The sequence below is a fragment of the Pituophis catenifer genome, unplaced genomic scaffold (assembly GCF_029215685.1).
Source record: "Pituophis catenifer annectens isolate HBS135680 unplaced genomic scaffold, rPitCat1.0.hap2 SCAF_2, whole genome shotgun sequence".
Classification (NCBI taxonomy): Eukaryota; Metazoa; Chordata; class Lepidosauria; order Squamata; family Colubridae; genus Pituophis; species Pituophis catenifer.
In genome coordinates, this window is record NW_027256882.1 from 135532206 (window position 1) to 135676384 (window position 144179).

At 38.5% G+C, this 144179-nt stretch overlaps 4 protein-coding genes across 14 annotated transcripts; 2 read left to right on the forward strand and 2 right to left on the reverse strand.

Annotated features, from left to right (window-relative positions):
* The first annotated feature begins 27291 nt into the window (after nt 1-27291).
* Nucleotides 27292-87875, forward strand: ABCC3 (ATP binding cassette subfamily C member 3). The gene is made up of 31 exons (XM_070934418.1): nt 27292-27405; nt 27984-28160; nt 32502-32627; nt 34242-34379; nt 36606-36731; nt 38517-38578; nt 40306-40437; nt 45557-45775; nt 46681-46858; nt 52008-52169; nt 53133-53225; nt 55178-55381; nt 56995-57141; nt 58866-58953; nt 61126-61192; nt 64346-64472; nt 64570-64746; nt 67197-67364; nt 68917-69100; nt 70500-70605; nt 70715-70859; nt 72301-72508; nt 73725-74035; nt 75123-75322; nt 75431-75557; nt 77688-77789; nt 80998-81144; nt 83125-83283; nt 84244-84410; nt 86832-87026; nt 87610-87875. Exons 1-31 carry the CDS (start codon nt 27292-27294, stop codon nt 87716-87718), a joined length of 4665 nt encoding a protein of 1554 aa, XP_070790519.1. The 3' UTR covers nt 87719-87875.
* A 6510-nt stretch (nt 87876-94385) lies between these two features.
* Nucleotides 94386-106291, reverse strand: ANKRD40 (ankyrin repeat domain 40). 2 transcript variants are annotated; one of them, XM_070937593.1, is made up of 6 exons: nt 105921-106291; nt 101511-101659; nt 100321-100791; nt 98191-98372; nt 95234-95300; nt 94740-94863 (listed from the first exon to the last, which is right to left on the reverse strand). In XM_070937593.1, the coding sequence occupies exons 1-6, from the start codon at nt 106052-106054 to the stop codon at nt 94802-94804; spliced, it is 1065 nt and encodes a 354-aa protein (XP_070793694.1). In that variant the 5' UTR covers nt 106055-106291; the 3' UTR covers nt 94740-94801. The 2 variants fall into 2 exon arrangements, with proteins under 2 accessions (XP_070793693.1, XP_070793694.1); XM_070937592.1 differs by lacking the exon at nt 95234-95300 and having other exon boundaries at nt 94386-94863.
* Nucleotides 106292-108554: 2263 nt separating this feature from the next.
* On the forward strand, nt 108555-128638 carry LUC7L3 (LUC7 like 3 pre-mRNA splicing factor). 10 transcript variants are annotated; one of them, XM_070937595.1, is made up of 12 exons: nt 108555-108760; nt 114493-114559; nt 115619-115658; nt 115832-115997; nt 116399-116476; nt 116564-116668; nt 118363-118524; nt 120793-121070; nt 121265-121425; nt 126354-126494; nt 126600-126705; nt 127110-128638. In XM_070937595.1, the coding sequence occupies exons 1-12, from the start codon at nt 108662-108664 to the stop codon at nt 127132-127134; spliced, it is 1428 nt and encodes a 475-aa protein (XP_070793696.1). In that variant the 5' UTR covers nt 108555-108661; the 3' UTR covers nt 127135-128638. The 10 variants fall into 10 exon arrangements, with proteins under 10 accessions (XP_070793696.1, XP_070793698.1, XP_070793697.1 ...); XM_070937597.1 differs by having other exon boundaries at nt 128146-128638; XM_070937596.1 differs by having other exon boundaries at nt 116402-116476.
* Nucleotides 128639-133823: 5185 nt separating this feature from the next.
* LOC139310495 (ankyrin repeat domain-containing protein 40-like) lies at nt 133824-141958 on the reverse strand. Its single transcript, XM_070934659.1, has 5 exons — nt 141840-141958; nt 139849-139997; nt 137873-138376; nt 136709-136890; nt 133824-133970 (listed from the first exon to the last, which is right to left on the reverse strand). Exons 1-5 carry the CDS (start codon nt 141956-141958, stop codon nt 133824-133826), a joined length of 1101 nt encoding a protein of 366 aa, XP_070790760.1.
* Nucleotides 141959-144179: the final 2221 nt, after the last annotated feature.

The window sequence follows — 144179 nt, forward strand, 5'->3', positions numbered from 1 at the left end:
CACTGTGGTCATATTGCCTATGCAAGTGGTCATAGGTGGAGGTATTGAATCTTACAGCAGGATGCCAGTGTCCCAGCAACAAGGGGGATAATTAGGAAGCTGCTGCCCCTTGTTGTGTCTGCCGTTGAAAGGAGAAGCTACTCTTAACTTAGCAAAAGCACTATTTTGAAACTTAGCAAAGCAACCGGTGCCAGGAATAGATCTCTGGTCAGCTCTGAAAAAGGTAATTAACATTGCCCCTCCTCTGTTAATATTTGTAAACTGCAAACATTGTTTAAGGGATAAAGGCAAACAAATAGTCACCAAATAAGATCTGTGCTATACAGGTTTAAATTTCCCTATTTAAAAAAAAAGGGATGGATGAATTATATTGTATATACATGTGTACACAGACACATCCTTTGTTTCACACTTCCCTTTTTTCAGCATTGAATGCCAAAGAGAAGGAGTCATCTTGAGATACTTATCATTCCAGTATTAAAGGCTTATCAGGTTCTCATGAAATAAAGCCTTTCATCTTAGAATAATAATTTACAGGACTTGCCTTTCACTGGCGGGCACTAACTGTGCTAAAGAATCTTTGTGTTTCCCCTTTTCTCAGCCTAGGAAAAAGAAAAAAATATATACTGTTCCCTTTCTTCTTTCTGTATAACAACTTACAAATGATTCCCAAACAGTAAAAACTTGGTTTTGGTTTTCTTATTTGCTAAATTTCCCAAGGAAGATATAAAAATGGCCCTCAACCAGGAGTGCTATTCAGCAGGTTTCTGACAGGTTCTGGAGAACCAGTAGCGGAAATTTTGAGTTGTTCGGAGAACCGGCAAAAAGCACCTCTGGCTGGCCCCAGAGTGGGGTGGGAATGGAGATTTTGCAATATCCTTCCCCTGCCACGCCCACAAAGCCACGCCCACAAAGCCACGCCCACAGAACCAGTAGTAAAAAAAAATTGAATTCCACCACTGCCCTCAACATAGAAATCTCCCTTTTTCATACAGAGAAGACTGTGGCAACCAACACCGCCCCTCGTTCTCCGTCTCATTTCTTCTTATTCAGAGAAAAACTAGGATCTTTGCTTCCTTTAGGCTTTCTCTCTCTTATTTTTATCCAGAAGAGAAGTTATTCTTGTTCAAATGAGCGCCTCTTCTCTCTCCCTCACTTCTACAATCCCACAGAAGCTACTTCAGATTCCGGAGGAGAGGAGAGGAGAAAGAAGAAAGGGAAAAGGAGAGGAAGAAAAGGGAGAGGAAAGTGAAGCAGAGGAGAAGGTTAGAAGGGAGGAAGAAGAGAGGAGTGGGGAAAGAGAAGGGGAAGTAGGAAAGAGAAGGAGAGGAAGAATGAAGGAAGTAGGAGGAGAAACAGGAAGGAAGAGAAGGGGAGGAGAAGAAGAAAGGTTGGAGTAAAGGTAAAGGGTAAAAGAGCAGCCCAGAAAAAGTAAAAATGAAAAATGAAAGTTAAAAGAAAAGATGAATGAAAAATGATGGAAATGACTGTACATGTAAATGTGTTTATGAGATATAAAAATAAAAACCTTTAAAAAAAAAAGAAGCTACTTCAGATTCCGTTCAAACCAAACCAATAGCCAAGGACAGGTAAGCTCCTTTCCCCCACTTTCCAAAATGATCTAGAAAGTAAGTAATCGCCTCTCTGTATACATTCTTTTCTTGAATTGTCTTTATGAACTGAACAACATCAATTTCCTTCTTTGAAAGCTTATTTTGTGCACTTGCCTTGCTACTTTCAGTCAGTTTAATGCAACTAATCATTGTTGTTTAATCTCTCTATTAATCTCTATTATCAAGATTTCTACCTTAGCCTTGAAACCACTAGTTCAGGTCTCTGGGTTAGACTGCAAAATATTAACTCAAACCATTCAATAAGTGATAATTTGATTGCCTTGTACAGCCTTAAACTGTATTGATTGGTTATTAATTATACCTTTATTTTTGGATTTATTAATCTGTACCTTTGTTTAATTACCATTGTCAGCAGTGGTGAAATCCAAATTTTTTTACTACTGGTTCTGTGGGCGTGGCTTGGTGGGCATGGCAGGGGAAGGATACTATAAAATCTCCATTCCCACCCCACTCCTTGGGGAAGGATATTGCAAAATCTCCATTCCCACCCCACTCTGGGGCCAGCCAGAGGTGGTATTTGCTGGTTCTCCGAACTGCTCAAAATTTCCGCTACCGGTTCTCCAGAACCTGTCAGAACCTGCTGGATTTCACCCGATTGTCAGCCCTTTAAGGTAGGCTACATCAGGAAATACACCAGAACTACTTGAACTTCATTTTATGTGTAGAGTACAAGGTTACCTTGAAAGCCGTCCTGAGTTTCCCTGTTACACTTTACAGAATCCAGGAGGTGTTACCTTATCTTTCAACTGCAAACACCTCCTGCATATCATTGCCAACCTTATCTCTGTTTTTCTGTATATTTATAGTGTTTAGGTCCCAAAAGTACTGATTCTGTGGGGAACATCAGTTCATTGCACTACCATCATGTCTACCCAAAATAAAACAGGTGACATAAGTACATATTATTCAACCTACATTTTAGTCCTTCCTTGTTTCCTAGAATTTATAACTCTTAAGGTTGTTTTTTTTTTTTTTTTTTGCTTATGTTCCACAACTCTAGTCCAAAAGATCAGGCCAGCCTCATTCAAATGTTTTGCATCTCTCTTCTTTTTAGTTTCTCAGCCATACAATATTTTTATCTCATTTCATCCATTTTTGTCTCTGGCATTCCAAACTACACACTTTTTCCACCAGATGGACCTTTAAATATTGACTTCTGTCTGTCCCCATCTATTACTTTTATTCTCTATTATGGCTAATTTAGTTACTTATTTTACTTTGTGTAAAATTTCAATTTTGTTTGTTTCAATTTCTCATGAAGAATGACAAACAAATATTAAGTATCTAAACAAAATTCTATGTTAATGCTACCCTTTTTATTAAACTCACACCCATATATGCAAATCAGCATAGAAACATTTCATGCAACTTTCTCTTTAGAGCCCTTGGTGCTTTCTAAACTTGGCAGTTTTCTTGCAGACATTTCAGTATGTGATGATTTACCTACTTGGGTAATGAAACATCTGCAAGTCAACCACGAAGCACAGAGAGCACCAAGATCTCCAACCATGTTCAACCTTGAGCTACAGATATTTTCTTCTATTGGAATCTTCTCTGTCTTGGAAAGATATATAGAGCACCTGCCTTGTTCTTTAAATGGCTGTGGAGAATTCTGGAACATTTGTAGCCAAGAGTCTGATCGTGCTTCTTCTCAAGAAAATGTTAAATGGAAGCCTGATTTGACAGGGGTTTCAGCAAGATGCTCTAATCAAAAATACAGAAGAGCAGGCAGAATGTTCAAGAAAACAATATGCATTAAGCCTTGATGTACATTTACACATGAAATGGCACCAGACATCTTATGCAACATGGGATCCCATCAGGAAGCCTGAAGCTTGCTTTCTTCTTATTAATCACTTTTTAGGATTTGGCAGGAGTGTTGAACCAACCCAACAGGATTGTCACATTGTCCCAAATGTGGTTTTTCAGGAGGCAACTGGACTTTCTTGTTTTTTTCTTTGAAGATATTTTGCTTCTCATCCAAGAAGCTTCTTCCGCTCTGGCAGGATAGTGGGGAATGGAAAGATTTATATTCCTTGCAGACAGCTGGTCATTTGTATCCTTTTAGAGGATCGTTGAAACACTTGGAGGTATCTGTGTCCTCAGGGTCACCTGAGTAGTGCTCCTGGTTCCTGTAGTCTGCAATTTTTCTCTGGAAATCCATTCCTACTCCCACACCACTCAAAGGGTGTTCACCCCAAATTGTATAGCTAAAAGTCTTCAAAGAAAAAAAAGAGAGAAAGTCCAGTTGCCTCCTGAAAAAGCACCTTTGGGACAACCATGACCTGGATGACTGAGAATCTCTGCAGACTTTGCTTTCTCTGCAGACATTGCTTTCCTGCTGTGTCTTGATCTTTTTGCAACTTTCCTGGAGGGTAGAACAGGACCCTGATTCTTTGAGGGATTCCTGCCCAAGAGACAAGACATATGGCCAACACAAGGCACTCTTGGACATCCCATAAAGGTTCACTGAGCGCTGACTCCTTTACTGCATAATTTTAGCAGCCACCTGCAAAGGCAGAAGTTTAAGAGAAGAGATGCCATCCCAGCTGTAGCTGCACTGAAGTCAGCTCCTGAAGTTTCCTCTCACTGAAGTCACCTGGGGAAATATGCTTCAGTATGAACCACGTGGAAGGCTGCTGCCAGCCTGGAACACCTGGCCTCATTAACCTAGCAGGAGAAAAAAAAATAAAAGATCAACCTGAGCAACTAGAAACTGCTCACCAGCACAGTTGACATTCGCAACAGAACAGACACTCCATTCAACTGCCTTTTCTTTTATTTAATTATTAATCAAATTTACACACCCTTCTCAATGAAGCAACTTTGGGTGGTGCACAACAATAGACCTTTTCCTGACAGCTGGCATCTGGAACAGGATATGCAATCTACTTGCAATGGTGAAGCCATTAATACAAACAAACTCTTTACTAAATATTGAGAAACAGAATAGTGACTAGATATGATACCTCATAGTACAAACTCTGATAACACCACGCAGAGGGAGATATTTGCTCTCCACACATTTGGGACTTCTGCCAATTTCACCTGTTCATTGGCAAGGGATAGTGGGTACCAGTGGTGTATTAATCATTAAGCAGACTAAGCATATGCTTAGGGCACCAGGCCCAAAGGGGGCGCCACAAAGTTGAGAAAGGAAAAAAAAAACAATGAAGATTTGTTTAAAAAAACAGTATGTACAAAGGAGGGGGCACCAAGATTTGTCAGTGTTTATGGCACCAGTGAGCCTTAATCTGCCACCGGTGGGTAGCATAACTTCTAGAGAGGCTTACAAAAGACATAATACTGTATGAACACTTGTGAATGTTGTTCAGAGTTTAACGTTCACCAGCTACAAAATCACCACACTTCTCTAAAACAATGGGTAGAAATTGCTTGGACTGCCAAAAACATTAACTTTGACCTACTACCTTCATTTCAGCTTCCTATTTCTGCAGCAAGATTGTTCACATTTACTACATTTACAAGTAGTGCAAAGTCTGACAGCCAGACTGATTTGGGATTTGAACTAGAACTTAGAACTTTTAGAAGGCACAAAAGAGAGAAAGCTGTTTTTGTGAGATATTATATGAAAAGAAATATACATCAGCTTCTGGTATTCTTTGGGGTGGGGGACTGAGGAGACTATGAAACCAAAGAGAGTTTGATTATTCTTTAAACAAACTTTTTTTTTTAGTCTTCTTGAAGCAAAGTATCCAAGGTAAAAATTACACTCAGACTGATTGGCTACATAAGCTACATCTCTTTTTTTCAGGTTAATAATAAAACAGCCACACAGAGCTGTCCAAACAGTAGTTTCCGCAAACATTTACATCAAGATAACTCTTGTTTCACCTTTACTTCAAAAAACTTAAGTATGCAATGTGTATCACCAGGTGTTTTCTGGGCATGGACATTCTAAGCAAGTGCTGAAAGATGGAACTTTTGAACTACAGCTCTCTCAGAGAATACATAGTTGGTTGTAAGGTACCCCAAGGCTCTGTTTTAGGCCCACTACTCTTCAACATCTTTATCAATGATTTGGATGAGGAGATAGGTGGGAAACTCATCAAATTTGCAGATGACACTAAACTGACAGGAATAGCCAATGCTCCAGTAGATAGGCTTAAGTTACAGAAGGATCTTGACAGACTTGAACATTGGACACCATCTAACAAAATGAGTCCTGTTGGAGAAGGGCGGTATACAAATTAAATAAATAAATGAATGAATGAATGAATGAATGAATGAATGAATGAATGAATAAATAAATAAATAAATAAATAAATAAATAAATAAATAAATAAATAAATAAATAAATAAAATGAAATTCAATGGTGAAAAAAGTAAGGTTTTACATTTAGGCAAGAAAAACCAAATGCACAGGTACAGTATATGTGGTAGCTGACTCAATAGTAGTAACTGTGAGAGGGATTTTGCAGTCACTTAAATATCAGCCAGCAGTGGGCTGCAGCTGCCAAAAAAGCCAACACAGTTCTAGGCTGCATTAATTAATATGCCTTGGTAAAACCACTCTTGGGTTGTTGCTGTGGAAAAATAGGAGGCAGAGGAAGAAGCATTAGGTATCTTCATCTTCTTGATATTTTATTTTATATTATAACATATTATTTTATATTATATTATTTTTCTTTTATTATTTTATTTTTGTTTTATTATTTTATTTTATTTTTATTAAATTTATTTGCCATCTATCTCACCACAAGGTGATCAGAAATAATAAAGACAGATACAAAATATTTTTAAAAAGGCTTCTGGAGATCTGTATGTCATAGATGCAGCATTCAGAACCAACTTGTTATGAAAATGATAGATGTGGTGGAATATAGTCCAGTCGCAAGTGGGAGGGGCTATTTCTCAGACGGCAAAGACACAGTGGAGCTTGGAAAATGTGGTAGGCAGGAAGAGGAAAAGGCGCAACCACCCTAGCAATTCACAGAGTGTATCTAATTGTTATGCAGATAGTTGCTTTCATCTGGGAAGATTCTGTTTGTAAGATAACAATTTTTTTAAAAAAACTACTGAGAAGTAACTCCACATGTTGTTCTTTGGGCCTGACATTAGTTTTTAATGGCTTTTTCTCAAGTAACATGTTTAGTTTTTCAGAACAGTGACAGTTTTTCAGAAGAGTGAAATTAATTTCTGTAAAATGCTACATTGGTTGCTAGCTTGCTAGATTCAAGTTTTATGCAATTGTTTCAAAACTATAATGTACCGGTACTCTCAGATGGTATTTCTCATTCTAGTTAGTCCTGATTTACAGCAGGTGGCACCACCTAGCTGATCTTGGCCCATCCTGAAGTAAATTCAGGGTCACTGAATTAAGCATTTGAATGGGAGGCCACTAGAAAATCCAAGGGCTCTAACTCAGGGGTCTCCAACCGTGGCAACTTTAAGCCTGGAGGACTTCAACTCCCAGAATTCTGGGAATTCTGGGAGTTGAAGTCTTCCAGGCTTAAAGTTGCCACGGTTGGAGACCTCTGCAAGTTAAACTGAGACATCTCCCCTTTCTCCCAAGGGACCTTGAAGAAGACATTAGCAACCACTTTCCATGTCCTTGACAGAATTGTGTCCATAAAGTTACTGCAGTAGTAAATTCAAGGAATTTTTAGTTTTAATCTAGCTCTGAAAATTAGGGCAAGGGTAAAGATGGCTGGAAATTTTTAATAAAAATATGATTCTTCAGGTAATTCCAGCCTGACATTTTACACAGACTTTGTTTTGGAATTTATCCCAGCAGGAACTTGCCTTATGGTTTTTCACAGTGAATTTAGTGTATTTTCCATTTAAGTACAAACAACTTCATGGACAAAAATGTGTATTAAATCCCTCCAATGTTAGGTCCCTAATCTACTCATCAAATCATACAAGAGGATCTATATACCTATAACAATCTACCCCCAGAGATACGAGTGATTCCCAGACCTCCGGACTTTTCGTCGGGCCCTTAAAACCTACTTCTTTCAGTTAGCCGGGCTGTCCTGATTTTATGATGGGTTTTTAAAATTTGAAATTGGTTTTAAATTTAAATGTTTTAAATTATGGGCCAAATTATTTAATTATTTTAAATCTATTTTAACTTTTGTGTATAAAGTGTTTTACTTTGGCTGTTCACCGCCCTGAGTCCGAAAGGAGAAGGGCGGTATAGAAATCTGAAAAATAAATAAATAAATAAATAAATAAATAAATAAATAAATAAATAAATAAATAAATAAATAAATAATACACAAATTTTAGTGGCAAAAATAGAAGATAAATACTAGGGTAATTTGAGACGGCAAAGTGACTGCATATATACAATCCTATTTGCAATTTTCCTTTGATATTTTTTATGTTCTTGAACTCTTGAACTGATTTCATTGGAATTTTCCTGCTGTTTCTATAAATGAGTAATTTTTCTATAGAAATGTCTTTAAATATCTTTAGAGAGAAAAAATATCTCTAAAGCTATAATCTTATGTAGTATCTCTGAAGATAACAGTCTAGACATGTTCCAGAAACCTGCCCTGGAGCTAATGCCTCTTATTAGTTGGGTTCGTATGTTTTCCTTATAGAGAAAATATTCTGGTCTGCAATCAGTCTACTTAGCTAACAGTGGTTTTTAAACCACTCTCAAACCAGAAATATACAAAACATGATTTGATAACTTTAAAATGCATGTACTATTAATTAGAAGTCTGTTATACTTTGGGGAAAAACATTGATTTTATCTATTATGTCACAGAGTTTAACATGAGCTGAGTCTAGAATTGCCTTTCTCTAAATATAAAAATATTATACCTTCTTGATCTTAATCAAAAGGCTAAGAAACCAAAATTATTACAATTTGGTGAATCTTGTATTGGAAATCATTTTCATACTTTTTCCCTTCCCCTGTAGCCCTCATAGCGAAGTCATGTTGCACTAAACGGGAAAAACAGGAAGAAAGGTTGATACATGTTTAAAAGTGGCTTTCATTTAGAAAATGCAAAATTAAAACAGGTATTCCTATTATGACTCAGGAGATTATGAATATGGAATATGGACTCTGGTTAGAGGTGAACCACTTTTTAAATTAAATTAAATTTAAATTTAAATTAAATTTAGCTTCACAATTATATTAAATTTAATTTGCTTTATTTTATTTTTAATGGTGAAATTTCTAAACCCCACATCACAAACAAAAGAAAGAATAGCAATTATGCAGTGGAGGAAAAAACTCTAGATACATTATAATGAATAAAATAAAAGTGACAAAAGAAAAAAGTTAAGAGAAAAAGGATGCCTATAATAACTAAAGATAATTTAACAATATAAAGTTAATTCAGTTCTTATGTTTATCATTAAATCTAGAACATGTAGGAACATATTGCATCAACTTATCGTTTTGACAGTAAAACATAGACTTTTTCAAAAATAGATATCCACATCCTGCAGTCAATCCTTAAAATCAAAAAAATAAATTTATTTCCATTTACATAAAATTATCCTGTGAACCCATCAATAGAATCCTGTCTGCAAATGTCCCTAAATTTAATGCCTCCAGTTATTCACAAAACTATGTGAGTGAGATACAACAACAGCCAAAGGCACTCAACTAAATTTTACACTGGGATATTATGCAACCTTCACTATTTGGCTACTTGGTTCATTGTATTGCGAAAACTGAAAACATAGTTAGTTCTGGAACGAGATTAGGCATACTGTGTGAACCCAGCAACAAACAACTGTGCTCTTTTATCAAGGATTAATTCAACCATGGTTTATTCAATTAACCCAATATTCTGGGTTCACAAGAAACAATGAACTACATACTAACCACACAATGCTGTACCCAATCTTTTTTTTTTTTCCAAACTTGATGGGAAACTTTATTTGAACACAATTGTTTCTCTATCATTAGAGTCTCTGGATCGAGGGACCTTGGATTTTTTTTAAGTAACAGGTTCCAGGGCTTGAAAATATTGGGAAATCCTGTAGTTTTCAATTTGGGGGCATAGGATATTTCAAGGAGGCAAGGTGAAAATATATTGATGAAATGGCTGACAATTTTGAAAAACAGTCTCCCAGTTAAATAATTTGCTCTGCAAATGGATGAAACATAATTACCAGATATTGCAACCATGTTGATGGCTTTTGTTAGTAATGGTTTTGTTAATAATAAACTCTATTAACTCTTTTAAGTTTAGAGAAGAAATGCTTTTCACTCAAAAGTTTAAACAGATCCTAAAGGCGAAACTATTTTTGAAGTAGTAAAGAGTTATTTCAGCGAGAATCTCTCAAAAACATTATGGCTTGTACTACCCGGTGGTGCTATTTCCATGACAGGTGGATACAGAGGATTTATTTTTGAAAGGTCCTGTGTGCCATTAGTGTTTTGTGTTCACTGCATGGTTCACTAGCAACATTTGATTAAAAAAAAAAATTGGCAGGACGCTTGCATGAGTCTCTAAGTGTTGTAATAAAAGTAGTCAACTGTATAAAATTGAATCCACTTCAAGATCACGATTTGACAGCTTTGCAAATGAGGAAGATTTTTAAACTCTTATTCCATGAAAAAGTCTGTTGGTTATCAAAGGGGAACTGCCTTTGTGGTCTTGTTGCTTTGTGGGAGATGGTTGTGGGTCCCCTCCCATAGTAAACAAAAAGTAGATCACCTCCACTAAGAATGTCATTTTTACCTCTGGACTAGTGTCAAGAGGTTTGTTAGATAAGCAATTGAAGGGAAGAAAGTATAACCTTTTATCATGTAAAGAGATCATTATGGGATTTCTTAGAAGGCAGAAGCCGTATGCAAAGTGTGTTGGGAATTTGCCCACTTTTCTTTTTTGGCAGCAACTAAGTCTTGAATTGAAAGATGACAACCTTGTGTATGTGGATCATTTGAAGTAGTTGCATGATACAGAAGTTGCATGATACAGAAGACCTGCTAGATATAGTTAATCTGGATCCATTCCAGGTGAATGCTGCTGATATTGCCACTACATTTGGGGGGGGGGGGGCACTAGTTGAATTACAGAGTGATTCAGAAACCCGAACAAGTTTTAAGAGACCAGCATTTTGGGGGCAAACGAGTAATTTCCGAAAAGTTTCCATACCGTTGGAAGAAGAGAAGCCTGTTTTTCATGGCATTTCCCACATTATACTTGGTGGGTGAGTTGTTAACACAAGTGTGCAGCTGCTTGGACATAGTGAACAGAGGTAGTTTTCACTTACCATTTAATACAGTGAAACCTGACATATTTTGTGTATGTGTGACTTGTGGTTTTGATGATTAGAAAGTCATGGAAAGATTAGGATTAGAGAAAGCGGCTCGATTAGAACTGTATATATAACTGCCTAGAGCAGTGGTTCTCAACCTTCCTAATGCTGCGACCCTTTAATACAGTTCCTCATGTTGTGGTGACCCCCAACAATAAAATTATTCCTAACACCATTGAAAATATGTGTTTTCCAATGGTCTTAGGCGACCCCTGTGAAACGGTCATTCGACCCCCAAAGGGGTCCCGACCCACAGGTTGAGAACCACTGGCCTAGAGGGATATCGGAAGTCATTTCTTTACATACTCGTGCGTTGTCTTTTTTTTAAAATCTTTTTCTTATATTCTTTTCTACTCTTTTCTTTTTTTTTTTGTATTTATATATACATTAACAAAAATGTATATAAAATTACATTCAAAGCAAAATTGTGTCTATCATCGCAAATTGCATTAGTACCAATATTATAAGCAGAGAAAAAAAACATATATTCCATTTACAAGCCAAACGTGGATAAATGTGGATTTATTTATTTTTTTCCCCAACGGTAATGGGACCCGAAGGAGCCTTAAGTAAAGCAGCGGAGGCAGCAGAGGCCTCTCTCGCATAGACGCTCCTCCCGCTTCCTCTTGTGGCGCTCAGCCAGGCAAAACAAAACCAGCAAGGGGGTGCCGCTGGCTGCCGCCCTTTCAAGTCAAGAGGGAAAGGCCGGGAAGATGTGCGCGTCTTCGTAGAAGGTGGCCGAGAAGAGCCAATATCGGGAAAAGGCCCGCAGCATCTAGGAGGGGCCAACTCTCAACGACCGGGCACCGCTCCCACAGACCCTCCACACAGGAAACCGTGGCCTATGTAAAGCAGGACCTCAGGTTTCCCCGGTGGCGATAAACGCGGGCGCCGCCTGGGCAAAGCCATTCCCGCCCACCTTCCCGCGTGAAGCGAACATCCGCCCACCCGTGACGAAAGGAAAGCGGTGGCATCAGGGATTCCGGGCGAATCCGGAGACGAGCGGTTCGGGAAAAGGACAGAGAGGAGTCGCTGAGCGGCTCAACCCGGCGCGATTATGGAGACTTTCTGCGGCTCCAGCTTTTGGGTAAGGCGGAGGGGGGGGGGGGGCTCTCTTCAAGCAAAAGCGCTTCTTCCTCCTCCCGGATATTTAGACGTTTCATGCGCGCCTTGGAGACGAGCGCCTGCTGAAGTGCGGGTTCCCCCGGTGTGGGAAGGGAGTTTCCGGAATGCCCCAACGAGGAAAGCGCGGCTCCTTCGTGGGAGGAAGAATTGCTAAACAGCCGGATCGCGTTTCCCAGCCCGAGCAGCCGCCGCTGAAATTGAGTTTAAAAGGGGAGGAATGGGATGGAATGGAAAGGAGTCCGGGTTTCAAACGTCTGCTAAACTCTCCTTTAGCCAAGCTTTGGATGAGCTGCACTTCGATTGTTGGGGATGGAGAAAAAGAAGCGTGTAGCTCGGAGGTTGGCAACCCGGTCTGCTCCAGGAGTTGCGTGGTATTTTTGCTGGGTGTTAGATTAGAGTTCTGTGGCACCTTTCTTTCTAGAGTTCAAGGGATTTCGCCTGGGATCTCTCCCCGTTTTATCGCCAGAACAGCAACCGGGAGAGTTCCCTGGGGCTGAGAGGGAATAACTGACCCGAAGTCCGTCCTTGAGCTTTCTTTCCTGGTTGAAGGGGGCCTCACACCTTTTATTTCGCTGGTGGTAGTTTAACCTCTTAATTGTTACCCCATCCTGGCGCTCATCTCACACAATTCCTAGCTGTTGGCCATGCTGTCTAGGGTAGATGGGGAACTGAAGTCTGAAACTCTTCTATATTGCTACCTCTGGATACATGCCAGGCATACAGACCTCTCCGCTGGAAGAAGGAGGGCAGGGCTGAGGGGCCTCCAATGTCGTGTTGTAGAGCTGCTTAAAAGTAAAGTTGAAGGTACATCTGGAGAATTCTTGTGATGCATTGATTTAAATCTTCTTACTTTAACCCAGTGGTGGGATTCAGCCAGTTCGCACCACTTCGGGAGAACTGGTTGTTAACTTTCTGAGCAGTTTGGCAAACTGGTTGTTGGAAGAAATCATTAGGGCAGAGAACCGGTTGTTAAATTACTTGAATCCCACCACTGCTTTAACCCCACAATAAGTAGGTGTGCGTGCTCAACCCAAAATCACCAGCTAAGCTTCTGTGAGAGGTTGGGTGTCCCTGGTCCTTCTCATGTATCGTGCATTTCACTAGTTGGAGGCTAAACGGTGCAGTAAAATAATCTTTCAGTTACCAGTAGAATAAATAGAATAGAATTTTTTATTGGCCAAGTGTGATTGGACACACAAGGAATTTGTCTTTGGTGCATATGCTCTCAGTGTACATAAAAAGACAAGATACACTCATCAAGAATCACAAGGCACAACACCCAGTGACAGTCATACAGTACAATATGGTACATGAAAAATGAGACAGTATACTGTTAGTGTGTCTTGTATTACAGAAGTGAAATGTGATGGGAAAATAATACATTCTTGTTCTTTGTTCTTTGAAAAATACGTTTCACCGCAGGTGTTGTAGTGCATATGCCATGTACTGGGAAGGATGTTAGAAGATTAAGAAAATGTATCTATCCAAAACTTGTAACACTTCTCACAGATATGTATATGCTTCTCTTCTAAATGATGTAACAAAGCACATGCACACCTGTTCAGATTGCAGAAACATCAAACTGCATTTTAAGATGAATAGAAACATGACTCTTTTACCTGTTGATTGTCTTTATAAAGGCAAATGAGGTTACTCCCTAGCGCTGCAGATTAACTATAAGATACCTGACTAAACAGGTATTTTTACTCTCGTTACTACAATTCTATTTTATTGCAGTGCTGTGTAGAACCAATACAAGTTTGAACAAGAGACTTGGCATCTATTCACCGATGATTACAAATGACTCATCGTTATTATTGGAATTTCACTCAGTCCTACATTGGATGGATAGGCACAGGTGGTCCTTGATTTATGACTGTAATGGAGCCTACCTAAGATATAAGTCATAACAGTTGTAAAGAAGGTCACCCACATGACTGACCTGATTTTATGATCTTTTTCCAGTCATAAAGCAAACACTGCAATCTTAAAGTGAACTTATTGTTCACTATGGCCCAGTTTTTTCCAAAAACTAGAAGTAAACGTTGGTTTTCAGCAAAACCATCATAAAACGCAGTCATGTAAGAATAGGAGTCTGCAAATAGCCCTAAATGTCAGCTGGCTGCCAGGTGTCTGACATGCAGTCACACGAACGTGATGTGTATGTGTGTGTGTGAAAACTCCAGAACCGGATCATTGGTACTCCCCAGGGATAACTTTGAATGGTCACTAAGCAACTGGTTGTAAATCAGGGACTGCCTGTACGTTTTGCCCACCAAAGTTGTACTGGTTTGTTTGTGTGTGCACGGTAACAATATATCCTTGAGAGAACTGATTCTTGACAACAGTCCATACAGTTTTCTAGCCAGTAGTTTTGAAAGTGTTTGCCATCGTTGCTTTTTCAGAGCTGAAGAGGGGAGTAACTGGCCCAAAGTCACCCAGCTGGCTTTTGTAAATAAGCCAAGATGAAACTCAAGTTTAGTGGCAATAATGGGGTTGACTCTTTAACAAACAGACAGCTGCATTCTATTACCAGTTGAACTCAACAAAACCATTAATAACCAGAGGGTTCCAAGAAAAACTGAAATGGGTACATATACTGAGACTGGCCAAAAGTCTTCCTGGCCGCAGCCTCTACCTGTTCTACTAGTGGGAGCCATGAGAGCAGTTCTATTCCCAGATTATGAGCATACATCAGACCTGGGAAGTCTGGCTCACAGCATCAGCTGCATTGGTGGTGGAGGGCAGGAGGTTGGCAGTGGGGGTTATGGAGCATCATTGGAGGGGGTGGGATAGTGGGGTAGGGTGGCAGTGACTGAGGGCAGGTGGTGGGATGGTAACAGGAAAGGTGGGGTGACAAAATGGCAGGATGGAGGCAGAGTGAGTGACAGCGGCAGCCTTCTGCAAGAGTCCCAATTTTTCATATGGTCCCTTGGGAGAAATTAAATGCCCACTCCTGGCCTACCCTTTTATTCTAGGAGCACAACCCCATATGACCTAAAATTGGAAACATCTCATAACTATTGAGCTTCTGAAGCCATAGCTACTCCATTCTACTTGGACTAAACTTGATCTTGATTTTCCTATCTAGATCCCAACACTTGCTTTGCTTCTAATAGGCTTCCAGGTGCAATTGAAGGTCTTGGGTATCCCCTTTCATGAAACAAGGCTAGGATCACCTGTCTCCAATTGTTTGTTTCTGCTTACCCCACAAAATTTGGCAAAGCATACATGCATTGAGTCCCAAATAAGAGGCAGCAGCATCTAAGGAACCCAGAAGTTGTGCCATCTCCGTCTTGCTACCTGCCCTATGGAACAATGTTCCCTCTGAGAGGCAAGTAATCTTAATCCTGCCACATCATCCATGAGCATAGACAGTTTGGTTTCCATCCCATATATACGCCTGACTCTTGCCTGAAATGGATCTTAGTAATCTGTTTTCTCCCTTTTAACTGCCACCACAACACCTCTACTACCACAGTCATGTCAGGAGTGCCAAAGCTCTTATGGGTTGAAAGGATTGAATAGTGACATCACTGTTGCCCAGGGGACGCCCATTTGGGGGCTCTTTTCATGTCCCCATTAAATTGCCCACCAAAGTGGTACCCATTTATCTACTTGCAGTTGCCTGCATTTGAACTGCTGGGTCAGCTGGAGCACATGGTGGGAGCTCACCCTGTCCCATGGCAACACCAGGTCTCAAATGTGAGCCTGCTGATCATCAGCCCAGCAACCTAACCTTGTGAGCCACCACGCTCAACAAAACACTTCTACTAAAAAGGGAACAGTGCAGGGGTGAAATCTACTTACCTTCCTTACCGGTTCGGAAGCGTATGCGCCACTTGCATGCAGATGCACAGAAGGTTAAAAACACATTACTTACTGGTTACAACCAGGAAGTAATGACACCCAGCCACATGGGCGGGGTTATGCTCCACCGCTGCTACTGGATCGCCAAACCACCAGCCAAGATTGCTACCTAATCGGGCGATCCGGTCTGATCCGGGAGCATTTCACCCCTGGAACAGTGAAGACTGAGCACTTGTCATCTAATACAATGAGATTCAAGGATGCCTTCTTGAACAAGGGGCATACCGGTGGAATAAAGCTCATATGTGGCAGAGGTGGACTCACAAGGAATACTATCCACTTCCTTAAGCTCCATAGGCTCAGACGCTTTTAGCAGATTAACAGAATTGGAAGGCACCTTGTAGGTCATCTAGTCCAACCCCTTGCCCAAACAGGAGACTCTGGCCTACACCATTTCTGACAGATAGCAGTCCAGTCTCTTCTTGAAAGCTTCCAGTGATGAAGCTCCCACACTTCTGAAGGCAGCTTCTGTTCCATTGGTTGATTGCTCTCACTGTCAGAAAATTTCTCCTTATTTCCAGGTTGAATCTCTCCTTGATCAGTTTCCATCCATTATTCCTTGTCTGGTCTTCGGGTGTTTTGGAAAATAGCTTGACCCCTTCCTCTCTGTAGCAGCCCCTCAAGTATTGGAACACTGATATCATGTCCCCGCTGGTCCTTCTCTTCATTAGATTATAGTATCACTCAATGTCACCCCTGTTACCTATTCAGAGTAAGTTTCCACCTCTCAGCAAATATGATTTTATCTGCAAAATGTCCTGCTGACTTATCACAGTGCTCTGCTATAGAGTCTTCCAGAGCATCATTCACAATAGGGGGAAAAGTACCACCAGATGGCAATATGTGGTAAATGCAACAAAGTCTTCAAACTTAAGTTTTGACAGTGTCTGTATCCAGTAATATACTTTTTTTCTTCTTCTGCCAATGCATTATAAATCACTCCATTTCATGCAGCTCTTTAGGATATTAACTTAACTTCCAAGATTTGGTAAGCAGGAAAAGCCCACTCAAGAGCAAACCTAACAACTTTCATGAGTTAAAATAGGTGCTCAATAGAGTTTTCCACCAGATCATTAGGAAAATTATACAAATGTCTTTGAAAGCCCATAAGTACATATTTAGCTGCCTATGATAGGCCATCTTTATAAATCCATTCTTCCAGCTGAGATTGAGGTGCCAGTTAACTCCACAGAAAGAGAAAGTGATGAGGGGCTGATACAAATCTCTCTTGCCCCAACAGTTTACGGCTGGCAGATTATTAGTCATGAGCTCAGCACCATACAGGTTAAAAGTTGCTATTGGGCTGTACATGAGGATGAGGTTCACTTTTTCTCCTATCACACTAAGCCAGAAATTCCCAAACATTCTTGGTTCATGACACCCTTAGAGTCTTTTATGGTAATCTTTTCTGGTGCCCTAGGCCAAAAGACCATTCCAAACTCAGTTTAACAACAAAAATTTAAAATATTCTGCAGCATCCTTATGAATTTATTACAGGTCATGGCACAGTCTGAAAACCACGGGGCTAAACTTCAACTTGATTTGGTTGTCACTTTGCATGATATGTGAACTGTCCCAAGGAAGAATTATGGTGTCTAAATCAAAGAGAATAGATTCAAATATGCTGAGCTAAAAATAAACAAGCCATGATACTAGCATAAGGGTGTATAATCCGAGGCCTCCTGAAGATCTTGCAGCTTTGGATGCTGCTGCCCAGAGCTCTTCTAAATGTAGCTACTACATACCTACCCATTATGCTGTTTCCTTTCAGGACTACACCTGGAAGGAGTAAGCCAAAGAAATTAAAGGCTTGAAACGAGAAAAGGAAACAGCCAAAACTAGGTTACCATTCACTAAACCATATATTTCAGTGCATACAAACCACCCTTGTTTTTACTTCATTCACCTGGTACCTTTACTTGTTTTAACTTCTCATGTCTTCTTGATGATTTCATCAAATCCATCCAGTCACATCCTACCCCAAATATGTTCACGCTATTCCATCAAGCTAGGATTCCTTGCTAGGTTATCTTGGAAACTTATCATTTATCAGTTAGTGGGTATATGCGGTGCACTAAGGGGCTTTTAAAGTGATGCTTACTAAAATCTAATGGAAGCAGTGCTAAATTAATAAAATCTAAAATATTTGTAGGAGTGAAATATTCTGTTAGATGAACGAATTTGTTCCAATGTAAAATGACCGACACTCGAAATTTTAGTCACCTATTCAATAACTTATGAAACAGCCCAATTCCTTTTGATCAGATTTTTGGGCTCCCAATCCCCCCATTATCTCCATCTTGATGTTGATTTATCAGTGAAAATTAATAAGCAGATATATGGCTGTGACAAATAGAAAAATGGATTGGAGATAACACCTTAACGGCTATTAAGCCTTCCTAAGTCTGATAAATAGATATCGCACAGGGGTATCAAACTCATCATGACATGTTGTCATCACGTGGTGTATTGCAACTTTTTTCCCCTTTGCTAAAAGGGGGGTGGGGGTAGCCAGCACTTGACACATCTGGCCGGCTGGGTTGCAAATCTGACACCCCTGATGTAGGGCTTTAGTTTTTGTCCTTTGCTTTGTTTTGACTAAGCATTTATTTATTTGAAAGGAAACAAGTTTTAGATTTCTGGCAGAATTTGATGAAATATGTAATTTAGTTGGTACTGCTGTGAAGGTTACAGCCATCATGTTTCAGATGCATGTCTTTAATGCAATGTGTTTGAATTACGTTCAAACAAATGTACCACAACATGTGTTTGAACATAATTATAGAAGATCAACATGGCTCTATAAACCCTGCAAGTTTTCCCGAAGGATAGCAGCATTGGTATGACATGAGTCTTTACATTTGGGAGTGGGGGAATGATTCTGCACTCGTCTGTATGTATATTTTGCAATTTGTATTAAAATAATATGCATCAGAGCAGTGTGTCTCAACCTCAGCAATTTTAAAATGTGTGGGTTTCGATTCCCAGCGTACTGGCTGAGGAATTCTGGGAATTGAAGTCTATGCTTCTTGAACTTGCTGTTGTTGAGAAACACACTGCATTAGAAGCATGTGTAGGTAGCAGGGACCTTTGACCAAATAAAGGCAGATGCAGAAGAACTTGATTATCCAGATTTTTCATGCGAATACTCCAAAGTTAGTGTTTTAGATCCCACAGGCTTCAACTAACCTTTATAGCAGTTTGTGGTCCTGGGACTGGTTCTATTAATTATTTCTGGATCATTTAAAACACTGACTTAGAGTGTGGATCTGTGCGGAATACTTCCTTATGCATCTCCACTGACTCAAAGTTTGTCTTCTTTCATAGAGCTGTGGTGTTATATCAGGACAAGTGATAGCTGCAACCATTGCTTCATGATTAAGCATTTCTCTCACACTATATTCCCCATCCATCCAGTTTGTCTTCCTTACTCAACTATTGTAAAACTGAAAGGAGGATATTACTAGTGCAATCAACAGTTGGTTGCAGGCAATTTTATTATACTGGTATGTTTAGATTCTGATGACTCAAAGAAGATATGCATCGATCTTGTGGTGCCTATTTGGTTTAAGCCAAGGGCTACATCACCCTTTTGGCCAATAGTGATTATTTATTGTTTTGTATCAGCTCTGTGAAAATACAGTACTGTGTTTGTTTGTTTATTTATGTAAGCTACTTACATAGCTGAGTGCTTGGCATGAAAGTGAACATAGCTAAAACAACAAATAAGACTACAAAAAGAACAACTATATTAAATATAATGGGACATAATCTTGCCAAGAGGCAGGATTAACACCAAAGACAGTTAATATGGATAGGCTCAGAAGATCACCTAACCCTCTACCTTGGGGCAAAAATCAGAGGTTCAAAGCCCTCAAGAAAGGTAGGCAGGATCAGGGCCAACCAGATCTTGGAAAGAATGCAAATTCACTAGGCAAATACAACAGCAGAGAAAACACTCTTTTGAGTGCTTAAGTTATAGAAAACTATTTTGCTCTGTTGATAAAAGATGATAATGCATAAGTGCTGGGAACAGAGCATGGTGACTCTATCAGAATTTATCAGACATCAGAGATAATGAGAAACAGGTGGTAATTTGCAGGCAGTTCTGCAAATAACCAGGATATGAAGGACTTTAAAGGTGATACTCAGCACTTTAAGGTACAGCAGGGAGCCCTCTGGGAAGCTTATGAAATATTAGTCTTAGACGGATGTAATTAGTGGGTGTACCCCTGAATGTATCTTCTATCAGCACATTCTAGACAGTTGTAACGCCTGAATTGTCTTCAAGGGCAGCTCCATGTGGAGTGCATTACTATAATCCAGATAAGAGATATCCAAGGTGTGAGTGATTGCAAGCAAGGCCTCCCAATTCAGGAATGGACTAAACACAAAAAATGGATTCATGCTTTGAGCTGCAGCAGCTATTTGCTGTTCAAGCAGCAGCTGTGAAAATCTAGGAAGATCCCCACTTATGCACAGGCAGTCCTTATTCAGCAATCACTTGTTCAACAACCATTTCAAGTTACAGTGCCACTGAGCGAGGGGACTTCCAACTGCTCCTTGTAGTTGTGACTGTTGTATGTTCCCATAGTCACATGGTTAAACCCATGCTTGGCAATGGGTTTGCAGTTACAATAATCACAGCATCCTGTGGTCGTTTATTTGCAATTTGCAACCTTCACTGCCAACTTCAGAGAAACAATGTGTAATAGGAAAGCTAGCAGGAGGCCACAAATCCAAGAAGCTTCTTCAGCTCTGACTCCATTCCCCACCATCTAGGCAGAGCTGAAGAAGCTTCTTGAATGAGAAGCGAAACATCTTCAAAGAAAAATGAGAAAGTCCAATTGCCTCTTGAAAAAGCACCTTTGGGACCGGCAGCTTAAAGTTCACTTCATTACTCTCCCTACAGCACAACAATGTGAAGGAAACAAAATGACCACTGTGCTGGGTGATGCATTCCATAGAAGCCACCGGATTCTGACAAGCGTCTAACTTGGCCAGTATCTAACTAATCCTGCTCACCACCAGCACCGAGGCATCTAGGTTACCACCACCATTAAGCACTCAGAGAAGGGATTGTTGCCACTTACAAACACAAAAAAACCACTGCCACTTCTGTAGCAAAATGTCAATCAGTTAATTAGTGGCATGCCCGCTACAAGCATGTAGCAGATTGCCAGGGTTACTGTTTCTGTCGTTGAGTAGCTGATCTCCATCTCCAGTATTTTTTTCAGCCCTGAAACAATTTTGGTGCTATCAGACACAGCCAGAGGCCACAGGGCCTCTGCGAGCCATCCTCTGCAGAATAACTGATTGTTATTTTGTGGTTTTGAGAACTTTCTACTAAAATTCTCAAAAACCACTGAGAGATCCAACAATACCAGAAGAGTTTCTGCACCATCCCTTGGCCTTGTACTGTTGCCTGCTATGTAATTTCAGGGATACTTAGAGCTCTGTAAGAGAAATGAATGCTGAAGCCTGTTGTTAGCCCAACTACAATAGATTCTGATCAGTGTACTATCCCCTTCCCAAAAATCCTAAAATAGATAAACCTAAAACAATGTAGACAGCCCCAACTAAAGCAGTCTAAAAGCAACATACATACAACAAAACAAAACACTGTATTTATTAAAAAGAGTTTATGGCTGTGTGAGAACTACCATACTGGACTGAAAATCTGGATGACTATCATATGTCAGCAAAGAAGTACATAAAATTCTAATCCTTTGTTGTCACTTAACAAATATCTAGAATTTTGCAGCCCAGATTGTTACCTGTGAAATCCCTGATGCTAAGCTTGGTTGTTTGCTTGTAGATGTTTTCATTACCTGACTATGTTATATCTTCAGTGTTAGTAGGACGTGGAGTTTGCTCTCTATTTATATGCAGTAGCTTGCCTTGTCAGTATTGATGGTGGCATTGCTTTCTCCTTTATAGTTCCTTGATTAGGCTGTTGTTTACTGCTTGATTGTTGTCTGAGTTGGTAGTTCTGTGATTAGAGTATTGTTTATTTCTTGATTATCTAATACTATTTTAGACATAAAATGATCATAAAATAATTTATGACATAATGCAAAATGTTATAAAACATTTCCTGTGCTGATGCCTGGCTGTGCCATATAGTTCAGTATGGGCTACCTTCAAGGCAAATACATTTCTGATTGTACCCCAGCTTTTCCAGTGAAGGCAGTACATTAGAAGCTCTTTCATTTTGTTGAAGGCATTGAGGAATCTGATAAGGATGACCCAAGAGGTCACAGTTTGTCTACTAAATCATAAAGCTATCATTAGATATTTTACTCTGCAATTTTTTCCTAATTTTTATGGAAGCTTAAAGAAGAAACTCTTGGCACTGGAAAAGTTGAAAGAAATTTTGATTTCATGCGCAGAGCATGCTGTAAATTTACTAGGATCCTTTAGTGAGTAAGCCTAGGTGAACAAAGTCAGTTGTGCTTTTTACTACAGAATGTCACTACACATTGTGTGCTTTGTGGTTCTACACAGAATATCACACCATATATTTTTATTTGCCGACATTCAATATGCTGAGAAACTTGACCCTTTTTTTATTTGTTTGTTTTAAAAAAGAAATTGGAGAGAGAAACCCTGTAGGATAGAAAACAGCATAGACATAAAGCCAAAAAGCTTGTCATTATTTTCATGCCTGTGAGAAATAAAGTTTATGAAAGAAAGAAATGGAACCAATGAAAAATAACCTGAACTACAAAATTTACTAAGAAATGCAATACTCAGGTTTTCATGATATAAAATCGGAGTTATATTGATGTTGGTTTTCTGTTTTGCAACATCCTGGTAGCAATTTGCTAATAAATTGAACTGCTCCTTCAAGACGCTAATGTTGGAGCTGATTTTGTTCCCTTCCAATATCTTTTTGAGATTTAGGACACAGTTTGTTTAACAACAGCATTTGGTGCTGAACTTAAAAAGCCAAAATGGCCATTTGATCACTAACAATTCCATGCATTTTTTGGATACGATGTCGACAGATATTCAATATCTAGTGGTTGAACTGTTGGCAAGATAAAAGCAGTTCATCTGGTTTGATCAATTATCTGCCAGATAGATTGAAGATCAAAGTTGTGTTTTGGTTGCTGGCAAATTAACTTGGTGCAACAATTGAATGAAATTTTAGGAACATTATTTGGGGACCCAGATTGTTGGGGGCAATATGCTGACTCTATAAACCTCTTAGAGAGGGCTGTAAAAGCACTATGAAGCGGTATATAAGTGCTATTGCTATTAAGAATATCTGGATCACTGGAGAGAGTGAAGTGAACAGGCTAACCTTGCCATGTATCATTCTGTTATCTTCTATCAAAGGGCCAGTTCTTTTAGAAAAAAAAATACAACTTTTATAATATTTCTTTTAAACAATACAGCTTAAACTCAACAAGGAAGTTCTGTGAACAACAGCAGCCTTTCATATTTGTCATCAGCACAATTAGAAATGAATTCTGAAAATACTTCTATACACACTACTCATCCAAAATCTATTGAATTGCCTGGATGTGTCTTTTTATTTTAATGGAGATGTGCACTGCCTCTGGAGTTCTCATTCATTATACATTCTCATATTCCATTCTTGCTCAAATTCACAGTATCATATCAACTTAAAAATAAGATAAAATCAATTTTGGTGAGAAGAATTTCTCATTTGGCAGCATAGAAACCAAGCTGTTTAGATGTGATAGAACCCTTCTTAAAAACCCAGGCTTGGTAATATTGAGGAAGGGGACTTAGATATCCGGCTGACTATGTTAGAATCCTTTGTTCAGTTTAAATTGTTAATTGTATCCATTTCTGTCATTGGCATAACTACCCATAGTGGGATGTATGAGAAGTTAATATTAATGGAGAACTTTCAGCTTCTGCCAGCCTGTAAACATAATATGTTATTCCTCTTCTGTACCAATTTCCAGAGTATATCTGGACCCAATTGGGTTTCCCAGGGCACATCTTCCTCTCTATCATTTTAAAAATAATTTTAAATTATAATAAAGCTCTCTTAATCAAGACTAAATTGCAATATGTGTGAACTTTGGGAGGAAATTGCTCTGTACGATTTATGTTCATTGGTTTTTGAGACTGCCACCTTAACAAAACGGAGCAGCCTTTGTGAAATAAATTGGTCCGCTGTATATGGAGAGGTGTTTTTCTTTGTCCATTTATGATTTAGAGACAAAATGTTTTTCCAAGGCTGTTGGGAACAGAATCTCTTCAGCTGGGCCTCTGGAGAAGATAGTTTCCTTCCACAAATATGGTCACTGTGAACAATAAATTGGATATTTGATGTTATTACTTAACACTGACCTTTCTACTGGTATATGAAAGTACTTTGAAATATTTGAATCTGTTGCTATATTCCAAACAGTTACAGGCCATATCGAGGACACTTTATTTTTTAAAAAAAAGTTAAGTACTGACAAATATTTTTAAGTTCCTCTATTTTATACTTTGACCCCTAGTAGACCTGTATTCACAGCTGGCCCTATGGCAGATTTATAGCCGCACTTTTCCTTTTCATTCTTGTTCGTTTCCCTAGCTTTATTTTATCTCGCAATAACTTTTATGGACAGAGCCAATAAAGGCTTACCACAGGTGCTATATGGTTTCTTTTTGGTGCAGAAACTGGAAAGTGAGATATTCCAAACATGAAAAGCAAAGAATAAAGACTGTAATATTAGACCCAGTTGAAATGAATTTCCTATATGCTGCTAAAATTTTTAAAAAGTGAATACTTTTTCCCAGCCCATCCAAAATACCGTGAGGTATTCTGTGACATTTGCAAATGAAGGCAATGAAAATGGCTTTGAGATTTCCTGTGAGCTTTATTTTGCCCTCAAATAACTCTTACGTGGAACTTGCAGGCAGCAGAAAGAGACTATGAGTGAAACTGATAGATCTACTCATGCCTTTATTAAGGTTCTTATTAAGCTGCAGAGCCTTCTCAGCTGTATGTTAGTGCGTTTATTTGTATTTTGGTACTACAGTAGTGTATTCTGAAGATATGGAAAGTCAGAAAATAGATTAGATTACAAGGTAGTCCTTGATTTGTTATCAGTTGCTTAGCAACCATTCAAAGTTACAACAGACACCTCCCCCCAATGTACTTATAACCTCATTCTGATGGTTGCACAATCACACACACCTGCGGTCATGTGATCCCATTGTGGGAGTTTGGCTACTGGCTCACCTTTACTGAAGTCTGCAGTGTTCTGCAGTCACATGACAACAATTTTCAATGTCTTTTTCCAGTTTCCAGCATTTACTTCTGGTTTCTGGCAAAAGGCACCTATTGGATAAAACAGATTTGCTTAACAACCATCATGTTTGTTAATAGCTGCCACTTTTGCTTAACAACTGCCACAAAAAGGTCTTAAACAGGCACTGTCATATGGTGATTCACTTAATGACCAGTTCAGGCTCATAATGCCCTAAGTTGAGAACTACCTATATTATACTTTATTGAACAAATGTGCATCCTCTGATGAGATCTTGCATTATGTATAATTTTCATTAAAAGTTTGAAGAACAATAATAAAAAATACAACAAACTAAATCAGAAAAAGTGGAAGAGAGAGAAATAACATAAAAGGCTAAAAATGCAATAAGAAACAGAAATAAGAAAAAAACAGAAAAGAGCAAGAGCAATATATAAAGACATAAAGAAGTGGCTTCCAATATTCTTCACAACAGTTATAAGTAAAATTATATTTTAACCTCTCTAATGTTACATCATGACTTTCTTCTTTCTATAATCTGTAATGTCTCTTGTCTAACCATCAGAACCAAAAATCACAAATTCATTGTTTCTTTGTTTTTACTCAAAATGTCCACAAGGAGATTCCAATAAATACACTGAGGTCTTGCATAAGGATCAAAGGGGTAGCAAACACAAATTGGTGGGTTTTGTGTCCTTTTAAAAATATATTACAGCGCATCCAAGTCTTTGATGATTTGTGTGAAAATTTTGGAGCAGTCCATCGCTCCAAAAGACGGAAAAGACACCTGGAGGGTGGTTGGAGGTCCTCCCGATCTGAATCTGACCGGACACAGCTAAGAAAGCGAAACGGCAGTACTTCGCCGCTCTCATTGCATCTGTAGAAAACCGCCCAGCCGCCCTGTTTAGGGTGACCCGCTCCCTCCCCAATCTTGGAGCGAGGGAGGACCCCTTGCAGGGCTGAGCTGAAGATTTTGCACAGTTTCTGCAAGATAAGATCGCTGAGATCCGGACCAGGCTGGAATCTGACTGGGCAGAATCCACTGAGGAGACTGGGGCTTGTCTTGGCGGGAACATCTGGGTTGAGTTTGAGCCTGTTTCGTTGGATGAAGTGGACAGGATTATGGGTCGGCTGGGGACCGCCACGTGTTTATTGGACCCGTGTCCCTCCTGGCTTGTTTCGGCAGCCAGAGAGGTGACCGGAGACTGGATCCAGGCTGTTGTCAACACTTCACTGAGGGGGGGGTCTTCCCCACTGCACTCAAAGAGGCGGTGGTTCGCCCTCTCCTCAAGAAGCCCAACCTGGACCCTGACTCCCTTAATAACTACCGTCCAGTCTCCAACCTCCGCTTTTTAGCGAAGGTTGTCGAGTCCGTGGTGGCACAGCAATTCCCTCAATTCCTGGAGGAAACTGACTACCTGGATCCTTACCAATCTGGTTTCAGGTGCGGTCATAGCACGGAAACAGCATTGGTCGCCCTAGTTAATGATCTCTGGCGGGCCTGATGGGGGTTGTTCCTCCATCCTGGTCCTTCTTGACCTCTCAGCGGCTTTCGATACCATCGACCATGGTATCCTACTGCAGCGACTCAGGAGGTTGGAGATAGGAGGCACTGTTCTGCAGTGGTTCTCCTCCTATCTCTTGGGCCGCTTGCAGTTTGTATCAGCGGGGGGTCAGAGATCCTCCCAGAGGCCCCTCACTTGTGGGGTGCCTCAGGGATCGGTTCTCTCCCCCCTGCTCTTTAATATCTATATGAAGCCGCTGGGTGAGATCATTCGTGGTTTTGGGGTGAGGTAACACCAATATGCAGATGATACCCAGCTTTATATCTCCACCCTGGATCACCCTAGGGATGCCCTTTTTGTCATGTCCCGTTGCCTGGAGGCGGTGTGGGCTTGGATGGGTAGGAACAGACTCAGACTCAACCCATCCAAGACTGAGTGGCTGTGGATGCTGGCATCTCGGGATCTAGAGGTACCATCTTTAGTGATAGGAGGGGAGACTCTTACCCCCCCCCCGCTAGGGTTCGCAATCTGGGTGTCCTCCTGGATTCTCGGCTGTCCATGGATGACCATCTGATGGCCGTAACCAGGAGGGCCTTCGCACAAGTACGTCTTGTGCACCAGTTGCTCCCTTTCCTAGACCGAGATGCCGTTGCCATGGTCACCCATGCCCTTGTTACTTCTCGGTTGGATTACTGCACCGTCCTCTACATGGGGCTGCCCTTGGGATGCATCCGGAGGCTCCAGCTGGTCCAGAATGTGGCCGTGTGGGTAGTTACCAGAGTTCCTCGTGCAACACCTCTCCTGCGCGAGCTGCACTGGCTACCGGTTGCTCTCCGGGTCCGTTTCAAGGTGCTGGTGCTTACCTATAAAGCCCTACATGGCTTAGGCCCGGGGTACTTGCAGGACCATCTTTTGCCTTCCTCCCACCGTCCCATGCGCTCCCACAGAGCAGGCCTCCTCAGGGTGCCATCGGCCAAACAGTGTCGACTGGCGGTCCCCAGGGGGAGAGCATTCTCTGTTGGAGCGCCGACCCTCTGGAATGATTTGCCCACCGAGCTCAGAATAGCCCCGGACCTCCTCTCCTTTCGCCGCGAACTGAAGACGTGGCTCTTACGTCAAATAACTTGATCTGCTAGGGGTTGCACAAACTGTAATAATTTTAAATATGGTTTTTAAGGGGTTTTTAACTTATTTTGTGATTTTGTGATTTGTATTATTGATTGTTGTTGTAGCCGCCCTGAGTCCTTCGGGAGAATGGCGGCATATAAATCGCAAAAATAAATAAATAAATAAATATTTCCCAAGTTATTTATTAACACTTTTCTACTTGTGTTTTTCCCCCACAGGATTCGAATCTTACACTGTACGCTGAAAATCCAGATTTAACATTGTGTTTCCAGAACACTATCTTGGCTTGGATCCCATGCATCTATCTTGGGTGCATCTTGCCATTTTACCTCCTTTATCTAAAATACAATAATCGAGGCTACATTGTATTGTCTATGCTGAACAGGTTCAAAACGGTAAGATCTTTACTTCCCCAAGGCACTATATAGACAGTAACAGATGTGCCAATCTTTTAAACAATTAACTTACAAGAATAGATAAAGATAAAGTACTGTGCCAAATGAGTTAAGATGAACAGAATCCAATTGTATCTTCTATTTTGAAGCTTATGATTCAGCGATTGAGCAAGTAGATGAACTGGGAAACACTGAAATAGAGCTTGATTTTATTAAACAGTATTTCAAAGTGACTGCCATGTTTTTAATTCTCTTGCCACTAATGAGTCAGACAGTTTCTGAAGAATGAAAGACTTTAGAATTCTTTTGCATCCTGCATAATGAATTGGACATGCATGACATCACATGCTTGTGACTTGCAATTTTATTTCCACGTTCTTCATTAACTCTGCTTGTTGGAAGCTGGTTGGAAACGGTGATTGCATGACCGTGAGGAGTTGCAATAATCATAAATGGGTGCCAATTATGGGCAAATGGTGATCACATGACTAAGAGACACTGTAACAGATATAAATATGAGGATCGGTTGCAAATCTGATTTTTTTTAATTCATTTAAAATGAATTACAACTTCATTGTAATTTTCAATAATTCTTAAATGAGGTAGTCCGTAAGGTACAGGTTGTCCTCCATTAATGATGGTAATTGGGATGAGAATTTCTGTTGCTAAACAATGCAAAGCACAGTGTCACATGGCCACATCACTTAACAATGACAGTCCTGGCAGTCCTGGTTGCTACTACGGTATTAACCAAATCCCACACAATCATTATCTAAGACCTACCCTGATCTACACATCCCCCAACTTGGTCTCTCCCAGCCTCAAACCTTGGTAAGGTAAGGGGCTGCCTCCTCCAACTCCCTCTTCTCACCTGTCTCCCCCTACCATCTGTGCTCTTTTAACCATCTTGCACTCCGCTGACCCTACTTGCATTCTAATGTGTGACACAAGTGTGGAGGTTGTTTTTTTTTCACCATGATGTCATAGGACACATCTTGTCATTTGGTTCCCCTTGCCCACTCCTCACAGGTGTTCATGTTCTCCTTCACCTCCGTGGCTATTCATAAAAAGCCACCTTACAAGTACTTCAGGAGAATTATGAGTGTTTAATGTAAATGCTCCCTTTAGCTATCAAATTAGTTGTTATTGTTAGTTGCGAAGTCATATCCGACCCATCGCGACCCTATGGACAACGTTCCTTCAGGCTTTCCTGTCCTCTACCATCCTCTGGAGTCCATTTAAGCTCACGCCTACTACTTCAGTGACTCCATCCAGCCACCTCGTTCTCTGTCATCCCTTTCTTCTTTTGCCCTCAATCGTTCCCAGCATTAGGCTCTTCTCCGTTGAGTCCTTCCTTCTCATTAGGTGGCCAAAGTATTTGAGTTTCATCTTCAGGACCTGGCCTTCTAAAGAGCAGTCAGGGTTGATCTCCTCTAGGACTGACTGGTTTGATCACCTTACAGTCCAAGGGACTCGCAGGAGTCTTCTCCAGCACCATAGTTCAAAGGCCTCAGTTCTTTGGTGCTCAGCCTTTCTTATGGTCCAACTTTCACAGCCATACATTGCAACTGGGAAAACCATCAAATATATCAAATATCAAATATAAGTGGCTAAACATTCCTTATCTCTTTATTCACGGATTAAGGAACTGAATTTTGAATTAGACTTTGGTCTTGCCTGCCCTCTTTCATTACTCTCTTTCTGTGACATTCTTAGGAATTAAGAATCTCTCAGGTAGTTGTTTATATTTCTAAAAGCTTATTAGAATTTATCCAGGACAATAGTCAAAAGAGAAGGGGAAGCTTAACTCCCGCTCATAGGGTTTTTTGTGATAATTTTGTGATATTTTTTGTAATATTTCTGTACTGCAATATCCAAACAGTTTTTTTAATTAAAAAAATCACTTCAGTAATTATCAAAGAAGTGAGCACCACTCCAATGTTTTACAGCAGTAATCTAAATGTATTCACCATCTAATACAGAAGCTTATGGTGATATTTTCAACCCATTGAAGTAAGAAACTACATTTGCATTTTTTTTTAAAAAAGCTTATTGGGACTATTTCCTTTGAGTTCATTTACTTTTCTTGAAAGCAATTGGTTTGCAATGTGTAGCCTTTTCCAGCCCAATGTGTTTTCTCAGTTTTCTAGTCCAACCTATAGTTGTGGTTTTGTAGTTTATTCTTAGTACTGTAGTCTCCCACTAGCTCCACTATTGCTAGGTACTCCAAAGTCTGCTAGATACTGGGCTGCTCCATATGAACCATGGGCAAAAATTCTGATCTTGGGCCTTTGGGATCTAAATGATAATGATAACATTCAAACCCACCCATTGCTAAGCAGATCAAGACCAGAGTGTTCTGCTCATTTGCAAATTAGAACTAACTTTTCCTCACAGCCCTTTTCTCTCTCGTTCTTTTATCCTCTTTATTTAAAACACTGTTATGGAATGATGTAAAGCTCTAATCTTTGTACTGAGCAGGTTTAAAGTGGAGTCCAATATAACTAAGCCTCCTCCATGCCATTTGTACAGCTTGATTGGTAGTTCACGGATCCTGAGAATGCTTTTTCAGGCTTGTTTGCTTATGTATGTAGGTATGCATGTATGTGTCTAACAAATTTATAAGGCTGCACAACTCGTGCATGTTGATTCCAGGCAGCTTACAGCGTTAAAATATCACAGTGTAAAAAACACATGGATAAGTAGAAACCTCTGAACCTGTTAGCCCTGATTTATCAGTTTATTTGATTTGGGTGAGTTCACCAACGAGGTAAGGCATCAAAACAGTATCCCATTGTAGAAAGGTTTTGGTTTGCCATAGGTAGCTATTAAACAGTGAAACAGTTTGTGTTTGTCATGAGTATATCTGATTGCCTCAAGGGTTGATTTGCTGAATGATAAAGATTCGGGACTCCCTTAGGTTAACTGCAAGCGTCTTCCTTCCTAATGATGATCACAGGAAGGTTGCTAGAAAGAAAAAGAGGAGTCTTCACCCTCAAGTAAATGCTATTATATGGGTTCTCACTAGAAAATAGTGTAACCTCAACCCCTCCATCTCAATAAACCTTGCTAACGATAAGTCTGTGATAATCATGCTTGGAAAGAATCACTTCCTGTTTTTAGACAGCTGCCAAAGACCTGATGATCCACTTGTGGCTTGTTCAGGATTTGTTTCGTGGTTCCTGTGCCATTGGACAGCAGTATAACTTTGTCTCCAATTTCGTATGTGTGTGTGTGTGTGTGTGTGTGTAGAGACGGAGGGAGGGAGAGGGGAGGGGGAAGAGAGAGGGGGGAAGGAGGGAGAGGGGAGGGGAGAGAGAGACGGAGGGAGGGAGAGAGGGAGGGAGGGAGAGAGGGAGAGAGAATATCATTCTTTTACAAGAGAATTGCATAACAAAACAAGAAATCCAGAATTTGAAAAAAAATTGTGTCCAAATAAACATGGTGGTTCAGGGACTGTAAATTAATTCTATTAATTTAAATCTGCAGACCAAGTGAAATTGCCTAACAGCTCCCGCGTGCACACAAATCGTGATGTTTGCTTGTTATTGCTTACGATGTAATTGATAATAAAGGACCAAGCTCCCCTTGCAGATTTTTGCCACTACATCTGCATTTTAAAATTTAGGAGATGTGTCTATCCTTCTCAGTCTATTTTAGCATCAGAGGACTTGCATATTGATTGTTGATAGTAACATCAATAACATTAATTCTTCCAGCAACATGTTATTTTGCCCTCTTCTTTTACTTAAGCAATGATTTACTTTCTATGACCATCTGCTGAGATTCTTTTTCTCACATTAGAAGGCACACATCAGCAGCAATACAGTTTCCTTAGTAAGGTATACCGACTAGATGCCGTAGCACTACCCTCAAATGTGCAAGAATATTGCAGGAAAATTTCAATAAAATTACCAAATTATTCTCACTGCTCCTTTGACACCACAACAAATATTCTTATTTTAAAACAGGGGTGTCAAACTCGTATCGTCATGTGACATATCGTGACTTTTTCCACCTTCGCTAAACCGGGGGTGGGCGTGGCCAGCACATGACCCATCCGGCCCATGGGCCACAAGTTTGACACCCCTGTTTTCAGATAAGCTAAGTAGGAGATCAACTTTATTGGAACCCTTAGCTGGCAAAAGATAAGATAGGAATGGCAAGTGAGTATAAACTCTGGATTGCCAGCAAAGAAAGGCTTTTAAACTAAAATAAAGTGTGTGTTACAGGCTACTAGTGCTGTAAATGTTTGCAAATATGCTGAAATATAACTACTTTTGATACGTTTTGTGCATTTGGAGCCTTAACTGTGATTGTCTTTCTCTCTCCTTATTATAGGCCTTTGCTTTTGTGCTTTGGGGGGTTTGCTGGTCCAATCTTTTCTATGCCTTCCATGAAATCACGCAGAACAGAACTCCATCACCTGTGTATTTTGTAACGCCTTTAATTGCTGGCATCACAATGGTAGGTGTGGCTTTCTCTTTTTACTGTTATTATTTGCATTTTGAAAAGAAGTGTGATGATTGGAAATATTTTGCTTAGCTCAAGTACTGCAGAGCCACGGAAAACCAGGGGATAGTTCCATTTTCACAGCCCATTCATTTCCTTAGTAGCAGAAGTTGTTTGTGCTGCTGTTCAGTGATATCAGCAAAAAGGGAAGCATTCTGGAGCATAGAACAAAGAAGGTTTTGGATCTGGTAACCCCCTTCCATCTTCCAAACAGGAAGCTGGATGGGGGGTAGGAAGAGCAGTGAAAGCAGTTGAAAGAGATAGATTGCAAAGTTTGATGGCACGAGCAAAGGATCTTTCTGTGGCTCATTAAAGCACCTGCAACTTTTGGAACACTGGGGAAGGTGTTTTGAAGGCTTTCCCCAGCTGTCTGCACCTATATGTGCACATATAGCCATTGTGTTTCATTGGCAGTTTCAGTGGAAATGTACTATGTGTATGCACACATATGGAAAACACATGTGGGAAAGCCAACAAGCTTTTGCAAACTGTATTGTTAGTACAGCTCTAATGCACAGAGAATAAATTCTCAATCCTTGGAACTTGTCTTCCTTTCCCCAGTTGGATTTGGGATTTGATTGTTCTATACCATAAAGTGGGATAATGAATTACATCTTCTACTGTCCAATAAAAAGAAGGCAAGAAATTGAAGATCTGCCTTGTGTGCGCATGCTTTAATTTAAAGGAGAAAAGACAAATAGATCTTGGCAAGAGTGGAAGATGTAAGATGCAAACTGCTGATTTTGAGCTGCTGATTGGTCCTCATTTGCTTTTTGTCTGCAGCTCTGAGATTGTCTTAAGGTGTACCACTTAAAAAAGAAAAAAAACAGTTTCTTGGATCTGTAGATCAACATCTACAGTACTTAAATATTATTTTAGTTCTGTAGAGAAGGAAGAAATTTGGCTATATATTTAAGTGGAATTAAATTAAAATTATTATGATTTCTGCTTTGGGTAAGCCAAAATGTTGAATAACATAACTGTTCCTTCATCCTTTAGTATTGTCTATTCTTCTGCCTAAAAACCATGTCAATGTGGGGAAAAATCTTTTCTTTCCTTAGGCTCTAGAGAATGTTTTCACTGCTTTATTCTCTGAAAATTCAAATAATTTTTTGAGAAAAAATATTAAAAATCCAACACTAATATAATAAAGATTGAGTTAAGCATAGGAATGTGATATATGAATATCAGGACAGAGAAAGAAAAGCAATGTTCTTATTTGCACAAATGAAGATAACATCAGTCCACTAGGAGGACTGAGTCCACTAGGAGAAGGGTGGTATACAAATTGAATAAATAATAATAACATTCACCATCACTGAGCAAAATTGTTTTTCATAAAGGAGACAAAAACACTGGCTACCTAGTCCTAGCACAAAAATAATAACACCTCACACCATATAAAAACAGACTATTTCAGCTAACTGCTCTTCTATTTTTTGTCGAGAACATGATTTGGAGGTATCCATCAGGTCACCAGGAATTAATCTTGGGAAAAAAAACTTTAGGGAATTTAATCCGATTCTTATCATTCCATTTCACTGGATCTCCACTGACTTTCTTTTGCAGCTGGCAGCCATGTTGCTCATCCAGTATGAAAGACTTCATGGTGTCCAGTCCTCAGGGATCCTAATCATCTTCTGGTTCTTGTGTGTGCTGTGTGCTGTTGGTCCTTTGAGATCCAAAATCCTTGGTTCTCAAGCTCAGGTAAATTAGGTGTGCTTGTGTTGAATCGTGCCATATTTCCACAGAGTTAATGCTGGAAGGAAGATGCTTGATGGTCCATTTGCGGGAGTTATGAGTGAAGGGCTACTTATAGGCTGAGTTTGTGGCAGATGAATAATTTATCCAACTATCTAGATTAGAATAGCAGATGGTGTTTCAGACTGAGATAAGGACACACTAATAGGTTTTGATTCTGCAGTGATACAGGAATAACAAGAGATTCTTCTTCCTAGGATCATGAAGGGAAAGTCATTTTGAAGCTTAAATACCTAGAAATCTTTGAGAACTATTAAACCACGGAGGGAGAGGTAGCTCATGGTAGGCTTTTCAAAGCCTACTAATTGCACTAAAGCAACAGTGTTGTGAGGGAAAGCTTCTGGCCAAATGCTTGAAAAAAATAAAACTTCGGTTCCTGGGAGTTTTCCTTGGAAAGGGCATTTCCATGCAGAGTGGGTACTGTGATGCAGCTGATATAACAGTAACAGTGGGCATAATGTTCGAGGGTAGGACATGGGAAGTCACCTTTGTGATGGGATTGCCTCTAGCAATATTTAATTATTCATCCTAAGTTTTCTTATTTACTACAGGATCTTCTATCACCCGTAGTGTATTAACTAGACAAAACTTGAAAGTAAATAAAGGTAGTCCTTGAATTACAATGGTAACTGGACCGGAATTTCCATTGCTAACCATGACCAATGTAGTCATGAAGCGTGACATCATGTGACCATGTCACTCAGCCACAGCAATCCTGGCATTCTCTGTTGCCATTATTAACCAAATCCTGTCAGTTGCTAGGTAAGGACCCACCCTGATCCAAGCCACTCTCAGCTTGCTCTCTCACAGGCCCAAGCCTTGGTAAGGCAAGGAACTGCTTCCTGTTCAACTTCCCTCCCCTCCATCCCTCTCAGCTCTATCCTTTTGGCTGGCTTGCACTCCTCTGTCTCTTCCAGCCTGCCCTCTGCTGGCCCTGCCATTCTGCCAGCCTTGCCACCTTGTGCTTGCTGGCCCTGTAGGCCCTGCTGACCCCAGCTGTCTTTAATCTCTACCTCCCTCTGCTGAGGAGTTGCCCCTGGCCTGGCCCTATGCAAGGCAATTGTTGGCTGTGTTGGCTCAGCCTTCTTCCCCGGGCTGAGCCTGCCATTCTCCTAATTGCAAAGGCTGTTCTCATGATGCTTTGAAAGGACTCTGAAGGTTTCTGAAAACTTTCCAAAGCATTGCAAGAAGGGCCCGTGCACTTTGGGAGAATGTCGAGTATGGCCTTCTCACAAGGCTTTAGAAGCCTCAGAAGTCTTCCAAAGCATCATGAGAATGGCCCGTGCAGTTTAAAAAACAGTGCAAGCAGCTTCGAGAAGGCCTAGCATGGCCAGCAGCTGACTGACATAAAGCCAAGCCAGGCATGTCTCTTAAATAGCAGGAAAAATACAGCGAAGGTCAGCTAGAGCTTGCAGGGCCAGCAACAGAGGGCGCTAGGGTAGCAAGGTTTCCAGAGTCACACAGCTAGCGGAACATAGGGTGATGGTGGCAGCTAGGCAACTGTAGTCCTGGGGTGGCACTTCTCGGTGGCACCAGCAGCACCAGGGATGAAGTAGAGCATCAGGGGTGGTGGTAACCAGCTGAGATTGCTAAAACCCTGGGCCACTACTTCAGTCTCATCACCCCGCCCATGGTGCCAAGGAATACAGCTACATAGGACAGCCAAAAGGACAGAATTGTGGAGAGTGGGACGGGGAGATAAGCAGGTGTAGAGAACTGAAGCACCTGAAGTTATAAGTGAGGGTGACTGCCAAGACTTTGAATTTTGATCATGTGACCATGTGGGTGTAATGGCCATAACTTTTGGACCAGGCATAAGTACCATTCATTCAGCAGCACTATAACCTCAAATAGTGACTGAACAAATGTTGTAACTCAAGGGACTGCCTGTAATCCAAAAGACAGAATCCTCCTTTCTGTCTTGCAAATCTCTTTATTGATTATATAAGACGTTAATATGTCAAATCAGAATAGTCATGTTTTACCTTTCATGGTGTTATTTACCATCTTAATGAAATTCATCTATTAATTTTTTTTAGGGTAACATTATATTGTTCTAGTTCATTCTCATTGTTGCCTCAAATGTACAATTTCGATATGTATTGAGAAAGCAACATTATATTTGTTTGTTATTTTACTTTTCCCTTGCTGATTGCCACTGTCTCTTTTTAGGACCAAATTGAAGGCAGATTTAGGATGATCATGTTTTATATCTACTTTGCACTGATCCTTATTGAATTTATTCTTTCGTGTTTCAAAGAAAAGCCTCCATTCTTTTATCCTGTGAATCTAGATCCGGTAAGTAAATTTTTAGATTTTTTACCCCTAGAGTTTCATGAGTGCCGAATAGTTGGTTTGTTCATGCCAGTTTTGTTTTCCTGAGATGCTTGTCAAAACCTATCTTCCCTCCCAACTTTGTGTAGGCTGCAATTTATACTAATTGGGAGATGGTAGCCTATGATCCTGGCCCCACTTCTTGCTTTTGAAATCTTAGTTTTGCAGCTGCTGGAGCCCCCAGGCAGATTTGCTAAAACTCAGTGCCACAGTTTCCTGCTATTTTTAATTGAAAAATACAATGACAGTGCTATGTAAACTCTAGAATGAATTAAAATACTTTTATAAAAACAAAGAACTTCTACCAAATGTCCTCCAAACAGAAAAGAGGGGGGGAAAACAGCATGAGAGGGTTCCATGCATTTTACACTCTCCCCTTCAGTGTAAGTCATTGCCTTCTAATATGATTTCATTCTCTTCTTCTTGAAAACTGTGAAATGTAGCCTCTGGCTGCCAAAAGATCACACAGCCCAGTCACAGTTTATTGCTCTGTTTCTAGTCAGTGTTAGAGTGAAATTTGCCTCTCAGCAATCACTAATGAGAACCCCCCTGTAATAATAAAACTCACAACATTTATTGTCCTTTGACTACCAATAACCCATTGACCATTCAGATGCAAGAAAGGAATGAGGAGTGAAGCTGGGACTAGTTGCCAGCTCATTCTGAGACAGAAGGCAGGTTGTAGAGACTGGCTATCTTCATTTTTATGAGCTTTCTGTGAAGATAAGGTCTGCATCTAATTAAAGATGGATTAATTTCGCAGCAACGCTCCCTGTAAAAGGAAAAAGAAAAAAAAAACCACACCCAACCACAGGGAAACTGGAGCAGGAGTTTGCATAGCTGATCTAGGAGTGAACATGTTTAGTTTCTGCAGAAAGGGTAATTAGCAAGGAAAATCGGTAAATAGAAGAGCATCTGTGCAGTTTGTTTACAGAAATGCTTATTCTTGTTTAATGAGATTCACTGCAAACCATATAAAATCCCCCGGGCAGAATGTTGACTTGGAGAACAAAGAGCTAATCCATTTTGGTTCCAGAGGACTTCTACTCACCCATAAGGAATTCCCTTTCCCTTTCTCCTTATTATATGTTCTTACACTTTCCCCCCCGAGAAACTTTCCATTTCTCGGGAGCATGTTTTGAAAACACAGGGACTCACAGAGAACAGAGAATCTGATCCATCCCCGGTGTCCATTCTGCTGGTAGTTAGACTTCATGAGATATCATTTAGAAAGCAGCAATAAGTCAGGTATATTTTATAGCTCCTCTTTGAACGGTGTATGGGCGTGTGGAAAATATTGGGCTAATCAAAGATTATTTCCATATTCCCTAAAAAGCTGTGCAAGGACTAAGAGCAGAGTGTTTTCTTTTACTGTGTCCCACCTGGCCTTTATTAAGTCTTCTGGAAGCTGGTCAGAGAAGTTCCTTATCCTCAGATACAAGACTCTTCTGTGTTTCCTAAGACAGACATAGCAGAACTAGACTTCCACTCTTTGTTTTGGGTGGTTGATAGCAGAAGTTATTTGGAACCCCACCACTGCATTCAACCGCTGCTCAGGATTCAGGGGGAGGGAACTGGAAGTTGGAGGCGAATCCTTCATTTCATACAAAGATTCATTTCATACATATTTACATTCAAATTATTTTGAATGTGTAATGTGATCTTTCACAGCAAGTTTAGCTAAAAAATAGCATTGACTTTTTTTTTCTTGTTTTGTTTTCTTCTTAATCTCTCCAAAATTTGTCATAGAATCCCTGCCCAGAATTAAATTCTGGTTTTCTTTCAAGGATAACATTTTGGTGGTTCACAAGGTAAGCATGGTTTTTCACATTTTATTATGCTCCTTTGATATTACTGGAGAAGTGCCAGTTGAAAAGCTATCCTTTGTGTTCTTGGTGATCCAGCTACATTCCTATATAGAAGTACTGTTTTGCATGCCATTCATGTACATTTCATGCCCTTTCTTCCTTTTGCTAGAAGTTATATGTTGGTAGGATAGAGGTGAGAGCCAGTTTAGTATTGTAGCCAAGGCACCAGGCTAGAAACTGGGAGAGTGCAAATTCTAGTCCTGCCTTAGACATTATTAAAATTGGCAACCTTTAAAACAGTTTTTCAGTTTCAAACACAATGGTGCAACCTGGATTAATTTTATAAGCCCCCACAAGACCCTAATTTATAGAAAATCACACACACACACACACACTAAAAGAACAATACATGCAAACTAAGTGATAGAAAAACAAAAACAAAATGGCTTTGGTATGGAGGTGAAGGTATTAGGATTAAGACGAGGGAGACATAAATTCAGGTTTACCACAAAAATCTCCCAAGTGAATTCAGCCTCGCCACCTCTCTCTCTCCCCCTCTCTCTCACCAACCTATTTTCAGGAATTGCTATTATGGGGATAAAATGAAGGGGAATCCCATTCTTTTGAAGGAATGTGAAAATTAGAAAACATCTAATTTTTAAAAAGTGTTCGAAGCACTGTATTTGGGAGATGAGACAGGAGGCTAGGGTTTTTTTAGAGACTGTTTTGTATATTACCACTGTGCAAAGCAAACTACAATGCATGAGGGGGTGACTCTTCTGGATCTTGAGGCCAGGAAATAGCTGCTTGAATAAGACTCAGCATGACTGCTTCAACTGGTGAATTTTTCACCAGTTCTCCCAGTAGAGGTCTGTTCTAGGCATGCCCAGGTTTACCCAGGAGACTTCAGGGGAGTCTTGAAACAGCTTCAATGAGCCTTTTTTGGTCAGGGAGCAGATTCAGAATGACACCACATTGGTGAGTGAAATATTTCATGGGATGACTTGCAGAGCCCTATCAAATATTGTTACTGCTGTGGAAGAAGAGAAATGGGTTGTTATGCTGGACAAAGCCCTGAGCTTTCTCTTTGAATATGCCAACTTTGATGGTCTTCCTGTAATTACAACCAATCCATGTTTTATTTGGCTACATGCTTGGTTAAATACATGAACATCCTTGCAAACCATTAGTACGTTGAGAGATAATCCTCCTCCCTCTTAAATTTATAACATAGTTGATTTGCACTGTGAACTGACCAATGCATATTCCTTCCCATATACTAGAAGCAAATGATATTGGCCAAGGGCAAGAAAATACGCAGCAGATGGATAAATTATTAGGACGGTGCAAAACATTTGAAAAATGAATTTTGCAATGCTTTTACAACTTTTGAAAGCAGCCGCGTCACCTACAGGCTCACATATGGCCCATGGGACCTTCTCATTACAGTATTGTGCACACAGAGACAACTAGAATAACTCTGTGAGCCTTGCGAGAGATAAACTGCTTTGGCATTTTGAAGAGAGGGGCTTTGTTGCTTGTTAACATGCATTATGGAATAGTTCTTTCGAATGCTTTGCATGCTCTGTAGGTTTGCCCTTGGAGTAGTGGAGAGAGAAATTAAGATAAATGCCTGCCGTCAGTGGAGGTATTTGCCAGTTAATGTACAAAAAGGTTGTTTGTCCAGACTGACTCAGAGTTATTAATGTGCTTTTGTTACTGTTGTCTAGTTTGGCAATACAAGGCTATAAGAAGCCTCTTGAAGATAAAGATTTATGGTCTCTGAATGCTGATGATAAATCCGAAGTGATAGTCCAAAACCTCCAGAAAGAGTGGGACAAACAAAAACAACGTGGGAAATTGTAAGTTGGCTTTGTTTTGATTTCTTTGTTTGTTTTTTTAAAAAAAGTCATTTCTGTACTTCTGTTTTTATTTATTTTATTTATTTATTTTTTTTATTTATTTATTAAATTTTTATACCGCCCCCTCTCCCGAAGGACTCGGGGCGGTGAACAGCCAAAATTAAAAACACACAATACAAATATTAAAATACATTAAAACAAAATTAAATTATCTTAGGCTTCTCCAATTTAAAACCCCGTTACCCATAAAATTCACCAATTAAATTTTTTTTTTTTTTTTTTTTTTTAACCCAGCCCGGCTTGCTGAAATAAAAAAGTCTTCAGGGCCCAGCGGAAGGTCCGGAGGTCCGGGATTAGTCGTATCCCTGGGGGCAGCTCATTCCAGAGGGCGGGTGCCCCCACAGAGAAGGCTCTTCCCCGGGGGGTCGCCAGCCGACATTGCCTGACAGACGGCACCCTGAGGAGACCCTCTCTGTGGGAGCGTGTTGGCCGGTGGGAGGTTATCGGAGGCAGAAGGTGGTCTCGTAAATCATAAAAATGATTTTATGAATAAAATACAGGGCATTTCTATATGGTAGCCTAAGCCATTAGTCACTTGTGGCTCCCAACGTGCTGTGGCTTGATAGCAGGATTGGGCTGCTGCTCAGTTCATACTCAGGCCAATGCAGGACCTGATAGGTCATTCCCCTGTTTTTGATCCTTCCCATCTATCTTCTCTTCTTCTTTATTTATTTTATTTATTAGTTCGATTTATATGCTGCCCTTCTCCGGAGACTCAGGGCGCCTTACAATGCATTAAGCAATAGCCGTCATACTTTTTGTATATACCTGCTTAGTAGGGCTTTCGGCCTCCCCCAAGCGGTGTTCTTTTTTATACAAAGTCAGCTTATTGCCCCCACAATCCGGGTCCTCGTTTTACCTACCTCGAAAGGATGGAAGGCTGAGTCAATCTTGAGCCTGGTGAGATTTGAACTTGCAGTAATTGCATGCAGCTGGAAACTAAAGTGCTACTTTAACAGCACTTTGTCCACTGCACCACCAGGTTCTTATTGTGCCATATCCGTCATCAGACGCTGCAATCATGTTGGCGATCCTATTTTTATCAACAGCTGCACGAAAAAGTGCTGCTGAGTTTTGTCCAAACCAGTCCCTTAGATTTTGAAGCCATGATGTCCTTCTTCTGCCTGGACCTCGTTTGTCTTTAATCTTTCCCTGGAGGATTAAGTGAAGTATGGTGTATTTTTCCGGGTTTCACCTCACATGTCCAAAATATTATTTCGCTTTTTAATGGTTTCGATGATTTCCCTTGGCTTTCCCAGGTAGTTTATCATCTCCCCATTATCATCATCTCCTCATTCCCATCTATGCAGGAAAGTTATTAGATGCTCATGGAATGTAGCGACTAGAGGCTAAAACATATGAAGAACGGTTGCAGGAACTGGGTATGTCTAGTTTAATGAAAAGAAGGACTAGGAGTGTTCCAGTATCTCAGGGGCTGCCACAAACAAGAGGGAGTCAAGCTATTCTCCAAAGCACCCGAGGGCAGGAAAAGAAGCAATGGGTGGAAACTAATCAAGGAGACAAGCAATTTAGAACTAAGAAATTTCCTGACAGAACAATTAATCAGTGGAACAACTTGCCTCCAGAAGTTGTGAATGCTCCAACACTGGAAGTTTTTAAGATGTTGGATAACCATTTGTCTGAAGTGGTGTAAGGTTTCTTACCTAGACAGGGTGTTGGACTAGAAAAGGGCTGGGCAAATATGGCCCTTTTATGACCTGTGGACTTCAACTCCCAGAATTCTTGAGCCAGCTTGGCTGTCTCAGGAATTCTGGGAGTTGAAGTCCACAAGTTGTAAAAGGGCCACATTTGCCCACCCCTGGACTAGAAGACCCCCAAGGTCCCTTCCAACTCTGTTATTCTGTACAAGCCTCCCTGTGCTTGCCTTTTTCATTTAGGGTTTGGTACCGTGTCTCCCTGAAAATAAGACTGAGTCTAATATTAATTTTTGCTCAAAAAGGCGCATTAGGGCTTATTTTCCAGTTGGGTCTTATTTTCAGGAAAAGATGGTAGTCCCTAGTGTTTGCTTTCCTTCATGGATATCCTCCCCCACCTTCCTGCGTTTGCCTGTCTTAATTTTATGCATTCCACTTATTTAACCTTTTTATTTAATTTTTAAAAAATTTCAATGGCTCGTTCCATTGAAGAATAGAATAGAATAGAATAGAATAGAATAGAATAGAATAGAATAGAATAGAATAGAATAGAATAGAATAGAATAGAATTTTTTATTGGCCAAGTGTGATTGGACACACAAGGAATTTGTCTTGGTGCATACGCTCTCGGAGTACATAAAAGAAAAGATACATTCGTCAAGAATCATAACAACACTTAATGATAGTCACAGGGTACAAATAAGCAATCAAATCATATTAGGAAACAATATCAATATAAATCGTAAGGATACAAGCAACAAAGTTACAGTCATACAGTCATAAGTGGGAGGAGATGGGTGATAGGAATGATGAGAAGATTAATAGCAGTGCAGACTTAGTAAATAGTTTGACAGTGTTGAGGGAATTATTTGTTTAGCAGAGTGATGGTGTTCTTATGTCTAGTTGTTCTGGTGTGCAGTGCTCTATAGCGTTGTTTTGAGGGAGGAGTTGAAACAGTTTATGTTCAGGATGCGAGGGGTCTGTAAATATTTTCACAGCCCTCTTTTTGACTCGTGCAGTATACAGGTCCTCAGTGGAAGGCAGGTTGGTAGCAATTGTTTTTTCTGCAGTTATAATTATCCTCTGAAGTCTGTGTCTGTCTTGTTGGGTTGCAGAACCAAACCAGACAGTTATAGAGATGCAGATGACAGACTCAATAATTCCTCTGTAGAACTGTATCAGCAGCTCTTTGGGCAGTTTGAGCTTTCTGAGTTGGCGCAGAAAAAACATTCTTTGTTGTGCTTTTTTGAAGAAACTATTATTGTACTTTCTGGAGTGTTTTCTCTTTTCAATTTCCTCAGAGGTAGCAGTTCTCTGATGACGAATTCAATACAATTTGGTAAAAGAATGTCTTTATAAACCGCAGAACCAAGGGGGAAATTCTGTACACAGCATAAGAACTTCTTGAAAGGGCAGATTGTATGCCATCATAATCCATATTCTTTGTTAAGAAAATACAGACTCTGAATCCTGAAAGTACTGTGCAGATTAATTTACTAGGCGTGTTTGCTTTTCTGCATAATTTACATCACCTTTTCTAGTTGTAGGAGATGCACGGAATTGCATTCTTTTAAAAACTTACTTCTAGAACTTCTTATCCAACTGCATTGTACTTTATCAGATTTTATCTTTTATTAAAGATTCTATCTTCTACAACTCTCAGACTTTGTCTTTTGTATGGCAAATTGGAGAGAAAATGGATTTTCTCAGCAAAATCATTGAAACAGAACATTCATAGAATGGTTTGAGAATACCAAATGCAATTCTGTATTAAGCTAAATTAAGCATGCTGGCTGAGGAATTTTGGGAGGGTCCACACATCTTAAAGTTACCGAATTTGAAAAACACTGAACTAAATGAACAAAATATGAATTTTCAGGCTGGGAAGATTTAAGGGTCAAATTGGTGTCTTAAACCAAATACTATTTCATCCCTTACATTTCTGCCAATGTAATCCCAAAAAGTGACCCTCAGGATAATTGTGCCATAGCCTCTACGATAGCCCCCAGGCTGAATTATCCTCCTGCCCTGCAGTCTGTGAAAGCATCTCAACATCACATCTTATCAAAAAGAAAGTTAGAAAATCAGGGAATTATCATCTAAATTTCCACAGAGATGGGGAATCTCCCCACAATCAGTGATAACATGTAAAAACAAACTTTTTTCAGCCTCTAGGGGACTAGAGAGGTTTGATGCCATCACCAGAGGAGCAGCCTTAGCATTTTTGCTTCTTTTGGAGAAGTTTCAAATGGATGGTACTAAAATCAATGTATTAAGGTTACTGAGTTCATAAAACGCCTATTTACACTTTTTTGTATCAAGAAAATTTTTAAAAATTTCCGTTATAAACTGGTGATTTGAATTTAAGAAGAAATTAAGCATTATAGACATGGGGCTTTAATGCTTAATAAAGAAGAGGAATTACACTGCAGCTCATCAAGTTAGCACCTGGAACTGTCTCTGTGTAAGCTTTGGAAAGTTAATTCAATATAGCAAAAAAAAAAAACAAAAAACAAGGATACAGTTGGTACTGAGATTGAGGCTTCTGGATTGGTTGGACATGGAACCTGGCTGTTTCCTTTTTCTTATCAGCGGTATAAAAGGAACTTTTAAAATATGATTCAAGCTCTTTTCAACCAAATTTCCTTTCCCCTTTCCTTCCCTTCCCTTTTTGATATTCAACTTTTCTGACCTTCTCCAAAAGATTGGCATTTTGGAATCCAAGCCTATGCTATGCTTTTGCGTCCCCATTTTATTGACGAGGTTAAAAAAAAAACCCAAGGTTAAATTCTGTGCTTATCAAGATGAAACAAAGACTCTGAGGAATAGAAGCCACTATCTGGATGAACCTTGCAAAGAGGCTGCAAGAGAGATGACTTTTAATGTTTCCAAGAAGAAGGCCACTGTTTGGCAAGCATACAGACCTTGATTAACCAACTCTGAGAATAAAATGGCCTATCTGTGAAGGCTTGTAATGCAGCAAATCTTCACATCCAGGATCTCACCCTGATGCCATAATAATGAATGTGCTTTGCTTTAAAAATTCCATGAGACTTCTGAAGGTATAAAATTTGAGCTAACTGGGCTTATTTTGTGGCATTTTTTTCTGTTTCACAAAACAAAAACTCTTTTGCGACCATGCCTCTTCCAATAACTTTGGAATAATATTATTAAAGTGAAACTGTTTTGAACACAATCGGTTGCTCTATTTTTATTTTTTATTTTTTTAGGAGCAAACACCTTTTCATTTCTGGACAGTATTATGCCATAATAATGGTCTTACTAGAGCTGTTCCAAAGCTACATTTGCAGATTCCAAGACTGCTTGTCCTGCTGTTCAAGTTTCTTATTTGTAACAGGACTCTTCTTTTCAATTGACTGAAACAATGTCTTTCTTTGTCTTAGGAAACATGATGTATCTTATACAAAGGACTCTAATCAGGAGATGAATCACATAAATGAAAGTCCAGGAGAAACAGAACTCATGTTAGACATTCCCACTAAGGAGAAAGAACCTTCCTTTTTCAAAGCCTTACTCAGAACTTTTGGCCCTTATTTTTTAATTGGCTCCTTCTTCAAAGTAATCCAAGATCTGTTGTCTTTTGTCAATCCCCAGTTGTTAAGGTAAGCTCCATTTTCAACCTTCGTTCTCAAGGGCAAGAGAATTTCCGTGCTCTTTTTAGATTATATATTAGTACAGCTTTCTGCAGTCATTTGGGAAATCTGGGAACATGATCCCCAAGACATGGGGGGAAGGAGGCCAAATTGGAGAAGATTACTTGTGAATAAAAATGATAGATTGAATGGAATATATGGAGGTATCCCCTCTAGGCCTGCTATAATAGCATGAGTAAGTGACATAATATTCCCCTTATCCCATGTTTCTCTCCAATTCACTGTTAGACTTGCTCATATTCAAAATGCATTTTCTAAGAGGAAATCAATTCTGTTTGGAATCGCTGTTCAGATTCCCAAGTGTAAGTTGTCAAGTGTAAAAATTACACATGTGCATACTTCCCTGCAATTGCGAAGTTGTGAAGCTGTAATTTGCTTCAGTTCTCAGCATCTGCACCCTCCATATTAATCCAATGAAGCATTATACTTTTGTTATTTTTATATGCTGAAATGGACAAGCTGTGGCCCTCCAGACAGTGCCAAATTGCAGATTCCTGCAACTCCGGCCAGCACAGCGGAGAAGCAAGGGATTTTGAAGATTGAATATTTTGGCAATTGAACAATATTTCGAGAATCTTAGCTTGCCTATCTCTGCTTTATGAATGCATGTCTTTTTCACTTTAAATGCTTTAATGGAAAACAAAATCAACATTACAAAATAAATAAAGTGTTTGAGATTATATTTTGGCCATAATTGGACACATGAATAAAGTTTGGTTCTTTCGTAAAGTTTGTTTGTTTGGGGGCTACTCTACCAGCGGGCTAAAAGGAAGTGATGTTTTGCTCTGCCCCATTAATCTTTTTATTTTCTCCTCCTTGTGTTGTCTGTTTATTTCAATCTTCTTTTTAAACAGCATGTTAATTAGCTTTGTGAAGGATAAAGATGCTCCCTTATGGTGGGGATACCTGATTGCGGCGTTGATGTTTCTCTGTGCTGTGCTGCAGACAATAATCCTTCACCACCATTTCCAGTACTGCTTCATTACTGGAATGAGGCTGAGAACTGGCATCGTAGGGATGGTCTATAGAAAGGTGAGAGCAAGCGTGTATCCTAACATATCAGGAGAGGTTGCAGATAGTCTAAAGCCCAGAGACCTTTGGGTTGTGTTTTCTCTCAAAATAAGAATGAGTAACATTAGAACTGTTGGCTGTAGATCAAATATTTATCTCTGTGTGTATATACCCACTTGCAGAGTCTGAAGTGGTTTAATATTTAGTTGACTTTCCTGACGCAAGTACAATCAACAAATGGCAAATGAGTGTTGGGTAACTGCATATTAAGTACATCCTGATAGACTTTTGCTGCTTTTTGATAAATTAATAAGTCAGCCCTAGAGCTAGTTTGCCAAATTAGAGCAATTTTTGGATTTTTAAACTGTGTGTCCTATTCAGCTGTCTATTACTGCAGCTCTGTTCTGTGTCAAAATACTCTTCCATCTACCAGCTGCTGTTTAGTACAGAAAAGTGTCGAATAAGGAAGAGCTAATTATGTTATTAATATTAGCTATGCTCTGGCCTGATATTAATTGCAAATAATTTAAAGATCAATTGTTCACCAAATGCTGCTTCATCAGAATCTATAAATGGCATGCGCCATTATAAAAAGGAATGGAAATAATTAGATTAGGCAGAACAAAGTGCAACTATAATAATAAAATAGTTTACAAAATGATGCTTTGCACAATACTCTAACAAGGTAGTCCCCTCCCACAAGACATTTATAATCTTAAATTTCTTGCTTATCTTTTCATCTTCTTTATCTAATTATCATGTTTTGCCTGGCTGGTATTCTAAAAGCAATTCAGCCAGGTTGCTTTTCTATAACCTCCTGATAAGAGGCTTATGGTAGACCCTCACTTCAAGTCAGATGGAAGTAATACCTTTCACAACATTACTAGATGGGGACACAACAGAATCATGACCTATAGTCTTGCAGCAATAATCATATATAAAAATGGGTCTTTTCTAATTGACTGTCCATTAATCCCAGCAAGAAAAATTCTGGTTTTAGTTGAATGTTGATCTTTAAAATTCTTTGCTTCTGAACTCAGAAATTTCTGGCTTTTTTTTTACAAGTCCACCAGGCATGATAAAATAACCCTTGATCTTGTCCATATTTCCAGGATAAATTTGAACAACTTTTATACATTCTAAATAATTTTCTGCAGTCATATACCAGCAGACATCATTTTATAAAAAATCTCTTTCAGATTATAACATAATGTAATTTTCAATCTTTTACTCACATATTTTCCCACTGTTCATCAATACATTGTGTCCAAAATTCTTAGCCCATTTTATCATACAATACAGTCTTTCATTTGTTCTTCCATTTCAAATTTCAATAACAGTTTATAAAGGTAAAGGTTCCCCTCGCACATATGTGCTAGTTGTTCCCGACTCTAGGGGACAGTGCTCATCTCCATTTCAAAGCCAAGAAGCCAGCACTGACCGAAGACATCTCCATGGTCATGTGGCCGTCATGACTAAACGCCAAAGGCACACGGATTGCTGTTACTTTCTCACCAAAGGTGGTCCCTATTTTTCTACTTGCATTTTTTACGTGCTTTCGAACTGCTAGGTTGGCAGAAGCTGGGACAAGTAACGGGAGCTCACCCCATTACGCGACACTAGGGATTCGAACTGCTGAACTGCCAATCTTTCAATCGACAAGCTCAACGTCTTAGCCACTGAGTCCTTATACATTTTAGCAATTACGTGTTCATTATTCCTACATAGTTCAACGTCAAATTCTGTCTTGTGTCGCTCAGTTCCAAATGGCCTTAATTCTTTCCCTTAACTGTGCATGCAAAAACCATTTAAAACTGAATCCCTCTGCAACCAATTGTTCTCTTGATTTCATCTTATTTTCTCAATGTTTCTGTTCTAACAACTCCTGATAAGCTAACTACTTTTCTTTAGCATCGAAACCTGACATATTGTTTCTTTCCTATAAAATGCTTCTTGTGCTGAAATCCATAAAGGCATTTCAAGGCACCATCTGGGTTTATATCTGTTCCATATTCTCAATATGGTACTTCCAATACAATGATTCTTAAAATTACACTGACTTTAACTTTATCATAATATAGAAAACTATGCTATCCGAACCTCAGATTGTACTCTTTTAATTCTAAAATTTTATTATTTTCTCAGGAAAACCCACTCTTTCATCCAGACTGACCACACTTTCATCCATTCTTACTACCATTCACACACACATACACATCTATCTATCTATCTATCATCTAGCTAGCTAGCTAGCTATGTCAAATTGTATCTAGAAGTTACATAATTTTTTGGCAACTGAAAATCACTCTTGAATGATTTGTCAGCCCCTCGTGAATAAGTGGGCAATGCATGTTTGTAATGAGATTTAACATCAACACATATTCTAAGCTATGTTCATATATGCATGAAGTTCTTAGTAGCCTTCACAGCTGCTTCTGAAAGCTTCATAAATGACTCTCCTTTCAGTAAAACCATTTTATTATTCAGATGTTTTGCATGCTTCCCATTCAATTATTCAGATGTTTTGAATGTCCCCCATTCAATTATTCAGATATTTTGCATGTTCTCCAAGCTATTTGTGTAACTAAGATTGTATTTTAGATATGTGGGCTTATGTTTGTATATACAAATGAATGACTAATGCAGGAAAGAAGCTGGGGTTTTTTTCATGATTATTCTAGAGAACAACTGCCAGATATATCTTAAGCCATGATACTGACTAGAGTTAATGGGCTTATGTTTATGCATTCAAATAAATAACTGATGTGGGAGACAAACTTTACTGCAAACAATATTTGCCTGGTAGTTTATAAGCCACAGATCAGTGGATATTGGATGTGTTTGGAATATTGTATTATGGGAATCAATAAGTAGTGTGATAAGTATTTTATTATTGCTTTATTTTTACCTACTTTATATCTACCTTTATTATTTTTATACATAATTCAAGACAGCAAACATATCTAATGTTCCTTGCTCCTCCTATTTTCCCCATAACAATAAAAGGTGATTGGGCCGAAAGAGAGTAACTGGCCCAAAATCACCTAGATGGTTTTCATCACTCTTGAACTCACAGTCTCCCAGTTTCTAGCCTGGTACCTCAACCCACTAGACCAAATGCCTTATTATGAAAGTCGTTACATTACCCACCAATAAGAAAATGATGTGTTTCAAATATTATCTTTATCATATTAGATTTATATCCTTTTTTTTTTGTCACATGCTCAAGGCAGCATGTATGTTACTGCCTGCTGCAATTTTACTGCCTAATTTCATCACGGGAAATAATTTGAACTGAGTGAGAGGTGACCAGACCAAATGAGCTTTAATAACTAAAGGCAGACTGAGCGAAATCTCTCTGTCCTAAAGACACATTGTCTTTCATAGTTCTATATTGTATCTCAGAAGTTCATGCAACAACCCTATATGGCAGACACTTTTGTTATTATAGTTGGGGAGATGGAGGGAATTATTTCACCAGATTGTTGTGGCCTGCCAGCAGCCTGCGCGGATCGTGGCTGATACCAATGACGAGGAGGCTGGGGTGGGGTTGCACCAGCAGCCGGCACTCACGTTGGACAGCAAGGAGACTGAAGAGGATGTGGTGCCAGAGGCAGAGACTCAGCCATGGCCTTCAGAACCTCCAGAGGCTCCTTCAAGTGGAGAGAGCGAAGTGGAGGAGCCTCTCCTCAATGCTCGAGCACGCAGGGCTGCCAAAAGGCAGGAGTGGCTACTCAGGAGGAGGAGGTCTCCTTGACAGTAAGGTTTGAGGATAATTGGCCACTCCCTTAGCTTATTTAAGTCGCACGCAGTTAGTAATTTTTTGCTGGAAACAACGTGTAATTATTACAGAGCATTTTGGAGAGTGAGTGTCTTATCATATCTTGTTTTCTGGGCTGGTTGCCAACCTTTGCCGGACTTTGTTTATTCTTGGTACGTTATAACTTTGATAAGAACCGTTGGTGTGTGTCACAATCCTTGGGAATCCGGAGCTGGGGCAGAACACAGATGTAGGTAACTAAGAGATGAGAAATACATATGCAAGTCAGTGAAAAAAAAATATCTACCAATATCCCCTTAAGCCATGTTGTAGAAAATGTGCTTCGTGTGTGAGAGTAAAAACATATAGTTAAAATATTTTCCTAAATCATTTGTATTATAGAATACTTTGTCTAAAATATTTGTCACTGTTTCTGAAAGGCAGAATAGCATTTAAAAAGCATGCAAATGCGAGTAGATAAATAGGTACCACTTTGGTGGGAAGGTAACAGCATTCTGTGCGCCTTAGCATATAATCAGGCTGGCAACATGACCACGGAAGTGTCTTCGGACAATGCTGGATCCTTGGCTAAGAAACAAAGATGAGTAGAGTCTCCCTGCTGTTAGACACAACTGGACAGGGGAAAACTTTACTTTTTTTTATAGATAAAACAGAGGTTATCAATACCTTAGTGATCGTTAACCATGTTGGCCAATTGCTCCTAAAATAAATTTTCTGTTTTCTTTCTGATCCTGTTAATTCAAAAGCTAAGTCATCCAACTACATTCCAAAACCAGTAACTGGAATATGGCAAAGAGGAAGGAAGAATTGGGAGGAAGGGATCAAAAAAGATACATTGGGTTTGGTTTACATTTAATAATAAATAAATAAATAATGAATTAATTAATAATAATAATAAATTAATAATTTAGGCAATAAATATAATTATTTCCCTCAAATATAATAATCTTTCTCTTTGTAACATTAAAAATTACAATATGTTAAAGAATTTTGGAATGCTCTGAGGACCACATCCAAGTTTTGAGGGGATTGCTTTGGATTAACATAGTGTAAGATTTTGCTGATGGTTGCAGAATATAGTTGAAAACATACTGAATCACTGTCCCTATCCCTTGATAGGCAAATTATATGAAAGGCATATAAAGTTAGAATGGGCGGTGCTATAATAATTAATGACATGAGGTTCAGTCTGTTGCAGTCTGTTGGAGGGTCAACATAGAGAGAGAGCCAGATTCAAATCCCTACATGACCATGAAGTTCACTGGATAAACCTGGACCAATCATTATTTCTCAGGATTAAACAGTGAAGAAGAGGAACATTTGCACCGTCATGAGTCTTTTGGAAGAAGAAGAGAATGCATAATGGAATTCTTCTCCCTGTCTTCTTAGTCTTTAGTCATCACCAACTCAGCAAAGCGCTCTTCCACTGTTGGAGAAATTGTCAACCTGATGTCAGTGGATGCCCAGAGATTCATGGACCTGACTACCTTCCTCAACATGCTGTGGTCTGCACCACTTCAAATCTTCCTTGCTTTATACTTTCTCTGGCAGGTATAGAACTTGGATTTCTTGCTATGTAAAGCTATTATATTAAATCTGACCTTGTACTAGAGAAACTCTAGTAGAGGAAGTCATCTTAAAGACAACTGGTTGTTTCCGTATAATGCAAAGCATGTGATTTTTGCAACTTTCTTAATAATCAAGTGATTAACTGAGGATACAATAGCCTATGCAGATTTAGTAGCAATAGATTTAGATTTCAAGAGCTGCAACTGGAATATGGAAGATATGGTTGTAGTGCTGGTAAAAGAGAAATGGTTTTAGGGATGGGGGAGGGGGAATTCTTACCTCATTCTTCCTATTCATTAAAATATTTATACTTTGCTAGTGGTTGACATCCTATCTGTTTTGTAATAATATTATAAAAGTCCCATGCAAATAAAAGGATTCCATTGAAAAGCTACTAGTTGTGTCTGGAAAAAGCAGGATAAAAAATTACAAATTCTACACAACAGCTAAAAATACACCATTGTTTTGGCACATTCTTGGCACCATTATTATCTCTGGTTTATTCACTACCGTGAAAGTTATCTCAAACAGAAAAACAGCTTTGTGGGCACATGTTTGTTGTGCTGTCATCTCTGTACAGTACCATGCCTGCCACCAAAGGGTATGTTTGTTTGCCGTTATATTTTTAAAAGTGAAAACAACAACATGTTTCTGTCTAGAGTGCCAATGAAAAGCAGCCAAGGACCCATTTTGAAAAAGCAAAACAAAAACACCAAGTTTTAATATTCCTACGTATTCTACACTATGTATTCTACGATGTAGAGAAAAAATGAAAATCGTTTGTGAGAAGGCAAGAGTCTTCAGGACTAACAACATCCCTGGTTGAAGATTTCTTGATGGTTTTAAGCCTATACGTTTTTCTGAAGAGTAGCGAATGATGATTTCTACCATGTTTTAAATTCAAGCGACCAGAATAATAATGGGTGTATTTTACATTCTTTTAAGGCTTTGGGGCCTTCTGTGTTGGCAGGAGTGGCTGTGATGGTTCTACTCATCCCACTGAATGCTGTGATTGCTATGAAAACCAGAGCATTCCAGGTAGGTATATGTCCATAGTGATCATTCCTAATGAATTTCATAAAAAAAAAAAAAAAGGCAGGACAATTGTTTTCATGCTGGTCAGAAGAGCAACATGTCTTCATCATGGAGAGCTTGTCCATGCATCTCTTCATGGTTTTAGATCTGGGCTTTTCCTTGACTTTAGTCTGTTGGTGGCTCTTCACTAGTCTGATAACAAATTAAGCTGTACTTAAGTATGAATTTGTTTATTTTCTGCACTGTATACAGTTGGTTTGCCATATCTTTCTTCAGGATATTTTTCAATTTCCCAGTCTAGACTATAGTCCTAGGATTTCCTGGTGATTTGCATAATTTTTCAAGATCAGATGTCTTAAAGCAATAAAACCAATATAATATTTCTATGTAAAAGCTCTTATCTTCTTTTCAAGGTTTATTGGATTAAAATGGTTAGCATACATATGAAAAGGAGAATGAATCAAGCAAGCTTCTCCACTAAGACCATTTCGTAAACTAGAATTGTTAAAGTGGTCAGAGCTAAACAATTGTATCACCCAGTCCACCTATTCTGTGGACCCAATTGGATGCACAGTGATAACTAATTGGGTGCATAAATTATACAATGTTTCAGGTCAAAAATGGAGAAATGGTCTTATAAGTAAAAAATATTTAAAAGCTAAGTTTTTCAATTAGATTGAATTTCAATTTTAAAAATAAATTTCAATTTTAAATCTTAAATTTTTCTTACATGGTAATTTGACCATGATAAGTAAGTTCATATTTGTGTGCAAATCTGTAAAGAGAATCCATATCTTAGGCAGTTATAGTGTGTTAAAAAATTATCTATGCCAGGGAGAGTACAATTTGATCATATCTCAAATATTAATATTTATAGTCTATAATATATAACTTGTCATTTGCACTACTGTCTGGCAGATACATGAAACTATAGTGACAAACTTCATTTAAATCATTGATTGAAATTATCTTTTTCCCCCCTTGTTAATTCACATCTGAGATTTAAATTGTTTCGATTTAAATCAATCTATCCTGCCAAGCACATGTTTTGTCACCAAGATGCCCATTTAGCATGTCAATAAAAAGAAATATTAAACTCTTGTAGAGTATAGAATTTGTACTGAAAAGATTGAATGACTTACTGTTCCTGATCTATGAAGCTGTGGTACTCTCCTATGAAAAGTACAGTTTTTACTTCCTTTCCCTCTATAAAAACGTTTATTTTTCTGGTAACCAATACAGCTACTTCCAACACTAGGCAAAAATGCCATGCTTGCACAAAACCAGTGGTGATATTTTTAAAGTACCAGTTTCCTCTTCAAGATTCTTTTCCGTCTGATTTTCCGGCGCAGAGTGCAGCCGCGTAGGTGGTTATGGGAGCAACGTGGAGTTCCCATGTAACACCTCTCCTGCGCGAGCTGCACTGGCTCCCGGTGGTCTTCCGAGTGCGCTTCAAGGTTCTGGTTATCACTTTTAAAGCGCTCCATGGCTTAGGATCTGGTTATCTACGGGACCGCCTGCTACCACCAATAGCCTCCCACCGGCCAGTACGCTCCCATAGAGAGGGGCTCCTCCAGGTGCCGTCGGCCAAACAATGTCGACCGGCGGCCCCTAGGGGGAGAGCCTTCTCTGTGGGGGCACCTACGATCTGGAACGAGCTCCCTTAAGACTTTTTTATTTCATCAAGCTGGCCTGGCCTAAATCTTCTCCCCTTTTTAAATGTAATTTTTAATTTGTTTTAAATAATTTGTTTTAAATTATTTAATTTGTTTTTAATTTTTGTATTTATGTGTTTTATCTTGTGGCTGTTCACCGCCCTGAGTCCTTCGGGAGAAGGGCGGTATAGAAATTTAATAAAATAAAATAAATAAATTTTATGGAAATCTCTCTGTAAGAAGCACAGGACAAAGAGGTATAAAAGGCACTGAGTAATGATATTCTTTATATTTGCTTAGGTAGAACAGATGAAGTACAAAGATGCCCGCATTAAGCTAATGAATGAAATTCTAAATGGCATAAAAGTACTGAAGCTCTATGCTTGGGAATCATCCTTTGCAGAAAAAGTACTGGAGATTCGACAGAATGAACTTCGGGTTTTGAAGAAATCTGCCTATTTAAATTCTATATCAACCTTTGCATGGATCAGTGCGCCATTTCTGGTAGGTCTCCTATGAACAAATATTCTTGTGAATAGTTCCTGAATACATGGAAGGTCAGTTATAGAAAGGGTTGCTTAGATAGAACTTGGACAACTTGCCATGGCCAACTCATTGCAGGATAACTCGCCATGGCCAACATGCTGCTGAATAACTCTTCGTGGGACAGTTCAACACTGTATTAATCATTTCATTCAGTTACTTTTATTATTGGTGACCCATGTTTTCATCAAAATTATTGTAACTCTTGTATTTCTGGATTAACTTTATTATTATTGACCATGGTTCCATTGAAATTAATTTAACTTTTATATTTGTTGAATTGTCCTGCGGCGAGTTGTCCCATGGTGAGTTGACCACAATGAGTTGTCCCGTGGCAAGTTAGCCATGGCAAGTTGACTCATCCATCCTTAGATACTCTTCATGGAAGGCAGGGAATATTTGAAGATTGATTCCATCTTTGAAGGGACTACAAGAAGGAAATTCTGAGCTACCTAAAAATAATTGCACTTGGACAGAAACAGAAGATGGCTGGACTTAAATAGCAATCTATCATTATAGAGAAATTTTTGTTAGAACTGAAATATAATCTCTGTCTCCTGAGGGATAAACATTATCTGGCTAGCCTTTTTCTTCTGCCAAATTCTGACACTATTTATAAAATAATCAAAATAGAATAGCATTACTAATAGACCCCAGATAAATTGTTTGAAAATCCCGGGAAGCTCACAAACAAAGAGTACACATTAATCCTGAAGAAATTTAGATTTGGAAGTGAAATAAATGAATTAGCAGTAGCCATAATCTACCTCTTGCAATGGCCAGCCAAATGCTCCCCCAAAACCATACAGGACATGTACTGCTTTGTTTGCCCAGTTTTCTTCTCTTGAAGATCCTGGTCAGAAAGAAATGTATGTTTGTTTTAAGCAAACTATTGAAAAGTTAACTAAATGCTAAAACATTTCTACAATTCAATGTTAATTTAAGTTTATTCATCGGTTTTATATTTAAACTAGCATAAACAAATTTTCAGTTCTTTTTTTATCTTTACTATGGTATGGTTTCATGATACTGCTGGTGGCTAAAGTTGATGGGAAGCTAACCAGCTTCCCACCAACTTTAGCCACCAGCAGTATCATAAAAACTTAGGTGTCGAATGAGAAAGAATCTTCAGGGATTGTACCGAGCCTTTAAGAAGGCATCAGCTTGCTTAACAGATATAAGTAGAAACTGTAAACTAGGATGTCTGTTGTTGCATCCATTTGATGGAATAAAAAAGTTACACCAATATAATTCAATGCCAAGCCTCTATTTTGTGCAAGCTGATCATCCCAATTGCCTATTTTAAGTTTTGCTTATCTAGTGAGGAAATTGTAACAGGAAAAACCTTCCTAGATAAATCATAACAATCCTGCTTCACTTTACGTTCTCTTACGCTTTTGGACAAGTCCTCTTAAGTTTTTTTTGAAGTGGCCCCATCTTTCTTCCTTTATAATAAAGCAACATAAGACAGGTGGTTAATTTTCATGCTTACATTTCCAGTCTAAGAAGTAAAAAATTCAAAGCCAGGGGTTGTTGATTTGCTGTTAAACCAGTCTGTGCTTTCTGCTTTCCAGGTTGCCTTGACTACCTTCGCTGTCTATGTCAGTGTGGATGAGAAGAATGTTCTTGATGCAGAGAAAGCCTTTGTGTCACTCTCCCTATTTAATCTCTTAAGGTTCCCACTCAACATGCTTCCTCAGGTCATTAGTAATATTGTACAGGTAAGAATGGACTTTTATCTTTTCTTTAAAAAATTGCACTGAATGCAAAGAGGACTGTAAGACCAACTATCTCGTCCCCTATAAATAAGACCAATGGCTGGCTTATGTGTAACGCCACTATCACATATGGGCTATAACAGGGGTCTGCAACCTTAAACACTCAAAGAGCCATTTGGACCCGTTCCCCACAGAAAAGAAAACACCGGGAGCCACAAAACCCTTCCCATGCCTGACTATTTATTGAGCGGCCACAAAACTAGTCTATGTAGTTGAATTAAACATTTTCTTCTGAAACTTTTCTTTTCTTGGATTTAGCCATGGTTGGCCTATCGGGGTTGAAAAGCTCAGTACATCGCATGCCGATGGGTGTTGCACATTGGTGGTTGCAATGCATATTTTGAGTGACAGGGAGCCACAGCAGAAGGGTGAAAGAGCCACATGCGGCTCCAGAGCCGCAGGTTGCTGACCCCTGGGCTATAACAATATATGTTTTGAACATACCCAAATTTAACTCCGATTACAGTTCTTACTTTCTACACAGCTTCTTCTAGGAACTATTTTTTTAAAAAAAATCAGGCAATATGCTCACTGATTGATAACTTGGAGAATATTAGCTCAGTTTTACTAATAATGCAACCACTGAGCTCCTTTCTGGATCTAAATCAGAGTCCTAATTTTAACTTGGAAAGGCCATCACTTTTCAGTAGCTAACTTGTTACCTTAAGAACTTCTCAGAGATTCTGAAGCGTGACTGACTCCCATTAGTATATGACAGGCTGCTGCCTGTAACAAGACCTTTACATCCATGGCCCCAATGTTTTAAACTTCCTCAGAATATCTCACTTTCTCTTTTGGTAGGTTGGTATTGCAGTATAGTTGTGGGAAACTTGGAAATCTATGGGAAACTGGTGTGGAAGGTTATTATTCTTGATGTTCATCATTTGTGGAGAAATAGGGAGAAATTTATGTATTCTATATTTCATTGTCTTTTAGCCAGCTAATATTTAATGGGAAGTTGAAAGCAAATATTAATACACAAATGTAAAATAGGGATAAAGAATTCAATTTTACACCAACAGCCTAGTAGTAAGATAATTCGTCCCTCTGCTTCCTTTGTTTGTGCTTTATTCCCTTTTCTAATCTCAATTATGTTCACTTGTGTTGTTGCAATTCTAGCTGAAAGGGAAAAGGACTGTGGGAGGGATCCAAACTCTGATGGACAAATTTGTAAACTGTTATAAAATCAGCAAATTGTTATAAAACATACATCGAACTCCTGCCAAATGAATCTGCCACTGTAGTGTGTCTCCTTTAGCTTGGATCTAGTCTGGATCATACGCAAATATATTCTGCTGAATTGAGATAAATTATGACAAACATTGCAGCAACAAATTTCACATGTTAAATTTATAATCTGCCCATCTCTCCAATTTTTTTAAATATATACCTCCAAATGTATTAAGTTGTTTTTCTCTCCAATTCCCTCCTCAATTTTGATGGTGGCTGGTTCAGAGTCTTCCAGTAAGTCATCCCATGAACTTCCATGGCTGATGTTGGCCTTGAACATGGGTCTCCCCAGGCTTAGTCTAAGATTTTCAACAACCTAACAGTTTGAGACATAGACTAAGAACTGTTGTGACCATGAGCTGCTGTTTCCCCTTGGGAGGATTCTCAGAATATCCCATCTCATATTAAACCAGTCAGTTTTCCCATGTATTCCCCAGACAAATGTTTCACTACAAAGGATTCAACACTTCTTGTCACATGATGAACTTGATCCAAACTGTGTGGAAACCAAGTCAATTACTCCAGGTAACACTCTACTTTGATTGATATAGAAGCATGGAAGGTGAAATTGGGTTTGTTTACATGGGAGGAGCGAGGGCTAGTTTGTAACTTCTACACAGAGAACCCTTACCACAAATTGACAGGTGCATTAGGATTGCAATTCCCATAATTTGCAAGCAATTCTGGCATGGGAATTCTCATCCTATCCCAAGAGTACCAGGTTGAGGAGGCTTTCATAAATGCTTTTCTGATAAAATGTGCAGAGTTTCTAAGATACGCTTCATAAGTGCATGGAAAGGTTGCAGCACCTAGTGAGAATTCATGTTAGTTCATCTATCATATTCTCAATAGAATCTGCAGTCTGCACACACATATATTTTTAGTGAAATCAGTTGACATTTTCAGCTTTAAAAAGAGAACACTGTCCTTGGGCAGTTTAAAAATATAATTAGATAAATTCACAGTTTAGGCCTTGTGCATAGATGCTTCTCACTTTGAGATATGGTAATGTATAAAATAGATAATCTGGTTCATTTTGCTTGCCAAATGATATCTTTAAACTTTTACACATTCCTTCTGTAAACTGCAAAACTGATTATATCACCTAAGTTATTTCTAATAGAATAAGAATAATTATTCTTAATTAATAATTATTCAGAATAAGGATTATTCTGAATAATTATTAATTAAGAATGATTATTCTGCAATCTTTTCTCATATGACATATGGATTTCTATACTAACTAATCGTATTGTTGGATAGTTTATATGTGTGAAGTTAATATGGAACTTAACAACAGTATTTTTTTATGTGTCTGAAATCTTAATTGATTCATCTCTATTGCGCTTTGATATCACAAGCCATAATTTTGTGTGACAGGAAGGATGTCTTCTGGGCTCATTATTCACTCCTTCCTCCTCCAGTTCTGCTGGTAGAAGTAGATGAGATTTTGGTTTGTGTGAATGTAATCATAGTTTAAAGCTGATTTGTTTCAAACAAACTATAGTTCAGATTAATTACTTTTTCCCAGTCTTGGATGAGATAACAAACCCAGAGATTAATAAAAATGAGGTTTCTGGGAGAAGGTAGAAAACTGGGAGTAAATTGAGGGCTGAGGAAATCCAAGGGCATTTGATAAACCTTGGCTTTGCTGTGATATCCAAACACAGACTGAAAGACAAGTGGTGGCTGTCCCAGGTTCTTTTCTGACCAGGGTGTTTTTAATTTGAAGGATTGAAAAAGAAGCCAAAATGAGAAAGAAGGTTTCAAGTGGCTCACTGGATTGCTTGTAGCTCTATGGAAAAGCCTCCAGGCCCAATTAGATGTGCAGGCAGATTCTAGGTTGCTTCCCTTTTGTGATATCTAGCTTCCATAGCGTGTGTCTGAATAAAAGAAGCAGAAGTGAATAAAGGCTTACTGTATTGCGTGCAGCTCCACAGACGAAGCCTGCATCTTTCCCTCTGTTCAACTTGAAAGCTTGTCAGCTTCCACTGATGCCTTGCCACCCTGATGACTCTTCCTTAGTCTTCATTTTTGAGAGACTTTTCCACTTGCAGGAAAAGGAAAGGTGATGGGAAGTATTGAGCATAGTCTCTAGGAAGCAACTATAACTGGCTGATAAACAAGCCTGAGTTTTAGTCATTGCTAGTGGATAAATATTTAAGCTAAGGTTGCTTATTATAAAAGTATTTATCCGTATCTCATAAACAGTGTGGCTTCAGAGAGCAACTTGGAAGAGGTTACAGAAGCTTCTGACATTCTATAACATTTTAGAGAATGACCCTCAACTTTCCAAAATCCGCTTTCTGTTGATCTGACCCCAGCATCATGACTTGTGATTACTCATGTAACAAGATATTGCTTAAAGAGTTGGGGGAAATGAAAGTAAACTTTTCATGATAGTTCCTCAAATCTCTTTAGCAAACTCATCCAATCAGTCTACTATTTCTTTGGCATTAAACATCTATACTCTTTCCAGTATAATTCTGTGCATGTCTATTCTGAAATAAATCATACTGCCTTCAACCAGGATGCATGCATAGGACTCTTCCCAAATGTTGCTCTCCAAATGTTGCTGGACTTGCTGGCTTTGGGTGAAGTTACATTTCAACACACCTGGAGGGCTCCATATTGAGAAAAGTTGATGGATAGAATTGCAGCTTCATTTTGGTCTTTTATGTTTTGTTGTGTTTATAGGATATGCAGTTACCATAAGGCAAGGAACATTCAGCTGGGCAAAGGAACTTGACCCAGCTCTGAAGGAGTAAGGAAACTTTTTTCAATTATATTTGTTGACATTTTCTGGCATCTTATGTCTCTGGGAGTGAGCAGCTTTTGCAGTTTTTAAATGTTATTTGAAAGCGCCCCCCCCTCCCAATTTATATTTTTTTATTTGGAACTGATGGCTTATGTAAGTGAAAATTAGTCCTTTCAAACTTTGCAGAGTTTCTACTGTTTTTCAATCTCAACTAATTCTTGAATGATTACTGAGGTAAGAGCAAGATCTTTAAATGTCACTAAACAGCTTGCTATTTTCCTTGCACAACGTGTGACATAATTCTCAGTGAACTACAGTTGGAATTTTGCAAAATGGAAATGTCTTGAAGGCTGTTGCTGTGCCTTCTCCCATTGCTTATTAAGAGAATGCAGACTTTACAATGTTGGCTTTACTATTTCAGTAGATTATCTCAGGCCAGAATGGATTCTTCAGTTTTACATCTCTTTCATAAATGGCACAGTGGTTTTGTATATTCATCAACTGTGTAGAACAATTCTAGATGCTCACTGTGAACAACAGTAATATTAGGAGCCAATCTGCAACTTACTTCTTCAGTTCAATCCCATGCCTTGATGGATGGCAATCCTTAAGTAGCAAACTGCTATCAGTTCTTAAGGCTTTCTTGCTCAATTCATATCTTGGATCAAACCGACTTATCTTCATGGGGCAGTCAGAAGATTCAGGCATGTACATTCTTTACAAAGCCCTTATACTCTCAGAGATCTGTTTCATGTATTAATTCTGACTCTGTAGGCATCAACAAATATACGCAATCCACTAAAGAGATTTTACTTCTGAAAAAAGCTGCATGCATACAATATATTACAATAAAGCAGCGGCAAATAAACTAAACAAATCCAGCTCTGCTAAGCTTTTCTTCTAACATGAACAAAATTGTGAAAGCAAAGGCATGAGGATAAATGATTAGCAGTGCTTTTTTCCCCCAAAAAATCATTCTATGAGTTACCTTTCTATCCTCATTCTCAGGCTCTTTCACTTCTTCATTCTATCAAGCTTTTTTTTTTTTGAGGGGGGGGGTTTCCCATCAATGTAAATTCACTTATTTTTATGGCACTCTATAACTTCAGAGATCTTCTTTTCACTCTGTTGTAAGCAGCTTCCACAACCTATACCTTTTCGTCCGGAATTTGCCCTTTTCTTCCTGCAGTCATTCTACATTTACTCTTACTTATTTTATTCCTCTTTCTTCCATATTCCATTTTCCTCAGTATCCACTCTTGATCAAAAAATGGTCTCTCCCAAAGTCAAAGCCTCTCGTTACATTGCTTGCCAGTAGCTTCCAGGTACAATTCAAGATGAAAGATCATAAAGACCTTCATGACACGGAGCTTAGTTATTTGATAGGCCACCATGTCCAGTACTTTCTGCCAGTCTAGTAAGATTAGGCAGTGTGGATACATTCCATGTCCCTTCCATTAAATAATTCTATCTATCAGAATCTAGGAATCTACCTTCTCTGTCATAATGTCTGTTATCTGAACCATTTCTCCACAGAGCTCTATAGGATTCCCACTCTAATGAAATTCCAAACATCACTGAAAACCTGGCTGTTCTCGTAGGCCTGGGGAAAAAATGGTTGTTGTCCCCTTGTCAATTTTTCTTTGGTGCGCTGCATTTGTTTTTCTGGACATGCATGATCTTTATTGTATTGTTCTTTGATTTTTAAAGTATCGGCCATCTAGAACAAGGGTCTCCAACCTTTAAGACTTGTGGACTTCAACACCCAGAGTTCCTCAGCCAGCTTTGCTTTGGGAGTTCTGGGAGTTGAAGTCCACAAGTCTTAAAATTGCCAAGGTTGGAGACCCCTGATCTAGAACAAGGGTCCCCAACCACTGGGCTGTGACCGACTTCTGGGTTGTGGCCTATTTGCAACCGGGCCATGTGAACAGTGGGTCAACGTACATGCACCAGCCCACCACTCGTGGCCCAGTTCCCCTCTGCCCCCCAGCTGGGCGCCAAACTACAAAGGCTAAGACCGCTGGTCTAGAATCGTCTGGAATCAATTGTTCTTTTAGATTGAGTATATATAAACAGAGATTCTTAAATCATATATTCAAATCATATAATTTTAAGGAAGTAACTGTTACCATTCTCATTTGTTTGAATTCTGGGAGGCCGATCCAACTGCCAATCAGCTGCTTGTGCTAAATCAGGCTTGCTGAAGCTGACCAGGCTGTTTGCTCTTTGCTGCAAGCAATTTGCTGGGAGGGAGAGGCAGATTTTTTTTTTCTTGTTTTCAAAGGGTGGCTGAGAATCTCTACAGACTTTTAGCTATACAATTTGGGATGAACACCCTTGGAATGGTGTGGGAGTAGGAATGAATTTCCAGAGGACCAATCTCCAAAGGGCCAATTACTTTCTTGTATTCAAGTCAAATCACCTTCATTCACACCTATTTCTTCCTTCTCCTTCTTTTATTTCACAGAGATACAAATATCTGTTTTTATCTTTTTCACTTCATTTCTTAATTCGTACTCTATCGTCTGCTTCCTTTACATTTTAAGTCACAAACTTCCATATATCGTGGCTGTCAACAGTTAGCTTGCATGCAAATTTCAAAAATCAACCCCATTCTGTTTAGCATGACCTTAAGAGTGAATGCTGAGAGAGAAAACAGCTGGTTGTATTTGTATTTTCTGTCCCTTAATTTCTTAAGGTGGCGCTTGAGTTCATGATGACATCAAAATATCTTTCATGCCTTTCTCTTCTGTAGTCATTAATTCTACAGCTCATGTTCTTCATTCTTTCTCAGATTACTGAAACATGAATGAGGTCAAAGTTGATTAAATAAAGGCTCCTGTTAGATAGAATTTTGCACTGTACTTTCACATAAAGGAAAAATAGGCAGGCCTGCTAGGTATTTTTATTATGACGGATTCCAGAAAACATGTCTTGGTCTGTTTCAACAACAGCAGTCCATTTTCACTTTCAAGCTCTGACAAATTAAGCTGTAATCCATTCAAGCGGATGTCACAAAATATCAGTTAGCCTTTAAGAATCCTTCTTTGTTGTTTGTTGAGTTCTTTGTTGATTTTGTTCTATTATTCTTACACTTTAAATCAATTCTACTTCTGAGCAAATGATCTCTCTTGGTTTTGCCTTTGTCCTCTCCTCCAGTATAAATTGGCTAGTCCCCAGTGGTTCTTTGGTAGCCATAGTGGGCCAAGTTGGCTGCGGGAAGTCTTCCTTGGTGTCAGCTCTTCTTGGTGAAATGGAGAAACTCAGTGGAGATGTGGCTGTGAAGGTTGGTTTTCAGCAGTCTGAAAAATATTCTGACTATCTGAATGTTTGAAATATCTGTGTAGCTTCTAATCAGATCTGTCTTATATTACTGCTTTTAGGGTTCGATTGCTTATGTACCCCAGCTACCTTGGATCCAGAATGCTACTTTGAAAGATAATATTTTGTTTGGCCACCCTCTTAACGAGCTGAAATATCAGGCTGTGTTAGAGGCATGTGCCTTGAAACAAGATCTTGAGATGCTTCCTGGAGGAGATCAAACAGAAATAGGTGAGAAGGTAAGACCTTTAGCAAGACATGCAATAGTTGCCTCTCTGACTCCTCTCCGCTATCAACACAGCAAGGCTTTTGGGGTGAATACAGTTTGACCATGCCAGGGACACTCCCAAAAATGTCCATCCGATTATTCATGCCACTCATGAAATAAATAATTTGGGGGTGAGCATGGCCATCAGTACTCTCTTCTCAAAATACAAATGGGTCAGACAAAAAGCAAAGCAAAGATGGAGACTCTGTTCCAGAACCTAAATCAAACATTGGTGAATCCTAGTTTCTGTCACTAAACCTTTTGCATAATGAGATTCGGAAGCCAATAATGTGATCCAGAAAGAAGTACAGGTCAGGTGTCAAATCTAAGTCAAATTAAGTAATTTCATCCATAAAACATAACAGTTACCCATTTCACAGGAGTTAAGGATAAATAAGATTAGATAGAATAAGGACAATCAACTCTTTATGTACAGTGAGAATGAAAGAAAGCTATATATTTTCTCCTCGCTTAGCAACTGCAATTCACTCCAACAAAATGGTTACTAACCAAACCATGTATCTGAGAGAGAGAGAGAGAGAGAGGGAGGGAGGGAGGGAGGGAGGGAGGGAGGGAGGGAGGAGTTGATGCCATCTAATTTAGATAAAATTCCCTCATGCAGCAACACCAGCCTCATTGTAGTGTGCATTGTTATGTAGGTGCAGAAATTTGGTCTTAAGTACATGAATTGATTGAAAAATGTTTTTTTTTACTACTGTTTACTACTGCTTCTTACCATTGTATTTGCAAATGGTCACTTAATAAAGCAATCCGCTAAATGAGGAGTGGCTGTAATGAGGTTGAGTCTTTATATTTATTTATTCTGCAAATTTAATAGAGCTAGGGAAGAAAGCACAGTGGGGGGAAAAGCAATGTGATGGAGCATGCCAGGCTCTGAAAGTATGCTGAGCAGAGGACTAATTAGGGTAGAAATGAGGTGTGTATATAAAGTCAGAGTTGAGGAAAAGATAAGAGAATGAAGGAGAAGAGCAAATGGGAAGCAGTGACATTTGAATAATGTTGTGGATTTAAAGCTTTCCACTCATCATTTTGAAAAAGATTGTGGGATTTTCCAAACAATTACCTTTTATTTGAATTCAAATTACTAAAGCAGTACATGCATGTATGAATGGTTGATTGATCGATTCAGAGGAAGACTCATAGTATTTTCTTATTACCAGTCTAAAAAGATAAGAAAGGTCCTGAAAATGAAACAGTGATCCCAATTCCTCAGCATTTTTTAAGCTCTTTAACTTTTCCCAGAGAAGAAGAGCCCCTGAGGCTTGATTAGAACAAGGATTTACCTAGTCCAGGATCCATTTTCCACACTACTTTTCCGATGCCTTGGAGAAGCCAGAAGTACAACATGTATTCAGCAAGTCTCTCCTGGGCACATTAATTAAATGTTGGTCTAAGGCAGTACAGGGACCATCATTTAGTTTATTTATTTATAGCAGGTTGTTGGGAAATATATAAAATTTCCAATTATAAAATTTCAGTAGAGCAATAAAGAGTGTTATAGCTTTCCCTTCCACAAATTTGTCTAATCCTTGAAAGTCAATTCAAGTTGATTCCTTTGAAAATTATTCAAGTTGATATAGGCAGTACCAGAGATCTTATATCAGAGAATTTCCATCATGCAACATCAGTGGATTAATTTAGGGATAAACAGAGGGGGGGGGAATTCTAGCTTCATAACTTTCCAGCTGCATTATGGTGATCCATTTTCCTGCAATTAAGCCTTTCCTCAGCCAGCTCCTAATCACATTGGTTGCCCTTTTCTGCACTTTTTCAAGTCTCCTTTTTGAAATGCATCATCCAGAGGTGTCGCCCCCTTAGAAAGAAGGAGTCCTTTATCTTGGTCATTTTCCCATTGTCCTGCCAGCCCCATATCAATTTGGGGTTTTTTTGTCTTGTAACCAGTGACCTCTATAACTCCCATTAGCCAACTAGCAGAAAGATTACTGTATGTGTCAAGGCTGAAGCTGCATCTCAATCTAGGTGTAATGAATTGACAGCAACAATGGAATAGACTCCCTCAAGAAATATTTGGCTCTCTTTTTCTGTCAGGATATACAGTAAGCAGAAGTTGGATGGGCATCTCACAGAGATGATATAATAGTGGATTCCTACAATGAGCAGAAGGGCAAACTAGGACAGTGATCTAGAACCCTTCCAGACCTTCCCTTCCATAATCCTTTGAATCAATTGGACACTATCTTTGGGAGCATGCAGCCAATAGGGCACCAAAGATTCCTGTCTTTCCACCAGGTCACAGGAATCTGAATTGCACCTTAGCTTTCCAATGTTTGAGCTCTCCCTGCAGATATGGTGGGTTTTGGTAGAACTGGCACCGTTGCCTGTTGCATTTGAAAGGTGTGATACATTTTTTTTCTCTTTTCTCCTCTTTTCACCACACAGGGCATCAATCTTTCAGGGGGCCAGCGGCAACGAGTGAGCCTTGCCCGTGCTGTGTTCAGCAACACTGATGTTTATTTGTTAGATGATCCTCTTTCAGCAGTAGATTCTCATGTGGCAAAACACATCTTTGACAATGTTATTGGACCAGAAGGAGCACTTAAAGGAAAGGTGAGCCCAAAGAGATCTAAAATCTTCATATTTATAGGCACATATCCCTTTTGAAAGAGAGATTCTCATTGCTAGTTCTAAAATTTATGATTTTTATTTTTTAAAAAAAGTCTAATAAGTCAGACTTTCTCAGTGTGTTGCCTACCTGATCCAATGGACTACAATGATGCCAGTCGAGGGATGGCTGTTCTTGGTACAGCTATAAACTGTGCAATACGTTGGAATTTGTAGTCCATTACTGCTCATCCATTCCATCCTAGAATTCCAAACCTGTTTTTCTTGAATCATTCAATCATTTGATATACATCATACTTTTTTTCTTAAAGTTCAAGGTGGCATAGTTCCTCCTCCTATTTTACACTCAGAACAACAACCTTTTGAACCTGGACTAGAAGATAGTGGCTGGCTCAAAGTCACCCAATGAACTTCTATGGTTGAAGATCGATTTGACCCTGGATTTCCTACCTCCTGGCCCAAGGCTCTAATCTTTACATTACACTACTTCTCAGTTACTGTTGGTTGACCTTTGATATTTTTCTGGTAGATTTTCCCACTATGTTTAATCATCTTTGGGCAGGAAGCAGAAAACCACATCCTTCCAGATATTGCTGAATCACCACTCCTATCATTCTTCACCGATCCATCATGTTGGCTGGGATTGCTGCAGATTGTCATTGAGCACCATCTGGAGGGCTGCAAATTCCCTACACCTGTCTTGAAATATGATTTTTCCTTTCAATGTTATCTTGATTGCGTCTAGACATCATCTACTGTGTACAGAAAATCATCCAAAATACATGTGATGTTTTCTTTGCTTAGGATTCTTTTCTTTCGTCTTTAATAAATATTTTATTTAAAATAACAGCATTTCACAAAAGAAAACAACATATTCTTCTTCTGTACTGATAATCCTCAACATACAACTGTTCAAAGTTACAACGGCATTGAAAAAAGAGACTTATAATGGTTTTTCACAGTTATGATCATTGCTATAGGATATACAGTAGTCCCATGTTCAAAATTCAGGTGCTTAGCAATTGTTCTTATTTATGATGGTTGCTCCCTCCTGGAGTTATGTGATCAGCTTTAGGGACCTTTTGACAAGCAAAGTCAATGGGGAAGCCAGATTCACTAAAAAAACAAGTTATTAACAATTGCAATAATTCATTTAGCAACTGTGGCAAGAAGAGTCGTAAAATGGGACAAAACTCACTTAACAAATGTCTTACTTGGCAATATAAATTTTGGGCTCATTTGTGGTCATAAGTCAAGGACTACCTGTATCTTATCTCTCTGGTTACCATCTGATCAGTTCTAAATGATGTTTGAAAGTCAGATTGACAAAATGCCTATGCCATTGTTTGTGTGAGGCCAGCTGGTAATATGTGAGGTGTTTTTCACATCTTGAAGTTTGCAGTAGTGTTCATTTCATAAGATGTTATCAAGCTTGTCTTAATTGTAATTATTAAAATTAAATATAATATGTATTTTTAAGAATGTTTTAATTTTAGCAAGACAGCACTCCTGACCTCTGTACGATTTCTATTTTCAGACTCGAATTTTGGTGACCCATGGCATTCATTTTTTGCCTCAGGTGGACTACATCGTAGTTGTTGTGGATGGTAGAATCTCTGAAATGGGATCCTATCAAGAGCTTTTGCAACAAAATGGGTCTTTTGCAGAATTCCTCCGCAATTATGCACCTGATGAAGATATAGAGGAAGATGAGCCAACAAGTGATAACACTTTTATTGTTGCTATTTTAGTTGTTTTTCTTCTGACATGCTCAGTCTATTAGATTATGCAGGAATTTCTCTCTCTCTCCCTCCCTCCCTCTCTCTTTCTCTCTCTCCCCCTCCCTCCCTCCCTCCCTCTCTCTCTCTCCCTCCCTCCCTCCCTCTCTCTCTCTCTCTTTGAAAAACATCAGAATGTGCACTGACAAAGAGACGGTATCACAACTACCTAACATTTCATATATGTGTAAAACTGAGTAGGCCTAAACACTTGCATATTGATCTAAACAATTTCACCAATTTATCAATTTTTAAAATAAATAAGATAAAAATAGGAACCTATGGAGATTCTCAGTCATCCAGGTCATGGTTGTCCCAAAGGTGCTTTTTCCAGAGGCAACTGGACTTTCTGGGTTTTTTTTTCTTTGAAGACGTTTCACTTCTCATCCAAGAAGCTTCTTCAGTTCTGAAGAATCATGTAAGATTCAATCAGAGTTGAAGAAGCTTCTTGGATGAGAAGCAAAACATCTTCAAAGAAAAAAACCCAGAAAGTCCAGTTGCCTCTTGAAAAAGCACCTTTGGGATAAAGATAGGAAGTTTCAGTTTTTTCATTAGATATATTCCACTCTGTTTTTTCACTTCTTTTTCTTATCTCTTCCACCATCACTACCACCTCAAAAATTAGAAAAGGACACAGTACAATAAGAAACTCCCAGAAATAATTGTTCTATAGTGCAGCCAAAGATCTCAATGTTTGTGGTTTCTTGCTTTCGTTTAGTGTAGGCTCACTCAAATGTGGCAGAGCCAGTATCTCAACCCCTCCCAATATACTTGGTGATGAAACTGGAATGCTGCGTTAAAAATCCAAATACATTAAAATCCTTTGTGCAATCATACATGTAGTCCTCAACTTACAGCAGTTCATTTAGTGATCGTTTGAAGTTACAGGGGCACTGAAAACAGTGACTTATGACTGTTTTTCATATTTACGACCATTGCAGTATCCCCATGGTCACATGATCAAAATTCAGACACTTGGCAACTGGCATGTATTGATGACAGTTGCAGATTTCTGGAATCATGTGATCCCCTTTTGTGACCTTCTGACAAGCAAAGTCAATGGGGAAGCCAGATTCACTTAACAGCCGTGTTACTAACTTAACTGCAGTGTTTCACTTAACAACTGTGGCAAGGAAGGTTGTAAAATGAGGCAAAACTCATCAACATTAACAACTCTTTCACATAAATTTTGTGCTCCAATATGGTCCTAAGTCAAGGACTACCTGTAGCTGAATTTCATTATTGCTCCTTATTCTTTGTGACTTAGAAAGCGCTAAACTCAGACTTTCTAGAAGATATTCTTTTAGAAAACCCAAATAATTAAATATTTGTGTCTCTGTAGTAATGGAGGATGAAGAGGTTCTGCTTGCTGAAGATACTCTCAGCAACCACACAGATCTGGCAGATAATGAACCAGTCACAAATGAAGTCCGCAAACAGTTCCTAAGGTAAACCTGGAAGTGCTTTTTAAGTGACTAGGCTGACCATTGAAATCAAGCATGTGTATGTCGTAGTAACGGATCTTTCTGTTCTTTTTTCTGGGGAAAAAAAAATCAGGCAACTCAGTATAATATCTTCAGATGGTGAATTATCTAGCAAAAAGTCTACCAAACGAAAGTTGTGTGACAAAAAGTCCATGGAGCCGCCTCTAAAAGGCATTTCTGAGAAACTCATCCAGGCAGAAACTGCTGAAACCGGCACAGTAAGGAACCTTTGCTTAACATTAACTCTTTTTTTGTGGTTGAATTACTTTCTAATTAACTAAGTGGGATCTATCCAGAGGTGGGCTTCAGCAGGTTCTGACCAGTTCTGGAGAACCAGTAGCAGAAATTTTGAGTAGTTTGGAGAACCGGTAAATATCACTCTGACTGGCCCCGCCCCTATTCTCTGCCTCCTGAGTCCCAGCTGATCGGGAGGAAATGGAGATTTTACAGTATCCTTCCCCTGGAGTGGGGAGGAAATGGGGATTTTACAGTATCCTTCTCCTGGAGTGGGGAGGGAATGAAGATTTTGCAGTATCCTTCCCCTGCCACGCCCACCAAGCCACACCCACAGAACCAGTAGTTAAAAAATTTTGAAACCCACCACTGGATCTATCCCAAAGGTGCTTTTTTTCAAGAGGCAACTGGACTTTCTGGTTTTTCTTTGAAGACATTTCACTTCTCATCTAAGAAGCTTCTTTAGAGCTGAAGAAGCTGAAGAAGCTTCTTGAATGAGAAGCGAAACATCTTCAAAGAAAAATCAGAAAGTCCAGTTGGCTCTTGAAAAAAAGCACCTTTGGGATAATCATGACCTGGATGACTTAAGAATTTCCATAGACGTATGTGGGATCTAGAATATGAGCAGACAAAAGAATAGAGCTATCAGAGAGGTTTAGCAGCTTAGAAGAGGACCTCGAAACCTACGCTTTTAAAGGCATTTCTTGCCCAAACGTTTAGTGTGGGTTTTTTTAAATAAACTTTTTTAAGCCTTCTACCACATTGTTCATGTTTTGTTGCCAAGATGATAGAAACTACCACCTCCCTTACTGATTTTCAGAATTAGTGTTCAAAGAGATTCTGCAGGCTGTAAAAGTGATCTAGAGATTTTAGATTTATAGGTTGCCCACAGCTGTTTTGTGATGAGAAAAAAGAATAATTCAACTTTTGCAACAGATGGAGAATCAAGGCATGGTTGCAGGTTCTTTAAGCATATCCTGGAAAGTGGATTCATAGCAGAGTTCATGCAGGGATATTCTGAGACAATAGGCTAGAGTTTGCTTTAGCATTATATTGTATTACTGCTGAATTTAAAAAGCTGCTTGGGCCAGTTTGAAAATAGATATACGCTGCAGTGTTTGTCTTTGCTCTTGATATGGAATGTAGGTACAGAAAATCTCTTTAATGCATTAATTTGGTAATTTTGTAAATATTATAGAAGCTTACTTTATCTAGATTTGGAACAAATGTATTTTCCTGACCAAATATTTGATTCACTTCTATTCAGGAATTTCCTTTGTTTCAGCTATGGTTTTTTTTCTCAAAATAATCTGCATGTAAAGTATTCTAATTTCCAATTTTCCAAATCTTCTTGTGAGTTCCTATTATTAGTTTAATGATTTTGCATCTACAGTATGTAAATATTTATTTTCCATCAATTTACAGGTCAAATTTACTGTTTTCTGGCAATACATGAAGGCTGTTGGTCCTCTTATATCTTTGTTGATATGTTTGCTGTATTCCTGTCAAAACGGTGCTGCAGTTGGGGCCAATGTATGGCTCAGTGTGTGGACCAATGATCAAGTGATAAATGGGACTCAACAGAAAGTGAAAATGCGAATTGGAGTCTATGCTGCCCTGGGTATCTTGCAAGGTAATTGTATTACGTGTTTCTGCCCATCTATACAGGGCAATTACTCAAATTCCTGGTTAAGAGCAGGGGTGAAATGCTCCCGGTTCGGACCAGCTCGGGCGAGTAGGTAGCGATAACGGCGGGCAGTTCGGAGAACCGGTAGCAAAAATCCCTGCCCCCGCCCCCCATGCCCAGCTGAGCCGCGCGATCATCAGAGGCTTTTCTTTTAAATGCCTCTGACGATCCAAGCTCTGACGATCCCAGCTGAGTTGCCTGCCGATCAGGCAACTCAGCTTGGATCGTCAGAGCCATTTAAAAGAAAAAAACTTTTTTTCTTTTAAATGGCTCTGAAGATCCAAGCTCTGACGATCCCAGCTGAGTTGCCTGATCGGCAGAGGGTTTTTTAAAAACCCTCTGACAATCAGGCAACTCAGCTGGGATTGTCAGAGCCTTTTGAAAGGTTCTTTTTACATGGTTTTACATGTAAAAAATGGTTTTAAAAGTAAAAAAAAAAATTGGCCACGCCCACCCAGTCACATTACCCCACCACCACCAAGCCACGCCCACAGAACCGGTAGTAACGAATTTTAGATTTCACCACTGGTTAAGAGTGTTGATATAACTATTTTAAAACAGTGATAATTGTGGCTTCTAGCATTCTTTAATACTTACTCCAAAGTATTACTCCCTTGGACAGACAATGAACAAAATACTAAACAGTTACGTTGCTACAGCAATCCTTTTATTGCATTGTGGCAGCACCCCATTTTGATCTGCAGGCCTTTTATATCCTTCCTTTACCCCAAGCAACGGTGTTGTCCCCATTCAATTCTTTCAACCCGGAAGTATTTTGGTGCTCCTGATATGCCTATAGTGGTAGTAATAGATACAAAGAGAGAAGATATTGTGGTCTGCAAAAAACAAAGGAGACACTAATAAAGGAGAATATTTGTAGCTCAGGGTTGAAATCGGGGGTCTTCGGTGCTCTCTGAGCTTGCTTGTTTTCTTGCAGAGGTTTCATTACCCAAACTAAGTAACATTTTCAGCACTGATGATGTTACTTAGTTTGGGTAATGAAACATCAGCAAGAAAAGAAGCAAGCTCAGAGAGCACCAAAGACCCCACACAAAGAAGACGGACTAAAAATGTAGTGAAGTTGCATAAAACGGAATTTCTAAGGATTCTGGGATACAATGCGATTAACATCTCCTTCCTATTGTCTCCTCTTGTGCAACAGGGCTGTTTGTTCTGATCTCCTCCTTTTCCCTAGCCATGGCTGGCATCAAGGCAGCCCGTATTCTGCATGCAGCGCTGCTAGAAAATAAGCTTCACACTCCGCAGTCTTTCTACGATACAACTCCAACAGGCCGAATCATTAACCGCTTTTCTAAGGACATCTATGTGATTGATGAAGTGATCCCGCCAACCATACTGATGTTTCTTGGGACCTTCTTTAATTCTGCATCCACAATGATTGTGATCATAGCAAGCACTCCGCTATTTGCTGTGGTTATAATACCTTTAGCAGTTTTGTATTATTTTGCACAGGTAATGCACGTCACTTTTTGTTTCCTTTTGTTACCTCAATTATTTGCATGATTGTTTTTGAAGTACCAGAAACTTGAACCAGAAAGATAGACTCTTTCAATCTGAAAGAATTAATCTGTTTTAATACTTACATAATTACATACTTTCCTGGGTGCGGTTCCTTTGAAACACAGAAGCCAGCTCTTCTATCTGAAGGAAATCTCAGTTAGGTTTACAAGACTGAATAACTTATTCACAATCTTTTACTTACTTCCCTATTCTAAGTATTTTTGCTTTTGTGATCTTTCTTAAAATATTTATAGCCTGCCCTTTGTCTATAAGCTGCTCCAGCAATGGTAGAAAATGCTTGCCAGTAGAAACCAAAACAATTAAAAAATTTTTTAAAAAATATTAAACATCATCAAAGTAAAAACAGTTGCTAGCATTTTTTAAAAAAATATTTAACAAACCAGAAACAAACCAGAAACAGTACAGAAGAAAAATGGAAGATAATTTTAATCTCCACTGGTATAGATCACTTTAGCACTATTTTGCCATGTTTTTTTATAATGCAGTAGGGATTTGACATTAAGTGGAAAAAGAATCTTATTATAAAAAGTTCTTCTTTTCCTGCCTCCTGAATTCCGTAATTGGAAGGCCTGTGTTCAAAATCACTATTCTTACAGTGATATTGATGCAGCTAATATTCTAGGATGGAGTGGAGTGATGGTGAGATCTGTATTTGAAATCTCCTTCCAGAAAATAGATTATACCCTCATAATCAAGGTCAGACTAGCTTTTCCTCAGAAGTTGTTTTTCAGTCTATAAGCCATTTTCATACTTAGAGCATTCAAGCATGTAAACATCACCTGAAGCTAAAATAGCACAGCTCAGAAAAAGCTTTACTATTGATTCTGATGTCTCAAAGGCTAAATCCCAAAAAATTAGATACAATTTCTTTTTCCAAAGCCTTTCTCATTTGGGAACTGTATTGGTTATCTAGGATGTCACAATCTTGATATCTGAGTTCAAATATGTAAAATGTTTTAAGAGGTTTTGTTCTGTGTTTTTTTTCCCCAATATAATGCTTTTGAACCGGCAATGGCAGCGATTCTATGTAGCTACCTCTCGTCAATTAAAGCGACTGGAATCCGTTAGCAGATCCCCCATATATTCACATTTTTCGGAAACAGTCACAGGAGCCAGCATCATCCGAGCATACAAAAGAGAGAAGTCTTTTATTTACACCAATGACACAAAGGTGAATGACAATCAGAAAAGTTACTATCCTGGAATTGTAGCCAACAGGTAAAGTTGTTTTTAAAGTTGTTTTTAATGTCAGCCTCTTATTTGAAAAGACAAATAGTTCCACATGAAGTGTGTATTCTGTACTAAAAATGTCTTCTCATTTACTAGGTGGCTGGGAGTTAGAGTTGAATTTGTGGGAAACTGCGTAGTATTCTTTGCAGCCCTTTTTGCCGTACTAAATAAAAACAGTTTGAATGCTGGCCTCGTTGGACTTTCTGTATCTTACGCACTTCAGGTGTGTATAGTACATTGCTCATATTAAAAGTGGAAGTGAACCCTCATTATAATGTGACCTTTTCATTTGGTATTCTGGTTTTAATTGCATATTGCTACAGCATATATCTCTCTCCCTCCCTCTCTCTCTCTCTCCCTCCCTCCCCCTTTTTTGGGGCAAAGTAAGAATATAAGAAGATATGGAATGAACAGCAGTGGGTTGCCTCTTATGCCTAGTGTTGTGCTGATTTAGGAAGCAGTAATGAGCAGGACAGTGATGCCAAGGGAATATGACTGTATCATGTACATGAGAGGCATGTTAACCAAAGATTGAACATTTGGGAAAATAAAATGTTTGCTTGGTACCCAAGATACATTAACCCAGGTAACAAGTAACTGTGCATCTTGTGGAGGGAATTCTCCATGTGGATGATAATATAGTGAAAAATGTCTCTCCTCTGCCATCTTCTGGACATGTTGTCCCATTTTGGAGATGTAGCTACAATTGTGGTTCTTACTATGCCATTGTTTGAGAATGCATTCTTGCCATCAGCATACATGCCCAGCTTTGTTGCTAACCATGTCTCCTGGGCTTAGAAATCAGACTCTTTGTCCAGCCTCAGTCTAAATAGTTTAGTCCAACAGAAGAGATAATCATAAAAAGAAGCAGTCTAGATTTGCTTCTGGGAAGAGAAAGCCAATGGCAATATTAGAAACAATTGCAGGGTGAAATATTGTAAGGAGGATGGGAACGGAAGGGAAGAAAGATCAGACATCAACAGTCAAGAGATAATGGGTGAGTCATTTGACAGCTTATCTTATAAACAACAATTTGGTCCAGATGGAAAGAAATCGGAGGGGGGGGGAGACATTTCACAATATTCCTTGACTCTGGGTTGTCCTTGTTTCTTTGATCTTGCCCAGCTGTGTGGGCTTCACATGCAAGTTAGTAGGAACTGACAATGATTGCTGTAGACCAAAATGGCAACCAGTGGTGGTAAATAAACCAGAATACATAGTGGGGGAGGGCTTTTCCTCCTTTAACTGGGCCTGTCTAAGATTGTGTTCTGCTTGTATTTGAGGATCAACCATTTTAAGATTTACTATTTGCTTCCACATCTTTTCTAACAAAAGGCCTTTAGTTAACAACAGCATATTACAAAAGCTATCAGACTGCACAATCTGTCAGGGATTTAACTTCACTTTTAGTGTGAAGGGAGTGGGGGGAGAAGACATCTGTTTGGCTAAGAGCAGGGTGGATTATGTGGCCCTGAAATTGAAAAGCAAACGATTGGGCTTCATTTTAAAATGTGCACAGCATTGACAAAGTGCATTCAGAAACAGCAATCTGCAGTAGTGAAATTGCTTATGAAATTTGGGACTTACAGCATCTGTGAAGATCAAAGGATTTGAATTGGGCCTCCCAGCCTTAAAAGCTATTAAAGTTGAGATTATGGCAAGAGGAAGCAGATCGATTGAATCTCTATCCCAGGTAACAATAAGGTCACACATTCAGATTGGCAAAGCAATTAATTCTAGCCTTACATATTTTTAAATGGAATGTAAGAAACAATACAAGCCTTAGGTAGTTTCAGTATAATTAAAGATACAGTAGTAAAGATACCGTGGTTTAGAGAAAGTTTCTGTCCCTATTTCCTTATTTAGTTTTCATTTTTATTTTGCACTTAAGCCAGAGTACTGCACAAATTCAAAACAGACACAAACACAGAAAAAAAAAGCAAACTCAGATATCAGTTCTTAATCTCTGATTGATTGAAAAAAAATTCCTAAGGATTAATCCCTCAACTTTGCTGTCATATAACTGGAAGCTACTTGGTCTTCCAATCTGAAGTTTCAGCTTTGGTCCTCTTATGACATTGCCCTCCCTACAGATAATGTTGATATCAGCAGGGCCTTTCCAAGCAGAGAAGTCTCTTTCTCTACAAAGAAGATAGATTATAAGTATTGGGAATGTTGATCACCGCATAACATCTGGATTTCCGGCCTTATCTTTTAAATATATGCTTTGGAAAAATACTGCTTAATTATATTTTAGAAATATCTCTGCCAATGGTAACTACAGTGTCTGGGTTACTTTTTGTAGCCATGATTACCTTCTGACACAGGTAATACTTTTTTAATCATTGTGTAGGTGACAATGTCTCTGAACTGGATGGTACGAATGACATCTGATCTGGAAAGCAACATTGTGGCTGTAGAAAGAGTGAAAGAATATTCTGAAAATGAAACTGAGGTGAGTTCCTCAGTGGGGGAAATTACTTCTCAAAAAACAAGCTGCAATGTAAATATATAACTCCTCTATTGACTGGTATTAATTTAGCGCTACATATTTCAGGTTCCTCAGACTGAACTCAGCATAATCTACTCAGACGTTTGACCCAAAATAGCTAGATAAGACTCTAGATTCTATACTAGAATGAAGTTCCATTAAGAGACTGTTAACTATCAACATGAAGTGAAAATCTTTTTAGAGCCATGGTGGTTTAATTATACTTTTTCCACAGTTGCACAGATATCTAGCCTTGCACTCTTCAACTATGAAGTGATTTTTGGTGGTTGACATAACTCATATTTCTGCCCTGAGATACTCTAACCCTGAATGGAACTCCCACAAGATTAATGGGTTATATATCTCTTTTTTAAAAAAAACAAAATCCAGTTTGCTTTCATTTTAGAAATAACACAGTATTGGAAATACATTAAATATTTTAAAAACACAGATTGCTCCTAAATTAAGGAAGAGCATTTATCCTATAGACCAGTGATGCAAGGCAAACCTGTGGCACGCGTGCGGTGGGCACGCGAGCGTTGCCCTAGCCCAGCTCCAGTGTACATGCGCGTACCAGCCAGCTGATTTTCAGGCCTTCCGGTCCCACCGGAAGTCAGCAAACGGACCATTTCCAGCCTCCGGAGGACCTTCGGGGGGGGGGAGGCCGTTTTTGCCCTCCCCAGGCTCCAAGAAAGCCTCTGGAGCCTGGAGAGGGCAAAAAATGGGCTTACCGGGTCCACTGCCATTGCATGCCAAAAGCAGTGGGAGCATGGGGGGCGGGGTCATGCACGCATACGTGGGGGGAGGCTGGCCACATTGAATTATGGTTGTGGGCACGCGTGCGTGCAACCCTCCCACACTCTGCCCGCTTTTGGCACGCGACGGCAAAAAGGTTAGCCATCACTGCTATAGACTATTCCATACATAATATAGAGTGGCTTCAGCCTGCACCATAACTAATGTTTTGCTTTCATTGAGTTGCAACAATGAAAGATACAACAGTATATGGCTATATGTTTTCCTTGGTAAAAATTAGTACTGTCATTGTTATTCAGTGTCACTCATTGTTACTATATTATTCAATATAGTACATAACATGCAAGTTTGCCATCCCCATGAACCTTTTAATATTATTGAATTATAATTCCTCCCAGTATTCTTTATCATTGGCTACACTAACTAGGTTGCTAGGAGTTCTGTTATTCCAAAGAAGGTTAAAAATTGTTGTAAATACAATTGATTTTACCCACATTACCCACAGAATGTAATGTATCTCTTGTTAGACATTAATCTCTTAGTGCTGGAACTGTTAACTATTTGAAGTTCAACTATTTTCAGTGAGACATTTTCAAATATTTAACTTTCTAGTTGATAGAAATAGAAGTTTTTGAGCGTTTATATTTGGCATCCTTGTGATCATGCTGTTATGGCACTGAGACCGTACAAAGCCATGTGTGTGGGTGACCAATCTATTCCAAAAATAATCTAAGTAAAATGTTATATTCCATTTTGCCTGACAAAGAGACGTAACTTGAATGTTTGCATGTTTTCATGCAACAGATCAACACATGTGTTCAACAGATATTAACATATAATTTATATGATAGAAGATCTAGTGCTATGCACATCTGTAATATTTAAGAAAAATGAGGACATCTGGGTCAGCTTTACAAGGTATACCAGATAGGAAACACAACCAGATGAGCTAATTCTATTTTGTTGTAAGATTATATTAATAGAATCTTGCAAGTCTGAAAGTACATCCCTTTTTCCACCCCATCCCCATGCTCTTTACACTCCAAGAAACTAGGCAGGGTCTCTTCTGAGCCACTTGTCCTGCTCACAGTCCTGCTGTGGGCTAAGATGCCTTTTATCTGGATGTTCCCTTGGCTGTGTCTCATTGCCCTATCTCCCAGTGTTATTCCCACCTACCATTACAGTAAGTGTAGAATGCTCTGAAAGTTTGTATATTTTATACTTATTCAAGCCAAGAGTCAGTTTGGTACAGTGATTAAAGGCACTCAGGAGGAGAAAACAGGAAACTGAGTTCTAGTCCTACCTTAGGCACAAACCCAACTGAGTGACTTTGAGGCAGTCACTGTCTCTGAGCCCTAGGAAGTAGGCAGTGGCAAACCACTTCTGAAAATACTACCAAAAAAAAAAAAAAAAAGGAGATAGTTGCTAGGAATCAAGGCTGGCTTAAAGGCACAAAAAAAGAGTCTAAAGCTAGAAAAAGAAGAAATATGGCTGCACATTGCAGGAAGCTATTGTGTAGTTAATGAGATCTACCAGACATATTCATTAGCAAAGTAGCATATATTTCTGCCTTTGTGAGTCTTATCCTTAATGAAATTGTGTACAAAATGCTTTGTATTCAAGAAAGGTTTATCTATTTGTTTATATATTGATTCATTAAATTTACAGCTGGCCTTTTCCTGTTAGAGCTCATGGCACCTTACACGTTCGTTTTATCCCCCACAATCAATTTGGGTGACAAGAGGCAGATATACTGGCCTCCCTTACATGCATCAGAAAAGTTTATGCCCAGATATAGAGGTTGAAACTGTTTCACATGTGTTTCTAAAATGCCAATTGTATACACAGTGGCAAATTAATCTTGTACTACTTATTGTTAGAAAGCTTGGTTCCTTTTATAACTGTGAAGCTACCATTCTCCTCCTTTGTGACCAATTTTCAGATACCTCCAAGAAATTTGCAAAAAAATATTTTTTTATCAATTGCTATGACTTATAGAATCCTTCTGATGCCCTCTTTATGTACTAATTGTTTCAGGCCTATCCCACACTCTTCACGTGTGTGCATGTGTATGTGTATTTAGTGTATTTGATGTATTTTTAATGATAGGTCTTAAGGCTGCAACTAAATAAACCAACTCGCTTCCCAACAATTTTGGGAAGAAGAAGAGGCCGAACTAGAGTCCCAGAGTCACCAAGGCATTCCATGAATAAGGACGGACATGAAACCCAGTCCAACAGCTTACCACCCTAGCAACTCTTTTAGATGATTCAGCAAACAAGCCACTTGATGTTAATATTTAGTGGAAGACTAAATACTACTGTACTCGTGGAGCTTTTAGTACAATATATTTTGTCAGAGTTGAAAGCATGGTTTGAGTGCTAACACAGTATCCTGTAACTTCTTCCACATTCAGGCTCCCTGGATCATTGAGGATAAAAGACCTCCAAAGGAATGGCCCACCCAGGGAGAAGTGGTCTTTACAAAGTATTCTGTCAGGTATAGGAAAGGGTTGGATTTGGTGTTGAAAGACCTCAGCTTGGGTGTAAAAGGTGGAGAAAAGGTATGTTTCTAACATAGCAGTGAATTAACTTGTATTTTCTGTGGCCTGCATTTAAAAATGAAGAGTTCAGTTTTACTTAGCTGATAGAAGAAATAGAGTGTTCATAATTATCAATGAAACATGTCTTTGTCATCATATAATAAATATTTGTGTTCAGCCCTAGCTGCATTTCTATCCAGAAAGTTCTTCAATTGTCTGATAAAACAGACCCCAGTTCAAATTAATAAGATATAAAAGGCAACCTTCATGAGTTCTGTGAGACACCTCGATAGGTGAGAAAGTAATTTCATGTGTAATAATTTGGCCACAGGATAAATTAGAAGGTTTTTAGCCAATAAATCAAAAAAGGATATCTATATTTGCCCAAAAATTATTTCAAAATTTTGGCATCAACATTTAACAGGAGAAATGGGCAATAGCTTATCCAATCAGCAGAACTTTCATCATGCTTCAGCATCAATTATATAAACTTCATTAAAGGAAGTTTAGAAAAGCTTTGTGTGTGTGTGCGCGCGCGCACATACCCCTCCAATAATACAGGGTGGAAAAACCAAAACACCCCATTTTGAACCAAGTTACCTCAAATGAGCTAACTGAATGAGCATCCAAAATCCAGGAGCCATGGCTCCCATGAAATTGAAATTTGGCAAATTTTATCTAACATTTTAGAACATAAACTTTGTGATGAAGCAGTTTATGACATAATACCAGTGGCGGGATTCATCCAGTTCGCACCACTTCGGGAGAACCAGTTGTTAACTTTCTGAGAAGTTTGGCAAACTGGTTGTTGGAAGAAATCATTAGGGCAGAGAACCGGTTGTTAAATTACTTGAATCCCACCACTGCATAATACAAAATGTCATAAAACGTTTCCTGTGCTAATGTCTGACATGCTGACGGCTCAACATGGACTATTTTCAAGGCAGATGCATCTCTGAATGTATCCTTGAATTTTTTATGAACTTTTCAAGTGCATTACAAGCTCTCCTGTTGTTGAAGGCATTCATTGAGGAATTTGGTAGGGAAATATCTATGAAACATTGACCCAATAAATCACGGGTTTTCTAATTTCTTCATTTGTAACTTTTGACTTAATATGATAGTTGAGTATTTTTTTAAAAAAATGCTGTCCCAAATAAAATTAAATGAGTGTCATTACATACTTTATACTAAGCATCCTTAAAAGTAGAACCGATACTTTGTTGTTGTTATTTCAATGGGGCAGCCAAAAAATTGTCGATTCTTTCTTCTTTTTCTTAGAATCTTTGCTTTTATAAAATTAATTAATTTTATGTAATTTAAATATCAAATGTACAAAGGAATTAAGTTCCTGTGTAAAAGACATAAATATTTGATACAGCTCTCATAAAGATTATTGTATGAATGTATGTACCAGAGGTGGGTTTCAGCAGGTTCTGACCAGTTCTGGAGAACCGGTAGTGGAAAGTTTGAGTAGTTCGGAGAACCGATAGTAAAAATTATGACTGTCCCCGTCCCCATCTATTCTCTGCCTCCCAAGTCCCAGCTGATCAGGAGAAAATGGGGATTTTGCAATAACCTTCCCCTGGACTGGGGAGGGAATGGAGATTTTACAGTATCCTTCCCCTGCCACCTGCACCAAGCCACACCCACCAAGCAATGTCACACCCACCAAGCCACACCCACAGAACCGGTAGTAAAAAAAATTGAAACCCACCACTGGTATGTACCGGAGTGAGTGTGTGTGTGTGTGTGTGTGTGTGTGTGTGTGTGTGTGTGTGTATTCCCTTAACTTTATTTCCCAAATTTTCTTATATTTCAGACTATTCTTTTTTTTTCATGAAAAGTAGCAATAATGTGATCCCAGATAAGTGTCTTGTAAGTGTAACATAAAGAAGAAAAAGAACACTGTATATAAACCATAACCTGTACAAGTTTCATGCCATCTTTCAGTGGGACCATCATTTTAATCATTGCTGATTCTTCAAACCTGTGAATTAGGTTGGGATTGTTGGACGAACTGGAGCTGGCAAATCCTCAATGACCCTCTGCCTCTTCAGGATACTAGAAGCCACAAAGGGAGAGATTACCATTGATGGGGTGAAAATTGCAGATATTGGCCTTCATGACTTGCGATCCAAGCTAACTATAATTCCCCAAGTAAGCTTACTTTTATGCATTAAACCATTCTAGTGGGAATTATTTGTTTGTTTATATTTATTGGTTGCCCAACTCCAGTGGATTTTGGATTGCAAATGTACAGTATACCCAACAGTAACAATTGCAGATTTTTGTGTTAGAATAATTGCCTTATGTCCCAGGGCAGATGTAAATTGGGAACCAAACACCATAGTTTAAACGGAATGACTATGATCTTTACATGTAGAATCAATGTATCTTGTCCATTTATTTTGCAAAAAGATTTTTAAGGATACCTAAAAACAAGATATCCTATTTCTATATCCTTTTGACGTAAAGTTTTCTATCTGAAAAGATTTTGATGAATAAGAGAGTTGTATCGTTTCCTATGCCAGAAAATAGTTGTTCTTGCAAGATGAAGCTTTATTTATTATCAAATTTTACTTTGCTACCCATCTCATACATATGACTCAGTGCAGCTTACAAACAATTAAAACAAATATAAAACAGCAAAACAAACAATACAACAAGTGAAAACCTTGATCTGGTACAAAACATGGCTGCATGGATAGTATCAAATATTCAGCATATGTAACACCACTACTCTGTGAGCTACAGAGAGACACCTTATCAGGGAGATGTGCGGCATATAAATTTAATATATAAATGCCTGTGTTTCTCCAGGTATAATTCAATGTGTTGGTGATCACCTTTAAAGCCCTTCATGGTTTGGGGCTGGGTCACCTATGGGGCCATCTTCTCCCAGTGTTTTCTGCCTTACAATTTGATTCAGCAGGTTGGATATATTACAGGTATGGCTGCTCACTCTCGAAGAGTGCAGATTATAGACCCAACCTTGTTTCAATATCACTTTGAGTTAGAATTTACTTTAGAAACATCCTAATACATATTTCCGTATGACTAGATAATTCATCTTTCTTTATAATTGCATTCTAAATCCAGTCTGATCATTTTTTTAAGGACCCTGTTCTTTTTTCTGGAACACTCCGAATGAATTTGGATCCATTTAATAAATATTCTGAGGAGGAACTATGGAAAGCCCTTGAACTGTCCCATCTGAAGAGGTTTGTCAGCAGTCAGCCTGCTATGCTCGAATTTGAATGTTCAGAAGGAGGAGAAAATCTGAGGTAATTACAGTTCTAATTTGGAAGATGTAAGTATAACAAGGAGGCATTTCTAGAAAAATGTTGAAATGTCTCTCTTATGAGTTCCACCAACTGCATTCTTATCCCCTTTCTCCTGGCAATTCACTGTCTATGCTCAGTTCTCATTAGATTTTTTTATGTTTGGATCCATCAACTCCTGCCCTACCCTTTGTTGCAAACTGTGTATGTGTGTCCATGCACGTGAATACTTTCTATCTATTAACACAGTATCTAGGGGCAGTTCTCACTTCTATCCCTGGAAATAGTTTAAAATGGCTGACAGCTTTAACCGGAAGTAACCTATCTAGTCTATTTGCTATTTCTATTTTTTTTATCCCAATCTTTTCTATTGTCTTTACCCAATCTGATTCTCTCCCATTTTCCTTTCTTCTTTCCCCAGACATTTCATGATTTTCATTTTCCCCCAGGCACCCCATTTTATCAGTCTTACCATCCAGTTTCTTTCCTCTTGGGTCTCACAACATTTCACACTATTGAATTATTTTGTTTTGTTTAAGAAAGACAACAATTTCCGTTGTTAATAAAAAGGTCTTCAATATGGACAAGCTGTGGAATATGCTTTGAAAAATAGGAATCACAGAACACCTCATTGTCCTCATGTGAAACCTATAGACAGGTCAGGAAGCCATAAATCTGGACAGAACATGACAGTAGAAGGAAAGAAAAGAAGAAAACCAGCAACAAGATGAATGATTCTATTGCAGCAAGATAGGTGTACTATTGGAAAACCTGAAATACCCAGCTGGAAAGCAGATCCTCCTGGAGAAAATCTAATGTGATTTCTAAGAGTCAGCACCAATTTCATGCTAACTTCATGGGTGCGCATAATCAATAAATCAATTGAGGGAAACAATATAAAATGTAACATTAGAATATACTGCAGGGTTGGGACTGTTTGTGTTTAGTCCTCCTCTTTGCCTGTATCGCTAAATTATTGGAAGAGACTTCTCTTTCTTTCTTGCTCTCCTTGAATGCGCAAAAGAAATGACTGTGGCCCCATGGAGCTGTTTTCATGATAGATAATGCACTTTCTTGAGGGATTGCTTTATATTCATGATGCAGGTCTTGGTGCTAATCACAACCAAACATGGTAGAGGCAAGGTGGAGAGGAAATGAAATAGTTTATCAGAATCTCACATTTGGTTTTTTGGGGGAGGGAGGGTGTTCCATTAAGAAAAATATAAAGGGTAGTATTGTTTTTATGGACCTATATTTTTTCCATTTTTAAGTGTTACTTAAGATCCTACCTGCTAGAAGAGGAAGAACAAGAGTTACAGCAAAATAAGGAATGTTTTGAATAAGATTTCTTACTAAAATATTTCTGTTTGAACTGGGATTAGATGAGAGAGAGAGAGAGAGAGACACAGAGACAGAGACAGAGAGGGAGGGAGAGAGAAGCTGAGATTTGTGCTTTACTGACAAGACTTGCCAGTCCCTACATTTCTTGCAGAGACACGTTGAAGAACTGTTGATGAAATCTGGAACCCACAACTTTCCTCTCACTAAGTTTTAGTAAAGTATAGGCAGTGGTGAAATGTAAAATTTGTTACTACCGGTTCTGTGGGTGTGGCTTGGTGGTGATGGTGGTGGGTAATGTGACTGGGTGGGCATGGCTAACTTTTTTTTTTTTTTTTACTTTTAAAAGCATTTTTTTCTGCAACCTCTTTGGCCCAGCTGAGCCACGAGATCATCAGAGGCTTTTTTATTTATTTTTAAAAGCATTTTTTCGGCTGAAGAGGTTGTAGAAAAAGTGCTTTTAAAAGCCTCTGACGATCAGGCAACTCAGCTGGGATTGTCAGAGGCTTTTAAAAGCATTTTTTCTACAACCTCTTCGGCCAAAGAGGCTGCAGAAAAAAATGCTTTTAAAAGCCTCTGACAATCCCAGCTGAGCCGCGAGATCATCAGAGGCTTTTTTATTTATTTTTAAAAGCATTTTTTCGGCCGAAGAGGTTGTAGAAAAAGTGCTTTTAAAAGTTAAAAAAAAAGCCTCTGATGATCGCATGGCTCAGCTGGGCATGGGGGGGGGGCACAGGGATTTTTGCTACTGGTTCTCCGAACCACCCGCTGCCATCGCTACCGGATTGGGCAATCCGGTCCGAACTGGGAGCATTTCACCTCTGAGTATAGTGTATTGCATTCTGTGTTTTCAAATTCCTGTTTCATTTTTGAGACTGTCACCTAAAGCAGGAAAAAGCATGCAGAATAAAAATTGTACCATGCCATGTTTCCTCTTTTTCAAGAGTTTCCATGGGTTATACAGTAACAACAGCCAGACACCACTGCTTAACAATTGTTTCTGCCCTGAATCATTCTTTGGCACAGCATTAGGTTTTCTTCACATGCCCATTGATTAAAAGAAAACTTTCACCTACTTTTTTCCAGTGTTGGCCAAAGGCAGCTTGTTTGCTTGGCAAGAGCTCTCCTTCGCAAAACAAGGATACTTATTCTGGATGAAGCCACAGCAGCAATTGACCTTGAGACAGATGATCTCATTCAGATGACAATAAGAACGCAGTTTGAAGACTGTACTGTACTAACAATTGCTCATAGACTGAATACAATTATGGATTACACCAGGTAATTAAGTAGGATCAATACGTAACACTAATATGGGGGTCGGGTCCAAGCTTCGTCGCCAGTTAAGTACCACTCTTGAAAGTATGTACCTTTTATTGGGCAATTGCGATAGACTGAGGATTTGGTTAGTGTCTGGCAAACTCTGCTGCCCATCAGTCTCCCTGCTTGGGCAGATAGACATGATAACCTTCTGGGCAGACTGTCAGAGTTGAGATATGGGATCAGTGTGCTACACAGTTTGGGAGTGTTCCCAGATTCACCGTTTATAACTTTAAAGACAGTTAAATGTTTTTCACGTTACCTCCAACTGCTAGTTTAAAAAGTGTTTGTTGGACTCTCTGTTCTGATATATTCCTGTTCTCTTCAAAAAACAAACATTTGTACTAAAGCAGACCCGATTATTTTGCACATTTGGTTTTTCCTTCTCGTGTCATTTTTTGCTCATGTGATTTAGCAATAATGTTTCAGAGCCTTTATAGAACTGAAAAGGATTATGTTAGATTCCACAATTAGGAATGGAATGGCTTTATGGCCACCAGCTCTTTTCAGCAATCAATTTTTTCTTTGCTTGTTTGCTTTGCAGAGTCCTAGTTCTGGACAGAGGAAGAATTGCAGAGTTTGACTCTCCTTCAAATCTTATTGCATCCAGAGGGATTTTTTATGGTATGGCTAAAGATGCCGGATTGGCATAACAGCAAGCTACTCTGCTCCATTGAAAGAGTGATTATTATTTTCACTCCAAAATAACATCCTGAATGAACTGTGCTTTTCAGAGCAGGCCTATCAGATTTAGCGAGAGAAGCAAAACTGTTTCATAGGACTGAGAAACAGAAAATGTCATTTTCTATTTTAAAATATATTTTCTACATACTGAGATATTTTTAATTGAGAAACATCTTAAGTAATTGGATACAAGTACGTATGCATACCTGTACTCTATTTCATTTCTAATAAATTACATTTGATAATATAAAAATACTAAAGTCTTCCTATTAGTTCCTATTTCTAGTGGACATGTATTTTAAAGGTGGCACCTGAAAAAATACTTTGTTTTTGAACTCAGAAATAACTAACTGGGGCCACAGCTGGAACTTCTAATTAATAATCACTGCAACTCTGTTTTTGTTTCTTTATAAATTTCTTCATGAAGTTAACTTCAGTCAAAAAGCTGTGCATTTGATCAGTTGGTTCTCATGGCATGGCAGACAATAATGAATTTTTTAAGGTAAAAATGTTTGTTGAACTCTTTGCTGGGATTGTTAATCTTCCACAACAAAACTAGCATACAATTATTCGAATTAAAGATAAAGGTGAACCAATCATTTACAATGAAAAAAGCAACTCACTCATTTTATGGGCAATAACATTTTATTAACTATAAAAAGGATACAACCCAAAAGAAATAATATTAAACCTAAAACATGTAAGTAATTCTTTATTATAACCAGGTTATTTATGTAACAATGCAGGAAGTCCTGATTTCCTTATATCCATTGATGTCAAGAAAGGATTACTCAATAGATTAGATTAATATATTTGGTTAGCAAAGCTAATAAAATCATCTGTTATAAATTGCAGAAGTTACACAATATAAAAATATTTCTCAGAGTGCATAGAAAGATGTCAGCAATTGTGCATTATGTTCAAGTGACTTGTACTGTATTTACTAAAACAATGATTATTCAACAACATACTAGATCTATGTTGATACCTGCTTATAAATGAGTAGCCTAATACATTTCCAACACTTTTCCAACACATAATAGAGCATTCTTAAGCACACCGATTCTATGCTGGGTTGTGGCCTCTCTCTTTCCATTACTTCTTCCTAAAAGATGTTGAAAAGTATAAGTTGAATCTTTTATCTGAAACGGCACATTTTTCTTCCCAGACTTTAAATTGCAGCCCTTAATGAACTCTGATTTTAATTGGGCATCTACGTGCTTTACACCTTCAAGGATTAAGTCCTAGGCCTTTTAAATAGCAACAGAAAGTGTAAGGTAAAACTAGTTTCTTTAAATCCTAATTAATATGTCCTAGGCAAACTTGATCAATAGCAGTCCATATCCTTTCATTTATCTGTGATTTAGTAGGTCTAAATACTTGCAATCTAATGATAGAATATGGCTTAATCTCCCACATTTAGGCTATGTCACAAAATGGCTCTATTGCCTTCAATTATTTCACTGATGTAACACATTTTGTGTTTTAAGAGAATGGCAGGGGCTATAAACTCAATTGGTATTGAATATGTCAGTGTATTAGTTTCTAAATTGGGTAGATGGATATTTAAGCTGACAAAATATCTAAAGAGACATCATTGTTTATTGAATCAAGACTCAGGAACACTTACATGAGAAGCTGTAACCTTGCAACAACTCTGCTCTAGGCAAACATGAACTGAGGATATTTCAGCTATGCACCTTTAGTGGCTTCACTGATTGTCATAAATCAATTGGCTTTCTCTGTGGAGCTGCAAACTCCAGTTCCTAGGAGAAACAAGGACCCTGCTAGTGTTTAAATTACAATCTATTCCAGAGTTAAATATGGATCTCTTTCAATCAGGCTTCTCTCTGAAGCATATAGAAATTCAGATCATTCCAGAACTTTTATTATTTATTGAATTTATGTGCCACCTATCTCATCCAGAAATTACTCTGGGTGGCTTACAAACATTAAAACTAGTATATATTAAAATAATAAAACAAAAAATAACAAAAAATAAATACCATTAAAAGACGGGGAGGAGAGGAATACCAAGTATTCAGGGAGAGATGGGGGAGGTCCTTCCTAATCCAATAGCCATCTCCAGAATGCCCCTCCCCTTGGAACCCCAGGCCAATTAGCAGAACTAGGTCTTCAAGCCCTTAAAGGAAGTTAAAAGGGTAGATACGGATCTCACTTCTGGAGGTACAATTTCCAAAGGGCAAGAGCTATGGAAGAAAAAGCTCTTCTGGACCCCATCAGGTGTGACCAATATTGTTTCTGTCCCATAATTGAGCTTGAATCCTGATTGGAAGGGGTCCAGATAATCCATTTCATGCAGGATCCTCTGAAGTTGCCAAGCAACCACCTTCTCTAAAGAGGGAAGATTGTAAACTGGATGAAAATTGTCCAGGCAGGTGGGATCAAGAGATGTTATTTTTAGAAGAGGGCAAATCAGGACCTCCAGGATTGGCCTCAGGAATGTCCCCTTCTGCAGTGAAGAATTAATCACTGCCTGAACCCACCTGGCAGTCACTATCCTGGAGGCTTTCCACAACTAGGAAGTACGTGGATCTAATTGACTGGCAGTTGCACTGACAGCATTGAGGATCCTGTCCACTTCACCAGGTCCAACAGGTCTGAAACTGTTCCCAGATAACTGCTTCCCAAGCATCTAGTGCAATGCATGGATTCTACCTGAAAATGAATCTGAGCAACTTTGTAAAGTGTTGAACAAATTCCTCTGTGTGACCCTTAAGATGAATATTCGAGCTCCCTTGTCGCAGGAGGAACTGGGTGATCTTGAGCAGGACCATTGGGCAATGCTCATAAGAGTGGGGAAATGTTTTGCAACTTTTACTGCCACGAGAAAGGCCTCAATGGCAACTATAAGTAGTAGTCACAGTCATCCCTTGCCTTCCTTCAGCAGCGTCCTTTATTTCTTTTCAAAACCTGCAGCCCCTCCAATGAAACAAAGGGAGCAGTGGGAGTGAAGGGTTAAAAGAGAGTACACAGGCACGCTCTGATTTAAAGCCTTGGCTGTCCTTTGATTCCAGAACATTACCAGAGCTTTGGCAGGACTGTGCAGCAAAGCCCCTGAGATATCCACCAGATACTTCTGGAATCCATTCAGGTCCATTAGTCGCAGGGGGAGGACTGCTTGAACGGATCCACCCTCCCTCCAGAGGGAGGGTGGCCTAAGAGAATCTCAGGAACACCAAGGCATGGTTGGACCATGACAAGGGGGGAAAAAGACAGGTTTCCCCACTAAGTTATGTTGTCATTGCTGCAACTTGAAAATCATATCTGGAGATGATCTAGGATAGGCCCATGGGTACCATGGTAGTCATGAACTCCTGGGCCGCTTCTGAGACCAAAACCAGGGATAATAGATTAAAGTTCGCCAGGACCATAAGTCTGGGGAACTCCATTGCCAGCCCCAAGATGGCCTCCAGCTCAAGCAGGAAGGTTGCTATGCAACAGGGAGACTGGTACAGTAGCAACACTCCCAACTGATCTTGTGAGCTCAACTTAAGGTACTGGGTCTCACAGCCAGAAACTTGGAGAGCAAGGCTCCTGAAGACCAAGACAGATTCTTAGATGATCACTATCACCCCACCTCCCCTGTCCTGGGGTCTTAGCTGGGGCAAAACCCTAAACCCTATTTAAATGGCTTAGCTGTTAAACATTTTAATAAAAAAAATGTTTTACCTATATATCAATATATATCAAGCTGGCATTCCAAATATTGTTAATTACCTTTAATCTAAGCAAACCATGTCTTCCTACTTTGTCTTTAAAAATTTCTAGCCTACACTTCCATTATTAGAGCAATCCCAAAGGGAGTTTGTTATTTAAAATCAAAAACTGTTTAATAGACTGATTGTTTATCAACTTTAAGCTACCTTCATAAAAGACTTTTCAGATTTTAAAGATAAAATTAATCATCATATTTTATCAATCACTGTGATTCGTGCCATTTTGAAGTTCCACTTTGAGATGGGCAATATTTGGGAAAGCTGAAAATTCTGCATCCCCCATTTAGGATTTTGTCCAGCTTTTTAAGGGTTTGGGGGCAGTCTTAAGAATGAAAATGGGCTTCCTTATCTCATTCATATTTTGAAGGAAGAAAAATTTTGTCACTGAAGTGCAATCAGTTTGCTAAGAAGGCAATGGGGAAAGGAACACTCAGCCTATGGATTACCTATCCTTTTAGGCCTGATCTTAAACAGATCACATGACCAATATGGGTCATTGAAGGTAAATGATATTTTTTCATCAATATGTTTGTCAAAAGCATGAGAGGAGGGGATGAAAATGCAGAAATCAACAACGAAATTCAACTTCTCCAAAAACTCTTGCCCAGGATAGGGAAAAGTCTTAAGCTACTGCTAGACAAACTATCTTTCTCCCCTAGCAAATCAAGCTGAATAATAAAGAGCCTCTTCATAATGAAGTGGCAAACATAGAATCATAGGGCTGGAAGGGACTTCAGAGGTCCTTCTACCATCCTGGTCAAATGGCTATCCAGTCTAATTTTGGAAACCTCCAGTGATGGAGCACCCATACAGTATATAAATGAGCTGTTTGAGAAAACGTTGTACCTAAGGACAAATAAGAGCTCTCCTTTCTCAGATTGTTCCTTATAGGATCCAAAGGGAAAAAAGGTACACAGAACACATTTTGACACTGTAGGTTCCAAGAACTGATTCTATAAAATATATTCAATCAGTTTTACCAGCAGGTTAAATTCAGGCAGAAGTAAACAAAAGCAATGACCACAGAACAGAGGGCTAGACCATCCAGCTCTCCACTTAATGGGAAAAAAAACTAGATCCTCAAAGTTCTTTCTGGCTCTACTTCCACAAAATCAATCGGGGGGGGGGGATGGGGAATAGACAAGATCTAAGAATCTCTACCTTCTCCCCTCCAAGGCACTATTCTTCCCCACATCTTTTTTAAGGTAACATGGAGAGGATAGAAACTGGAAAACTCAGCATTAATTTGGAGACAACCAAATTTAATCCTGCAGAGCATACAGTGTAACTCTTCCTACTATGAAGACATGGATTGAATTACGGTAGTTTTCCAAATTCATTATTTAAAGTCTGGCAAATATAATCAGTACTCAGGACTTGGGTTGGCAATTCTGACATTTGTTTTTTTTCACTGGTATTCTAAAAATGTTATACAGATTACTTCTTTCAGGTCTGTCTTAATTCTCTAGTACTGGGTCAGTCTTTTTTTTTCCAGACACTAATGGCTTAAATTTATGTTCTCAGCACTTGTGCACACATTCCTGAATCTGTAGACAAGGAACACTGACATCTGGCAACTGAAATTAGCAACTAAATACACCTATTAAATCCTAACTGCCCGGATAGCTATATAATCCATCTATATTATAGCATGTAGTCGTTGGACTACAAATAAATGAATTGATATCAATCCACCAGCTACACAGAATCCTAAAACTAGGTTAATAATTTATTCTTAATTGTAGTACTGCATCCCATGCTTTTTCATACTGTTTTTTTTTTCCTGGGATTTGGCATCAAAATATTATAGAACTTGAATTAGCAAGACCCATGCTTTTTCATACTGTTTTTTTTTCCTGGGATTTGGCATCAAAATATTATAGAACTTGAATTAGCAAGATGATGAAAAGTTTAGACATGCTTATATGAAATGCAAGCAACACTGTCAAAAATGCATAGAAATTCCAAGATGTATTATTTATCTTGATATTAAAATATTTCTGCTATCTAAGATGCTACAAGCTTTCCTTTAAATAAGTAACAGTTTTAAAGAACCTGAGGATAAATAGGACAAAAATTAGAGGCAGAAGGAACTTGTGCTAATTTCATCTTGGAACCAGGCTACCAAGTAGACATCCTGATTGCTCCTCAGGAAAACACTCAAGGTTAAATAGACAAAAGAAAAGCAAAGAAGGAAAATCAGTTCAAACAGTACCAAACATTCTGCATTATTTACTGCTAAGCAGTTCTTGGTTATACTCACATACACAGAGTTTTGGTTAACACTATTTTTAAAGTCTGGATTAATACAGTAAAGTATATTTTCTAATATTTTATCTGAGCACCATTTCGAAGAAATCACAGCTGATTTAGCTACTTGGCTAGATTTTTAAACCAGTCAATGTGCTTCTTTCTGAAATACAGATTTTCCTAAGAACATTGGCAGCATCCCTTGTTGTATTGTATCAACAAGTGGAAGGAACCACTTCCTTAATTTCTAAACTGTGCAGCCTCTGTCTCTTACAGAAGCTCTTCGATGCTTTACCCCAGGCAGGATCAGTAAAGGTAGCAAAATAGGTTTTTCTCTGGGATCACAAAATTAGCTGCTCCTCTTGCCATCAGCAATGGCAAGACACCTCACTTACGGTATATATTTGCAAGGCGCTGCTGCAAAAAATATGTAAATGTGCATTAGTGAGATTACTGTAAAATTAATCTCGATTCAATAGGCCATTGTCCAAAGGTCCACATCTCTCCTTGCTCCTTCCTGTAAAATTCTCTCTGTTTCTCAAGTTGCACATTCAGATCTACTTAGACAACTAACTGCATTTGAAATATCTTGTTACCAGCATTAAATGTGTTACATATTCAGTCTTTCAATGTAGTGTGCCTCCTTTTTACTAGTAGCAATTATTAGAACAATTAATTTATTTCCCTGAGAACTTTTATTTTGTTGTACTCCAAGAAGAAACAATTTCCTTTTAAGAAAGGTCATTCATGGGTTAGGGTATTCCACTTGTCAGTTTATGAAATGCAAGTATGATATCATCACCTTTAGCATATTAAATTAAAAACAAGTCCAATTGTTTCAACTGATCTTGTTTTCAAAGATATATGTTCAGTCGTTTAATTATACTTTCCACGGTACAGTAGAAGTTAATGATATAGCCCTTAGAGCGTTCTAGGTTTAATAGTTAAATACTAGAATGAAACTTTTAATTCAATATTTAGTAAGTTAGTTTTGATGCTTTCTTGTTATAACAAGGCCTTTCGGTCAGTGCTGGTGCTGCATTTTTAAACATAAAGTCATTATCACTCATCATTAGGACAAGCTCCAGTTCTTGGAAATCTTGAAGCCTTGAGATGTCTTTGTCCTTAAAGAAATAAACAAAGAATATTAGAAGCAATGCCTATAGTCACCACAAGGCATACAGTACCAAAACATTTGACCATTTTTTCCATGAACTGCTTGGCTGGAACAGACATTTTGCCCCTCTTTAAATTCTTTAAATTCCACAGTTCTTAATTAGATGTTTAATTATACTTCTATGTATAATTAAAGAGGTTTAAACTTTATTTTAATTGGAAAACTATAAATCTCTGGGAGTCTTGTTGGAGTGCAGCAATCTAGAACAGTGGTTATCAATCTTTGCTTCAACAACTCCCTTTAAATACTTTTGGTGCTCAAGGACCATGGCCATGGACCCCCAAGACTTAAGATTTAAATCATACATTTATTCAGACCTTTGCGGACCTCCTGTGACAACATTGCAGCTCCCCAGAGCTCCACGGACCACAGGTAACAACTGATCTAGAACAATATTAAATAATTAGAAAAACATTGCTTGTTGCTTTCTTCTTTCTGTCCCCTTCTCCTTTTGCAAGTCTGCGAACTAGATTTTTCCAATTTTTAGTATATGTGCAGTTTTTGTGATAAGTTTAGGTTCTTTATAAATACAAAGATTAGGTCTTCAGGAATTTACACTTAGATCCTCCTGAGATCAATATGAAAAACTTAGTTGTGATTAAATGAATTTCTGGGAAGTTTTCAGCGAAATTAATTTGGAATCAAACAAATGGCAAACTTAACCTGTGGTATAAGCTTAAAGTTCGAAAGAAATAAGTGAAGCAAGATTTTGGTGGTAAAGCATTAGAACGTAACCAAAAAAGGATAGTTATGCAGATATGCACTAGTTATTGTGAATGCCTTTGGGGCTCAGTTTCAGCTCTTTGATATGTTGTTCTTACAAGTTATGAGCTTTATCTGGAAGTAGATGCTTGCAAAATCTAAAAAGAGCCCTGTACTGTAAGTATCATCATGTACAATAACTCCAGATACTGCTGAAGGACAACATTTCTTTAAAAGGTGGGTGCATTGTATACAGCTTAGTCTGCACTGAGTAATGGATAATACAGAATAAACATTATTATTCACATGACAATATTTCTCCCATGTCTGCGAATTTTTCAGCATTTGCACATGTCAGTCTGGGAATAATTGCCCAGAATTTTCATGCCCACAGGTTGCAGCATTTCGCTGCACAAATCCCTTACAGAGTTCATTGAAAATAAAACAGAGCTTGAGCAGAGAAAAAGAATGTAATATTGATGCTTAACAAATCCACTCATAAAAAAAGGAATGTTTACTGAGACTGCATCCCAATCTTTCAGCTTTTAGTCACTTTTATGGGAGAATTCCATTTCTAGACTTTGTAAACTGAGGTTCAATGTATATCACAGTCTTTTGGACAGTGACATTTGGCATTATCACCAAACATTATGAACTCCAAAGTGGCCAGTGATCACTAAGGAAGAAATTAGGTTCATGAGTAATCCATTACATTGGTATTTAATTAATCCATTTCTGTGTAGGAAATGCCTCACTACATGCAATTAATTAGGCAATCTTTGAAATACTGATTTGTTTTCCATAGCAGCAACTATCTATAAAATTCAACTTTAGGCTCCTTGTAATGACAAAGTGCAGTGTTATCTATTGTGAGACTGACAAAAAGACCAATAGAGCAGTCTTATACAAGTAGTTCATGACTTACAACCAGTTGTTTAATGACCATTCACAATCATACCAGCTTCAGAACAGGTGGTTTTCTGTCCATAAAAGCATTCAGAATGGGTGCTCCACAGCTTGTAACACTTCTAGCTATTGCAAAATGTCACGCCAGGCCCTCCTTTCCGTCACAAACCACAGTTTGGGTGTTTGGCAACCTATTCACATTTAGGACCAGTTGTCAAGTGGCCTGCAATCATGTGATTGTCATTTGCAATCTTCTCTGCCAGCTTCCCCAGAAAAACAATGGGGAAGCCGGCAGGAAAAGTTGTGAGCATAAGGAACAGTGGAATGCCAAAGGATTAACACGCCTCTGTGCAGAGACAGGATATATTCTCATGCACTGGAGGAACAGAGCTCAGATCTGGTGAAAATGCTAGCTAATGCCATTATTCTGGAAGACTCAGAATGCTGGGGTTCACTAGCATTTTCTCTTCTGGAGGTGCAGAGGCGAGAGCATTCACCAAAGCACTAGCCTTCCAGAACAATGGCATTTCACCAGCATTTTTGTCAGATTTGAGGTCCATTACTCCAGCAGACCGCAATTTCCTCACCCTTCATCCCAGTGAAAGAACTGATCTTAAATCTGTCAAAAATGCTAGTGAATGTGTTTCACTCCGAATGCTCAGAATTCTGGCATTCACTAGAAGGCAAAATGTCAGCAAATGCTATAGTTTGAAAAGCTCAGAAAACTAACATTTCCTAGCATCTGAGCAAATGCCATTGTCTTCACCCTCATGAACTTCTCATGATCCGTGGTGGTTCAGTGGTTAGCATGCAGTACTGCAGGCTACTTCTGCTGACTGCTGGCTGCCTGCAATTTGGCAGTTCGAATCTCACCAGGCTCAAGGTTGACTCATCCTTCCGGGGTCAGTAAAATGAGGACCCAGATTGTTGGGGGCAATATGCTGACTCTATAAACCATTTAGAGAGGGCTGTAAAGCACTGTGAAGCGGTATGTAAGTCTAAGTGCTGTTGCTATTGCTATGATCATTCCCCTGTGAGCAAGGAGAGCCCAGATCTCTCAGGTGTGATTGGAGGCCTAGGTCTTCTTCCCCCTTCACCATGCCCGGGAGGCTGAGGCTCTCTCCTGCGCACTCTGTTTAACAACCTGCATGGTCACTTAATGACCACAACTGGGAGAATCACGATTGTGGTTGCTGAGCAAAGTGATCATGTAGCATCCTATTTAACAACCCTTTCACTCAACAATCAAATTCTGGGCCCAACTGTGGTTATAAGTGGAGGTCTACTTGCACTTATATTATTGAAAAGATCTTAATAAATAAATAATTCAGAGAGATTTCCCCTCACATAAAGGAGGAATGAAATTGCTGTACTGATTCATACATTCAGACTCACATATATATTTAATGTAGCCCTTAAATATATAACAAAGGCTGCCAAATGAGATTCACTAAGTGAAATGCAGCCCCCCAGCGCCCCCCCCCCCCCGCTAGACGTTTTGGCTAGACTAGCCAAATGCTCCTAGGTTTGTGCAATCCTCTTGAGATTTCTAAAGCAAGGCAGTTGTGAAACACTAAACAGACCAAAATGCATATCTGCTGGATTTGACTTAGAAAGTCATAAATTCTCCAAGCCACTCATAAATAACTGAAATAAAACAAAGTACCTTTCTTAACACTGTATTTGGAAGCTTCCTGATTTTCTCCACATGTTCGGGGTTAACCCCCAATTCACAGCAGCTCACCCTAAGCAGTTCTTTGTACGTCAATTCTTGTCGATCCAATTCAATTTCAATGAAGTCATTCTCCTTCAGGGTACGATTTTGAATTCTGACCTTAAGTACCAGTTCTAATTAAAATACACAAATAGAAAGACTGTCGTTAGTATCCAGTAATTAGTAGTAGTTAGACATGTAGCAGATTTCTAACTCTGTTCTTAGTGTATAAAAAAAGGTTGCACTTCAGAAATGTGACTCAAATTTAAACAACAGTAATAAAGACTTGTGAGCTTTGCTCTTTGGAGAAATGGAAAATCACTGCAATGAATCATTGGCACCTTGACAGTCTTCAATTTAGAAGTTGGCCATAAATGTTTTATTAAAAGCCCTGAAAATTGAGTTCCTACAAAGGATGATAGCTATCTTAAATGAACAGCATTTAATACTAAGATCTTATCTATCAAATACACAATAGTACAAGTGGTTTATCTTCGATAACAAAAATCATGTCACATTCGTGCTCAGACTTTAGAATGAACTTCCCAAAGAGATTGAATTTTAACTCAAACTTTTTTCAGTACTAGCTTTTTATGAGATTGTATTGCTTGTATAATTTTTGTAAAGAAACCTGGATTTTAATATTACATTTTTAAATGTTTTAAATTATTGTAAATCTTGTAGCACAATAAAAAAAAGTAAGCTAAAATATTTTCTATTTCTCCCCTTTGTCCCTGGCTACCTGTTGGGAGCAGATTTTAGATTAAGTATATTTAAAAGCAGTAAGCTGGATTTCTTTTTTCCTTTCTGCTATGGGATCCAATTCATAAATAAATTGCTGTGGTGCAGCAATTAAAGAATCTGATTGTGACTGGGAAGGCCCAGGTTCAAATCACCCTTAGTGATGTATATTCAATGGATGACTTGGAAGTTAATCACTCCCTCTCAGTCCAAACTGCCTCCCAGAATTGCTATTATAGGAATAAAATAAAGGGAGCTCCTCACAGTAGCTGCTATGACCTTTTGTAGCAGGTAAATGAAAAAATAAACTTTAAATAAATATAACCAAATTTATTTCTACCTTCTATCAGGAATGCATCCAGCAATTTTTTTAAAAGTATGGCTTATTTTTTTGACCAAAAATCAGGGACATGCATTGAAATGACAAAAGCAATAAAATAGAGTAAATAGCACACCATAAATAGACTCTGATTAATTTGAGAGGTCCAGAACCAATTCTGATATGAAACTGAAGAGTGACATCTCATGCTAAAAGAAGATTACATTAAAGTGCTAGGCAAAGTGTCTGAAAAAAATATTTCGCAACACTAAGCAACTGGTTTCCTGTGCACCAACCATATATACATTTCAAAGCAACCAGGCTAGCCTTGCAAAAACAATATAGATCCTCTTTGAAGAGAAGTACTTATTAATACTTACATGTGTTATGCAGCATTTCTTTTAAATGTTTCCCACAGCCCTCTTATATAGAGCTGCTGATCTAACAAGAGATGTTCTGTAAATCTAAAGTAGCCATATCACTCTGTGGACACACATACACACACTTGAGCTAGTAGTATCCCAGGAAAAAGATGTTCTGAGGTGGAGCCTGTGATCAATTTCCATGTGCATTTAATATAACCCCTGAAAAAAATCTGAATGACAGATTCTGCTCACGTTGGCCTGTTCAACGGGTTCCCAATCATACAAACAGAGCTCACGTACTAAGTTTTTTTTACTTTCTAAGCTCTTTCAAGCATCATGCTGAATATACGCAAAAATCAGAATTAGAAGTTGTGCGCATCACAATCTTCTTGCCTGTCACGCACATTCAGATCAATGTATGAATATATGAATGATTTCGAAGTGAATGTTTTCTTAGCGTGTCACCAAAAAAAAAGGAACCAGAAACTCTACTGGATTTTACTCACAGTTACCTAAAAGGTCTTCTTACCCTGACTACAACAGCAACAAAAGTTCTAAATGAAGAAAAAAAAAATTGTACAGTTTTGTGAAATTGTGATAATGATGCCTGTACTTAAATTGTCTGGAAACCATACAATTTTTCTACATAAATGTTACCTTGCATATTACTGAAGGGAATTGCTCCAGTAAAGAAGAACGGCTGAAATGTTGGGACAGCTCCCGTGTAAGGGCCACTGGGTTGCTGGGTTTCTGGTTGTATGGATCCAGCTGGGGAACAATGTGTCCTGCTTGGAGGAACAGAGAGCTGATGAGCATGGCCATTCTGAACAATGGGCTCCAGGCATTCTATAGCGATTGCCTTTGTCACGTCTCCATCACATCCTACCGAAGCCTTTCCATGTTGCAATACTGACGTGCCAGATGTTTGTACTGGAGACAAAGATATTGGAGTGTCCATGTTGTGTTTTTGTAAAGGAGGAGAAAGTCTTCCATTCAAAGAGGAAGTTGAGGTGCTGGTAGTGCTGTTACTCATGGAGTTATACACATAAGGAAAAGGCGGGTTAGATAAATAATTTGGGATAATTGGCAAGTCTTTCTTCACATCCAAAAGCTCATCATCATCTTCCACTAAGGAAGGGGAAAAAAAAGGTTTGGTTACAATATGTACATAAAAATATATGTAGTTATTTATGTTTAGCAACAAAGGTTACGATATAATCAAACCCTTTTGAGAAAATAGGTATTAAATATACAGCACACATAGTATGTAATATATTTGTATGTAATACAGGGCTTCATTTTCAGCAAATTAAAATTCAGCAGTCTGATTCTTTTATTAAACATTTGAAAGGTTCAAATATAGGAAGTCCTTGATTTACGACCACAACTGAGCCTGAAATTTCCATTGCTAAGCAAGACAGTTAAGTGAATTTTGCTCCATTTTTCAACCTTTCTTGCCACAATTACATGAATTGCAGTTAACACCATTGTTAAGTGAATCTGGGTTCCCCGTTGACTTTGCTTATCAGAAGGTCACAAAAGGTGATCACATCACCTCATCAGAAATACGTATCAGTAGCCAAACATCCGAATTTTGATAATGTGGTAGTGGGGAGGCTACAATGGTCACAAGTTACTTTTTCCCATCCCATTGTAACTTACAAGAATCAGTAAATGAATTATTGTAAGTTGAGGACTACCTGTAGCCACATTACTAATAATTCTAATTCAAGATCACAAAATAAAAAGACCCCAAGAGATCACTTAGGGTTTCAATAGAGATTCAAACCACCTCCTTAGCATTCTAATTTTCTATAATATATTAGACCTGTCAAATTATATTTTACCTCCTAGCATCTTCCTAATTTCCCTTTTGGATGTTAACTGGAATGCTTTTTCTTCTTTAACAGTGAGAATGTCTTTATCTGCGCCAGCCTCTAGAAGGTATGCCACGACCTGGGCATGGTTTCGTTTACAGGCCCAGTGTAAGCAAGTCCTGTACAAGAAAAAGATACAGACTTATTGAGAAGTTTTATTAAGGGAAAAGGAAAGGACTACCACTTTCCTTCCACTAAGCAATTGTGTCACAATTTAGATATCCTTATAGTGACACCTACTGGACACCTCTCAGAAAACAAAAAGACAGTGCTAGAAATGTCATGCTTTCAGCTTAGGTCTTCAAGTAGAAAGAATAATATATTTTACATTTTCCACACACCTCATTTTCATCCCACCCCAAATGAAGATTAAAAGCACACTTCACCCCAGAAGGTTTGTTTTTATCTTGACCAATCAAAGAGTTACGGTAGTTCTGTTCACAATGTGAAACTTTCACTTGTAAAGTTATATTTTACCAATAAAACTCACTTATTAGAATGCAATTTGTTTTCAGAATAGATATCTTCCTCACAGCAAATCAATCATTCTCAGTTCAACAATCTCAAATTACGTTGGATAGCAAAATGTTATACTGCTGGGGGAAATTCCCTTTGCCAATTTAAATCCTCAATGTTTGAGCTAACTGCTAATACATATGTTGGTCTTATTTCAAAATGTTTTAAAGTAAAATGGCTTTCTTTCAGCATTCTCTTTCCTTAAATCTTTTTTCTAAAATTATTTGGATTTAGAGTTCTTCCATGAAAACCAGTACCTTACTGGTAGACACAGATGCTACTTCAGCTAGACAATAGTTTGGAAACAAAAGGACTAAAGATAATTACAATTTCCGTCAGTCTGATGCAATAATCCCTCCAGCAACTTTGCTCCCTTTCAATCAGCCTCCACCAAAGACTAGTGGAAGAAAACATCTGTGACTCAGAACTGGATTGTGGGGTTCTTGGTGCTCTCTGAGCTTAGTTGTTTGCTTGCAGACTTTTCATTGCCCAACCAGGTAATATCATCAGTGCTAGTGTCTGTGAGTTTTGCATCCTGTTGATACACAGTACAGATAGTAGTTTGCCTTGTGTTTTAATACTATTTTGATTGTTTCTGATCTGCTCTTGATGTATTGTAGTGTTATCCTTTTCATAGTTGGTGTTAATTGCATTATAGCAGGTTGAGTGGTCAGGCACTTTTTGATAAAAGTAGTTGGGGTATCCATTTTGTTGGAAGATTTGTTTGGAGTCTGTTTCCTTTTTTTTGATGTTCTGGGTGCTGTAGTACATTTGTACTAATTTAAATAATGTTCTTACACAGCTCCTCCTGTAGGAAATTTGGCTGTTTTGTAATGGAGCATTTGGTGAGTGTGGATTGTTTTTCTGATAGCCTTGCATTTCTAATTTGCCCTTTTTACTCTGCTGATGACAATATCCAGAAAGGGACAGTATTATTGTTTTCTTCTTCCCTTCTGAATTTTATTCCTCTGAAAATGTTTCATGTGTCTTCTCTAGCTGTTCCTTTATAATATGACAAAGGTGTTGTCTACATACCAAATCCATACTTTGGTTGTAGGTGTGAGAGTGCTAGAGTTTCTAGATGCTGAATTACAGCCCTGGCTATAAGTCCTGAGAGTGGTGATTACATGGGTGTTCATCTGATTTATAATTCCCTCAACACTGTCAAACTATTTACTAAGTCTGCACTATTATTAATCTTCTCATCGTTCCCATCACCCTTCTCCTTCCATTTATGACTGTATGACTGCAACTTTGTTGCTTGTATCCTTACAATTGATATTGATATTATTTCCTGATTGCTTATTTGTACCCTATGGCTATCATTAAGTGTTGTACCTTATGATTCTTGATGAACGTATCTTTTCTTTTATGTACTCCGAGAGCGTATGCACCAAGACAAATTCCTTGTGTGTCTAATCACACTTTGCCAATAAAAAATTCTATTCTATTCTATTCGTTGTTATATTTGTCTATCAAACTGAAATTTAAGTAGTGAGGTCCATGATTCTAGGTATTTAAATCTTATTGTATTTGGCTAGATCAGGTGTGTTGTGTAGTAGTGCTGCCAGGGATATTTTCCCTAATTCTTGATCTATGGGTGTAAAGAGTGCTATGACATAAAAAATATAACTTCAACTTCTATTTTTAAGTTTTTGGTTTTCTGGAGGCACTTTAGTGAGGAATTAATAGAATATCTGTTCCCCACTGTAGGATGTCTAAGCTCTTTAGTAAGTTCTTTGGCTATGGTGTATGTTGGGGAGCCTTGTAACAATACACCTGGGCAAAGAGGTATATCAGGTTTGTGTATTTTTGTGTGTACATAGACGAGTGAGTGGAGAGGTCTTTTCTTCTGCTACAGTTCTTCTTTTGACAGGTGGCCTTTGAGGAAATTGTGGGCATCCTACATCAAGCTAAATCCAAAACAAAACAACCATATTTACATATCATTCAAAAGAAACAATAAAATGGCTAAGAAAAAAACTGGAACACACCCTCTTCAGCAGCCAACGCCTACATAAGCAGAAATTAACACCAGACAAACAAGCAAGCAGAAAAGAATACTCTGATCAAAGAACTACCAAACAGAAAACCACACCCCCACCAAAACTGGCAGAGCAAGCTACTGCGTATAAACAGAGAGCAAACCCACACTCAGTTGCACAGATGATGTTATCTAGTTGGTTGATAAAAGCTCTGCATACATACAACCAAGCTCAGAGAGCACAAGTAATTGTGCTATATCTGGCTGATGTAGCTGGTGGAATGGAATCACTGAGCTGAGACACAACAGAATGTCTTCTCTAATATTATCACCATGTTATCCTGAAAAATTATTTCTTTCTGTATCATGTGTACCCTTTGTCTCTCTGGAAGCTATACCACATATATTCAATTCAACAAAATTAAGATAATAGTGCTAAATGACAGCCAGGAAGTGAACTTGCTAGACAAACAGGTATTTGAATGCAATTATGTCTGATCAAAACTTAACCCTCTTTCTTGTTTACCATTACTGTATTTAAAGGGTTTTTTTGCTATTCAGCAAGAAAATGGTAAAATATAAGCTAAGAGCAATGTATATAAAAAGTTACAAATATAAAGCTACTATTTCATAGCAATAGGGTTTCCTTTGAGACTACCAAAAATTTACATCAACTTTTATAAAACACTAGATAAAACCATAAATGTCTAACTAATTATGTGTTTTGTAAGGAATTTGCAGTGTTATCCTTATTGTTAAATTATTAACAATTTCATATCAGAACTATTGTGCAAGGATCTCATTTTAAGGAACTCTAGGTAATAATGATATAAATGAAGATGATTAGCAGCAAGATGGATGAACTTGATTGCAGTGGCAGGTTGGAACATTTAAAGGGCCAAGTTGGGAACAGATCGTCCTGGAAGAATATCGATTCAGTTGCTAAAAGTTGTTTTGACAGCACATAATCAATTTATAAAGAATTACTTAATCTATCATAAAGTTTTCCAACACTTTTGATGTGATCAAAATTATCTCAGAATATTTTGTAACATATACAAATCTCCTTGTTATTTGTTCCTTCCTTTTCCACAACTATTTGGCAATATATTACTAACACAGAACATTCTGAAATCAGCTCTCCATATTACATTACAAAACTGTCACAATAAATGCAATGTATTAATTATATAAAAGACACACTGATCGAATATATACAGCAAAAATAGAATATATTATCTTCACATTTTCTAGCATCAAGATATTATTAAAATCAACAGAATATCAGATTTACCCACAAAACCTAACAACAGAAATCCTGACAGATTTATCTTTTAAAGTTAAGATTTGTTTTGTAAATCTAGATCTGAAACATATCAAGCACTTCTAAAAAACTCAAAAATAATTTTAAGAGCAATAAAATAAACCTGAAAATATATTTTAAAATTTCTAACAATTACTTCATAGTTTTCCATAAATATATAAATATATAAATGATTGGATCTTACATATAACTCTTAAATAACAACAACAACAACAACAACCTATTATCAACAACAATCTATTATTCTTATATGGTAATATAGGATTACAACCAAATGTAAGAAACTAATTTAAATAGAATAAATTAAAACAATACTTAAATATAACATGCCAAGTTTATAAACCAGCAAAAGGCTTAATCATTTTTTTCAACAAGTTATGCATGTTTAACATGGCAAAGCTGAGGAATAATAAAAAAAAAAATTACTTTTAACAACTGAAACGAATTGGATGAAAATACTTCCGAAATGTGTTTTTTGAAGCAAGATTACCAAAAAATAATGTTTTAAAAGACATGAATGGGAAACTTGTCAGGTAATTACTGGTCAAATACTTACCAGCCGTTGACTTCATTCTGAGAGTTCACACTCGCTCCAAAATCCACCAATCGCCGAACTTCCTCAATATCCCCCAAAGCAGCAGCTTCTCTCAGTCTCTCTTGTAGCTCTTTTTCCTCTATTGCAGAAGTCATGTTACGAAATTCTCTCCCCAGTCAACTTTAGGATTATCAACTGCCCGCCTACCTGCCTACTTAACTACTGTAGATGATGGATCATTTTATCGCGCTAGTCAATCAGAGGCCGGCTGAATCCGTCAGTCCCCAAAAAAGAAGACTCGGGTTTTATTCTTATAATTATAAACGCGTCGGTAATTCTTTTCTATCTACTGCTCATAAATCAGCCTGACACTTCTGAAGGCCATTTTCCCTAATTACATAGTTAGACTACATCTCGGTCGTTTCTGCTTCCGTTTTCTCTGGGGGACTCTATTAAATGAGACAACAGCGACCTGCACATTTCGTTCCCACCAGTCGTCCGACGCGTAGACCGTCGACACACAGCAAAAAGGAAATCAAAAAAAAAGAAAGAAAAGGAAATGGTTTCAATCTCCGTTGGAAAAACCGAATGATTGTTTAAAATATATCCACTTTGCCACAATCAATCCTGTATATTATTGGCAAAGAAGCTTTTGCAGTTATGCATTTGTGCTTTTACTGATTGCTCAGCAGCTTCCATTTGATCTTTTACAAACTGCTTCGAGCAGTCTTAAATTAATATCGGGCAGGCTGAAATGCAAAACAGACTGGATAAATTAACAGAAAGCCATCTCTTTTGAAACAGTGTGGTAACCTTAAAAATACGTTTCCACCAACCTAGATACTGTAGTGAATTTTTCCGGGATTGTTTCCAATGCAATCAATAGAAAGAAGGAAGCTGCAGCTCACAAAAATTATCCTTTTATTAGTCCAAAAGAGTGCACCGTGTTCCTTTGGACTTTTGCAAGCAGAACAATTTAGAATTCCCCTCTTTATATAGATATCTTAATGTTTTTGTTAATTGTAGATATTCCAATCTAATTTAAAATAGGTATCTCCACAATTAGCATTTTGTGCATTCAGTTTTCGGTTTTTCAGAAAAAGATCACCCAGTTTTATTGGCATTGTAAGCCCAAAGCAGAGTAGGTAATTTTAGTATGTTAATAACCTTTTCAAGAAGTCCCAGGAGTACAAGTGACTGACATATAATGATTAATTTTAGTCTTCTGATACAACATTTAACACAGTGTTTCCCAAACCTGAGTAAATTATCCAAAATTGTGATAAATTACTCAAAGTAAATTACCCAAAGTTCACAATTTTGGGATATTTACCCAGGTTTGGGAAACACTGTTAAATATTGTACCAGAAGACTAAAATTAATCATTATATGTCAGTCATTTGTACTCCTGGGACTTCTTTCCAATAATTTCTTGAAAAGGTTATTAACACACTAAAATTACCTTTAAAAAATTTTCTTTGGAATATAACACATAACCAATTACCCAATCACAACTCAGGAATTTAAATAATGATTTTGTGATAAGTGGTTTTGGGTAATGAAGGAAAGTTTGAGAAGCACTAATCTTAACATTTATTGTATCGTGAAGATGCAGTTTTTATACCATTCCGGAGCAATACAGGGACAGGCAAGGAAGCATTTTCTTGGCCAAGTAGAGGGATGGGTATTAAAACCTACTTGAAAAGTGTTTTCCCTATTATAGAAAATTAAGTGTGCTTATTACCATGTTTACTCAAAAGTAAATTCTATGGAATTCAGTGACACTAACATCATGGTGTTTAGGACTTATAGCCTGCATCTGTAATGTACTTCGCTGAGACAATTTCTAGCAGTTCCAAACCAAAAACAAATTGCAAGTTTTATTTTCTTCTTAATAAGGGAAAACACAAGACAAAGGCCTCAAAAATGGAAGGCAATGAAATCTATACCACTGTAAAGAATCATGAACAAGACAGGGCAATTACACACCTCTAAAAGCAAGGGTCACTAGTTTTATGATTTAAAAAGGCTGAATATAAGTTAATAGTTAATAAATGTATTCAGATTCTGACACAGTTCTTTCTTTTCAAACTTTTGCTTTACTATTTATGGGGTGTTGATGTTAATTATATGCCTCTTTCTTATTTTGAACTCTTCTGGATTGAACCTTGGTGATCTCATGGGGCAAATTATTTCTTGAGTTTTATGTGAATCAATGTAGGATTTTTCTATAAAGATTTGAAGAACGTGCGATACAAAAGGACGAAAGCTACACTGTGTATTTTTCAAGATCCCGGTAAAGTTTTGAAATGGAAGATTTGATTTTTCTAAATAACCCCAAATCCACAAATATAGTGTAGGCGGAAGGGTATGACTAATCAGCATTAAAACATTGTTTGCAATATTTAAACTTCTTGCTGGGCAATCTGCGTTGCAAGACTCCGCAGAGAACTTGTTTGGGCAAATCTGTAATATGGTAAACAGCTGCCGGTTTCTTCTTGCCCTGCAGATGAGAAGGGAAAGTAACAGAAGACCGACCGCGCCTCTTCCATAGCGACGCGGACTGCCTTACAGACGCCTCGCGAGCCCTTGACGACAAGCCCCGGGGGCCGATTATGCGAGGGAAGCGCAGTGCATTGTGGGAAACGCCCGGGCTCGACGGTGCCGCCATTTTGTCTCTGTCACTCTCGGAGCGGCGAGGCTGCAGCGTTTTGTAAGGGAGTGGAAGCAGTCGAGGCGTTAATAATTGGGGCGACGGCACCATGATGTCGGCAGCCCAGCTTTTGGACGAGCTTATGGGCCGGGATAGAAACCTCGCCCCAGATGAAAAGCGCAGTAACGTGCGGTGGGACCACGAAAGCGTGAGTGTTGCTGAGCTTGGGCCTCCCTCTGTCCTCTCAGGTCTCCTTGTTCTCAGCCGTTTTCGGTGGTTGGGGGTGGGAAGAAGAAAACGCGGCGTAGTCCGAAGTTTCCCTGGGCGAGCCTAAGCTAGGAGGAACGAGGAGCCGGACCCTGGGAAGCGTAGCGTCGGAAGAAGGCGATTGCGCGGGTTGGAAGGCGTTAGGCCTTTCGAAGGGAGAAAAGAGGGTGGGAAAACTCGAAGGGGGGTTGTGCAAGACGACGTGGACCTGAAGATGGAGGACAAGCCAGGCCACGAGGCCCGTCGCGCGCCGTATATATTGAATCGCTGTATATTGAATTATTGTACTTAATGTCTGGAAATGTGGCGCCTAAGAACGTGGGGGTGGAGAGAGAGTGGGGGGGGGGTAGGTGCGCGCGGGAAAGGGAAGCGAAGGTTTTGAAGTGTGCGAGTCAAAAGAGTTTTCAACCCTAACCGTTTTCTTCTATTGAGGAGCGGATGTTATTTCACAGTCGTAAATCTTTTTTTTTTTTTAATCATTCTGCGTGAATTTGTACCACATTTTTAGTTCAGAGCAGAACTCTATACGGTTTGCAGAGAGTAGGAAGGACAGAATCATAAAGCGCATTGAATAGGGTTAAAGGGGGAGGGAGGACGAGACTATTATAGCTAAGTTAAAAAAAAGAAAGAAAGATAAAATAAGTGGGTAATCAAACAAGACCAGAATTTCGAAGACTCGCATTAAAGAGGAGCACAGCATTTTCTCCTATCCATTATATGCCACTGTGAGGTTACCTCAGAAAACTCTCAGATGAGTAAAATGTTTCTGAATTAGAGAGGTTCATAAGGTTATAGGCTGCCATGGAGTAAATATATTGTAGTTCCTTAAGATAATGGAAAAAAGATAGTTTGTTTCACTTCAGAAATAATAACCCATGCATTTATTTTGGCGTATATTGAAAAAATGAGGTATCTTGCATTGGAGTGATTGATTTATTGATTCGATTTATATGCCACACTTTTCCGGAGACTCAGGGCGGTTTACAATGCGTTAAGCAATAGCCTTCATACTTTTGTATATCTTAATAGGCAGTGAAATATTTGCATAAACTCTTTTGTAGTAGCACTTCTCTGGTTAAGAGTGTTGATTAAATTAGACTAATTAAATTTAAATTAGTTAAGTTATCTAAACCTAGTAGTTTTGAAGAAATTTACATGGTTTTAACTCCCCACTTTAGGCTTAAAACACTACTTTAGACTGGATAAAGGGATGGGTTTTGCTTTTTTTTAAAATCAGTACCTGGAATTAGTTCTACTAATGCACATTAAATTTTTTTAAAAGTCGTGTTTGCTTGTAACTGCTTTACTGTACTACCTATCCCATTCTCTTTTCCATCAAGTAAGAGGGAATGCTGTGGTGCCTGTTTATTTTACATCTTAAATGCTAAATGTGTCATTTTATAAGTTTTTGACTTTAAAACTGTGCTATTCAAGTTTATCAGTATATCAAATAATCAAAACCTCAAAAATATGGAAATATTACAAATAGCTTGTTCACAGAAGTATAGAGTTGGAGGGAACTTTAGGTCATCTCTCGGAATCTAGATAGGGATGAACAAACTTCAGTTCAACTGTAGCAATATGGAGTAACTTTGATTCTTCCTTGGATTCATGGCTCCTGTTCAAAGTGCTGGGGGGCTTTACATACTATATACCTTCATGTGGTGTACCAATTTTGCCCTTTCCTGGATCAGGAGGCACTGTGATCAGTCATGCTTTGGTCACCTCCTGAGTGGGTTATTATAATGCATTCTACATGGGGCTGACCACAAAGAACATCCAAAAGCTTGTGTTAGTCCAGAATGCAGTAGCATAGGCAATTGTATGTCTTCATTTTTTTCCACCTTCTACCTTTGCTTCTCAAACTACACTGGCATTCAGCTTGCTTCTGGGTGCAATTTGGGGTACTGGCTGTTACCTCAAAAGCCCTAATGGCATAGTACCAGGGTATTTGAGGGAATTGCCTCATTTCCATCATTTGTACCTTTCCCATTAGGTTGGGCAGGGGGGACATGCTCTGGGTCCCATCTACTAGGGATTCTCACAGGAACCAGAAAGCAATTCTTTTCCATAGTGGGCCCTGCGTTCTGGAACGCCACACTGCTCAGAATTCATCTAACCCTGACACAGCTCACCTTAAAATCCTTGACAATCTTGGCTGCTTTCACAGGCATGGGAACCAGGAGAGTGATTGATTCCATGCTACTAGTATGTTCCAGAGCCACTTTGTATTAGTCATCTGGGAACTCTGAGAGTTTTTTTTTTTTTTTTAAACAGTGTTCTTATAATGTACAGGTATTTTCCCCTTGAGCAATGGAACTCCAGTGCTGGATTGGAGTTCCCCTTCCCTCTGTGTACAGAAGGGAACTCCATCCCAAAATCTAAGTGAGAGTCTCAGCCAAGCACACTTTTGCTGTCAAGGAGATTGAGTGAAACAGTTCTTCCTGAAATTTAAGCAGAATTTCCTGCTTCTATTTCATAATGAACTTTTTTCATCCAACTTCCAGAAACAAAAGGGAGTTCTTTGAGCAGGCTACAGCAGTTTGTAACCCCCTACTGGCCTCCCCATTGACTTTCTGGAGAAGCCAGCAGGGAGATTGCACATGGCAGTCACATGATTACAGGGCTCTCCACTGTAAGTGCATAAAGTTGCCAAGTACCCAGATCACAGTTACACGACTACAGGACTGCTGCAATAATAAGTCCAGGCATAGGTTGAAAGTCCATTCAGCACTGTTGCAATTTTGAACAGTCACTAAACAAATGGTTGTTATTTAAGGACAGGTGTGATAGCACTGAACAGTCCCTAAAGTTACAGTGCCCACATGTTCAAAATTCAGGCACCTGGCAGCCCACCCACATTTAAGACTGCAGATGGACTTCAACTCCTCTCCCCTCTCCTTTTGGTGCCCTGCACATCTGCACTCTTTAGCAGCACTGGAACTGAAGTAGAGGCTTGGGCCTTCAGCAGTTTCAGCCAGCCACTACTGTCCCTGAGCCTTTACTTTAGCCCCAGTGCCACTGCCTGTTCTCTTAATGCATTGGCTTTTTTAGCAGCTGTCCTGCACTATGTGCTCCTATTAAACTTGTGGTTGATAAACATATCCAGATTCCTTTCTCAGCTGCTACTTCTCAGCCAGATCTCCCTTATCTAATATTTAGGCTTTACATTCCTATCCAATACTTAGGCCTTATATTTCTCCCTTTCAAATTCCATTTACTTTTTAGCCCATGTGAAACATCACTGTTTTATCTAAGCTTTTGTTGGTCTATCTGTTTACTTAATATGATTATTTGGCTTTTATACCACTAGTCATACTTGACTCTGGGTGGTTTAATGACCTAACAGTAATAAAATTAAAACAATGTAAAATACCCTTTATAACACCAGTAATGTTGTGAGGCTGTTTGGTATAATGAGCTGGGCTTGAACTGCCAGAGAGCGACCATTTCTGGCTGGCAATTCCAGCATCACTAAACCACTGTGGCACCACATCCCCTGAATCCATGGTGACTTTGAACCAGTCACACACACTCACCCAGCTCATCTCACAGGGTTGTGTTTTGGGGGGAAATAGACAATAATTATATATTAAAAAGGAGGAATAAAATAATCACCTTGGGTGCAATCCCAAAATATCTGGAGCACCAGTTGAACATGATCTGTGTTGACAAAATCACCAGTCAATTGCAAAAGGCAGCTTTACTTGGAACAGTATATATCCTGCGACAACACGTTTAACACCCATCAAACAACATCTGCCTATCCCTGGTCTTTTGAAGGACTCAGTAGGTGAATAAAAATGCCAAGTTCAGTCTAAACATCTGGCTGACTGTGCCACCAGTCATACTAATAAGAACAAATGCATATAATCCAGAATTGAGAAGACAGCAATAGATAGCAAATGCTGCCTCTGCAAAAAAGCTAAAGAAACAGTGGACCATTTAATTAGTTGCTGCAAAAATATTGCACCCACTGACTACAAACAACATGACAAAGTAGCAACAACGCTGCACATTGCAATATCTGCAAGAGATACCATTTGCCTACAAGCAAGAACTGCTGGGACCACAAAATAGCAAAGTAATAGAAAATAAAACTAAAGTGCCCTAGGACTTTAAAATTCAAACAGACAAGCACTTCTCACATAACACCCATAACATAACATAGCAATTGTTGATTTTTTTAAAAAGACAAAAATGTCTAGATAGTGAATGTGGCAGTACCTAGAAGAAAAGAGAAAGAACTGGGGGAAATCACAAAATACAAAGATCTACAAATAGAAGTAGTACAGCTTTGGCAAAAGAAAGCAAAGATAGTGCCAATAGTGATAGGTGCCTTGGGTGCAGTTCCAAAACAAGTGATGCACTACTTGAACTCCATTGACATTGACAAAATCATCAGTCAATTTCCAAGGACAGCTTTACTTGGAACAGCTTGCACCCTGCAACAATACTTCAACACCATCAAACAACAATATCTTTGGGAAGGATTCAATAAGTGTAGAAAAATGCCAAATCTAGTCTAAACATCTACATAACTGAGTATGTGGCAAACCATAATGATGAAATCCAGTCATTGGCAAACAGTATAGGAATTATTAGCACAGATATAGTAATGGAAGTTGGCCTAGTGAAATGAACTACAGTTGCAATAAACCAGGGTAAAATCACAAACAGCAATGGAATGAAAATGCTGAATGGCCAAATTATCAGGAGACATCAGGATGAATTTACAAATATCTGGGCATTTTATAGTTGGATAACATCAAGCATGGACAAGTTAAAAATGTGTGTAATAAAGAATACATCCAAAGAATGAGAAAATTGTCAGAGATGAAATTAAACTATGGAAACACCATCAAAGCCCATCAATAAATGAATCATACCTGTGACATAATACACTGCTGGAATTATTAACTGGACATAAGCTGAATTGGAAAAAAAATGGAACAAAAAGCATGATAATCTATGACTATGCATTACATCCCCATAGTTATATTGCTAGATTGTACTTGCAGTTCAAAAAATGGATGTAGAGGTTTACTTCAAGTCAAACTGTTAAAGTAGAAAAGTATGAATTGGCTGATAAAGACAGCCAAGAACAAGCATTGATGCAAGTTAAAAATTAGAACTTAGATGTACAGGACAGAATCTTGAATATCAGAATTATGTAATAAATAAGATAGAATCCTGGCAAGAAAAAGCATTAATTTCTACAAAATATCTAGGGGAAAATAGACAAAAATAAAACCAATGAGTTAAAAGTGGAATAATACCTTCCATTTCCATGTGGGACAGAGCCCAGTAGGTGCTTCTATTCAGTAACATGAGCTTCTATAGAATTTAGAAAGTTGTTTCTCTGTCATATATATGTGGGTATATGCATAAGTTTTTATTTATTTATTTTGTCATACTTAAGTAATATATATTGGAGATGGTGACCTTTTGAGAGCTGTATGCAACAAATTTTCATTTTAATGTATGCCAATTAGTGAACATTTAAAGTGACAATACAGTTATTCTAAGTTTTCTAATAGTATCTTCTTAGAAAATGAGAGCAGCTCTCAGTGCAAAAGGGGAGGGGTGTGGCACTGGTACATTGTTGATATTTTTATTTGAGTAAATTTAATATTGGCAAAAAATAATTATAATCTTATTCTTACGTTTCAGGTTTGTAAATACTATCTTTGTGGATTTTGTCCAGCTGAATTATTCACAAATACTCGTTCTGATTTAGGTGAGTGTTCCCTTTATGCAGTAATTTGTTTAAAATTTAATGATAGGTATAACTTCTCTATCTCTTTAGAATATTTTAAATGTTACTTTAAAATTGATTAAACTCTTAATTATGCAAATGTTCTTAATAGATTATATTCTAAGCTTTTTGTTTATTTTTAACATGCATATTAGGTTTCAAAACAACAAAATGTAGTTTTTTTAGTTTTGCAAATACCATTTAGCATTAGCTTTTCAATCTCTCTTTCATAGCCTTTCTCCATGTACATTATGTTCTGATAGATTGCCCTATTCTTTGAATCATGCTTTAGATCTAACAGCCACAAAATTATATCCCAGTCTTAAGATTTGATTCATCAGTATAATAATTTGTAATATGGAGATGCACACAGCTGTTTTAATAAATTTGTTGATTAATTTATTTAAGAAGCTGTTTATTATATAATAAAATAAATATTAACTATAAAATATAATAAATGACTCAGTATAATAATTAGAACCAAGACATTGAAAAATATCTATTTCGGTATATATTCACAACTATAGCTTTATCATTCTCATAATGATACTACCTTTATTATAGGTAGTCCTCAATTTGCAACAGTTCCTTTATTGACCATTCGAAGTTACAATAGCAGTGAAAAAAGAGACTTAAGATCATTTTTAACTCTTACAATGCTTGCAGCATCCCCCTGGTCACATTATCAAAATTCATATACTTGGCAACTGATTCATATTATGAGGCTTGCAGTGTACCGGGGTCATGTGATTGCCTTTTGTGACCTGACAAAGTCAATGGGGAAACCAGATTCACTTAAATGTGGCAAGAAAGGTTATAAAATGGAGCAAATTCACTTAACTGTCTTGCTTAGCAACAGAAATCTTGGGCTCAATTGTGGTCGTAAGTTGAGGACTACGTGTATTGTTTAAACATTGTGCTACCAAAAATGTAACATTGCTTAAGGAAGAATTTTTTGAAATTTTGTTGGTTTTTGTTTTGCACAGTATTAACACTTTCCTATTATTATTATTATTAATAATAATAATAATTTTTTTTCAGGTCCATGTGAAAAGATTCATGATGAAAACCTAAGAAAACAGTAAGTATATGTGTAATTTTGCTTAAAAAGTTTCTAATAGGTATAGCTAAAAAGAATAATTTCAATACAAAAGACCCATCCAATATTAATTGAAATTGAATAGCTCATAGTTTCTTTATGTATCTGCCATGTATTTTGGTTAAACATACACTGTCTTTATTATTAACCTTCAGATACATTTTGGACATTGATAGGTATGAGAAGAGTTCTCGATTCATGAAAGTAGGCTATGAAAGAGAATTCCTTCGCTATTTACAGAGCTTGCTTGCTGAAGTTGAACGTCGAATTAGAAGAGGCCATGCCCGTTTAGCATTATCTCAAACCCAGCAGTCCTCAGGTGTAAGTATAAAAATAATACTTTTATTTTTATAAAATAAAAAAATTTTAATTCACATTTTTTCACAAGTTTAAGGTAGCATTATGTTACATTCAATACAGTACATATAGACTTGCCTCAGGCTAAAGCATAATTATGAAAAATCATTTAATTTATTTATATGACATATGACTTCCTTCTAATTGTGTTGAGTTTATTAGAAACAGATTAATATGAAAGTTTCAATTAAAATATTTATGCTCATCTATAATCATCATCCCCGGCACCTCTCATTTTTGAATAGATATAAATAAATCTATTTTTATTGTTTTCAGTTTATGGCAGCTTTGTATTGCAATAGATATAGGAATCAATAAAGCAAAGGACTGTTTTATTTGGATAATAATTACCTTTTTATATTTAGCAGGCAGCAGGACCTACTGGCAAAAATGAAGAAAAGATTCAAGTCTTAACTGATAAAATTGATGTACTTCTGCAACAGGTAGAATTATCTTAACTATATATTTAAAATAAAAGTAATATGTAGGAACCTAAATTAAAACTTAAAAACATTTTTGCTTTCTAATAGATTGAAGAACTAGGTTCTGAAGGAAAAGTAGAGGAGGCTCAAGGCATGATGAAACTTGTTGAACAGTTAAAAGAGGAGAGAGAACTGCTCAGATCTACAACTTCAGTAAGTAAGAGTCACAAAAAACTTTTGCTTTAAGGTTAAAAACCATTATCAGATGAAATCAAATCTTAGCTATTTGATAAAAAAGTTTTTTTCCTGCATTTTTGTAAAATGTTTATGTGTGCGTTTCATATAAATATTTTTATTCTTCACAAGTCAGACAATGTATGTATTCTGTAGTGGGTGGGCATAGAAAGAATATAAAAGTAATTTAAATTCTGTGACAAGTAATAATTCATAGATAGAATAAAGAAAAATGGAATCATTTTAAAGATTTAGTATTTCAAATCCCACTGAACTTACTCACATTAGTGACAGCATTTCCTTCCAAAATATTCTGGAATTTTTTTCCAAGTTCAAATAGTTTCTTTTTTACTTGGTTTTCTTCTCAGACTTAGCCAAGCCATGTTATTTTTGTTTTTAATATAAAAAGGTAGTCCTCAACTTACACTTGAGCCCAAATTTATGTTGCTGAGCCAGACAGTTGCTAAGTGAATTTTGCCCCATTTTATGATGTTTCTTGTATTTGTTAAGTGAATCACTACAGATGTTAAGTTAGTAACATGGTTGTGAAGTGAATCTGTCTTCCCTGTTGACATTGCTTATCAGAAGGTTGCAATAGGGGATCACATGAACCCAGAACACTGTCATAAACATGAATCAGTTTGCTGTTCTAATTATTAAATTGTCAAATTTGGAAGAAGGCCAGTGAAGTAGAATTTGTGTAGATTGCAAGTGCAACATGTCAGGTTTTTCACAGCACTAGTACACAAAGCCCATTTCTCCTTCAATTATTGTCTCATAATTGAGTTTTCTGGCATCTTTGCAGGAGCTTAGCCCAGTTTGCTATGATTGGACTTGGATTGTCTCAAATCCTAGTGCTTTTCAAAAAAATCCTGACTCCAAGACATCCAAGCTCTTTCAGTGCTATTATTGCTGTGTTTTTTTCCTTCCAAGTCTCTTGACAGTCTGCTAATTCTTCGCCCTCATTATTGGTGATCTTGAATTTAGCTGGTACAGGTCCTTACAATTTTCTTTTGGGGGGGGGGCATTTTAAGCATATGGGAAAACTAAAGCCTAGCCTTTGGTTACCATACTTTGAAATCCATGAATTTTAAACTGATACAATATATATTTATATTGTGGAGATTGATTCGTGAATGAAGAGTCAAGTACCTACTGATACTGTCTGGCTCTTGAAATTAATGCCTGGGTGTTTCTGATTTCATGAGACTAAAAATAATATATATTCTATATTGAGCTAAGAACTGCTGAAAATATTTATTTCCATGTCCTTTACCTGTATTCTTCTGGACATCTTCATCAAATGGTCTATAATATATCTTCAAAAATGCTTTGGAATTGGCTCACATAGCCTAGTAGAATTGAACATGAAGAAACTTCTTCATGTTAAAATACCTGTTGTAAGGGAGAATTATTATGGAATTAAATTTCTTATGTTTGGGGCCAGCAAGCCCCAATAATATGCTAGTCATGTTCTTAGGGAAATTATGTTCAATAACTTCTGATTTAAATTTTTAATGTAAAATTTTAATTTTGAATTCAAATATCAGTTCATAAATAGGACACCTGTTTTGTTGTAATTTTAGAGCACAGAAATGAAAAAAACTGAACTCTATGCTTGAAATAATTTGAAATGTCTTTGCATTTATTTAAAAAAAATCTTTATTTTCCAGACCATTGAAAGTTTTGCAGCCCAGGAAAAGCAAATGGAAGTTTGTGAAGTCTGTGGAGCCTTTTTAATTGTAGGAGATGCACAGTCCAGAGTTGATGATCACTTGATGGGGAAACAACATATGGGTTATGCTAAAATTAAAGCTACTGTAGAAGAATTAAAAGTATGTTGTGCTATTTTTTCATAGATATACAAACAATGTGTTTATATATATATATGAATATATGAAACTGCTGTTCAGTGAAAATTGTGTTTGGACTAGTCACTATTGCTAATATCTAGTATTTCCAATATATTCAGGTAATCCTCAATACCAGTTGGGACTAGAATTTCTATTATTAAGTGATGCATTCGTAAAGTGCATCACTTAGTGATGATAATCTCTGCAGGCCCAGTTGCCTTTGTTAATTGAAACCCACTGTTGTTAGGCAAGGAACTTTCTGCCAGTTTCCCACTACCAGGGTCAGTGAGGAAGCCAGTAGGAAGCTCCAAGTTCCAGTCCCTCAAGCAGCTAATTAGCTTCTGCTGGGTGGAGCGGAGAGCATGGGGATACAGGGAGTGTAAGGGGATGTGGCCAGTACATCACGAGTGCAGAGGGGTTGAGGTAGGATGCATGGGTGTGGGAGACATAACCGAGCAACCTGCCCTGCCAGCATCCCTATTGGCTTTCTTGGGAACCCAACAGGGAAGGTTGTAAATGATGATCATGCTTGGCAACCAGTCATAAGTGCAAATGGGTTGCCAAGCACTCAGATCGCTAATCATATTGGCTGCAGGGTTGCAAAGATAGCTGAGGACTTGTAATCACCATTCATTTGATGCCTCAGTCACTGAAATGGTTGTAGGTTGAGGACTATCTGTATGGGAATACCATTAGAAAAATAGTTTTAGCATACACTATTTTGAATATTGAACCTCAGGTCCTTGTAATAGGTGAATTGGTGTTTCTGTATTCTGTACTATACATAGAAAAATTTGTTATTTCTATTTTAATCATAATCTAGAAAAGCTGAAATATCCAGCATTGGAACTGTTTTGAAATTTTGAACATAAAAATAAAGTGTACCCTGCATAAGTTGTGAAAATCAGTCCAATAGAAATCACTGGGCAGATATATATTTTTGTTCTTCAGGAGTAACTGTTTACTAAACTAACAACAAAAGTTCACACTATTCTATGAATTTGAGCCTATTCAATCCAAATTATTCCATATGAAATTATGTTTTATCTCAAGACTGCATGTGAGAGAGAGGGAGCATGAGTACCGTATTTTTCGGAGTATAAGACGCACCTTAGTTTTTGGGAGGAAAATAAGAAAAAAGCTGATTGGCAGGTGGATGGGCCTCCCAGAATACCCCAAATCAGCTGTTCCCAGAGGTGAATTTTAGCAACAGGTTCCTTGGTTGTGAGCTCTGTGCCTTGCTTTTTTTCCTGCCTCTGAAACTTCGTTTCTTATGCTTTTTTCAGCCTCTGAAACCTCCGTTTGAGAAGCTGGGCGGGGCTACATTCGGAATATAAGACGCACACAAATTTTCACCCTCTTTTTGGGGGGGAAAAGGTGCATCTTATACTCCGAAAAATATGGTATGTGTGAGAGAGTGATTTTGGACATCTTGCATATGTAAGTTCCACATAATGACTTTTTCACATAAAAGGATTATGTGATTAGTTAACATGATTCCAACATCTTATTTGGTTGACTGACTGCTATATGCAGAGTTTGTAAATAAAACACAATCAGGAACTAAATATCGTATTTTTCAGACTATAAGATGCTCCAGACTATAAGACACACATTAGCTTTAGAGGAGGAAAACAACGGGGGAAAATATCTGCCTCTGCTTCTCCCAGCATCCATCCGGTATTCATCTGGCCCATTCGCCTTCGCCGCCTGTTCACCACTGAACGGGTAGCAGCGAATGGGGAGGTGGGGATCCCTGCTGCCTAGAACAGCTGATCAGCACCACACCACCACCCCTTCCCTCCACCTTAATATTCACTCTAAGATGCACAGGCATTTGCACCCACTTTTTTGGGGGGGGAGTGCATCTTATAGTCTGTAAAATACAGTAATTCTTATTTCTTTTGATTATGAAATCTAATATAAATCTTAACACTGTATTATTAGAGTTGTAAATCTGATAATGGAATATTCTGGGTTTGTATTTCATACACAATCTTGCACAGTGCTAGAATAATGGTGATTCTCTACAAAATAGAAAGGTTTTCCTTGTTACATTTAAATTGAAAACTTTTAGCTTTGTAAGCAATGTTACATCAACCTATATTTTACCATTCCTTGTATTAGTTTCATTTAAAACTAAGCCATGCCCTTTTCAGCTTCTTTAAAATTAAAGATAAATATATTATCTTTAATATATTGTAGTCAAATTTTGTTCTGGTAACATTTTGGGAAAAATTCTTTTTCAAGGAAAAATTAAGAAAAAGAACTGAAGAGCCTGAACGCGATGATCGATTAAAAAAAGAGAAATTAGAACGAGAAGAGCGAGAGAGGGAACGTGAAAGGGAAGAAAAAGAAAGGAAGCGACGACGTGAGGAAGAAGAAAAGGAAAAAGAGAGGGCTCGTGACAGAGAAAGACGAAAAAGAAGTAGATCACGAAGCAGACATTCGAGCAGAACATCTGACAGGAGAGGTAGTCGGTCAAGGGACCATAAACGGTCAAGAAGCAAGGAGAGAAGACGAAGCAGGTAAATATCTAGGAAGTGGCTAAAATCATTGCAATGATAGAAAATGAGGACGTTACTGATGCCAAATGTTTGGATGAAAACTGGCCTAAGAAATAGGATCCAGTTTTCTGAGAACTTTCTAAACCCTCTTGAGATGCCAAGTTTTTTAATTCTTGTGATAGATATTTAAATACAATTACATTTTTTATTATTAGAAGTCGGGATCGACGCAGAAGCAGAAGCCATGATAAGTCAGATAGAAAACACAGGTCACGCAGCAGAGATAGAAGACGGTCAAAAAGTCGGGATCGTAAATCATACAAGCACCGAAGCAAAAGCAGAGAGCGAGAACAAGAAAGGAAATCCAAGGAAAAAGGTTAGTTCACCTCGGTGCTATTAGAATTGGCTGCAGAACTATGCCGTCTCCAGGTGGACAGATTCTCATTTTCTCATAACTTTTTCTGAACTGTTGTAGTAAACTCTTAAAACAATTTTAGCCTTATTCCTAGCACTGCCATATATTGCAGATTGCAAGTAGATAAAATTAAGTTAGTGTCATATGTTGTAGCCTCTTGGCTAGCCAACAGCTAGCTTTTACAATCTCCCTCAACTTTTATATTCATCAGCATGTATACCTATTTTGTTGAATCTTGTGTTGCTATTTATCCTCTATACGAATGTTAATAATACTGAAATCTATTGAGGTATGGGATTTGTTTTTGTTTTGTTTTTTAAAAACCTTTTGTATTGGCAAGGAACATCTATTGTTGTTTATCTTTTCACACAGATTCATTTTTTTCCAACACCTCTCTTTTTTCATCCTAGTCCATGGCATTCTAAAAAAAAAAAAAAACTACAATAGACTGATTGAAGAACCTCTTGTTGGATCTTTATAAAAATTAACAAACATGGTAGTTTTCCTTATGGTGAAGACAACATTCCATTCATTTCTTGAAGGCACACTGTTTATACTTTTTCCAAATAAAAATTAACATGAACTCTTGATTTCTCAGAGTATAGTATAATTTTTAAAAAAACCCAAGTATGACTACTTTTTTTAAAAAAAGAGGTACTTTCCTTCAACAATGAACTTGTTAATTTTTCTTCCCCAAGGTAGTTCTCTCAGTTTTGAGATTAGGTGTGCTTACAATTTGCAAGTTTTTATTTTTTCAAAATAATTTAGAAATAGCCTCCTGCTATGCCATATCTTAATTATATATTCACCCTATTTTGTTCACTAGTCTGTCTTGGTCATTTGCAATGCAGTTCTGCAAATATCTACTAATAAGTAGACCCCACTGAATAAAATTGGGTAGACTTCAACTTTATTGATTACAGCCTTTAGTTGTGAGCAGTATTGTTTACTCATTGTATAAATTGCTTTGTAATGGTTATATTAAACGTCTGTGAGTTTTGGTTCTTTTCCTGTCATGTGGAATTTTCATCTTCAGGTGAAAATTTTTCTTTTTCTTCTGATTGGGTAATAGTTAACAGAAATTTAGCAGGTTACTTCACTGGATATAATTTTGGCTTTGCATTGCCTTCTGGTTCTGATACTGATTAGCCCAAAAAATTAACTTGTTGTGACAATACTATTTTAACAATGGCTATAATTTGATAAAATTGTCCACTATTGGTCTCAAGAATCACTGTGTTTGAAATTGGAGTCGCCTGTATTAATCACAGTTTTCCAAAGAAATCAATAGCAACATTCTCAAATCTATAATGAACCAAAGCACCAGCCACATGTTTATTTGGTAGTAGAGTATTATCTGCAGGAATTCTAGAAGACTTTTCATCCTAGTACCAATACAGTTTGTAAAATTTAGCAGTTGATTCCCTTACTAAAGATACTGGTGAACTGAAGCAATAAATGAGACTTATGAGAAAGGTCTACTAGTTCTACTTATCGTAGAAATATTTTTGACTGCTTCATTCCCTGTCAAAGGTGAATTTTTGTTCAGAATTTGCAAGCACTGTCAAGTACTTGAATTTGAATTGTTTCACACTTAATAAAGCAGTTCACAGTATTAATTGAACAAAACAGTAGGTATTTAAATAAACTACTAATAGAGTTAAGAAGTTGATTATTTTATTTGTTACTGTAACTAATTAGCTTCCTATTAAATATGAGTAGTGTGACCAACCGTTCTGCATATATGCAACTTCTTCTTACTCCTGTTTTTCCACACATACCCTTTTTTCCAGCTTACTATTGTGGAGACATTTCCCAATTGATTTCCTTCCATGTTTTATTGAAGCACTTGTTAGTCATTGCTATGCTAAGCTGTTTGAACGTATGTCCTTATTGCACTTACTTTTTAAATATATATATATAGCAGTAGATTTTAGTAAACATTGTATGCAGCTTTCGGTGGAATTTTTTTTAACAAAGATAAAAGAACACAGAAATATTCCATTAGTTTTGAGTAGAAGAACTGAAACACTAAACAAAATTCTCTATTGGCTTATCTAAAAATGTAACTATAATTGTTCCCCACCACCATCCCTGCAATTTGAAATCCTTCTTTACTAGAAAGGCTAGTAGAAGCAGAAAAATAAAGTCACGTGTTGATAAATATGCATGTTTATCTATTACTAAAACTGTGATGTCTAAATTTTAACTTGGCAAAATAGTGCATCATAGGACAAAACCTTCTGAACGAAGATAATCTCAAATGGGTGAATTTAGAGAAGTCCAACATCCAGGACCAATGACTCCCATGGAATTGAAATTTTATAAAACATTTTATGACATAAAATTATCATAATCCAAAATGTCCCAAAACCTTTCCTGTGATCAACTCTTGATGTTTAACTGTGCTATACAGTTCAACATGGGTTACTTTCAAGACATATATATCTGTGAATATGTCCCTGAACTTTTAAGAACTTTACAAGTACTTTAGAAGCTCTGCCATTGTTGAAAGGATTGAAGAATCTGATAAGGAAATATCTCTGAAACGATGGCCCAAGGGATCATGCGTTGTCTTGTATGTGTATATGAATGTGCATTTATTTTAGTTGAATTAATTTGATAGTAGGATTTTCATTCCTGTCCCTCAATTTGAATACCTCCAATGAAATATAGTACTGGCATTTCTCTTACTTCATCAGAGACCTTTGGAACATAGATGTTCTCATAAGTTTGTTTTTAAGGAATAATGTAAAAGACATCTAGTCCCTGTAGATACTGTTTGAGAAAAGTCATTCAGTCAGTGGTCTGGAATTCTAAACATCTACCATAGATATTTTAAAAGCACAGTTTCTTACTCTAGATTTATCTTCAACCCTGATGTTATTAACTCTTATATTAACCAAAGGATACTTCTCCACTTGTCCAAACTCAAAGCAACCCTAAAACAGCTCCAGGAGACTTGTTCTACCCATTTTTGAATGGCTATTGAACACTATTTAATCTACATATGATAGAAGATAGGATTATTGAACTGGCTGGACAAGACTGCTTTTCCTTAGTGGATCTACATTTGACTGCTAATAAAGCAAAAATGAATCCATTAATACAGCCTACCCCATACAATTATCACTACAAAACAGACTAGTTTTTAAAAGAATTTCAATGATAACTGGACTTCTGAGGCTGTTTTTCTTCAGGTTTTCATTCCCCTTAGAAAAAGTTTCATAAACATTTTTCTTAAGATTTTTGAAAGTTACCTATGTAATAAAGTTGTTTTAAGGTTTTTTTAGCAACGAATTGAAGTCGTCTTAAGTTTTTTTTTTTTTTTTTTTTTTTTTTTTTTTTTTTGTTATTCCTTTGTGAAACCAGATTGTTCAGTTTTTCTAGAAGCTTCACTCAAAGAATAGTTTTTATTTGTCTCCAGATCTTTATTAATAAATAATTCCAAACAACTGCATATTCCATTTGGCCATTACAAAACTTTTGTGTGTGTCATGCTAGTAGAAAAGGTTGATTAAACAAATTACAGTGTGGTCCAGATATGCCAAATGCATTCTTACAGAAATATTACTTTAATTGGGTAATAATTCAGTAATAATTTCTCATCTGAAAACTTTCTTGGGAGTGTACTGAGCATAATAAGAATGCAGTTTATAATAAGAAACAGAACTAAATTTTATTACAATTGTTTAGCAAGTGGTACATGCTTGCTTCTGGCTTTACTAATTTTACTGATGACTTGACAACATTCGGTTGCAAGAATGCCTCCTATTAGTCCCTGACATTTTGACAACTGCTTGCAATTGTTTTTTTAAGACCCTATTGAGTTCGTATCTCCGTTCAAATACGTCTGCTGAGCCCTAACTTGTACTTGTTTTGCATGTGAAAATTAGGTACAAATTTGCAAATAAGATGAAAATAGCAAACCTACTTCTGCTTTGAAGGTTACTTTTTTTGCTCCCCACAGTCATGGATTATTAAAATATCAGCCTGATGGTGCATCCACACAGACTACTTTCTCTCTTCCTGGCAATGGTGCACATAGGGAGATACTCCCCAGCTGTTGGTGAGGTGATGGGGCATAGCAGGCAAATAAAGGTAAAACAGATGGGCTGGGCTGTGGAAGAGAGTGCAGAGGAAGCAATCGTTAGCAGTTGGGGGTTATACATGAACCTATGGCTACTTCTGGGAAAGCTTATCACCAAAATTACTGATTATTAAAACAATTAGCATGCATATCTACTTGTTACTGCTCTATAAAAAATAATGTTAAGCCTAACACAGTGATATGCATGGCTGATTTAAATAGCCAGATTGAAAATTTACATCTGTATGTTCCTAAAGAACAGGAAGATTTATCTACATGTTAAAGTTTTGCCAAACTGTTTTTGGCATTTCTAACATTTTTGGATTTCTAAACATTTTAGAAATATGGTCATTTTGTTCACAGATTATTGGTGGTGTTTCATAAAAATAAGTCTCAGATAATACTTTGGTCTGAACTAGACATAAGCAATTTAAGTGTGGTAAGATTTGGTTCATTTTTATGCTAACTATCTTGAAAGTTGACAGTTTGGATTAGATAGCATACCTGTAAGCCCATGACTTTGATACAAATTTAACAAACAAATCACTGCTCCCTGCAGTGTAACTTAAGCAGTACTATCTCACCTCCTTGCTTTTATTCTGTCCACTTTTCCTGAGCTCAGCATTTGTTCTTTCTGAAGGAATGACTCTTTTAACATTTGCACTAAATTTTTACAGCTAGCTGATATCTCAGCATGTACTTTTGCAACTATAGTTGATGTCTCAGCATATACTTTCACACCAAAAGAAATGTGTGTGATTACTGTGAAGTCCATGGTCAATGTCTTCTTTCATGGCAGAAAAGAGGGGATCTGATGATAAAAAAAGTAGTGTGAAGTCCAGTAGTCGAGAAAAACAGAGTGAAGACACAAGCATGGACTCCAAGGAAGGCGATGCTAAGAATGAGGTCAATGGGACCAGTGAAGACATTAAATCTGAAGGTGACACTCAGTCCAATTAAAACTGATCTGATATGACCTCAGATCAGACAGAGGTAAGTGCATTATTTCAAACTTTGATTAGGGCTTTTTGTTACTGTTTAACAGTGCAGCGTAAGTATGTACAGATGAAGATGGATCTAAGACAAGTAAGAAGAGATACTAAAGCAGCCTCTGAAGGAAAACACAGTGTAGTCCTGCAAAATCTTTTGAGGTACATTGTTTTGTATCGGCTATTTTGTAGCAGATTCATATCCCCTTTAGTGTGCCTCTTGGGAACCTATTTGTAATTATAGTCACTATAGAATTTAATTATCCTATTTTTATTTTTAGGGGATTTGTTATCTTTTTTAACACTTGATCTGATTTTGTAATTAAGTCCATATTGTGTTCGTGCATCAGAAACATTTGCTTTAATACTTAATATTTGAGGCACATATTGGACTATTTTGTTTTTATATAAACTGCTAGTATTTCTTTGTCAAGGATGTTTCTAGTTTTTTTGCTTTGCCTTGCATTCTAATGCAGTTTGTTCTGTAACTCGAGAGCCAGTAGCATTGGATTGATGGAAGTGTAGGGTTTATGAATAATTGCAGCTGACTACCATACCTCACACAGCGTTGGTGTTGTGAGCGGCCCATGAAAAGCCAAATTAAAAATCAAGGATTCAGTCAAACTAAGCAGGTACTCATGCCAGGTACTCCTTTCTCTACCCACATCCATGTTTGAATGCTGTTGCCTGTAATCTTTACGCTTACTGTTGTGTGTTTTATTTACAAAAAGTGAAAAGGAATCTTTGTGAATATTTTGTGAAAATTGTTAACCTGATATTAACTTGATTGGCATTTTCTTTCAACTGTGTGTAGGGATGCACTGCTGCCCAGAATTAGGTATCTTTAAAGAGTATTAAATGCAATAAATACTACCTTATAACCGCCTTGTTACATTCAATGCATTTCAAGTCTTTAAGAGGTATGTGTTTATAATTTCCTACTGCGTAGGAGAATTGCCAGGCAGCCATGGCATACAGCAATATATTACTGGCTGATACCAGACTTGGGAGGCAAATGAAATAAAGGCCAATGTCAGGAACACTCAATAGGTATATATAACTGGCAAGAATATTCACACTGCTTTGTTAAATGGAACTCAATTTAAAATATAAATGACCTATTTTCGATTTAGGATTTTTCAGGGTCTTTCCTTTTAAAGAATAGACCCAAATAAAAGAAGAAGCCAAACATTCACTTCCCTTACAACATAGCTTCAACACATCTAAGAACTGCTAATCAATTACAAAGCGGGCCTATGCATGTTTATACAGAAGTAAATTCCATTGTGTTTTATGGGCCTTCTCCTAAATAAGCATGCATAGGTTTATAAACTTAAGAGGTATAGTCCTCCAAGCATTGACGTTCAGTCTCTAATCATACTTGTACCTGAACCTCCATGGAATTAGATGAAGCTTCCCAACAGCATTGATTGGTGAATTATGCTATCATTTTGTCCTTCTCTGTCACCTAGGAGCTTTAAGTGTATTAGTTATGAGATTTTTGAAGGTAGAGAGGGCAGCAAACAGGCAGTAGGAGTGGCTAAACAAAAGTCACCTGTTCACATGATCTGACTCTCTCTTCCCAACATTTTTGCATTATAGGACAACCATGTGACAAGCCTGCGAAGAATCCTGAAGACTGCTTAATATGAAGATCTGCTTTAAAATGAGGTGAAAGAAAGCTGTAGTGGCATAGAAAAAAATTAAAGTTCTGTTAGATTGTTTTTTTAATTAAAAAAATAATAATTCAGGACTGTTATGACATCTCAAAATGCAAAGAAGTTAATAAGCAAGCTACTGAAAATTTAAGTCTTTTTATCATTTTTTTTCCTATAAGACTTTTAAGATGATAAAGCAACATAACCTGAACAAAAGGCTTGCTCAGTGTTTAATTGCGAGTTTTCATTCTTGAACTACGAAATACAAAAGTAAATGTTTAGTATTTGTGTGACTGAGATTAAAACAAATCCCATTTTTACAGGCAAGCTATATATAGCTTCTTGATATATTCTAATGGAAATAAAGTATCTGAATTTCTGTTACACATTTGATTGTCATTGAGTGTTTAATATTAAATAGATTTCTTTCCACATAAGTGTGTTCTAGTTTATTCTTCTCTGGTCCCTGTCCTCTGATTAGGAGAAGTTAAGTATTTTCTCAGCACTATTCAAAGGAATATTTTTTTAAAGATCTTACATAAAATCATTCCTCCTTATGAACAAAAATTACAATTAACAGTCATTACTTAAAAATGGAAAAGTAAAATTATATACCAATAAAGGAGAATATTTGTAGTTCAGGGTTGAAATGTGGGGTTCTTGGTGTTTCTGAGCTTGATTATTTTCTTGCAGACATTTCATTACCCAAATTAGGTAACCTCATGAGTGCAAATGATGATGAATGAAATGTCCAACAAAACAACCAAGCTCAGAGAGCACTAAGGACACCTCAGTATTTTATACACACTTTCTAGAGTAGTCCTTAGCCTATAAAGGTGTGGCTTCAGGGTTCTTTTTCTTAAATAAGCAGAACAACCACTAATGGACCATGAATAGGTTTCTCTAACTAATCTTTCTTAACACCCATGTTGGTGGAAGGCAATATTTATAATCTAAGTTCTAAGTTGTTAGAGACTTTGTGAATACATGTTAATACATTAAATAGGAAATTATGCAATAGATTGACCTGTGTATTGTTGATGAAAGTTCAACAAAAAGAGGTTACATGTGGAAGCATATTTCTTAAACTATTCTAAAGACCATGCTTATCGTACACAAGAGTAACATGTCAATAATGCCTACGGACACATCCAATAACATTCAGAACACATCATTGTTGAATGTTTGTGTGTTTTATCTCGTAATCTGCTTAGAGTCACCTTGACTTGCAAGATGGGTGGCAAATTAATTTGATAAAAGAAAATTCACACAAATTATAGCTGTTCCAGCATCAGTAGCTTCAGACTCTATTTCCCAGAAACCTGTAGGTTGTGTGACACAGGAGAAGATAAGAGGTGTACCCCTCCTTTCCCACTTCCCTCTGGCCCCTGCGCCCATTTTGCTGGTAGCGAAGGCACAATAGGTGAACATAATTGGCTGCTGTGGAACCAAGGCCACTTGTGTTCTCGATCCATGTCCCTCCTGGCTAGACCTCCCAGAAGGTAACATGGTTGGATCCAAGCAGTGTTTAATGCCTGTGCAGGAGGGGATGGTACTGCCTGCCCTGAAGAAGGCAGTGGTCCCCTTCTCAAGTGGCCATTTTTGGACCCCACAATATTGGGCAACTTTCGTCTAGTCTCCAATCTTACCTTTTTACAGGTTATTGAGAGGATGTTAGCAGGTAGCTACAGAGGACCCTGGATGAAGTGGATTATCTGGACTCTTCAGTCCGGATTCAGGCCAGGGCACAACACCAACCACATTGGTCACACTTGATGACCTTTGGAGGGCTCGAAATGGAGGTAATAGTATAACTATTCCGGCCCTCCTGAACCTGTCAGGCTTTTGATACCATTGACTACCCTGTTTCCCCCAAAATAAGACTTCCCCTGATAATAAGCCCAATCGGGCTTTTGAGCGCATGGCAATAAGGCCAAGTGCTTATTTCAGGGTTCAAAAAAATATAAGACAGGGTCTTATTTTCGGGGAAACAGTATGATATTAATTTGGACTGGCTTTGGGGGTTGATTGTAGGAGGCACTGGTTTACAGTGGTTCTTATCTGCAGTGTGGGATGCCTCAGGGCTCAATCCTCTCACTGCTCCTTTTTAACATCTACATCAGGGGTGACAAATTCAAGGCTCCAGCCAAATTCTTGGATCCAAATTCTTGGATCCAGCCCGTGATGTGGTCTGCAGAGCCACCCTGGAAACAGCAAAGGACCGGCCAGTGGTGCCTTGGACTGGCCCAGGCCAACCAGGTGCTGATCTACAACCCAGTGGTAACCATCCAGGCCGAACGCAGTCAACCTTAGATCCGTGGGGCCTCTGGAGCCAGTGAGGGGCCGACCCACTCCCTAGGTGCACAGACAAGAGGCAGTGAGTGCATGTGGGACCTGGTGTCCCTGGGGATCGTCTTCTCCCACAGGCTGGCTGCATTTTGAGTGCCTCCCTTTCACCCAGGACGCCAACCCATGTGTGCTCACAGCCTCCTATGTGTATGCACAGGGCAGAGCCAAGGCAGCTGGGCAGTCCCTCGCTGGCTCCAGAGCAGTCTTGTGGGTCATATCTAAGGTCGGGCACAGGAGCCAATGCCATCCTTGGCTGGGGTGCGCTGCTTGCTCCGGCGTGCAGGTCTTCCTGTTTGAGTGCAGGAACGAAGCCTTCAAGTGACCGAGGAGGCACCACAGGGCCAGGCTGCTCACATCCGTGTCCAGTTCACCAGGGAAGGAATGAGACCCCATTATCCCATGGAGCCTACCTGAATTCAAATGAGGCATTTGCGAGCAAATGGGCACAGGCAAGCAAACAGCGCACCTGGGCCACAGATGGCATTGGGTCCTGCCCCTGGCGTTGGTTCCTGTCCCCGGCCTATTCTGATTCCATGATGGCCTTGCTGTTTTAGTGCAGGAACAAAACCTTCAACTGAGTGAGGAGACACTGCGGGGCCAGGCCCCTCACATCCACGTCCAGCCCACTAGAGCTTGCCATGCCAGGGGAGGAATGAGAAACCCCTTTGTCCTGCAGAGCCCATCGCTGCTTGAGAGGGGGGGAGGAGGAAGAGAGGAGCAGCAAGGCTTTGCACCAGCTGGCCTGGAAGGTGGGGCTGGCTGGGAAATGGGGAATCATGGCTGCTCAGGTGGCTCCCGCTGCTACCGCCAGTAGCTTGGGTCCGATCTGAAGAAAGCAGAGGCACAGCAGCAGGATTGCCTTCAAAAGATCAGTTTTCAAGTACCCATTTACACAGAGACATCCCATTTGAATGCTGGCGGACTCCATGGGACAACGGGGTCTCATTCCTACCTTGGCGCAGTGAACTCTGGCAGGCTGGATGTGGGTATGAGCGGCCTGGCCCCGCGATGCCTCCTCACTCAAAGGCTTCGTTCCTCCACTCAAACAGTAAGGTCTGCGCACGTGAGCGAGCAGCACACCCGGGCCACTGACATTGTTGGTTCCTGCGCCTGGCCAATTCCAAAACAACCTTCCCAACTCCAGCCACGGGATGGGGTAGAAGCTCCATACGCAGCAAATTTTAGTGGGCAGAGAGCATCTCTGCCACAGTGGCGAAAAGGAGTTGGGAGGGGCAATAGATAGGCACTGCAAACACTTTTCGTGCTGAGAATGAAAGTTTCTGGGTCCCTGATTCTCTGCAAAAGATGGGTGCTTGGACCCACATGATGATATGGCACCCAGGAGCGTCCATTCTCAGCGCAAAAAGCCAACTCTATTCTTCCTCCCTCAAAGGCAAAGAAACTGGCAGAAAAGAGACAGATCTTTGCAAGATAAGTGAGTCCAGTGTGGCAGGAAGGGAGGATGAGGTATCTCGGTGGGTCGGGAAGGCCTTGAGGGCCTGTCCATCACTACCCCCCCACACCTTCCCCATCCTGAGATATCTCTCGTGCACTTAATAAAAGGCACATTAGATTAGCATTCATGTGTACATTGGTATTCTTGAATTGTGAGCTCTTAGGAAAGTATCCCCTCCTTGTAAGTTGCAAACAGCCATTTCCAGTGAGGAAAACAGGACAGAGCTGAGTGGGAGGAAGTTTTTCCTTTGCTATATTTCCAATCTGAATTAGACCATGGCAGAGCGCTTTTAAGGATTATGTATTAATAGAAAAGCAACTAAATGCTAAAGCTGTTGCACATAAAAAACAGGAACTTTGAACAACTATCACAGCCACCATTTTGACAGTTGCTGTACTGTTGTCTGTGGACGCCCCCACTAAATGCAAGCATGGGATAAACAGAGCCTGGTTTGTTCTCAGTTCTGTAAGTGGCCACAAACTACTAGCAAAAGTGGCATTTGATCAGAAGGCAAGGAGGCATCAAGAAATGTTTCTCCTTTTGCATTTGAGCATCCAAGAAGAGTCAGGAAAGGAAAAGGAAAGACAAAAAGAAGGAATGGAAAAAGAAGGAAAAGGAGGGAGATTATAACGAAAGGGAGGGAGGGTCTGAGGAAAGTTCTGCCTTAGCACTTGGCCACCAGCAACCCTGTTGCCCTTTCACCATCCCCTTGTCCCCTCCTCCTGACGTCTCCTGGTGGTCTCCCATCCTATCAATGAGGATGCATTGGTTACAAAGCTGGGTCTCCTCACAAGGAGAGGTAGTGGGCCTCCCTCTGACCCACAAACTTTGCCTCCCACACACCATGAGCAACTTGACCAATGAGAGTGAGCACAGCAGTAGCCTTGCACAGCAGTAGCCTTGAGGAGATAAGTGTAGCCAGGGCCCCCTTGGGGAGGCTGGGCTGGGCTGGACTGTGGGGGTCCCAGAGCGCTGAGAGCTTGAAGGCCAACTGGGCGCTTACCCTCTGCTGCCTGGGCAGCCGGCATAGCCATCCAGGGGTCCTCCACATGGCCTGAGGGGGATGGCGAGGCTCCTCTGGTGTACAAGGGTTTGATGCTCACCCTAGTCTCACTTTTCCTACACTGGGGACAATGATCTCCCCACTCCCACCATCCCTGCCCAGGCCACCACAGGTGTCCCCTGACACACAATATCAACCTGGCCATGCTCCCCAGTCCCCCCCCCCAGGTCAACCACAACCCTGATGTGGCCCTCAATGAAATCGAGTTTGACACCCCTGATCTACATGAAACCACTAGGGGAGGTATGGACTATGTATCATTGGTATGCATTTTTGCATTTTGGTGCAAAAAAATTGTCCTGTAATTCTAGAACTTGTTGGTGTTGGCTGCCTCATGACTCACTACTATTTCCAGCCGAAACAAAAGATGACACGTTAGTCACATGGTTTATTTGATACTTATTTTTAGTACTCTTCACACCTCCTGGAACCAAGTAATGATGACTACTGGAGTACCACTGTATAACAGATTTAACTTATGCCAACAGGATCAGAGTAATTGTCTAAGGGAACAAGAACCTGCTAATGAAAGAGCTGTGATCATTTTAGTCAGGATTTTTTGGTTTGCATATGGAGAAGTAGTTATGACAGATTTCTGGTGTGCTTACACTGATCAGGAATTTAGTGTTAACTCCAACAATATTAAGTACAAACACAAAGTACTGCATCTTAACTGAAAATATATAAAATTTTAAAAATTAGCTTTAATAGCTTAAAATAGAATATTGACTATCCTTCCTGTAAATCCTAAACTTCAATATATCAGGTTGGCTGCCTTGATGTTGTAGCAAGTTTTTTCTATCAGTGTTGTTACTGCAGCATTTCTGAGAGAAGATGTGATGCTTCTCGCTAAAACTAGCTCCAGCTCTTGAAAATTCTGAAGCCTGGCCACATCTTCATCCTTGGAGGAGAAAAGAAGTAATATTTTTTAAAATTATTAAAGCAGCTTCAAACTGTGAAACCTAATAATAAAATAGGTAATAGAGACTGCATTAAGATGATGGATTACTTTAATACTACCTTAAGAATCTCAGTTAATGAAAAATGTTCTTTTAAGCTTCAGGAACTGTTCAAGCATTCCATATTTATTATACTAATCCATATTACAGACTAAACCCAAAGAACTTTTATGAAGCTCCCTTTTCACCACGTCCCTGGAACTAGTATATATTTAGTGTGAAGAGGGATGCAAAATTCTCTCATCTGAATGTACTTAAGCTCAATGAAATATCCCAATTACCAGTGCTATTCTGAGAGCATGGAGTCTGTCTAGACTTGTCATTGCTTTACTTGCACCTTGTCAATTGATGCAAATTCTTCATTAGAAATGGAACATTAAAGGCTAAGAGTTATATGTGCTACCCTTTATATAAATTACTGAAGCACCAGACTTGCACGCTGCAGTGATAAATTATGCAGTTTGCTCAGTTTTGAGTTTAGCATCTAGGTAGGAACTGGATTATTCTGGCTCAGAGACCAAAATTGTAATATGTTTTGTCAACCTTTCTGCCCTCAGGTATGACCAGTGTGTGAAAAACTCTCCCTCTAAATCACCCAAATTTTGTGAAAGTCTAACAAGAAAATCCCAAATCCTTATATCAGTAGCATTTGATCATTTTCACATAAAAATCTCACAAGATTTGTTTCATAATAAGTTTCAGGTTTATTGGGGGTGACATGCAGGCAACTCATAAGTTATGACCTGCAGTGCTAGATGAACCTGGATAATTGAATCAGGGCTGCTTAAGCAAATCAGCTCAATGCAGAAACAGCTAATTACTAGTATTAAAACAAGGAATAAGAAATCCTGTTTGAGAAGTTTGCTTGCATACAGCTCTATTTTACCGAGTCTGCAAATCCTGGGAAGAGGAGATAAAATCTTGCAAAAAGATAGTTTAGCTCCTTGGCTTATGATATGAGTTAAAGTTTAAGTATAAAAAGTAACCAAAAATATTTAGGTATACATATTATATACATATAAGCAGTGAGCCAGCCAATTTTATTTTGCATGTGCCTGTGCACATAAACAGATGCAATCCTGTAGATATGAGAAGGTTGCAGATCTGTCAGATTAAGGAGGTCAAACAGTGCTTCAACAGTAAAAAGGGCAAAAGGCATTGTAAAATCAGACAAATAATCTATATCATTCTGGTGCAAAGGTCCTTTTACTTCCTGATCAGGCAGATAATAAGGATAGGGGGAGAAACCGCCAACCATTTTCCATGCTTCCCTTATTTTACTCTGCTGAAACAAGCCTAGCAGTTTGTTTGATTTTTCCATCCCGTCCTCTTTATTGCTCTATTGGTCTATACATAGTTAAAGCACTACTCTGAAAACTGTTTCTGAGAGCTGAAGTGACTGAGGATGAAACATGGGATAGTATAATTGGAAGAGCATTGGCAGAATCTCAGAATGGGAAAGAAGACCAATGGGGTTTGCTCATCTAAAACTCTTTACTGCATGATTCAAACTTGGCTGGGTACGCTTTTTAAATTGGATGAGCGAAATATTTTCCAACATGGATTTCAAGTTACTAATTAAACCCATAATGCTAAAAACAATGAAACAATTGTTCAGAAATGATTGTTTTTGCAAGAATCCTTAACTGAATCTTACCTCAACTCTTGCTTGTACATACGAAATAGGTGGTCTGTGAACAGCAGATGCCATACAGGCCTTCCCCCCTCTTTGGCATGAAAAAATAATTGTTGGTTGGTTGGTTTTTATCCCTGGCCCTTGCTAATACAGATCAGCCAATTGCTTTAGATAAATGCTGATTATGCTCCTAGCAACTAACTGGTGGAACGCTCTGAGGTGCTCGTTTGGGTTTACAAACTTGTATTCCACATTATGCTGACTAACAGCAAGAAGCATTTGGTACAATTCTTATCAAAAACTATTGATTCATTACATGCTTCGATCTTCTATACAAACTTTACATACAATAATAATAGCAGCAGGGAGAAAAAAACCCACAGCATTCAGGGCAGTGAACTGCAACAAGTGCTTAAATCTTAAAGTCCATATACTATAAACCAACATTTAAATGGTCAGCTCTTACTTCTGTCCCAATTGAGCACCATCCAGGTTCTCCATGGTATGGAACTCTTAACTGGCCTGTCTCTGGACTGACACTCCAGCCAGAATTGTGCTACATGAATTGCATTAATTTTAAGATACAATTTATGCTCACTTCCTGAAAGTAAACTGTTCTTCTCTACTGAGAAGTCTGAAGGCTTTCATGCTGAAAACCAGAGGCTGAAGGAACACTCAAAATATTTTTTTTGCTGATTCACAAACATGCTCATGCACATAGAGCGAAAGATTCTGTCTCTAACTGTTGTTTGAAGGATTTCTTCTTGTATTGTTATCCTGGCAAGGAATATTCTTGCACGCAGTAGTTGTTGGCATGCATGAGAAATTCTGAACTGATCCTAAAGCCTTTTTAGACAGCAACACATTAAAATGTAGGATGTTAATTCTTTCTGCACTATCTAATTAATTAAAAAAAATCAATTGTACGTCACAATAATAACAACTGCTAGTTCCATGTCTCTTATGTACTATTTTGGATAGTGAGCAATTTTTAACACTTAATGTCACCAAATAAATGTTTAAAAGAAAATCTTTGTGTTTTACCTTTCTCAATAATGTATTAGGTAATTTTCTAATTTTCTCCACTTGTTCAGAATTAATTCCCAGCTCACAGCAACACACATTGAGCAGATCTTGGTAAGTCAGTTGTTTTCTGTCCAGTTCAATTTCAATGAAGTCATATTCTTTAGGATTTTGAACTCTTACTTTAAGCACCAATTCTGTGTCTTTATATGGGGAGGAAAACATATATATTCACATGAAATAAATAAGCTCATTAAGAAGTACAGGAACTAAAGTGATAAATTCTCTGTAATCCCCAAATCATTTTCTTTGAACTATGTCCTTCATTAACAGAAGAGAGAAATGATTCCAGAAAATTATGGTTAACAGAAGAGATTAACTGCAGATTAAATTAGGAAACTGGAGATACTGAGGGCAGGGCTTCCCTGAAGAAGGAAATGCCAAATACACTGCTGTATAGTGGCCATATCCATCATTGGGGGTCAAACTTGACTTGAGACAGACTTTACCTTAGCATGTAATGGGAAAATGAAGACCGAAATATAGTGCTGATTGTTATGGCAAACTGATAATAAGATTGCGGACAAAGGAAAAAGGAATTCACCATCAATACAGGTAGTCCTTGTATTACAACCACAATTGAGCCCAAAATTTCTACTACTAAGCAAGACACTTGTTCAGTGAGTTTTGCCCCATTTTATGATCTTTCTTGCCACCGTTGTTAAGTGAATCACTACAGTTAAGTTACTAACACAGTTGTTAAGTGAATCTGGCTTCCCCATTGATTTTGCTTGTCAGAAGGTTGCAAAAGGTGATCACATGACCCCTGGACACTGAAATTATCATTAGATACAGGCCAGTTGCCAAGTATCTGAATTTTGATCAGGTGATTGTGGGGATGCTGTAACTGTCATGAAAAACAGTCACAAATGTGAAAAACGATTGTAAGTCACTTTTGTCAGTGCGGTTGTAACTTCAAACGGTCGTTAAATGAATGGTTGTTAAGTCAAAGACTACCTTGAACTCCCAAGGCGCCCTGGGATCCTAGAACTATTGCTGCCTCTCCTAGTGCCCATCCAAACCCCCCTGCTTTATCATGGTTGCTTGCCCATTGGAGGAAGAGCAAACCTGCTAAACAACCTATGAAGAATAATAAAGAAACATTACTTGAAAAGTTTTCAGTACCATGCATATTGCATGGAAAAGTTCCATTGAAAAACAGTGGCTGTAACGCTGACTCTGCCTCCACTGTGGCACCATTTTTTTGGTTAGGCATATGTTGTGTAGATGGACACGAAGCCAAGTGATCTCTGTTGTGATGTGTAGATGAAGAAAATGAGGGACAAGAGCTTTGAACTCTAGACTTTATATCTTCGGATGCTTCTGCAACCACGGATGAAATGAGCTCCTCAACCCAAAAGTGTTTCCCAGGGAGTTCGGTTTCTTTGTGCAAAGAAATGGCCATGCTATTGTTTTCTGCCTGAACTGTTGATAAACAAAGGCTAGTATCACCAGCAGATAAATGAGGTATGGCAGCATTGTTTTCTTTGGGTGGAGCAGCCATAGGAGTGGCATCATCCCCTTTTTGATTGCAAGTCCCTGGAAATGATTCATTGGTTTGATAGTTTGCCATACTCAGCAGCTTTAAGTTATTCACTTCTTGATTATCACCACCTTCCATTTCAGGAACTATTGGGAGAAAATAAAATAAAACATATTTTAAACCACTACCTCCTATGAGAATAGTTACTCCCATGCTTTCCAGAATCAGCAGAACTAATTATACCTCAACTTCGAGCGACACATTTTAACTGCAAAGGAACAGCAAACAGTTTAAATGCAAGAGAAATACAGGTAGTCCTCGAGTTACGGCCGCAATTGAGACCAACATTTATGTGGCTAAGTGAAACATTTGTTAAGTGAGTTTGCCCCACTTTACGACTTTTTTTGCCACAATTGTTAAGGGAAGCATTGCACTTAAGTTAGTAATGTGGTTAAGTGAATTCCGCTTGCCCCACTGACTTTGCTTGTCAGAAGATCACAAAAGGGGATCATGTGACCTTGGGACACTGCAGCCTTCATAAATATGAGTCAGTTGCCAAGTATCTGAATTTTGATCACATGATTATGGGGATGCTGCAGAGGCCGTAACTGAAAAATGGTCATAAGTCACTTTTTCCAGTCCCGTTGTAACTTTGAACGGTCACTAAATGAACTGTTGTAAGTCGAGGACTACCTGTACAGGACCCATACATGGAGCTACAGTGGCAAATGCTTGGTTAAGAATAGGAGTCTTGCACTGGTGTATTTTAATTGGAAGCAGAGGATAAAACAGAGAAATATGCCCATGTGTATAACATCCAAATGTCCAGCGGCACAGAATTGTACCTAAAGTGTCACAGAATGCAATCCAGGAAGCATGCCTTTAGTGTCTGAATGCCCGTCTTATGGAACACCATCCCTCCCCGAGATTCAGAGGCACTGCTGATTGTGCTGGTGTTCAAAAACACTTGGTCATTCCCTCTGGCATCGTGCTGAGACATTAAATGAACCAATTGTACCACAGAAGCATGTTACATTGAAAACCTCTGATCATTATATTAATGTTGTTGTGGTTATTTTTATCTTCAGGAGAAAGGGTTGATTATTATGGCTTTAATTAATGTTTTACACCCAGAATCACAGAAATGAGACAGGGAGCCATATACAAATCACTGAAATAAATAAATGGAAAGATAAAATCACTTTCCCAGGTAGGTTAACTTCCAAGGTAATATTTAGATTAAGGATCCAAGCTTGCACAAAATGCCAAAAGCATATTTGGAGTACAGGGCTTTGGTTGCACCTGTGGCATAATAATGGCCAAACATGCCAGGCTGATAATCTAAGCCTACAACTTTTATAACTTACTGAGAAGAGGAACTCATGAGGGGGGGGAAAGAATCATGGGGGTGATATTAAACCAATATTTTAATGAAGTTTAACAATAACATAAGTGAACTTTTTTTAAATTACTTAGACATAAAGCAAGAATAAATCTTTTCTCCTTATCTTACTCCTTCATTATGAACTTCACTGATACCTCAGAATGCAAGCATTATGCTCTAAAGACAGATCCACTGAATATTTTTAGAAAGAAAAATTCAAGTTATCAAGCACACCTCCAAGAAGTTTTCTGATTTCTTTTTTTGAAGTCAGATGTGCTGCCAGATCTCTGTTCTTTGTAAAAATCCCCTTATCGGCTCCATTGTCTAGCAGGTACTTAACTATATGAGTTTGGTTACGCTTGCATGCCCAATGCAAGCACGTCCTATATAAGAGAAAAGTGAATTATCAAGCATTTCTATCACTGTGACAGAGCATATATTACCAAACTACAGCTCCCAGCAATTCTGGCAATGAATTCTGTGAACTGCATCTCTGTCTGGCTCCCTGACAGTCATCCAAGAGAGGCTTTCTTGCCACAAATCATCATTTTCCTATGAAGTCAATGGGGGTGCCAGCAGGAAGTCAGAAGTCACAGTCACATTACATTTCACTTTATAACCATGTTGTTTAGCAACTGAGTTGCTGGTGCCAATAGTGGTTGGTAAATTAAGGACTATGAGTAGTCCTCAGATTACAACAGCAATTTGAATCAGAATGTCTGTCACTTAGTGCAATGTGACATGACTGTATCACTTAGTAATGGCAATCCTGGCAGCCCCTACCACTATGCAAGTTCCCATGGGTTAAGTGAGCAGTGGTGGGAAGAGGCAGGAATCCAGGCAAGCAGGCCAGCGGACAAGAGCTATAGGCGGCAGAAGCCACAGGTGGGTGCTATGGAATGTGGGCAGGTGCCAAAGGGACGTGCTACATAGGGCAAGTGCTATGGAGTACAGATGGACATGCCACAAAGCAGCTAGAATGAGATGATTTGGACTTCCCTTCAGTTTCCTCATTGACTTTGCTTATGCCAGCAGGGAAGATTGCAAATGGTGATCACTACAATTGTAATTTTGAGCCAGTTGTTAAGTTCCAGAATCATGGTCATGTGGAGTGTTGTGATAGCCACACCACCAAGGATCATACCTAAGCTGCTCTAATTCAGCACCGTCATGACTTTGAATGGTCATTAAACATGTAGTTGTAATCTGAGGACTACCTCTATCTATATAATATAATCTTGACAATATTGGGGAATTTATTATATAGTGATCCACATTGGAGCCATAAAGCACTCTTAAATAAGACAGAATGGTGTTATTCTTAAGAATGGTTGAGATGGGTGGCAACCATATAGATATGGTTAGGGTGAGTAACCACTGTACAGGTAGTCCTTGATTTACAGCCATAACTGAGCCCAAAATTTGTTGCTAAGTGAGACACTTAAGTGAATTTCGCTCCATTTTACGACCTTCGTTGCCAGTTGTTAAATGAATCACTGCAGTTATGTTAGTATCATGGTTAAGTGAATCTGGCTTCCCCACTCTGCTTATCAGAAGGTTGCAGAAGGTGTCCACATGATCCCAGAACACTGCAACCGTCATAAATACATGCCAATTGCCAAGTGTTTCAATGTTGATGCTGCAACGATCATAAGTGTGAAAAACGGTCATAAGTTACTTTTTTCAGTGCCGTTGTAACTTTGGACGTCACTGCTTTAAGTCAAGATGACCTGTAAGATATTCAATGCAAATTATCTTCCAGGTGTCCCTAAAATCAAACTTTTTAAGAGTCTCCTCCTTGCTTAAGATCCCAGGAACACATTGTGAGCTCAAAAAATTAGGTGAGAATTCTGCAGCTGGTTTGCTGGTTTTGGTAATCGAGGTGGTTGTTTCCCATTTCACCTCCGGGTGGGAGGTGGGGGACCATAATTAAGCAACCTAGTCTAAGGGAGAAAAAAACCTCTTACTAGTCTCGCCTATTTTTAAGGGAAGGCCGGTGAAGCCAAAAGAAGGAAAATAAGTGAGGGTGCTCTTGGAGGAAGCCACACTCCATCCATTTGCACGCAATTCGTTGGAGTTCCAGGGCGAATAAAGGCGAGCAACGGGCATGTTGCTGCACCTTGGAAACGTGGGGAGAGGGGAGCCCTTAGCCGTCTGCCCCCCGTTTGGAGAAACGAAGGAGCCCGGCCCGGAGGCAGAGGGAGAAAGGAAGAGGGGCCCCTTACCAGCCATTAACCTCATTCTGAGCATTCAACGCCACCCCGTTACGGACCAGCATCCGCACCTCCTCGAGATTGCCTAAAGCAGCAGCTTCCCGGAGCCTTTCCTCCAAGTAGCTGCTCATCCTCCCCGTCTCTTTCCCCCCCACCCCAGCCCTCCGACCCTTAGCGCTTCCCCCGGCAGGCCCAGGAATGCCCCATCCGCAGGCGTCCCCTTGCAGGGAGACGGAGGAAGAGACGCAGCGAGGGAACGAAAAGAGAAGCTGCTGCACCCCTCGCAGCTCCCTCTCTCTCTCTGTCTCGTCCGCCCGGGATGCGCGAGACTGTCCCGCCGACTGGAGAGGCGGAGCGCGGGACCCACAGCAAATTTCGTTCAGGCAGCGAGGCCAGCGAACAGAAAGTGAGCGCGAAGGGAGGGGGCAGATCGCAGGGCAAATTCGAGAGAAGGGATTCGATGCTCCGTTTCCAGGACAACCAGGGCGGGCCTTAAACGCTTGTAGAACCCGAGCCGAACGACCAGCGGCGGCGGTTGCTTCAGCGAAACGTTGAACCTTCGCGCAGGGCGAACGTGTCTATGTCTCTTTCTGTGTCTGATTTGGAGATTTCCAGAACTGTGTAAACCATCCCTAAAAATCTGGATTGAATAACTGAAAAGCCAACTAAAATTTTGTCTTCTATTTAATATATAACGTCTATATGTGTATATATGTGTGTCTGTGTATATATGTGTATATATATATGTGTGTGTGTATGTATATGTATATAAATATAAATATGTGTGTGTCTATATATGTATATATATACATATACATATACATACACACAAACACACACATATATACATATACATACACACACACACACACACATATATATATATTACAAACTATTCTAAAAATACGAGTTCCAGGTATATTAGTAAAAAAAGAAGCAGACATACTGCGAACTTAAGATTTTACAATTTTAAAAGAATTACAATTTTATTATACTAAGCTTTCGTCAGCCATCTGCTGACATCGTCAGAGTATTAAACTACCATTACAGATAAACTACCATTGGCATATAAAGGTAGAGAGATCTCTAACGGTAGTTTAATACCCTGACGATGTCAGCAGATAGCTGAAGAAAGCTTAGTATAATAAAATTGTAATTCTTTTAAAATTTTAAAGTCTTAAGTTCCAGAGTTCGCAGTATGTCTGCTTCTTTTATGTGTGTGTATATATATGTCTGTGTGTGGGTGTGTATATATATATATATATATATATATATGTATATGTTATAAATGTTATAAAGTATATAATATACTGAAAGATGGACTGAAAATGGACTGAAGCAAAAAAAAATCTGCTCTTTTACCTTTTGGCCTTTATTTGAAGCCTGTTGAAGCTGTTTGAACCCTAATGAATCACTGCTGTTGTTTAAGTTAGCAACACAATTATGTGAATCTGGCTTTCCCATTGACCTTGCTTGTTGCAAAAGTTGATCACATGACCCCAGAACATTGCAGCTGTCATAAATATGTGCAAGTTGTCTGAATTTAAACATGTGACCATGGGATTGCTGCAGCAGTCATAGATGTGAAAAACGGTCATAAGTCACTTTTTTCAGTGCCATTGTAACTTCGAACAATCAATAAATGAACGATTGTAAGGCAAGGGCTATCTGTACTGATTTCATGCCATTTAGGCAGTGATCTTAATGAATCCCACTTACTTCTACTTCAAGGAGTCAGTTTCTGTTGTGTTGGAAGTAAGTCGTCTTAAACCATGAGAAGGTTTAATCCGTATGGCCAAATACAGATACAGCTTTGGGCAGTAAAGCACAAAAGTAGGCCAGAGCAGTAATACTTTGGAGGAAAAAAAGTTTGTTATTTCAAGGCAGTGTTCTCCAAAATTACAATTTAAAATAAAAAGTTTAACAGCAATCTTGTAGTTAAAAAAATCCAAAAGATACATAAGATTCCATTTTTATGCTTTGAATTTCATTTAAAAAAATTAAATGGCTGAGCTTTAGTGTAAATCTGAAGATCAGTAGTTTTAATAATTTCAAATGCTGCAATATCACTTCATTTGTTTTGAGTTTATTTTTCTCGCAGTGCCAAAACAACTTTGAGAAGCATATGTTAAGCAGCAGTACACTGAAATGGAAAAGTTCAAACGTTACTCCTCACCATTGCCTTTAAAAAGTCTATTAAATTTTTCTTTTGTTGTTTTGCTTTTTTTAAAGTCATACCAAATGCCACTAGACATTTATCAGTGCAAATGATGTCTTATTCAAAAATCCGACTGGGGATCAATTACATTTATTTCCAGGTAAATGACTATAAGCTAAAATACCATGGCCACA

What these genes read in the sequence shown, in the direction of transcription:
- LUC7L3 (XM_070937594.1), top strand. Translation starts at nt 108,662, where the DNA reads ATGATGTCGGCAGCCCAGCTTTTGGACGAGCTTATGGGCCGGGATAGA. An exon ending in AAATACTCGTTCTGATTTAG is followed by an intron (nt 114,560 to 115,618) that starts GTGAGTGTTCCC and finishes ATTTTTTTTCAG; the next exon opens with GTCCATGTGAAAAGATTCAT. An exon ending in CTACTGTAGAAGAATTAAAA is followed by an intron (nt 118,525 to 120,792) that starts GTATGTTGTGCT and finishes TTCTTTTTCAAG; the next exon opens with GAAAAATTAAGAAAAAGAAC.
- ANKRD40 (XM_070937592.1), bottom strand. Translation starts at nt 106,054, where the DNA reads ATGACTTCTGCAATAGAGGAAAAAGAGCTACAAGAGAGACTGAGAGAA. An exon ending in CAGAATGAAGTCAACGGCTG is followed by an intron (nt 101,660 to 105,920) that starts GTAAGTATTTGA and finishes TTTCTTGTACAG; the next exon opens with GACTTGCTTACACTGGGCCT. An exon ending in AATTAGGAAGATGCTAGGAG is followed by an intron (nt 100,792 to 101,510) that starts GTAAAATATAAT and finishes CCCCTTCCTTAG; the next exon opens with TGGAAGATGATGATGAGCTT.
- LOC139310495 (XM_070934659.1), bottom strand. Translation starts at nt 141,958, where the DNA reads ATGAGCAGCTACTTGGAGGAAAGGCTCCGGGAAGCTGCTGCTTTAGGC. An exon ending in CAGAATGAGGTTAATGGCTG is followed by an intron (nt 139,998 to 141,839) that starts GTAAGGGGCCCC and finishes TCTCTTATATAG; the next exon opens with GACGTGCTTGCATTGGGCAT. An exon ending in TTTTCCATGCAATATGCATG is followed by an intron (nt 136,891 to 137,872) that starts GTACTGAAAACT and finishes CCCCATATAAAG; the next exon opens with ACACAGAATTGGTGCTTAAA.
- ABCC3 (XM_070934418.1), top strand. Translation starts at nt 27,292, where the DNA reads ATGGTCACCCATGCCCTTGTTACTTCTCGGTTGGATTACTGCACCGTC. An exon ending in CTTTATACTTTCTCTGGCAG is followed by an intron (nt 52,170 to 53,132) that starts GTATAGAACTTG and finishes CATTCTTTTAAG; the next exon opens with GCTTTGGGGCCTTCTGTGTT. An exon ending in GGATCAGTGCGCCATTTCTG is followed by an intron (nt 55,382 to 56,994) that starts GTAGGTCTCCTA and finishes TCTGCTTTCCAG; the next exon opens with GTTGCCTTGACTACCTTCGC.